The sequence below is a fragment of the Pleurodeles waltl genome, chromosome 11 (assembly GCF_031143425.1).
Source record: "Pleurodeles waltl isolate 20211129_DDA chromosome 11, aPleWal1.hap1.20221129, whole genome shotgun sequence".
Lineage (NCBI taxonomy): Eukaryota > Metazoa > Chordata > Amphibia > Caudata > Salamandridae > Pleurodeles > Pleurodeles waltl.
The window spans coordinates 716,125,961-716,270,139 of record NC_090450.1 but is presented as its reverse complement, the minus strand read 5'-3'; the positions used below and the strand labels follow the sequence as shown (position 1 = coordinate 716,270,139).

The following is a 144,179-nucleotide window of genomic DNA, read 5'->3' as shown; positions in this document are numbered from 1 at the left end:
TGGACAGAAGAGGGAGGCACCCTGTGCAGGAGACAAAACAAATACTGATACGTCCCAGGGCAGATGTAAGAGAGGGAGTAATCCAGGGTCACACAAGAGTAAAGTCAGTATTCCTACCTGCAAAAAGACCGACAGAGAGTACCATCAGGATGGAAGGCACGCAGCCACACAAAACACATACGGAAGTCATAGATATCGTTACCCAGTGTAGAACGCCTCCTAGCCAGGGCCCCCAGATATTACCGCTCATCACCAGTCACAGATTTATCACACAAATCATTTACCTGCCATCTGTCATGAACAACCCTCATGTCTGGAGTCATTTAGCAATGGATAATGACTATGAATGCCTCAAGCCATAGGTAGCAGAGGCATAGATTATAAACCACAGTCAGTGGGTGGCATGACAGGAGTACAGGAGAATGAAGCAAACATAGCTCAAAATTGCTCTGTTCATTTGAGAAGTGAATGTAGGTAACTGTAGTTAGAGCTCAGCCACTGTTACAGTACACCTTACAACCTATCAGTCAGCTTCCACAACTCACTTATAGGGATAGGACCACATTCAGGGATGTGGAATTCCTATCACCCGGGACATATCGTTTGGGGTCAAGGGCAACAAGTTTTCATATTTTTTTTGCCCTTGGGACAAGTAGGCCCAAACCCTTGCACCACAAACCCTTTGGCTGCCAGTTTACACAGAAGGGAACTATTTGCAGTTGAAGTAATCTGTGCCCATATGTTAATGCTGTTAGTAGGAAAAAAATGTTTCGCTACTATGAAATTTTAGGTGCTATTTTTCTGAAGCGTCATTTAGTAAAATGTGTTGATGCATGGTAGTATTTCCAAAAATTATTCCTAATGGAATATTAGTAAAACCATTTTCGACAAGATTATAGGAAGCATGAAAATAAACAAGCAGTGGCAAAGCCAACCGACCTGACATATTTGTGAGTCTTTTGGTTTCATCTATGCCTGTCTTGTTTTGACATGGCTTTTGTAACAATTTATTGTTGTGGGAGATGTCAGACCTCACCACTGTAACAAACACTGGCAAAAAGAAATAAAGTGTTTGTTCTTAAAATGCACAAATTGCACCAGTGGCATAACAAAGGCCCTGCAGCCCCCCTACCGTAGGCCCTCTCAGCAAAGCACCTACCCTGAGTGAGTCTGTAGGAGGGGCCCCTCCATATTCTTTGCGGGGGCCCCTTCCATTTTTTTTGCAGGGGTGGCACCCTCAAGTTTTGTTACGCCACTGATTGCCGCAGAAGTTCCTGGCACTGAGCAAAACTACTTTGTGTTCCAATAGGCTCCTTGCGGAAGACCAAATGCGAACATTCACAGTAAAGCCAGCTGATAGAGAGAGAAATAGAAGTTTAATAAAAACAATATGTCTTTGTTAATGCCAGGCCTAATTAGGGACCCAAGACTTAAAAAAAAGTCACAAAAGTGCACCCATGGTATAGGTCTTTGAATTAGTGGTGTTCATGAATGCACAAGAGTAGAATGTACTCCTAGAAAATATTTAAGTGTATTTTAGCACGAGCAAATATGCATGTGTAGATTTGCTCATGTGAAAATATATTGAGTATTTACAAGTTCATTTTCCCTCCAACCACTTTTTTCCCGAACCTGGAAGAACCTCTACTTCTGCCATTGTCAGGAGTAAACTTCCAACCTTTCTCATTATGGGAAAAGATTAGAGAAGAGCTGGTGAAAATCCTTAAAACATGCAAGTTAGTGGGTTTGCATAATCAAAGGCATTTCAGCCCTGGAACTACTGCTTACTGCTTCCTCCAGCCCCAGTACGCAGATATGCACAAAGGTGGCAAAATAAGGCAACTGCAAGTAATCAAGCCCTACTATAGTAGTAGCTGTGGCATAATCAGAGAGGTTATTATCAGAACGCTTACAAAATAAGATTGCTGCCATAAACTGTCGCTGCACTACATGGTACCAAAGGGACAAGTGGATTTTTTTACAGGATAAGTATATTTAAGAATGCAACCTGTACCATGGTCAACTAAATATTTTATTAAATTTCACACCCCTGCACATTAAACACCCACTGATGAATCACGTCAGGAGGACTATTGTCACCAATCCACCTCTGATTTTGGACATACAAGACTTAGTAAACTCCACTCCACATACCTGTATGTCACTGGAAGTACTGCTTAATGAGCTCAGTCCTAGAGTCTGCTGCACCTTCTTCCTCTGGCTCCTCGTCACTTGCCATTTCAGCATTTCCAGACACTGGTCCAGCTGCCTCACCCTAATCAGCTAGCAATGGTATCTGATGTCCCAGGGCTAGACTGTGAATCATGCAGCATGCTACGATGATTTGGCATACCTTTTGGGGCAGGAGGAATGCACCCCCAAATAGGTCCAGGCACCTGGCCTTCAGAAGGCTGAAAGCGTGCTCAATGAAATGCCTTGTCCTCCCGTGGGCCTCACTGTAATGAGTTTCCCTTCCGTGGCAGGGTACCTCACTGGTGTCAACAGCCAAGGAAGTTTCAGATAGCTAGAGTCATCTGTGTGCATAAATGTGGGACTTGTAAAATAATAGGTACAGCGACTGGGCAGACTGCGATGACAGGTGCCATAACAGTCAAACATACATATGCATACATACCAAAGAGCCATGCCCACTCTTTGTGTAGATGTGCCATCATGTGTGGGACATTGCTGTTCTGCAAAATGTAGGAGTCATGCACTGATCCTGGAAACTTGGCTTTCACTTGAGAGATGTACTGGTCTGCCAAACACACCACCTGAACATTTATGAAGTGGTAGTTCTTCCTGTTCCTATATACCTGTTCATTGGTACTGGGAGGGGCCAGGGCTACATAGGTGCCATCAATGGCCCCCTATCACATGAGGAATGTGTCCCAAATCATAAAAGTCTGCCTTCACATGGGCCAAGTCCGCACTTTGGGGGAACCTGATGTAGCTTTCCAGGTGCACACAGTACATCCTTCAAGACAAGAATGAACATGGGCTGAGATATCCCTGCTGTTAAGCCCACTGTATTCTGAAAGGAGCCTGTGGCCAGGTAGTATAGCACTGACAAAACCTGTACAATGGGAGGGATGCAATAGAAATTGGGTATGGTTGGCAAGAGATCTGGCTCCAACTGTGTACATAGATCCAAGATGGTCTGATGATCCAGAAGATATATCTGGATTACATGCCTGTCCTCTATGGTTGCAAGGCCAACTTGTGGACGGTACACTGGCGGTTGTCTCAATCTGCTCATGGTAGGATATCTATGTTGAAAAGAGAGAATGTACAATGAGTAAAGCAGTTGGCACATGTTAGCACCACGAGGTACGTTAGCTCACACCTAACAATGTAGGGGATGCTTTGCACTGCTGGCATACACAATACCGACCATGGAAATGTGCATATTACACCCTCATTGCTGCACATTCGTTGACATATAAGTTGTATAGGACACGTCACATGTGTAATAGTATATCTGTGGCTAACTGAGCAGTGCTGCACTGATCACACATATATTTTTTTAATCAACCCCTATATAGCCCTCGCCTATGTGCCTCCGAGTATCTAAACACAGCTATCAACATTCATACAACCTCAACAGTTCATTGTGTTAATAATGCCACAATTTGAAGCACTACCATGATAGCACAACATAGGGTTACACCACCAAATGGGCGATTATGTGTATGGCGCACTTAATTAGGCTTATCCATGGATTACATGTGCACAAAATGGCAGTCGCCTGTCCTGTTGTAGTGGACATTTGGAAGTGACCTAAGTCTGCCGGTGGAAGTCATCATGGAGGTAGGCGGTTGCAACCGCTGTGCAAATTGTCTCTGGTTAACAATGCTGCCTGTGGCAGGCTTGGGCAAATGACGACGACCGCCGGCAGAGCCGGTCCTGTATGTGGCGTCCGAGACCACCATTTTCTTCAGCCTTGTTTACTCGACTACTGACACTGTTGCTAGCAAGACCTCCATGACGTGAGCTGCTGTGTACTGCCTCTGAGAGCCATCATGTCACGTCCTACAGGTGATAGGGCCCCTGCTTTCACCACGGAAGAACTTAAGAAGTTGGTGGAGGAGGTCCTACCCCTGTATGGACAGCTATATGGGGCACCAGAGGAGCAGGTGAGTCCAATGGACCAGCCATGTGAGATAGGGGGTGTGTGTGACATTGAGTAGGGCATGTGTACTGGTGAGGGAGTATATGCATGCAGAGGCCATATAATGAAGGTGTGTAAGCAGAGAAGATGGGTATGTGTGGGCACTTGCTGTGACACATGTGTAGTGTCCACTCCCGATGGTATGGTGCATGTGTACATAACTTTCTCCTTTTGTCTGTGTCATCCATGCAGGTGAACGCCCATCAGAAGAAAGGAATCTGGGGTGTAATCGCCAAGCAAGTACGGACCCGAGACGGTGGGCCCGGAAGACAGCGGAGACCTAGCTAGGGATGTCCTCCCAATGAGGGAGGGGTTTCCATTGGATCCTGCCCCCCCTCCCCCAATGGCCCTCATTTTGGTGGTGGCCTACCCTGAGGTGGATGGGCATTTGAGGGCAGCACAGCAGTCACAAGGGGGTGAGTACTGACTTATCCAGATACTTGGCTCTGGTTGTATGATTTTTGCTGCCCCACTGTAGCTTCTGTGACAATGTAGTAAGTGCAACATGTATGTAGACTAGTGGACATGTGGAGTTCCCACCTTGCATGAGTAATAGATGCGGCTTTATGGTTTACTATCAGTCACTTGTATCAAGACATCTCCATGTCTGCACTGGAGATGGTCAAATGACAATGCCACATATGTAACTCCATCCTGCCTTTTTCTATGGATGTGAGCTTGTGTAGCACCCTACCCATTGCGTATCACCTGGTCCATACACCAGCATATGAGCATTAGGGGCTCTAAGGTGTCTGTCCACTCCCATATGTATTGATCACATGTATTTGCAACTGGCTGACTCATCTTCTGGTTCTGGGACTATAAACATCTAGTACTGGTACAGGTGTAGACTCCATATGAGCAGCTGTAGGAAGCTGGCTCTGTATATAGTCTGTATATATCAAAATGAGATATAGTGTGCACAGAGTCCAGGGGTTCCCCAGAGGCTTGACAGAGGCTGAAACAGATAATACTAATGCTCTCTTTTGTGGTGGTGCGGTCTAGCAGTTAGGCTAGTGTTAAGCATTTGTTGTACACACACAAACAATAGAAGAAACACACACTCAATGACTTAACTCCAGACCAATTGGATTTTATATAGAAGACTATCTTTTGTTACTTTATTGCTAGAACAGTTCAGTCCAGAAGTAAATACTGTTGCAGGTAAGTACATAGACATCAATGTAACCTTGTTTCAATTTAGTCAAGTAAACATTTGTTAAGAAAACAGAGAATATCTATTTTAAATGTGGACATTGCATTTTCTGAAGAGTTCCTGGGGGAAGAAAATAAAGCATAGTTTTAGAGGTAAGTACACAACTTACAGTTCCAGTTTCCGGGTTATTAGTAGTCCACCACTGGGGGTTCAAATTAACCTCAAACACCCACCACCAGCAACACAGGGCCGGCTGGGTGCAAAGGTCAAAGTTGAGCAATTTTAACGTGGGCTCCTATAAAGACAGGGGGTACTAGGAATGTGGTCTACCAGCAGGCAAGTACCCATGGCTCAAAAGGCAGGCTTGGGAGGGGGGGGGGGGGGGTTAGAAGAGCACTGGAGGGGGCACAAGTAGGCACCAAACACACACCTTCAGCATCACAGGGGTGGCCGGGTGCAGGGTGCAAACAAGACGTCTGGCTCCCTATGCTGGTTTATGATGGGACCCCGGTGGTCACTCAGAGGCTGCAGCCAAGGTCCAGGGGGGTGTCTGGGGAACACCTCCGCTTTCATAGGGAAGAGGGCCGCCTGTTGATCATTACTGCACCGGGTGTCAGTTTCTCCAAGGTCTTGGGGCTGTGGGTGCAGTGGCTCCTTTGGAATAGGATATCTTCGTCTGGAGCTTTGCGGTCAGGGGGGTGCTCGGCAGGCGTCGCCGTGTAGGGGGCAACCCAGGGTGAGCACTTGCTTGGAATCGTCTGGGGACCCTCCCTGGCTGGGAGGAAAACCTGGACACGGGCCTTGGGGGTCGGGTGAAGAGTAGTCAGTACCCACGCTTCTGGAGTGAGGTGGGAGTCCTTTAGAAGAGGTTTCTTCTTCTTTGGACAGGGCTGCTGTCCACAGGAGTTCTTGATCCCCTGTGATGCAGGCAGTCCTCTGGAGGTTTTTCAGAGGTCGCACGACCTGCAGGTCGTGTCGCCTTTCTTCTGCAGGTTCTTTGAAGTAGGAGACAGGCCGGTAGGGCCGGGGCCAAGTCAGTGGTTGTCTCCTTTCCTTCTCTGCTGGGGTTTCAGCTAAGCAGTCCTTTTTCTTGTGAGGTTGTCAGGAATCTGGTGAGCTGGTATCAGGGAAGCCCTTAAATACAAGATGTAGGGGTGTTACAGGGGTCAGAGGGCAATAGCCAATGGCTACTGTCCCTGAGGGTAGCTACACTTTGGGGAACTGGGGCACATTCCTATCCCTATTGGTCCCTGTTCTCCAAACCAAGATGGAGGATTTTGCAGGGAGGAGGTCACTTCAGCTCTGGACACCTTAGGGGTGGTCCCAGCTGAAGTGATCACTCCTCCTTGTTTTTCTTAAACTGGCACCAGTGGGGGTTTATCGTGCTGAGAGGTTTGATAACAAACTTCGCACTATTCAGTGTAGCGATTTTGGAGCTGTGGAGTTCGTTTTGACAAACTCCCAGGCCATATATCTAAAATGGACACACTGCATTTAAAATATCTAAGAACGGACCTAGACACTGTAGGGGCATATTGCTCTTGCAGCTATGTCCTCACCTGTGGTATAGTGCACCCGGCCTTAGGGCTGTAAGGCCTGCTAGAGGGGTGACTTACCTATGCCACAGGCAGTGTTTTGTGGGCATGGCACCCTGAGGGGGATGCCATGTCGACTTTGCCTTTTTCTTCCCACCAATACACACAATATGCTATGGCAGTGTGCATGTGTTAGGTGAGGGGTCCCTTACGGTGGCACAACACATGCTGCAGCCCTTAGGGACCCTCCCTGGTCACATGGCCCTTGGTACCACTGGTATCTTTTACAAGGAACTTCTCGGTGTGCCAATTGTGGAAACAATGGCACATTTTTAGGGAAAGAACACTGGTGCTTGGGCCTGGTTAGAAGGATCCCAGCACACTCAAGTCAGCATCAATATCAGGCAAAACGTGGGGGGGTAACTGCAACAAGTGCCAGTTTCCTACAGCAGCCATCTTATTTACACCACAGATATAACCTGTATAGTACTGTATGTAGGAAAGTACCATCTTGCCTGGCATGTTACCACCATATTTCACTGTATATATGTTGTTTTAGTGTATGTGTAACTGGGACCCTGCCAGCCAGGGCCCCAGTGCTCATAAGTGTGCCCTGTATGTGTTCCCTGTGTGATGACTAACTGTCTCACTGAGGCTCTGCTAACCAGAACCTCAGTGGTCATGCTCTCTCTGCTTTCTAAATTGTCACTAACAGGCTAGTGACCAATTTCACCAATTTACATTGGCATACTGGAACACCCTTATAATTCCCTAGTATATGGTACTGAGGTACCCAGGGTATTGGGGTTCCAGGAGATCCCTATGGGCTGCAGCATTTCTTTTGCCACCCATAGGGAGCTCTGATAATTCTTACACAGGCCTGCCACTGCAGCCTGAGTGAAATACCGTCCACGTTATTTCACAGCCATTTACCACTGCACTTAAGTAACGTATAAGTCACCTATATGTCTAACCTTCACCTGGTGAAGGTTGGGTGCTAAGTTACTTAGGGGGTCATTTTGACCTTGCCGGACGGCGGAGGCCGTCCGCCAAGGTACCGCTGCTGAATGACCGCACCGCGGTCAAAAGACCGCGGCGGCCATTTCCTCTGGGCCGGCGGGCGCTCTCCAAAAGAGCGCCCGCCGGCCCAGAGGAAATGCCCCTGCAACGAGGACGCCGGCTCAGAATTGAGCCAGCGTAGTTGCAGGGGTGCGACGGGTGCAGTTGCACCCGTCGCGTATTTCAGTGTCTGCTTAGCAGACACTGAAATACTTTGCGGGGCCCTCTTACGGGGGCCCCGCGGCACCCCCTACCGCCATCCTGTTCCTGGCGGGAGACCCGCCAGGAACATGATGGCGGTAGGGGGTGTCAGAATCCCCATGGCTGCGGAGCGCGCTCCGCAGCCATGGAGGATTCACAAGGGCAGTGGTAAACCGGCGGGAGACCGCCGGTTTACCCTTTCTGGCCGCGGCTGAACCGCCGCGGTCAGAATGCCCTCGGGAGAACCGCCAGCCTGTTGGCGGTGCTCCCGTGGTCGGTGACCCTGTCGGTCACCGGCCGCCAGGGTCAGAATGACCCCCTTAGTGTGTGGGCACCCTGGCACTAGTCAAGGTGCCCCCACATCGTTCAGGGCAAATTCCCCGGACTTTGTGAGTGCGGGGACGCCATTTCACGCGTGCACTATACATAGGTCACTACCTATGTATAGCGTCACAATGGTAACTCCGAACATGGCCATGTAACATGTCTAAGATCATGGAATTATCACCCCAATGCCATTCTGGCATTGGGGAGACAATTCCATGATCCCCCGAGTCTCTAGCACAGACCTGGGTACTGCCAAACTACCTTTCCCGGTGTTTCACTGCAGCAGCTGCTGCTGCTGCCAACCCTTCGGACAGGTTTCTGCCCTCCTGGGGTCCAGCCAGGCCTGGCCCAGGAAGGCAGAACAAAGGACTTCCTCAGAAAGAGGGTGTTACACCCTCTCCCTTTGGAAAAAGGTGTCAAGGCTGGGGAGGAGTAGCCTCCCCCAGCCTCTGGAAATGCTTTGATGGGCACAGATGGTGCCCATCTCTGCATTAGCCAGTCTACACCGGTTCAGGGATCCCCCAGCCCTGCTCTGGCATGAAACTGGACAAAGGAAAGGGGAGTGACCACTCCCCTGACCTGCACCTCCCAGGGGAGGTGCCCAGAGCTCCTCCAGTGTGCTCCAGACCTCTGCCATCTTGGAAACAGAGGTGCTGCTGGCACACTGGACTGCTCTGAGTGGCCAGTGCCAGCAGGTGACGTCAGAGACTCCTTCTGATAGGCTCTTACCTGTGTTACTAGCCTATCCTCCTTCCTAGGTAGCCAAACCTCCTTTTCTGGCTATTTAGGGTCTCTGCTTTGGGGAATTCTTTAGATAACGAATGCAAGTGCTCATCAGAGTTCCTCTGCATCTTTCTCTTCACCTTCTGCCAAAGGATCGACCGCTGACTGCTCAGAACGCCTGCAAAACCGCAACAAAGTAGCAAAGACGACTACTGCAACCTTGTATCGCTGATCCTGCCGCCTTCTTGACTGTTTCCTGGTGGTGCATGCTCTGGGGGTAGCCTGCCTCCTTCTTGCACCAGGAGCTCTGAAGAAATCTCCCGTGGGACGACGGAATCTTCCCCCTGCAACCGCAGGCAACAAAAGACTGCATCACCGGTCCTCTGGGTCCCCTCTCAGCACAACGATCGTGGTCCCTGGAACTCAGCAACTCTGTCCAAGTGACTCCCACAGTCCAGTGACTCTTCAGTCCAAGTTTGGTGGAGGTAAGTCCTTGCCTCCCCACGCTAGACTGCATTGCTGTGTACCGCGTGATTTGCAGCTGCTCTGGCTCCTGTGTACTCTTCCAGGATTTCCTTCGTGCACAGCCAAGCCTGGGTCCCCGACACTCTAACCTGCAGTGCACAACCTTCTGAGTTGTCCTCCGGCGTCGTGGGACTCCCTTTTGTGTCTCCGGGTGAGCTCCGGTTCACTCCTCTTCCAAGTGCCTGTTCTGGTACTTCTGCGGGTGCTGCCTGCTTCTGTGAGGGCTCCCTGACTTGCTGGGCGCCCCCTCTATCTCCTCATCCAAGTGGCGACATCCTGGTCCCTCCTGGGCCACAGCAGCATCCAAAAACCCTAACCGCGACCCTTGCAGCTAGCAAGGCTTGTTTGCGGTCTTTCTGCGTGGGAACACCTCTGCAAGCTTCTACACAACGTGGGACATCCATTCTCCAAAGGGGAAGTTTCTAGCCCTCTTCGTTCTTGCAGAATCCACAGCTTCTACCATCCGGTGGCACCTCCTTTGCACCCTCAGCTGGCATTTCCTGGGCATCTGCCCACTCTCGACTTTGTCGCGACTCTTGGACTTGGTCCCCTTGTTCCACAGGTACTCTCGTCCGGAAATCCACTTTGGTTGCATTGCTGGTGTTGGTCTTCCTTGCAGAATTCCTCTATCACGACTTCTGTGCTCTTTGGGGAATATAGGTGCACTTTACACCTACTTTTCAGGGTCTTGGGGTGGGCTATTTTTCTAACCCTCACTGTTTTCTTACAGTCCCAGCGACCCTCTATAAGCTCACATAGGTTTGGGGTCCATTCGTGGTTCGCATTCCACTTTTGGAGTATATGGTTTGTGTTGGCCCGATACCTATGTGCTCCTATTGCAATCTACTGTAACTTTACATTGCTTGCATTACTTCCTTTTGCTATTACTGCATATTTTTGGTATTGTGTACATATATCTTGTGTATATTTGGCATCCTCATACTGAGGGTACTCACTGAGATACTTTTGGCATATTGTCATAAAAATAAAGTACCTTTATTTTTAGTATATCTGTGTATTGTGTTTTCTTATGATATTGTGCATATGACACCAGTGGTATAGAAGGAGCTTTGCATGTCTCCTAGTTCAGCCTAAGATGCTCTGCTATATCTACCTTCTATCAGCCTAAGCTGCTAGAAACACCTCTTCTACACTAATAAGGGATAACTGGACCTGGTACAGAGTGTAAGTACCCCTTGGTACTCACTACAAGCCAGGCCAGCCTCCTACACTGTACTGATGGCTTTGTAGTGGTATCCCCATTGTAAGTTCATCTTCAATCTATGGGTTATGTGAAGGTAGCAACAGTAGGCTTATATGATTAGGGTGTCTGATTAGGTATATTTGGACTCATCATGCATTTCCATGTGCTTTACGGGTGGGGATATATCCTTCAACCCAAAGGATTTGTTATAGAGGCGGTAAGTGGCTAGGCGGATTTTGACTTTGACAATATAATATGGCAATGGCATGTGTGCCAATGCCCTACCAATTACAGTGCAACATAGTTAATTTGCATCCTACATCATGTCTCAATGTTTACTTGGGGGGCACATTTGAGGAAGTGGGACTATGACTGCTTTCCCCTTGCCCTAGCTGATGTGGGTAATTTTGACAGGATACGATTTTTTCAGACTTATGATATGATGATATGTTCTTTACACTGTATAATAATTTCTGTAGCTGTCCAATGTAGTAATGGGATATGATGACAGTGCAATGGCAGTCGTGTAGGGCCATGTGTGCATGATATGTACATGTCATTTCCGTCTGACGGGTGTTGTCTGGACTTAGGTACAGGTAATCACAAATCAGGAATGGTGAGTTATGTAGGTCTGCTCATGTTGTGAAGTAGTACTACTGTAACTGCATGTCTGGTGGAACGGTAGGTGTCCTATGATGTAATATGTGGCTACCAGAAGTGAATTAGTTGTGACACAGCACTCAGTGATTGTCTTTGTCTGTGGATGTGTCATGTGTGCCATGCAAGCCATTGTAGATGCACATTGATGTATGATTTGTTGTGGTGTATAGGTGTTAGATGTCTGCAGATCCTCCTCTGTGAAAGGCTCAAACTAATCACATGGCTGCACCCCAGACTTGTATTCTACACCTCAGATATGAACTGAATGGGAGTCCAACTTGTAGTGGCTACATCACTTAATGGATCCATTTTGGCATTTATGCACAGTGTTTTAGGTCAGCCATGTAATGTGACTGGCATGTGTTGTGTGGTCTGTGAGTGTACTAGTCATAACTACCCAGGGACTTTACAGGTGGACAAGGACGGATCAGGTGTAGTTTCAGTACAGCTCTGATGCGTATTGTTCAGTCATCATCTGCTCTTCCAATAGGTGGTTGGAGTATGAAGAGGTCTGTTCAGGAACCATGTAGTCATTTGTACTTCATCCAGGCACGATGTGCAAGCAGACATGAATTAGCTGGTGATCATGTGATTACTCCAGTCGTGCCAACTATTTTGAAAATGTATGTGGGAGTGAAGCTTGATATACATGGGTGGCAAGTAGTGACATGTTATGACATGATGTAGATTATGTGTAATGCCAACAGAGATAGCCTAGCCAGGAGATGTTTACCTACAGGTGTGCATTTTTAAATGTGTGTATGTTAGGATTTAGTTAACTCTCTCTCTTTCTCTATTTCTGTGCATCAGCAGGCGAAGGAGTCAGGGCATAGGCGATGGGGATGCTGTAGGGCACGAGACCTGGAGTGCTGCAACAAGTGGCAGAGAGGGACCCACTGACCTGGAGGGCGAGGGGAGTGCCACGGAGGACACCTGATCTACTTCATCTTTGGAATCCTCCTGCAGTGGACACTCCCTGGCGGATCCTTCTGGGACCACCCCATCACTATCTTTGTCTGCCACCCCCTTACTACCTCTGCCCTCCCTGTAGCTCCCCACCCAGTTCTCCATGCCCACTCACCTAGGAGTGAGGAGGCTACTCATCTCCTGAGGTTGACTCAAGTGCAACAGAGTAATGCATTCCTGGCATTCATGGTGCACTAGCTGGCCTACAGGGATCCTTTCAGGCTCTGGCCTCCACACTGATGGCAGCCAGTCACTCTTTGTCTTCCATACCCCCCTCCACCTACCTCTTCCCAATCCCAGACCCCTCCTCCCCGTCCAAGCCAGAGCACACAGACAGACAAGCATTCACCTACATCAACATCCAAGGCAACAGCTGACAGACACAAGCACCACAAGACCCACCACAGGCATGCACAAAAACAACACCCACCTTCAGACACACCAACACCCACTACCTGCACAGACTCCCCCACCTTCACAGACACTACACTGGACACATCTGCAGACACTACACTAACATTCTCTGATAAAACCACCACTCCAATCATACCCACAGTCAGCACAATAGCAGACCTGCAGATATCCACCCCAATCACCACATCCGCAGCCACCACAGCCACCGACACACCCATATGCAGCACATCGTTCATACCTGCAGACATCACCCCAACAGAGAGTCACCCATCCACCATGGCATCTCCCAGCACCACCTGCACCCTCCTCCCAAGACAGAAACGTGCACACTCACCCACCGAAGAGACACCCAGCGCCCACAAAGATTCCTCGCACACACATGCACCCAAGACATCCAAGACACCTCCTACAACCACTCCCTCCACTCCCAAACCATTTTGCCATGACCGTCCCTGTGTGTCCAAAAAAGTGTTCCTCTCAGAATTTTCCCTCTTCCCTACTCCTCTCCCACCCGTGATACCTCCAAACGCACTGTGTCACTCCCCAAGTCCAGCCCTTCAACCTCCAAGTCCTCCCTTGCACCCCCTGCTAGTACCCATGCACCTCTCCCTGCCAAGAGGCCGACCCGTCCCAAGTCTTCTCAGCCCTCCCCTGAACCTCGCCCAAAGCTCCCCCAAAGCCCAAAGAGCCCCCTCCTAAACCAAAGCCCACCCCCCGTTCCCTGAGGTGCCTGACTGCCCCCTTTATGCCCCTACCCTGTAGAGGTCATGTGGTAGTCAGGAGTCATGTAGGGGCACACTAAAGTGCCATATGTGCATCATGCACATTATTCTATGGACTGGCCTATGACCTTTTAATTTGTACATAGTTGTATATTTATTTGTTTTTTTTAAATCTAATGTATCGGGACCAACCAGTTGTTGGTCCCATGGTCACATATTTGTCCTGCCTTTCTTTCAACATGGCTGTTTTGGTCTTGCGTGCTTTGGTGTGTGTGTGAGTAACTTTTGTGTGTTGGTTGTGCTACCAGTTTTGTCTGGGCAGCATGTCTGGGTGTGGGCAATAATGGCTGAGTATTGTTTGTAGGACATGTTTGTGACATGCATGTATGTTGATGTGGTGTGTATTGTTTGTGTTGACATGTGTCATTTGTGGTGTGCCCTTGCGTGGCTGTACTGTGTTAGTACGGGTGTGTGGTCATTTGTATATTAGTAGCATTGTGTGGTGTGTTTGCGTGGTATGACGTATGCTTCGTTGTATAGTTGTCTGATTGTGTGTTGGTTGTCAGGTGTTTTTATGTGTTGTATGTATGTAATGTCAGATGGAGGTGTGTATTGTGGTTGCTTGATGATGCGGGTGTTGTGGCTGCGGTGTAGTGCGAATTTCTGGAGTTGTGTATTGTGGTGTTTGACTGTGCCGGTGCTGTGTATCTGTGGGTTCGTGTGTGTTTTGGTAGTGTGTGTAGTATGTGTGTATGTAGCTGTGTGTGAATGTGGGTATCAGCATGAGGGTACGTGTGTGTCCCCGCCCGTCCCAGATGTGTATGTTGTGTGTACCTAGATACATTCACAAATTACAACAGTGATAGGTAAGTGTGTGTACTAATGGATGTTGTCGTCGCTGGTTCCGGAGTCTTTGTACGAGCAGGAGCAGCGGGAAGACATTTAGTTCAGATTCCATGGTGGCTCCAGACAGATATGGCTTCCTGGAGGTGGGTGTCTCCACAGAGTTGGTTTCCGCCAGGGTTTCCGTGGTGGTACGACCACGGCAGAAAGCTTGACGGTGTGCAACCTCGTAATCTGTCTGGCAGAAACATGGTCTCTGCCGGCCTGAAGGTGGCTACTGCCGTCTGTGCCGGTGGTGGATTGGCTGTATTTAGTTGGGAAGACTGTCATGCTCATTATTCGGCAGTCTTCTCCGCCGGCCTGTTAGCGGTACTACCGCCGCCTCCAACATGGCAGTCCTGTGACTACCAAAGTCGTAATGACCCACTATGTGTTACCAATTCAAGTAAACATTTATTTAAGTATGAATAAGAGAAAGTGCTGATCTATAGCTACTGAATGCAAAACAAGATTTTCCCTGAGAAGCGAGCAAGGTCAAGTAATTGACAATTTCTGGAGACACATGGGCCCTCATTATAACCCTGGCGGTCGGTGATAAAGCGGCAGTAACACCGGCAACAAGGCAGCGGTAAAAAAAATGGATTTATGACCACGGCAGACACCGCCGAAACAGACAGCCACTTTAACACACTGACCGCCACGGCGGTAGCAACAAGCACCGCGGTGGTTACCGCCATCATCCAAGCGGAAGACAATGTACCGCCCACCGTACTGAAACAGGCCTATCCGCCAGCTTTTCTGGGGCGGCACCAACGACATCAAAAGCACGGCGGAAACAGAACACAGAAGGGAAACTACTCACCTCTGGACACTCAGGGAAGAACCACGCCGCCATGGAGCCCGAACTGCAGGTGTTCCCCATGCTGATCTACCTCCTCCTACACCATGAATACCAACGCCGGCGAAGACGACCACGGTGAGTACTGCCGCCTAGCACACAAGGGAGGGGGGGAGGAAAAAGAAAGTGACACACACGCAACACCCCCACCCCCAACACCATACACACAACTAGATGCAACAACATTATATATCCACCCCATACCTCTCAAGAATAATGCAAGGACAAAAGGAAGTGATTAAAGTGAATATTATTATATAAAATACTAGAAATATGTCCTCAAAAATCAAAACAGTATTTACATATTTACAAATGGAGGGACACTGCTCAGTCCACAATGTCCATGGGCCACAGGGCCACATCACAAACGCCAAGGCCCCACTTGACACCTGCACCAACTCGGAGTGAACACTGCAGGGGCATCAGGTCGAAAATACACAGGCACCTCAGGGGGACAGGGAACGGGGGGCACCTCCGCTTGAAGATGGTACAACACCACTTGTCCTGGAGGGGGCAACATGCCCTGTGCGATGCCCTGGGTAGTGCACAGCCCCAGTCTCTCAAGTGGGTGGTTTGGCCACTGCTTGGTCCTGGGGAGTGTAAGGCCACAGTCTCTCAAGTAGGTAGATGGCTTCTCCACTGGTTCTGGAGGGGGCTTTGTGCCCAGTGTGCTTCATCCTGGCAAGGAGGGGGTGAGTGGATGCCTTCTTCCACTGGTTCTGGAGGGGGTTTTGTGCCCAGTATGCTTCATCCTGGCAAGAAGGGGGTGAGTGGATGCCTTCTTCCACTGGTTCTGGAGGGGTCATTGTGCCCTGTGATGCAGATCTTGAGGAGTGCAAGGTCACAGGCTCTCACCTGGGTGTCAGACCCACATGATTTGCAGGGGTTAGGATGTATTACAGTCCGTGGAGGGAGGACTATACACTGCCCGCAGGTGTTAACGGCTGCTCAGTGGGGGCAGTGGCGGTGCTGGTGTCAGGGCTGGCAGTGGTGGGGAGGACCTCCAGCCCATCCACTACAGCCTCAGACAGCTGCCCACTGGGGCTACTGCTGCTGTCAGCGGTGCTGGTGGAGGTGCTGGTGTTGGGGATGCCAGTGTTGGGGGAGGCTCCAGCCCTTCCCCTGCAACCTCTGATGGCTGAACCGCCATGGTTGGTGGTGGGGGGCTCAGAATCAGTCCCAGCACCAGACCTCCTGTCCTTCCTGCCTGCAGATGCAAGCCCTTTGCCCTTGCAAGCTGGTGGTGCTTCCTTGCCATCTGGTGGTGCCTCCTTGCCAGCTGGTGAGCGCCTCCTTGCCCTTTCCAGCTGGTAGTTCCTCCTTGCCAGTTGCTGGTGCATCCTTGCCTTTCCCCTTGGCAGCTGGTGCAGGCACACTGCCAGTGCTGATTGGGGTTCCTTGGAGCCTCTCACACCTGCAGGAGCTGGCGACACTACTGTGACTGTGGACTGGGCGGCTGAGGTGCTAGCCTGGGGTTCTTACCACCCTGGCACGACGTGAAGGACGGGGGGGAAGGTGCAGGGAAGAGGTCAACGGCGGAGAGGAAAAGCTTCTTAGGGACACTGGGGCGGGAGGAGGGTGAATGTTTGGGAGTGGAGGAAGAGGGAGTGGTTGTTGGAGGTGTCTGTCTGCTGTGTTTGGGTGCAGGTGCATGGGCTCGATGCTGTTATAAGGTGGATGGCTGTTGGGTGTCTGAGTGCTTGCGTTTGTGTACTTTGGGAGGAGAGGGCACAGACACTGTGGGAGAGGACACAGGGGACGTGTGCATGGATGTGGGGTTGTTACAGTCAGTGAGGGGTGTGTAGTGATAAGCGTGATGGTGTTAGTGGATAAGGATGTAGTTCATGCAGGTGTGAGTGGAGACGCTACTGAGAGGGAGGTGGATGACGAGGAGGAGGGGGACACAGTGGAGGCAGTGGATGTTGGTGTGTCTGCATCTGGATGGTGTTTGAGTGAGTGCCTGTGGGATGATGTGTGGTGCTTGTGTTTGCCTGAGCCACTCCTGTGTGTTGTCTTGGGTGCATGCTGGTCTGAATGTGTACTTGGGATAGGTTGGGGTTCAGGGGAATGGGACTGGGCAGAGGAAGTGGGAGGGGGGAGGCTAGAGACAGGAACAATGGCTGCCATCAGGGAGGAGGCCAGAACCTGGACTGGTCTCTGTTGGGCCGCCATGCCAGAGTGAATGCCTTCTAGGAATGCATTTGTTTGTTGCAAATGGGCTGCCAGCACCTGGATGGCATCCACTATGGTTGACTGCCCAATAGAGATGGATCTCAGGAGGTCAATTGCCTCCTCACTCAGGGCAGCAGGGCCTGAGGTGCCTGGGTGAGCGGGCGTGGGTAACTCGCTGAAGGGCTGCTGGGAGGGCGGTGCTGCTACGGGGGTGGCGGCTGTACCTGTAGTTGGGGTGGCCACAGAGGTGTCCGCCACCATTATGGAGCTTCCATCGGAGGAGGTATCACTCTCAGAACTGTCCCCTCCTGTCTCCGCCGTGGTGCTCCCCTCACCCTCCGTCGCACTGGTGCCTTCACCGTCAGAGGATTCGGCCTCATGGGCGCTGTGGGATGCAGCTCCCTCCGTCGCCGGTGCCTCTGCTCCTCTGCCAGAAGATGCTAATGCACAGAAGGACAGGGTGACAAAACAAAAAGGGTGGGGAGAGACAGAGGATACACTTGGTCAATGGCAGCAACACCACCGTTGGCGTACACGACACACACACACACACACACACACACACAGGGACCCTCCCTACGCACTAGGCAATGCACTACCAGTCACAAAGCTAGTCACCAGGCCATGGACAGGAATACCTAACGCCAATTATAGCATACCTGAGACCCAAAGAGCCCTCCCCAGTGAGTGGATGCCTACTAGCTTGTTTGGAGGTGGTGTTCATCAGCCCCTGCCCAACATGGAACCTACCATGCAATGCCCAGCCTGGCCTAGGGGCACCAACAGGCCCACAGCCCCAACCCGAAGACCACTCCGCCATGCACAAGTAGTGTAATGTGAAACTGTACTCACCCCCTTGTGGCTGCTGTGATGCCTTCAAGCGCCCATCCAGCTCTGGATAGGCCACCGCCAGTATGTGGAATATAAGGGGGTCAGGGTTCGACGGGCACCCCTTCCTCGTTGGGAGGCCACCCCCAGCTGGGCCTCTGTTGTCTTACTTGCCCAGTGTCTCAGGTCTTCCCACCGTTTGTGACAGTGGGTGCTCCGCCTGCCGTAGACCCCCAGGGTCCGCACATCCTTGGCGATGGCACGCAATATACCCTTTTTCTGATGGGCGCTGACATGCAGGAAAAGAAACATAGAAAAAGGTATCAGTCATACCGTCCGGCCTGTTACACTCATGGCCCACCATATCCCTCCCATCTCCTTACGCAGACATTGCCCACCATACATGCAGCACGCTGCCCAGTACCCTGCAACCACTCCCCCTTATACGAGGCCCTCACATACAGCACTCCATGCATTCATGCCCCATGCATCGTGATCAAAGTGTACTCACCAGTTGGTCTGGAGACCCATACAGCATTCGGTACTGGGGTAGGACCCCATCCACCAGTCTCTCCAACTCCGCAGCAGTGAAGGCAGGGGCCCTTTCCCCAGTGACTCGAGCCATCGTCGGTTCCAGACACAGGTCACAGCAGCACTTGCAGTGTAGGTCCTCTCCTGTTGAAGGTCAGGTAGCAAGTAAGTGAACAGATACAAAATAGCGGTCATGTCTGCGGCGGTGCGTACCGTCACCGCCGGCGTACATCACCATTGACCACTGTAACCCATAGGGCCCAATGTTAACCAATCAGGAGTTGCACAGCGGAACTCGACCGCCTCCCGCAACGGCGCACATCATCAGCGGCATTACCTCATTTCCACCTGTCCATCCACACAGGACAGACGGACGCCATTTCAGGGGGGGGCAGGCCATGGCATCTAACTGCGTCACAGCACACATAGGCACCATTTGGGCCTATACAACAAGATACTGGTTCAGTCACAACATGCAATGCACTGTACATTTTTAAAATGTTGAACAGTGAGAAGATGCTCATAGTTTTGCCCCCTAGATTGCAATCGCTGCAGATGAATAGGAGATGGAGACATCCCCCTGTGTACAGGCCCCTGGTGGACTTGGCAACAATGGAGGACAGGCACATTATCCTTACCTACAGACTTGACAGGGCCACAATCCAAGAGCTGTGTGCCCAATTGGAGCCAGACCTGATCTCTGCTATCTTTCACCCCACTGGGATCCCCCCTCTTGTGCAAGTGCTATCTGTGTTCCATTTCTTGGCAAGTGGTTCTTTCCAAGTGACAGTGGGCTTGGCAGCAGGAATGTCACAGCCAATGTTCTCAATAGTGCTGACAAGAGTGTTGGCTGCCCTGATTAAACACTTGTGCAGCTACATTGTTTTCCCCCAGGTGGAGGATTTAGCCACTGTGAAGGATGACTTCTATGCAACGGGACATATCCCCAACATCACTTGGGCAATTGATGGTACACATATTGCCTTTGTCCCCCTCCCTCCCGGAGAAATGAACAGGTGTTCAGAAATTGAAAGAGCTTTCACTCGATGAATGTGCAGATACTGTGCTTGGCGGCCCAGTACATCTCCTATGTCTATGCAAAGTATCCTGGGTCTCTGCATGATGCCTTTATCCTGAGGAATAGCAGCATCCCATATGTGATGGCTCAACTCCAGAGGCACAGGGTGTGGCTAATAGGTGAGCCCATGGTTCCCACCCAGTATATGTTAGGGTATGGGTATGGGGTTGGCCCTAAGGGTTGTTGTTTGGCTAACAGTTTCCCTGGATTTTTGCAGGTCACTCTGGTTACCCCCAACGTCTCATGGCTACTGACCCCAGTGAGGAGTCCCAGGACAAGGGCAGAGGAACGTTACAATGAGGCACATGGGTGAACAAGAACAATTATAGAGCTAATCTTTTGCCTCCTAAAGGCCAGGTTTTGGTGTCTCCATCTAACAGGTGGTTCCCTGTGCTACTCACCCAAGAAGGTGTGCCAGATCATTGTGGCATGTTGCACAATCTTGCTTTACGTCACCAGGTACCTTTTCTGCAGGAGGATTCGTCTGGAGATGGGCGTGTAGCAGCGGTGGAGCCTGTGGACAGTGATGAAGAGGTGTCACAACCTACTCGCTGTCTGTGTCGGTGGCCCACTGGAAATGTGGCGAGGTCTTTGTTCTTATAGGTTCTGCCTTGGACCAAGTAGGGGCGACCCTTTCTGGTAGTCACGGTGCTGCTGACGGAGGTAACGCCAAAGGCAGTCTGTGCCCTCCAGAAGGAGTCCCCGAGGGGAAAAACCCCAAAGGGGAAAAAACCTCAAATAGGAACTCCTGGAACAAAAACAAAAGGTAAAAATAAGTCTGAACAAAAGGCAAAAAATTACAAAGAAAAAGCTGGAACAGGCTCAGAAATGTAATATTTGACGCAGAAGTACAGGAGCGAAGATCACCACCCAAAGGAAGTATTGCAGCGCAAGGAGAACAGGAATCACACACACCTTATATACTCAAAGATAAGGAAGTGACTGGCAGGAAGTAAAAGACACCATATTGGATTGGGAACAGAACATAGAATTCCATAGTAAAGTTACCATGTTAAGTAAGGTTCCAAAGGCAAGCAAGGAGAAGGAAGGTATGCTGGGACAGAGAAAAGAATCATGGACATGAAAGAAAGGCATAAAGTCAGGAAGAAACGAGGAAGGCAGAAAAGAAGAAAGAAAAAGAAGCAGAAGGTAAGTGGGGGAAAATGGAGAGTGGGGAGAGGCAAGAAACTACCGCGGGCACGTTGTGCCATTACTGTAGCAAGGCCCCATGCCCAATTTGGGGCCTCGATAAAGATAAGATATTGCAAGAGCGTGGGGCATCATACCGCCGCGCGCCGCGTCCCGAGCCAAATGTTCAGCTCGTGCTGTGGCAAGACAGTAGGTCCGCCTCCCCCCGCCACCAGAGCAATGGGTTTCTACGGAAACAGCTGAATAAATTGACGAAACAGAAGAGGCATCTTCCCAAGAACATTCACTAAGAGGATAGCCTTTCCAATCAATAAGATACTGAAGATGGATCCGGAATATACGAGAGTCACATATTTCCTGTACTTCTTATTCAGGTTCATTATCTACCAACAAAGGAGGAGGACATGTGTAATGTGGGGAAAAAGGATCAGGTGTATAGGGTTTCAACTCAGAGACATGAAAGACTGGATGGATTTTCCAGGTTCGAGGTAAACGGAGACGGAAAATTACAGGATTAATTTTCTGAAGAATACAAAAGGGTCCGTAGTAACGAGACAAACTTATTTTGGGAAAAACGTAGGGGCAAAAATCTTGAAGAAAGCCAAACTTTATCTTGGACGTGATAAGCTAAAGCCTCACTTAGTTTCTTATCAGCCATTCTTTTCATGTATCTTTTAGTGACTAATAGTTTAGATCGAATAAGTCTTTGAATTCTATGTAGTCTTTTGGAAAGAGAGGTGATAGCAGGAAGTGTAGAGGAGGTCTTGGGAGTAGTAGGAAAAGATGTGGGATGGAATCCATCTGAACAGAAAAAAGGAGTGACCTTGGAGGCACTATGGACGGTATTATTGTAAGAAAACTCTGCAATGGTAAGATAAGTGCTCCAGTTACTCTGAGTGGAATTACAAAAACAACAAAGATATTGCTCAAGTCCCTGGTTGAGACGTTCGGTCTGCCCATTGGTTTGGGGATGAAATCCAGATGATAACGCTACATTGATATTTAAGATCTTACAAAAGTGTTTCCATAACCGTGATATGTATTGAGGTCCCCTGTCTGACACAATACTTTCTGGGAGACCATGGAGACGAAAAATGTGTTGAATAAAGATCTGACTCAATTCTTGTGAGGTGGGTAATTTCTTCAAAGCAGTAAAATAAGCCATTTTAGTAAAATAATCTATCATCACCATTGTAACTCTGTTTGCTGCTGATGAAGGTAATGAGCACATAAAGTCGGTTTATATCGTATGCTAACGGGCTGGTGGAACTGGTAATGGTTGAAGTAGTCCTGCGGGCCTAGTACGGGATACTTTTACTTGGGCACAAATGGGACAAGATTCCACGTATCTTTCGGTGTCTTGTTTCAACATAGGCCACCAAAAAGAGCGGAGAAGTAATTCCTGCATGGCTTTAATACCCTGATGACCAGCTACTGGGGATTCATGACACATCTGAAGTGCCTTTTCTTGCACTTTTTTAGAAGGTAGAAATAAGGTGTCCTTGTAATAGTAGTATTCTTTATGTTTGCGTATCTTGGGATGTAGATTCTTTAGTTCTTGTTCTGAAAGGGTTGTGTATTCAGATTGTACTTCATCTACGAACGACTGAACTACACCAATTATCTTGTCTGGTTCAAGTACATATTGTGAAGGGGTATTAGAACTGTCAGCATAACGGCGAGATAGGGCATCGGCCAAAATGTTTTGAGATCCTGGAATATAGGTAATATAGAAATCGTATTGACTAAAGAAAAAGGCCCAACGAGCTTGTCGACTGTTTCGACACTGAAAACTGCGTAAGCATTGCAGATTATGATGGTCCGTTCTTACTTCAAAAGGTTCCTTTGAACCCATTAGGAATTGTCTCCACTCTTGGCAGGCAGTTTTTACAGCCAACAGTTCTCTTTCCAGTACTGAATAATTTTGTTCAGAATCAGAGAGCACATGGGATAAATAAAAGATCAGATTTTCTAATCCATCGTCGTCTTGCTGTTGTAGTAATACTGCTCCGATGGCTCTTTCGGAAGCATCAGTAACTACTATGAATTGTTTGTTGGTGTCCGGATGTCTCAGTATGGGTGTTTAAGTGAATGCGTGTTTTAGGTTCTGAAAAACAGTCTCAGCCATGTCTGTCCAGATAAAACTGTTTCGCAAACTCCCTTTTTTGAGAGTTTGTGTAATTTGACTGGTTTGTTTTGCAAAGTCCAGGATAAATTGACAGTAGAAGTTGGCCAGCCCTAAGAAACATTGAGTTTCCTTGATTGATGAAGGAGATGGCCAGTCTAGAATGTCTTGAACTTTTCCAGATCCACAGAGATACCAATTGGACTGATATGATAGCCTAAATATTTCACCTCAGTCTTATCAAATTCGCATTTCTCCTGTTTACAGTAAAGTTGATGTTGCCGGAGTCTAGTTAAGACTTGCTTAACATGTGTAGGATGAAGTTCAGGGTGTCTGGAATATATGAGGATATCGTCTAAATAAATCACTACAGTGTGGTTTAATAAGTTGGAGAATATGGAATCCTTAAATCTTCGAAACACTGAGGGGGCGTTTGTTAAGCCAAAAGGCGTAACCTTATATTCATAATGTCCAAAAGGGTTCTGAAAGGCAGTTTTCCACTCATCTCCCTCCTTAATATGCAAGAGATGATAGGCTCCGCGAAGATCTAATTTTGTGAACATTTGTGCCCCTCTGACAACCTCCAAAATGTCTTTGATGAGGGGTAGTGGATATCAGTCTTTTATGGTGATTTTATTTAATCCACGGAAGCCTACACAGGGACGAAGATCTTTTGTCTCTTTAGGTGCAAAGAAGAGGGGAGCCCCTGCAGGAGAAGAAGATGGTGTAATAAGACCACTCTGTAGATTTTCTTGAAGATAGTCCTTGAGAAACTTTCTTTCTGGTTGAGTGAGAGAAAACATTCTTCCAAAAGGAACAATCGTTCCAGGTTCCAGGGGAATTGTACAATCATAGTCTCTGTGTGGAGGTAATACGGGCTTTGATGGTTTTTTAAATACGTCGATAAATTCCAGATATAGGTTTGGTACCTCCTCAACTGAACTTATGGAATGTCCTACATTTGCTTCTGAGGTTATTATTTTTCTGGGAGACCAATAGGTGCGAGAAGCATAGCAATGATCGTGACAAAACTTAAAAGACAAAGAAATTGTTCTGGTTTCCCAGTTAATATACCGATTGTGTCTTATGAACCATGGGATTCCTAGGATGGTAGAATGATTGGGGGAGGAAATTAAATCAAAAAAGACATGTTCCTGATATTTCCCAAAGTGTAGACCTAAAATCGAAGTGGTATTAATAACAGGACCGGAGGATAGTAAGGATCCGTCTACAGTATGCACTTGTTCTGGAACGTCTTTAGGCAGTATTGGAAGTTGTAGTTATTTTTAGACCAGGTCATATCCATATGAGTGCCACTAGGTCCACCATCTAATAATGCCAGGGTCCTTTCTTCATGACCATCAGGTAATTGCAGGATAACAGGTAACATAAATAGAATAGTGGCATCTTCCTTGGAAGAACTGATGGAAGGTATTGCAGAATATCCTGTCCCCTCCCTTCTCACAGAGGACGGGAAGTGGCATTTCCCAAGGTCTTCATAGGACGAACTGGACAAGTACGGAGCAAATGACCAGATGCACCACAATAAAGGCACAATCCTCTTCTCCGTCTGTCTTCACGTTCGCTAGTTGTGAGTGGATCACGAGCAGTATCTACCTGCAAAGGTTCTCCTTCTGTCTCTCTAGATACAGGTCGAGGTTCTTCAGGACGATGTACAAAGACACGTGAGTTGCTTGACTGGGAAGGTCCACGATTCTTTCTTTTTTCTAGACGACATTCTTGGAGACGGTATTCTATAGAGAGAGCTAAATCCATCAAACCTCGGAGATCTTTATTCTGGTAGAGTATACTAATTCGTCTTTAATGTCTTCTCGCAAACCTTTGCGAAAAAGAGTTACCAGAGTACGCTCTACCCATGTTGTCTGAAGCATGTGATGTATTGGAGAACATCTTGAGTGCCTTGTTGAATATCACAAAGCGCTTCTTCTGCTGATACTTCCAATCCTGGGAGTTCAAACATTTGTTTGAATCTGTTCACAAAGGCTGAGTAATCAGACAACACAGGGTCGTTGGAGGCTACTATCGGAGTCGCCCAGGCCAAAGCAGGACCTAACAAGGCACTGATGAGATAAACCACCTTCGATTTATCTTGTGAAAATTGTGTGGATCTAAAGGCAAAGTAGACAGTCAGAGCATCGAGGAATTCTCGCAGCTTATTTGGGTCTCCTGAAAACCGAGGTGTAGTAGTAGAGACAGTAGGAACGTCAGTACTTCGGGATGCCAAGGTTTGTCGTAGAGCCACATTTTCATTTCTTAACTGCTGCAGTTCCTGGGCTTGTTGCTGAATAGTTACGAGCAGGGACTGGTTAGCGTCTGCAGCAGCCGTTGCAGTATCTTCCATTCTGCCTGATGAAGTCTGTTAGGTGCTGCAATCTGTCACGACCTACTCGTTGTCTGTGTTGGTGGCCGACTGGAAATGTGGCAAGGTCTTTGTTCTTATAGGTTTTGCCTTGGACCAAGTAGGGGCGACCCTTTCTGGTAGCCACGGTGCTGCTGACGGAGGGAACACCAAAGGCAGTCCGTGCCCTCCAGAAGGAGTCCCCGAGGGAAAAAAACATAATGGGGAATAAAAACTCAAATAGGAACTCCTGGAACAAAAACAAAAAGGTAAAAATAAATCTGAACAAAAGGCAAAAAATGATAAAGAAAAAGCTGGAACAGGCTCAGAAATCTATATCTGACGCAGAAGAACAGGAGTGAAGATCACCACCCAAAGGAAGTGTTGCAGCACAAGGAGAACAGGAATCACACACCTCATATACTCAAAGAACAGGAAGTGATCGGCAGGAAGTAAAAGACACCATATTGGATTGGGAACAGAACATAGAATTCCATAGTAAAGTCACCATGTTAAGTAAGGGTCCAAAGGCATGCAGGGAGAAGGAAGACATGCTGGGAAAGAGAAAAGAATCATGGACATGAAAGAAAGGCATAAAGTCAGGAAGAAACGAGAAAGACAGAAAAGAAAGAAAGAAAAAGAAGCAGAAGGTAAGTGGGGGAAAATGGAGAATGGGGAGAGACAAGAAACTACCGGGGCGCGTCGCACCATTTCTGTAGCGAGGCCCCATGCCCAATTTTGGGCCTCGATAAAGATAAGATATTGCAGGAGCGCGGCGTGTCCTACTGCCGCAGCCGTGTCCCGAGCCGAATGTTTGGCTCGCGCTGCGGCTCGTGCCGCGACAGGAGGAGGCTGCGGATGAGGATGTGGACAATAGAATATCAATCATACGACAGTACTTCCAGTGACACACAGGTAAAACACTGTAGCCTCACCTTCCATTGACAGTTTTGTATTGGATACTGTCACTGGCAGGCTGATATTACCACCACTATAGCCACTTACTGTACCCTTTGGCATGTCTATTTACAGATATCTGTGCCCCACTCTGGCTCCTTGTGTGTTGACTGCAGCAAACTACAGGTCATACCTATGTATACATTACTGTACAGTTGAATTGCAATGTTTATAGATTGTTAAACGAATACATAGTCAATTGACAGACTCAATACTTGTATTTTTTACAAGGGTGTTTATTTAAGTGCTAATAAGTGGATGGGGTATTGCTATAGGCTGGGGTGGTGGTGGAGGAGAGTCCAGGGAAAGGTTCCAGTCTATTTTTATCACAGGTGCACTGTCCAAGGGGGCATAGGAAGTAGAGCAATGGCAGTTCAAGGTGGACAGGGTGACATAGTGGGACACAAACGTGACATTCAGGAGAGTCTTATTTCTTGGCAATGTTCTCTGGTTTCTGCCTGGATCGCAGGGGCCGTTTGCGGGCTGGTTCTCCTTCTGCAGGGAGAGGGGTGCTGATGGCCTGTTGATCCTGTGGCAAGGCCACCTGTCCACTAGCGTCAGCGGAGGTGGAAGGCTGTTCATTGGTGTGGCTAGTGTCAGGGGCCCGTTGGTATGCCACTGCCTCTCTCATGGTGTTGGCCATGTCTGCCAGCACCCCTGCAATGGTGACCAGGGTGGTGTAGACGTCTCTCAGGTCCTCCCTGATCCCCTGGTACTGTCCCTCCTGCAGCTGCCTGTTCTCCTGCATGTGGTCCAGGATCTGGCCCAGCGTATCCTGGGAATGTTGGTATGCTCCCAGAATCTCAGTGAGTGCCTCCTGGAGAGTCAGTTCCCTGGGCCTGTCCTCCCCCTGCCGCACAGCAGTCCTCCCAGCTTCCCTGTTGTCCTGTGCCTCTGTCCCCTGAACCGTGTGCCCACTGCCACTGACCCCAGGTCCCTGTAGTGGTGGACACACTGCTGATTGACGTGTCCTGGGGACAGAGATATGGGCCCGCAGGGTGGGTGCTGCGGTGGTGTTTCCTGAGGGGGGAGGCTCTGCGGTGGTATGGGACTGTGCCTGGGTGACCGACTGTCCCTGAGGGGCCAGGTTGGTCATCCTGATCCAGGCGTTCAGAGCTGCTGTCATCAATGTGGCTCTCTTCTGGGGGGAGGACTGGATGTTGCTGGCGCCTCCTCTCTGGTGACGTTGTGTGGGGGACCTGTGAGCATGTAAATGCAGTGTTATAGTTTCTGCGTGTGACATATTGTGCATAGGTGTGTTGCCCTGTATGGTTGTGATTTCCCTGGCAGCTTAGGCTTGTGTGAGTGGTGATTTGATTGGATAGGTGATTGTCTCTAGTGTGCATGCTTTGGTGATGGGTGTCCATGCATTGGTGTTGCATGCAGGGCTTGGTAGTGGGAGGGGTGGGTTGTGATGGTGGGGTGAATGTGAGGTGGTGGAGTGATGGGGTGAGAGTAGGGGTGGGAGTTTGTGATGGCATGCAGGTGGGGGGTGATAGTAATAGAGATTTGACTTACCAGAGTCCAGTCCTCCTGCTACTCCTGCCAGGCCCTGAGGATGCAGTATTGCCAAGACTTGCTCCTCCCATGTTGTTAGTTGTGGGGGAGAAGGTGGGGGGGGGTCCACCGCCAGTCCTCTGTACTGCTATCTGGTGTCTTGCTACCACGGAACGTACCTTCCCCAGTAGGTCATTCCACCTCTTCCTGATGTCATCCCTTGTTCTGGGGAGCTGTCCCACGGCATTGACCCTCTCCATGATTCTCCGCCATAGCTCCATCTTCCTGGCAATGGATGTCTGCTGCACCTGTGATCCAAATAGCTGTGGCTCTATCCTGATAATTTCCTCCACCATGACCTTTAGCTCTTCCTCTGAGAAATTAGGGTGTCTTTGTAGTGCCGTGGGTGTAGTGTGGGTGGTGTGGGTGAGGGTGTGTGGGGTGATGTTTTGGGGTGTGTGCTGTGAAGTGCATGGATGATGTATGGGTGATTGTGTTCTGTGGCTCTGGTTCTGTGGGTGCTCTTGGTCAGTCTCTCTCAGTTGGCAATATTTTTGGGTCGTAAGGGATTGTGGGTATGTGTGTGTGTGTGTGTGTGTGTGTGTGTGTGTGTGTTTTATAGTGGTTTGGGTACTTGAGTGTGGTGTGTGTATGGGTGTCAGATGTGTGTTATTTTAATTGTCCAATGTGGTGTTATTTTGTATGTGTGTGTATTTTGAGCGCAGTGGTATGCACCGCCAAAGGTTTAACCGCCACGGTGATTCGTGGGTCATAATGCTGTGGGCATAGTTCTGTTGGTGTAACGGTGTGGGTTTTGGTACCACCAGTTTATCACTGACCTTTGGGCTGGCGGACTTGTGTGTGTGTCAGTATAGTGACAGATTGCTATGTGTGTGTCATAATATGGGTAGCGATACAACGCAGCAGCGGCAGTATGTTGGCAGCAGTAGGCATGGCGGTAAGCGGGACTTACCGCCAATGTCATAATGAGGGCCATGGTATTGGCGCTTGCATTTACACATCAGGGATACAACAAAGACCATCCCGATCTCTAAATCTTAGTAGGTTCTGGCACTCAGGTCGCTCCAAGGAAAGAGCTAGCATCTGACAAAATGCCTATAACTGCCCATTGACACCTGTAACTTTCCAAGATATGAGTCATAAGGCCCCTGGCAGAATCTCAATGTGATTATGTGAATCGGGTCAAATGGACAGACGCAAAGTGTAATCTTCTGTCATTTCTTGTCTATCTGAAAACAACACCTCAGAATACCAAAAGAGAGTGATTATGATAAAAGATGTCTAACGCTGCCTAATGTAAAAGAGGCACATAACTATCATAATAAATGTAGGAGAAGCGTAACTGAAACCAGACTCTTGGAAAAAAGCATTTTGGAGAGAGAGAAGACCTAGTTTACAGGTGTAAACAAGGGAAGTTGGCCACTGAGGTAGAAAGAAAAGAGGTAAACATGAAAATTAGATGAGATAAAATAACCTGAACTGTTTGACAAATTCTGCTAGTGTTTTTACAACTCTCTTTATTAGATATATAGCAGGCAGCACCTGAACCTCCAAACCGGATCATGAAAACAGTTGCAATAACCTAATTAATTACAGCACATAATAGGAAAAACTCGTTGTTCGAATTTCCACCACATATCCTTGACCTTGTCACATTTCTGAGCATCTGAATATGGTCCCTATATCTGTGAACGTATTCTTCTACTTTGGTGCAATAACCCATACCTTGGGCATCATCAAAAGACACCCTTTCCGTGCAACACTGTCGTGCAGTGTCTCATTTTGCTACCAATAAACCCAGTGTCATGAATAATCTGGTGGCACGACACCCTCCCCACTCATCCATAAATCCTAGAATACCCATTTTGGGGTCCGGGATAATCCGCCTCTTCTTGTATTCTTAATGTTGTGTTCCTTGAATGATTTATGTAGTGAAATGTTGTGATACTGTCCACACTGAGTAATGCGGAACTATGGGTTTTGTTTTAGACAAAAAAAGTGTGAACGTTTAATGCCCGGACAGTTGCTTGTCTTTATGGAAAAAGCAACAGTATTCAAACTACACAATTTCATCCAGCACAAATCTTCATTTATCATTTTGAAGTTATCTACACCAATAGACACAAACATAACTTGCAGTAGAGCACAGTTTGGTATCCTCATTACATGTCAATCAATGCACATTATTGTACCCAGGTATTTAACAGCACATCATATTAGGGAGAAGGGGCATATATCTGAAAGACTGAAGTTTGGAGCCTCAAGAATCAATCCGCAATTTCAGAAAAGTATACACACAATTTTCACAATCTGCTCCCGACAATGGTGTCAAAACAAATCACCAATGCTACCCCAGTTGGCTTCCCTTTATTTAAATCTCAGTTCCTCCTCCTTATCATTCACTAGTTACCTTGTCCGATGGGCTATCACTATGGTCATATACTATCAGGTTTCGATCAATCTAGGGAGCTGCAAATACTGTAATCATGTCTTCCCATATTCATAGAGCCTGGTCTGCATTCCCATGCCACACAAGGCCATACTTCCTTCAGTGTGAGCTCAGTGGCTCAGTCCCACTGCAGACAGAGGCCCGCAGTGATCGCATGCAGCTACAGTGGCAGCTTTTGAGAGAGTTGGGTTTGACTTGCATCTTCTTTGAGCTTGACCACCCTGGGTGGTTTGGCGTTGTGTATTGGGCCTTAGGACCACTGTGCAGAAGCTCCTGGAAGTTGTACCCAGCTTCTAAGCTGACACATATGCTCATCACAGTAGTTAAGAAATGACAGGGTCCAATGTGCATGTCAAAGCAGTTGCAGCCCACCGTAGGGTGGTACACACACAGTCAGTCAGTTGCAGCCTGAACTCTGCCAGTACACATACACGGCAGATGCAGTTCCAACCTGGACTGATACACATGGCAAGGTCAATGCAGCCCCTACAGTAAGCTAGATGCAGCCCTGACCAGGGCAGATACACACAGCAAGGCTATTGAAGCCCCGACCTCGGCTGATACACAAGGCATGGTAGATGCAAGTTGCCTTGGGCTGATGTGCAGATGTATGTAGACTTTTGCAATTCTGGCTGGGAATGGTGGAGGCACCAGGAAAATCTCTGCATTAATGGTCGCGTCTTGCTTTGCTCTCTTAGGTGGTCTACTTTCTCTGGGTGAACCTCAGGCCAGGAACATGCTGAAATTCTCCTCCTCTAAAGTTTCTCCTCCTGCCGGGAGAAGCAGACTTCTTCCTCTCTCACCAGGCAGGCTTCTAGGCACAAGGCATGTGTTCCCTAACCTCTGGGAGATGGACTGTCTAGCAGACACAGAGCCTGGTCACAAAGCAGTCCTTTGAGTTATCTGCGGCGCACTCCCTCCCTTCCTAACGAAGCACTTAGAACTGGGACAAAGGGGGATGGTTTGGGTCCCACTTTTATACACATTTTGTAGACAGGGGAATGTGGATCCAGAACTGGGGTTGGGTGGTTCTCTTTCCAATGTCCTTCTGAGGCTGCCCTCCAGACAGCCTTCATGTACAGTGATGTTTCTTCCAGCAGTTAGCCCTGGGGCTGCCTCCGAACTGCAGTAACAACAAAATGGGAACAATGAAGTGAGAGGTTTCTGTATCTGGCTGTCATCAGTCTCTCTGAAGTAGTAGTCAGGGCTAGGCAAAAGGGCTGACCTGATCTAGAAAATTCCTCACCCTGAACAACAAAAAATGAATTCACACCCTTCACCCCTACCATTTCCCAAACAGCAGTGCTCAGCAAAAACTAATCAGCAGCCCCTTGCTAACAGATTCTTTATGGACTGTGTAAGTGTACCTCTGTCTTCATTCTCCTCACTTTAGTGTCTATAACTCCTGCCTCCAGTCAAAGGATTGCAGGCCATACACTGCTACTGTCATACTCCATCTAGTGCCATGACAGGACAAGAGCATTTAAAATGGATCCCATTGGTTTCAGTAATCAAAGTTAAACACACACAAAGTTCAACTACTGCACATGTGCTACACACATACTACAGGTACACATGTATGGTTTGTGAGTTAAAGTAAAATGAGCAAATCAGCTCATTCCACTTTCACTTTCAAATTAACAATGATGGCAGGCCATGTGTGTGGATTGTCATTCTTAAAAAAAAAGCTTCCTGCTGCTGGAAAAGCTCTTCCCCAGCAACCCAACCTGAAATTTAAAAAGGGAATCCATCTGGTGAGAGTACCAGTCGGAACAGCCTCCCTGGGTGCTTTACGGGACCTCCACATTAAGACTACTTGGCTGACAGGGCCCTTGACATGGACGTCATGTCAATACAGCCCAGCTGGTTAAGTCGTAAAGAGTAAATTGCCCCTAAAGATATGAGGGGAGGTGTTCGCCTATCTGCCAGTCTATATCAGAAATTCTTTGAGAGGGAGCCTGCCCAGGTGAGCAGTGCAGAAGGTCCGGATGTGCAGATCCAGTGGCTAGGCTGCACTCTTATTACAGCAACCCTGGCCGACCAGGTGGGTAGGGCATTATGGCCGTACTTCAGCGCTGGCAAATACCACAGTCTCTTAAATACAGTTTACTCAGGTCGTAAGAGGAGCAAGATAATGCCACAGATGACAGACGTGGCCAGGGACAAGTTGTCTGCAGGCAGTCTGTGCTGTAAGACTCCAGCTCAACTGCATTCATTCTCTACTGTTAGACACACAAGTTACAAATGTTTGACATGTTTCTATTGTAAGGTCCACAAGCTATGACCCAATATTATAGGAAAGGAGAAAAGTGATTGGGGGCAATGTGCTTTTCGTACCATTTGGTTGTGGAGTTTCAGGGAATGTATTTAGTGTGACTGGCTGGGATGCTTGAGAGGAATGAGTTTAAGATATCATTAGTTAATATACATGTAAAGAAATGGCTCCCTGTTGCAGTTACCCCCCACTTTTTGCCTGATACTGATGCTGACTTGACTGAGAAGTGTGCTGGGACCCTGCTAACCAGGCCCCAGCACCAGTGTTCTTTCACCTAAAATGGACCGTTGTCTCCACAATTGGCACAACCCTGGCACCCAGGTAAGTCCCTTGTAACTGGTACCCCTGGTACCAAGAGCCCTGATGCCAGGGAAGGTCTCTAAGGGCTGCAGCATATCTTATGCCACCCTAGGGACCCCTCACTCAGCACAGACACACTGCTTGCCAGCTTGTGTGTGCTGGTTGGGAGAAAATGACTAAGTCGACATGGCACTCCCCTCAGGGTGCCATGCCAACCTCACACTGCCTGTGGCATAGGTAAGTCACCCCTCTAGCAGGCCTTACAGCTAGAAGGCAGGGTGCACTATACCACAGGTGAGGGCATAGGTGCATGAGCACTATGCCCCTACAGTGTCTAAGCAAAACCTTAGACATTGTAAGTGCAGGGTAGCCATAAGAGTATATGGTCTGGGAGTCTGTCAAAAACGAACTCCACAGCTCCATAATGGCTACACTGAATACTGGGAAGTTTAGTATCAAACTTCTCAGAATAATAAACCCACACTGATGCCAGTGTTGGATTTATTACAAAATGCCCACAGAGGGCATCTTAGAGATGCCCCCTGTATTTTACCCAATTGTTCAGTGCAGGACTGACTGGTCTGTGCCAGCCTGCTGCTGAGAGACGAGTTTCTGACCCCATGTGGTGAGGGCCTTTGTGCTCTCTGAGGACAGAAACAAAATCCTGCTCTGGGTGGAGGTGCTTCACACCTCCCCCCTGCAGGAACTGTAACACCTAGCAGTGAGCTTCAAAGGCTCAGGCTTCGTGTTACAATGCCCCAGGGCACTCCAGCTAGTGGAGATGCCCGCCCCCTGGACACAGCCCCCACTTTTGGCGGCGAGTCCAGGAGAGATAATGAGAAAAACAAGGAGTCACTGGCCAGTCAGGACACCCCCTAAGGTGTCCTGAGCTGAGGTGACTCTGACTTTTAGAAATCCTCCATCTTGCAGATGGAGGATTCCCCCAATAGGGATAGGAATGTGCCCCCCTCCCCTTGGGAGGAGGCACAAAGAGGGTGTACCGACCCTCAGGGCTAGTAGCCATTGGCTACTAACCCCCCCAGAGCTAAACACGCCCTTAAATTTTGTATTTAAGGGCTCCCCAGAACCTAGGAAACGAGATTCCTGCAACCTAAGAAGAAGAGGACTGCTAAGCTGAAAAACCCTGCAGAGAAGACGGAGACACCAACTGCTTTGGCCCCAGCTCTACCGGCCTGTCTCCCCCCTTCTAAAGACACTGCTCCAGCGATGCTCTCCCCAGGGACCAGCGACCTCTGAATCCTCAGAGGACTGCCCTGCTCTAGAAGGACCAAGAACTCCTGAGGACAGCAGCTCTGTTCACCAAAGACTACAACTTTTTAACAAAGAAGCAACTTTTTTTTTTTATTTTTTTTTATTTTTTTTTATTGGTGGAAGAAAACATATTACATAAACATCTTTAAATCATTATAAACTGAAAACTTACAGTAAGATAATCTATGGGGGTAAAGAGAAAAGATAAACAAAAAAGGGGGATAAAAGATAAGGTAAAGAAAAAAAAAAAAAAAATAGATAATAATAAATAAAAACAAAAAAGGGGGGAAAAACCATCACCAAATTAAATCATTCATATCAAATACAGAGCCTAACCACCCCACAAATACTAGCTTGGGAATGGTACCCCTTAATTCGAAGATGGGTGACCCCAGCCGGTATGGGCCTGTACCCAGGCCTGAAACAGACCCCATATTGTCTTCCCCTTCCTCCTGGCCTGTTTCCCCTTCCGTTCATACAATGATTTTTCCAAGTAGTAAGAGGAAAGCAACCTAGCCAACCATTGTTGCCAGGACGGGGGTCGTGGATCCAGCCATGCCGATGCTATACAAATTCGAGCCACCGCCATGGCTATGAATATAAATGCCCTACAAGGTCCAGCGATTTCGCCATCTGTCCCAAAGACCATAATTTCAGGTGTAAGGTCTATATCATAGCCCACTACTTCCTTCAAAACAGATTGGATCCCTTCCCTTAAAGCTTTTAATTCCCCACAGGTAGCCATCATATGGATAATATCTGTTCCGTACATCCCACATCTCGGACAGCTTGTTCCTGTCGTACATCCCCATTTGACAAGATGGGCTGGTGAATAATACAGATCAAATATAGTCTTATAATGCTGCGCTTGTAGGGAAGATGATAGTAAAGTAGTGCATCCCATCTCCAATGAACTCAGGAAATTGCTACTACCCTCTGCCATTTTCTTACTCCACCTCTCCTTATGTTTTTCTAGATCGTCAGCTTGTTCTACTAAAGAGATAGGGTAGGTTGACCTAATGGCTAAGCTGGGTTTTGCCAACATGTCGTCCAGCAATTGGATACTTTTGAATCCCTGAGCCCCCCCTGTTTTTTTCCCTAAAAAATCCCTTATCTGTAAGTATTTGAAAAAATCCCTTTTCTGTAGCCCATACTGTTCCTGTAGGTCTCGAAATGTCTTGACCCCCGAGTTATCAAAAAAATTTCCTAACCGAGTTACACCTAATGTACACCACTTCGCCATATATTTATTGTGAAATATTTCTGGGAGTAATGGATTCTTCTTGATCATAGTATAATAATTATATCTACCTAGTCCTTTTTTTTACACCAAAATCGCCACCACTTGTGAGCGGCTTCTAACACTTTATACCTAGTTTTTTTGTAATATCCAGGCTCATGGTATGTTACTAGACACCCATTGGCAGCTTCTCCTATCTGCAGCTCATATATGTTGGGGCTGTCAACAATTGTAGTACCTTCCATATCAAATCCGAATAGTGGGCGCATGTATTGAAAGGCTGCTGCCAATTGATACAATTTTATATTCGGTAAGGACCATCCACCCCTTTCCCGTGGAAGAGACATATATTTACTCGCTCTCCTGCACTTTCCATATGCCCATATAAACCTCATGATCATTCTGTCAATCTCTTTAAATTTTAGATTGGAGAAATACAATGGGATAGTGCGAAATAAATACAACAGCTTCGGAAGGAAAATCATCTTTATCATATTGCATCGTCCTACTATAGTTAAATGTAGATTATCCCATCTACGTGCATCTTCTCTAAATTTAGCAAGTATAGGATCTATATTTAAATTTACTACTTTATCTATATTCGGTGTGATATTAATACCTAGGTATACTGCATGATCCACCCTCCGTGTATCTTTAATATTTGTATATTGATTAGCCAACAGTTGTGTCTTGGCTCCATTTAACGAATATCCAGAAAACCGACCAAATTTTTTCGCCACCACTTCTATTTCTTTTAGTGCTGAATCAGGGGATGGGGTTAGTATGGCTATATCATCTGCGTATGCTAGAACTTTGGTATCCCATCCCTGCCTGTGAATTGGTGGTATCTTATTATTCGCTTCCAATTGTCTCAGCAAAGGGTCTATATACAGAGCGAAGAGAAGAGGAGAGCAGGGGCACCCCTGCCTGGTTCCTCTCCTAATCAATATAGTCTCAGATTGTCCTCCCATTAGTTGTATTTTCGCCGCTGGGGATCTGTATAAGGCCCTAATTGCTGTAATGAATTGCCTCCCTAGCCCAAGCTGTTCCATTACAAACCACAAGTACTTCCACTTTACCCGATCAAAAGCTTTCTCTGCATCCAGAAAGATAGCCGCCATAGGCTCTTTAACAGCTTCCGTGGAGTCAAAGAGTGCTAAGACTCTCTGAATATGATTAGTCGTGTCTCTCCCTGGAATAAACCCGTGCTGCCATGGAGAGACCAGCTTTTTGATCACCAATGACAATCGGGCGGCCAAGATCTTTGAATATATCTTGGCATCACTATTTATTAATGTGATCGGGCGATATAAGGCAGGATTTAATGGGGATTTTCCCTTCTTATGGAATATGACTATGTTAGCTAGGTCCCAAGACGGGGGGATTTTCCCTCCTTTTTGTACCTGAACATACAGCTCCAACATTACCGGAAGCAAAGGTGACTTAAAAACTTTATAAAATTCTAAGGGGATAGCATCAGGGCCAGTAGCCTTCCCTGTGAGCAGATTGTTGATTGCCATTTCTATTGCTGTAATGTCTATCTGTTCTCCAAGGAATAGCTGGTCGCTCTTATCTAGTTTTCCTCTCGTGATAGGATACAAAAACTCTAAGGCTTCTTCATCCGAATAAGCCACTGTATCATCATATAGTTCCTGATAATACCCATGAAACACCTTTCTTATTTTATCCACCTCTGATATTAGCTGTCCTTGTCGATCTATGATCTCCCTGATTACCCCAGCTGCTGTTTTCTGTACTGCCCGAGCCGCTAATAGCCGCCCGGCTTTTTCCCCAAACTCAAGCCTTTGTGCCCGCTGCGCTAAATATTTCTCCGCTATTTTTTGAGCTGTAGTCTCATTTGCTGCTGCTTTGATTATGGCAACCTCTTCCTGTACTTTCGTTATATCTGCTCCAGCTTCTATAGCCATGGCTAGCTGTCTCTCTGCACACTGCAACTTTAATTGAAACTCTATTATTCTCCCTTGAACCTCCTTTTGCCTATTAATACTAAAGCTTAATGTTTCTCCACGTATACCAGCTTTCAGAGTATCCCAAACCATTTCTACTGAAGCGGATCCCCTATTGAACCCCAAAAATTCGGTTATCCATTTGGTCATATGTTCACGGTATTCTGGATTTTTTAAAAGACCCCTTTCAAAGGTCCATCTACTACTCTTTAATTCTAGCCCCTCCAACTCCAAATCTAGCACTATAGGGTTATGATCTGAAACCATCCGGGGATATAATTCGATCCTAGCCTGCTTTAAGAAAACCGGGGAGATTAAAAAATAGTCAAGACGTGCTAATTTCTTATGCGGAGCCGAGTAATAGGTATAACCGGGATCAGGTTTGCGCAGCTTCACCCAGGCATCCACTAGCCCTAATTCTTGTTGCAGAGCACCCATGGCCTTATACACCCGAGGTTTGCGCCCTTGATACTTTTTAGTTGCGAGTGCTAACACATCCTGTAATCCCTCCCACGAGCCATTAAAGTTAAAATCACCACATATGATATAGGGAGGTACCCATCCTGTGAGCTCAATGGCTAAGGTATCAATTACTATCGGATCGTCCGTGACCGCCCCATATATGGAACATAAAGTGAAGCTGCTATGGCCATATCTACATTCTAAGATTGCCCATCTTCCACCAGCATCAGCCTTTTGCCGAGTAAATTGTAATTTGTTGGTCCGGTCTAAAATCGCCACTCCTTTAGTTTTAGCTTCTTGTTTGGACCAGACAATTGCCTTTAGGCCCAGTGAGCCGAAAATCCCGGAGTTTTTGTATTCTATGTGCGTTTCTTGCAGGCAGTAAATATCTGCCTTGAAGGTTTTCAATTCTTCAGCAACTCTCCTTCTTTTATGAGGATCGTTCAGACCACATATATTAATTGATGCAATTCTGAATCTAGCCATACCCCCTCTTTTTTTTTTTATACTTTCGGATCTCTTTTTTTTTGGGGTCACTCAAATTTCCATATCTAGCTACACCATCCCTTAGGTTTCCTTTCCTTCCTTTTCCATTTCTTTCCCCGATATCTCTCGTCTCCATTAACTGTTCCCTTTCCACATTTTTCCCCAGTTTTACCATTATGGATCCTCCCTCCACCCTTCTTACTTTCCCTTTCCCCATCCCCTTCCCTTTCCCCTCTCCTTTGCCCTCCCCCCAGGCCAGTCGCCCCCTACCCCACCCCTGCCACCCCCCCCCACTGACACTGGCCCCCCATTCTGTAGAGCAATCAGACCCCTAGTGGCCTGAATGTTGATGTCATGCGTATGTCAGCCTGTCCCAGCCCACCGGTACCCCAAGCGCCTATGTCTTCCCTATTTCCCTCCCCCTTTATACTCTATACACTTACCCCCGTCAGATATTCTTTTGCTTTGATTTCTGACGTAAAAACTCTTATTTTCCCATTTATTATGGTTTTTAGCCTAGCGGGGGCCAGCAGATAGGCCTCACCTCCTTTCTCAAAAAATGGCTTGATAAGCTGCCGTAGCCGCCATCTCCGCTCAACTGTAGCATGGCAGAAGTCTGGGCGGGTAAAAAATGTAACCCCATTATAAGTACGCGGATTTCTGGGAGGGGTTTTATCAGCAATTTCTTGACGTACCAGATAGCTCCCTAGATATACCAGGACCGCTCTTGGGTATTTAGCGTCTGCCCATTGACTACCCTCCCGTGTATTTAGCGGGAACCTGTGAGCCCTCTGTACCTCATTGTCCCAGTCCCGATTCCCTAATTCTGGAAAAGACCCGCGCAGAAGAGTAACCATGTATGTCTGCATATTGTCCCCTTCCAGTCCTTCTGGTATACCCAGAAAGCGAAGATTGTTCCTTCTTTGTCTGTTTTCCAAATCTTCTAGCTTCCACATCACATCCGTTAGCTGTCCATCTCGGGTGGCATTCTGTTCTTTAAGAGTGTCCATATCATCCTCGACTGCCACTATCCGATCTTCCATGGAGCATAGCTTCGCTTCGATTTCCTTGCAAGATTTAGCTACCTTGCGGACTGATCCTTGCAGTCTCTTTGTGGCAACCCTTGCCCGATGGCTATCGATCCGCGTCTCCGTTTGAAGCTCTTTGATTGAGCTATAAATTGACTGCAGGATCCCCACATCGGTGCCAATTTCATAGTTTCTACCAGTGGTACCTATCTCTCCGGCTGCAGGTCCCGGATCGCTTCCATTTTTATCTTTAGCGGAGCTTTGGTTGCCACCTGTAGAAGTATCAGCCAAGTTAATCCCTGTATAGTCCCACCTTAAGGACCTACCATTCCTAGATGCCATACTTTCAGAGCCCTCTTGTAAACCAGAGCGTGATTTAACAGATTTCCTTTGGCGAGCCTTACGTACTGTGCACTCCCCACTTGCAGATTTGTTGCCTGTTTCAGATATCTCGCTCTCGTCAGTTTCACTAAAACTACAATCAGCGCTACCAAGGTCGGACTCCTCTGTCAAGGAATAAAACTTATCACTACTTTCTCTGCCCCAATCGTTTAGTTGGAGATTTTCCCCCCCCCCCATAATTTGGTCCCTTATTTTAGGACTGCCGGGAGGATTGGCAGGTTCATTCTCCTCTGCTGTGTGTCCTAATAGGCCGCCAGGTTTCCCCTTATTTTGGAGGTCCACCTGTTCACATTGCTCTACCTGTTGGGTTTGTGACTGCCCATTTTTGCAAAGACTGAGCACTTTTATAGTTGCTTCCCGACTGATATCTTGATTTTCTGACATGTTTGCTGTAGGATTATCACCGTAGTCTGGGTTTCTAGTACTTGAGTCTAATGAAGAGGATCCTTTTACTGAACAGTCAGTTTCAGCGAAAGAGGTTGCCATAACAACAGAGGTTCTTTGCATCCCTCCAGCCAGAAAGGCAGTTATAGTAGATTGATTTTTACCTTTCACTTTGTCCTCCAGCAGGGGAGTAGTACTATCACTTGCCTTACTACTCATCTTTGCGTCTATCATCTGTCCTAGGATAGAGGCATTCTCCCCAGCCGCTTTTCCGGTTGTAGACGCTAGACGTTTATTAGAGCCCAGTGGTTCTCCTTTTCCTCTGCCAGAGCGCACAGTCTTGACACCTTCGTTTTTATCTCCCAGATGCCGATTAGCTTTAGGTGCCATATTTATTATAATGGCCTGAGATAATGATCTAATGGCTCTCGTTATGCCCACTGCTGCCACAAATACCTCTATTATTGTTTGCTTAATCACGCTCCTTAATGACCGTGCAGGAGTAGGCATATGCCATAGTGCATTTCTGTATGTGGCTACGAGCATTTGACGCTTCCTAGGATACTACACCTTCCTTCCTAGGAAGCTAGAATCTTTTTCTACCCCCTGTTCCGAATTGTTTCTCCTCTCTCTTCCTACCGCACCTTCTATTTTTATGTTAGCAAAAATGACAGCCCAAACTCATGTAAGATGCGCGGAGAATTATCAGGAAATATTGATATCCTAAGGGGAATCCTCTTTATGATTACATCCGTTTTGCGCAGTTATTACTGCGGAACATAGTATGTAAAGCGTCAATCCATGCGGCTGTAGCTAGCTAGCTTTATAGTTACTGCGGCTTAACGCGGACTTCTAAGGTATCCAGACGCAGTACAAAAGTCATGTATAGACACACTGCAAAAAACGGTCTGTGCTTTCCCCCATTAGCAGTAAGCAAGTCATATCATGTTGCTACTTCACTTTAGTCATTATTGGTCCTGGCCGGCTATAGAGTTCAACGATACTCGCCCTTCATCTGGATTAAACCACTTCAAATAGTGCGGCCACCATCTGCTAAACGCCTCTGCTGCTACTGCCAATCTCGCCTTTTCAAAAAGCCATTAAGACCCTCTTTTCCTTTCGAGGGGTTTTAATCTGGATATGATGCCTGCATTTTAGCCCCAGGTCCCTCAACTTCTTAATTCCCGGATAAGAAGTCAGTGTAAATCTTATTTCGTTGCTTCCTATACAGCCACAAGGGTTAAATCAGGATAGCGTCCTTGTGCCAAGCAAACAAAGTTTTTCTTTTCCTTTGCTGTTATTTATAGTTGATTATAAAGCCTCCTCCTCCCCTTTACCCCAAGGTTACCACTCTTTTGCTGCGAGGGGGAGGGGGTCCTTGTTGTGGTTGGGCCGCTGTCCTCCAGCCGCGGTGGCTGCCGTGCCTCGCGGTCCCGCGATCCCGCAAAATCCGCTTCTGAATCCCAAGCCTAGTGAGGTAGCTGCCGGCCGTGCGGGAAAGGGCGGTAGCGGCTCAATACGAGCGCGGCCAAGAACGGCCGGTGCTGTGACCGTGCGGCGTCTCCGCGGTCAATTTCCTCTTCGCGCTGACTGCCGTCGCCGTGGCGCTTGGTTTCCGGTGGGTGTGGCTAATGGGCCTCACTACGCCGACACCATATTGCCCTCCTGCCCATCCTTAAGAAGCAACTTTAAAACACGCGTTTCCTGCCGGAAGCGTGAGACTTGGCACTCTGCACCCGACGCCCCCGGCTCGACTTGTGGAGAACAAACACTTCAGGGAGGACTCCCCGGCGACTGCGAGACCGTGAGTAGCCAGAGTTGACCCCCCTGAGCCCTCACAGCGACGCCTGCAGAGGGAATCCCGAGGCTCCCCCTGACCGCGACTGCCTGCTTCTAAGAACCCGACGCCTGGTAGGGACACTGCACCCGCAGCCCCCAGGACCTGAAGGATCCGACCTCCAGTGCAGGAGCGACCCCCAGGTGGCCCTCTCCCTTGCCCAGGTGGTTGCTACCCCGAGGAGCCCCCCCCCTTGCCTGCCTGCATCGCTGAAGAGACCCCTTTGTCTCCCATTGCTTTCTATTGAAAACCCGACGCTTGTTTGCACACTGCACCCGGCCGCCCCCGTGCCGCTGAGGGTGTACTTTCTGTGCTGACTTGTGTCCCCCCCGGTGCCCTACAAAACCCCCCTGGTCTGCCCTCTGAAGACGCGGGTACTTACCTGCTGGCAGACTGGAACCGGGGCACCCCCTTCTCCATTGAAGCCTATGTGTTTTTGGCACCACTTTGACCTCTGCACCTGACCAGCCCTGAGCTGCTGGTGTGGTAACTTTGGGGTTGCTCTGAACCCCCAACGGTGGGCTACCCTGGACCCAAACTTGAACCCCGTAGGTGGTTTACTTACCTACAAAAACTAACAAATACTTACCTCCCCCAGGAACTGTTGAAAATTGCACTGTCTAGTTTTAAAATAGCTATATGTGACTTATTTGAAAAGTATATATGCTATTGTGATTATTCAAAGTTCCTAAAGTACTTACCTGCAATACCTTTCATTTAAGGTATTACATGTAAAATTTGAACCTGTGGTTCTTAAAATAAACTAAGAAAATATATTTTTCTATACAAAAACCTATTGGCCTGGAATTGTCTTTGAGTGTGTGTTCCTCATTTATTGCTTGTGTATGTACAACAAATGCTTAACACTACTCCTTTGATAAGCCTACTGCTCGACCACACTACCACAAAATAGAGCATTAGTATTATCTCTTTTTCCCACTATCTTACCTCTAAGGGGAACCCTTGGACACTGTGCATACTATTCCTTACTTTGAAATAGTGCATACAGAGCCAACTTCCTACAATACACATTTAGCAAACAAAACCAAGGATACTTAAACTTGCAAGAAAGAGGGCATCAGAAGGTGTCTACCAATGTTATTGTGTGCTAGGCATGTTCACTGGCAATCGTACCAACAAACCCGGTTCAGGCAGAAGACTCCTGATTTTTTAAGCCAAGAAGGTCTTTATTTTAACAGTCTTCTGCCTGAAATTGCCTCCTCTTCAATGAAAGTCTATGGGAAAAATACAACCCCCGAATTTGTTTTTCAAAATCTCCCTCTTTCTAATTTTAAAATGTTACCATGTGTGCTTTGGTTAAACTGTTGTAGAGGAGCTATAATCCTTGACTCTTGGAACTTGTACTTTTTTAGGGTCGAGCGTGCAAGCGCTCCATCCCTGTTGTAATATCTCTGTGTGCTTTTAACCATGCCCATGTCACACCCATCACTTTCGCTGGTTGGTGGGCTTGCCTTTTAAAAAATCGCTTGATTTTATTTGAGAAAGGCATGCCTACGTCATGACTTTGTTTGGTGTTTAGCCCTCCTCGAGCGCCAACTACTGAAAACATAGAAGGGTCCTACGCAGTGCAATCGCGCTGGGTTTTTCAAAGTATGATTGCACTTGTTTTTTATTTTTGTTTCAATTTATGTGGCACGAAACGTCTGGTTAGGAGTTTACAACGCTAAGAGCTCTCACTCGTTTTTAGAAGTATTATTCTGTGATGGGGCAGCTGTTAATGTGGGCACCTTATCTGGCATACTGTAGGCCACGTCCATTTGACTAAGGAGAGCAGAGAAACATTAACGCTGCCCTTGATTCCCATCACATCGCTGTACAGTGAGATGCGAAATGCCACAGTACACAGAAATAAACACAAAATTGAAGATGGCAGAGAGATCGGATTCTATTATGTCTGGTGCCAGTTTGAACGTCGAGGGAGGGCAGGGGTCAAGAGGGGAACCAGACTTGGCAGACATGATCCTTTTTGCTACAAGGTCTGTGGAGTCTGGATGAAATTCCATTAAAGATATCTGTCCTGAGCTTTCTTGAACAGCATGGCAACTTGTGCCAGTGGTGTTGGAAATCTCAAATTTGGAGTAGAATTTATTAATCTTGTCTCAAAACCGTGGGCCAGTCTGTTGCAGAACAGCTGGCTGTGTGTGGCAACTTTACTGCCTGGCAAGGAAGTCAGTTTTGTTACCACCCAGAAGAGCTCTATGGTGGAGTTTTTGGAAGATTTAATTTTATGACTAAAGTAGCTGCTTTTTTCTTTAAATTGTAAGAATTTATAGTTAGCCAATGCAAGTTTGTGAGTGGTTTTATCATGCTCATCGTAATGTGAGCGCCAGCGTCTTTCCTGTCTTCTACAATTTTGTTTTTCTAATCTAAGGGCCTCAGGAAACCATGGGCAGAGGCTTTGCTTATATACCCAGATGAACGTTTTGTTGGGACTAATTTATTAAAAACTGAATTAAGCCAATCAGTGTACTGTGATGAGGCTAGCTCAGTATCAGTTAGGTTGTGGCCGAGCCAGCTGTAGAATAAGTTGTTCAGAATCAATTTTGTTCTATGGAAATTTCATGCTGTGATTATACTGAAGGTTATTGCATGGTGGTCTGTCCAAGCAAGGGGCAGCACCTCCTCAATAGAGATAGCGGAACTATTTGTGAAAAAGCCATCTACCGTGTGACCCGCTAAGTGTGTGGAGTTGTTTACTAGTTGTGTAAGTCCTAGTGTGTTCATAGACTTGAAGTATGCTTCTGTGTCCCTATCTGATAAGGACTGTAGTTGAGTATTAAAATCACCTAGTACAGTGATATCTTTTGCATACGCACTATATTCCAAAAGTTTATTCAAGCTTCTTACAAAACTACCTCTGGGACCTGGTGGATGATAAAGTAAAATGCCTTGAAAAGATTGCTTGTTGTTAAGTTTAAGGTTAAAGGGGAAACCTTCACAGTTGGGCGAGGGTGCTGATTTGAAAGTAGCTGTGATACTAACGCGAAAAATCAAGGCTAAGCCACCCCCTCTTTTAATCATCTGTATGTCTATGCAGTGAAAAGCCAGATATTACTTCTATTATGAAATCCGAGCCAGAAGCAACATCCTCCCTGGTTTCTGCAATGAACAACATGTTGATATGCCAATTAAGTCAGCAATCTCAAATTTATGCTTGGGAAGGGAGTGGGCATCAATAAGGGCATTGCGCAATTTAGAGGTTGCCTCCAGATTGCCGGGTGGATGGAGTAACTGATAGTTGTCTTGTGTCTGTGGTGAACGGATACTTGCAGGGTCCGCAATGTGCAAGTCACAATTGAGACAGTTAAAATCAAAATGTTCCATCGGACTGGAGGCAGCAAGGTTAAAGTGGACACAATTTGAGGGGGAAGTAGATTTATTAAGAGCCAGAATTTCCTTACCCCTATAAGTCGTTTTGGCCGCTTGATGGATGTTGAAAAATGTAGGAGTTCTGGCGCCAGGCGCGCTCTGGCCACGGACGGGCACAGGCGGGCTTGCCTTAGGCACAGACACGCTTGTTGCCAATTTAAATGTCCCTCCATGAGGGGGACGTGGCAGAGCGCCGGTCCTGCGAGGCGCAATCACAATATACAGCTGGGGGAAAGAAAGGCACAAACTGGGGTCCAGCAACCCTTGCAGTTCTCCCAGGCTGCCCTGTGAGGAACTGCGTACTGGTAAATTAAATACTAATTAAAACAAGTCGAGAGAACAATCTAATAAATCATAAAATCAATAAAAAAAAGGGAGAAGACTCCCTCTTAAGATGGTACCCAACTAAGGGAGCCAAGCACCTCCCGAACGGCACCTGATGCCTACAATGAAATTAAATGAGGGCTATCTGTCTCGCTCAGGAGGAGCTGCACGGACACGCTTGTTGACGATTTAAATATCCCTTCATGAGGGTGGCGTGGCAGAGCAACAGTCCTGCGAGGAGCAATCACAAAAACAGCAGGGGGAAGAAAGGTGCATAAACTGGGGTCCAGCTGCCCTGTGAGGAACTGTATACTGGTAAATTAAACACTAATTAAAACAAGTTGTGAGAGCAATCTGATAAATCATGAAATCAAGAAAAAAGGGAGAAGACTCCCTCTTAAGATAGTGCCCAACCAAGGGAGTCAGGCACCTCCCAAACGGCACCTGGTGCCTACAAGGAAATTCAATGGGGGCTATCCATGTTGCTCAGGTAGGAGCTGGATGGACGCGCTTGTTGCCAATTTAAATAGCCCTCCATGAGGGGGGCGTGGCACAGTCCTGCGAGGCACGATCACAAAATCAGCTTAAGAACAAGAAAGAGGATTTATTTGCTCCACCCAGCAGATAAGCAGGACAGCGAGGCTGTAGATAATTGTTATCTGACAGAAACAAGAAGCTGTGCTTGGTGACAGAGACTCCCACCTACTAAACATGGTGGACTTGATGTTTGTCCCCTGGCAGAGCTAACACAGCCCTTCCTTCTTCCAAGATCAGTCAGCAAGCGAAATTGAGGGTGAAACTCAAGCACATTTATCAAGCGCTGGAGGACTAATTGTTTGGGGGTGTGTGTAGGAAATTAGGTTATTGATTGGCAGGGATCCCTACTCAAGCAGCAACCACAAGTTTTGTCATGGTGAGGCACAAGCAAACCCCAAATTAACCTGTTTTCAACCCTCTGGTAACTTGGCACAAAAGCAGTCAGGCATAACGTAGCAGCAATTTGTAAAATATTTATGCAGCACTTCAAACTGTAATAATGTGGAAATACCACACCAGAGAAATCCCAATTTAGAAATATAGAGTTAATTTAAATAAATTATTTGACACCAGAATGACAAAATTCCAATCAGCAGAAAGGGAAATATGCAATTTTAAAGATTTGAAATAAGAATAGGTCCTAAAAGAACAAAGTGCCACTTGCAGTAAGCGGGCTGCACAAAACTGGGTGAAAATTTAAATGTTTTTCACTACTAAGACATGTAAAAGTTAAATGTACACGTCCAACTGTTTAAATACACTGCACCCTGCCTATGGGGCTGTTTAGGGCCCACCCTAGAAGTAACAAATGTATTGAAAAGGAATGTTTGAGCCAGGCAAAAGGATTATTTTTGCCTGGTCCTAATGGCAGTTTAAACTCCAAACACAGGCTGCACTGGCAGGCCTGAGACATGTTTAAAAATGTTACGTAAGGGGATGGCACAATAAGTGCTGCAGGCCCAACAGTAGCATTTAATTTACAAACCCTGGGTACATATAGTACCACTTTACTGGGGGATTACAATTAAATTATATGTGCCAATTATGCCACATTTTATCATGTTTAAAGGAGAGAGCAGAAGCACTTTAGCACTGGTTAGCAGTGGTAAAGTACACAGAGTCCTAAAAGCCAACAAAAATGGGTTCACAAAACAGGAAGGATAAACGCAAAAAGTTTACAGATGACTCTGCAGATAGGGCCAGGTCCAACAGGGTGCTTGATGTTTAAGTAATGCTTTTCAAGGGTAATTTCTTTGTTGAATGTAAGAAAACTGTTGCATGTGTATGCATTTCTTAATACTTGCTTCGAACTTGCTTTGCTTTCTCCCACTTTGGGAAGACAGCAAGCTTGGGCATACAAACGTGCATTATTGTGTCAAATATTGTACAGTTTGGGGAAGTCTGTAGGTAGCATCAGAAACCTGGCTCCAACAGAAAGAGGACTAGCAACGGGATCAAAAAGAAAGAAACAGACGAAGAACTACAAACACAACCAGGGAGCTGAAAATAAACAATTGATTATAAACACTGTGTGCTGTAAACACAAAAGAAGGACTCCAATCACAAATAGGGAGTTGGAGAGAGAAAGGCCTGTAAATAGTGCACAAAATAAATATAGAAGAGGTTTTCGACAAGGAACTTTCAAAGAGGACTGGAACCTAGTGTTACCGTATAAAAACATCACTGTATTCCTGGCCCTTCTTTGACACATCCCTATGCACCATTTTTAGTTCAAAATCTGGAACCCATATTCCCAGCCAAATACAAAATGGCCCGCCTATCCCCCCATTATCTTATCCCTTGAACTGTGCCCATTATCTTATCCCTTGAACTGTGCGTGGGAGCCATTCCTCATGACCACTCTGAAACGCAACTTATACTCTACCCTGATCCAGATTACCATCCTTCCTCTCAAACTGAGTACAACCTCGCCAGTTTCTCACTGAAACCTGGTTGAATGATACTACAAGCAGGTTTCTTCCGCTCCTACCCTCCCCCAACTCCATTCTGAGAAGCGACCATGAATGCAAACAAGGTGGGCCTAGCAGTCGTAAAGAGAAACTCTTGGAGTTGCAGGTTATTCCCCAACTCCCGCTTTCAATCCTTTAAGTGTTTATCACTGGAAATCATATCACAGGCTACCTCTAACCTTAGGTTGTACATAATCTACTGCCCCTCCGGTCAACCAACACCTTCATCGAAAAGTGCATTGAATTCTTCACAGCACAATTAATCATCTCTGACAATATTATCTTTCTCAGTGACTTAAACCTCCATGAAGGTTCGGAATTAAATTAACCACTGGACAACTTTGCTGCTAGAAGACAATGACCTCCACCAATACTGACAAAAACCCATACACCTTAAAGGTGCCACTCTCAAACGGTTTATCTCCAGAACATATCACCTATCGACCAGTGACCCCGTTCCAGTTGGTCTGATCACCTGCAGAGTACCTTCACAGTGTCTTTCTCAAACAAGAAAACCATTGGACAACTGAAGAAAGAAAAAGCTGGTTCATAGATACCAGTAACATTGATACTGAAACCATAGCTATCCTAGTCCTATCAAACCTCACCTTGATAGTTCCTCAACTTGGCATTAATGAGGACACAAACGATTTCAACTCCTGCATGGACTCCTTGATAAGGGAATTTGCACCCACAATTGCAAATACAACAGACCCAAACCTTCTTGCCCCTAGTACTCTAAAGCCCTATACGAAGGAAGAAAAAATATATGAAAGTTGGAAAACAAATTGGTGACGAGCACCTTTTCCATTAAATCTAACAAAGTTTTGTGCTGCATAGTTCACCTTATACCTCACAAACTGCTCCCAAATAGTAAAAATTGTGAATGCTGTCTCAAACCCAGTCTGCCTGTAACAAGGAGCTCCCCAAGGTTCAATTCTCTCCCTGACCCTTTTCAACCTCTACCTCGAACCCCTCTGCACCATCCTCAGGAGTCCTCTTCCATCTGTATGTGGACAACACCTAAATCTACTTGATGGTCTCATGCTCGGAAGACTTAATCTGCCTATTCAACTCCCTCTATCGAATTCAAGCTTGGGTGACAATCAACCACCTCAAACTAAACCCGGTAAAAACAGAATTTCTTCTCACCCCTCCAGAGAAATATAACTGTTTGATCCATGACTGTTGAGCGAGACTAACCCTGTGATCACTCCACCTTTAACTGTATCTGTATATATTCTATTTCTTATTGTTATGTTCAGGGTTTATTATGAAACACTCTGTTGCCTCCAAGACATTCCGCACTACATAAAATCACAAAATAAATAAATACATAAATACATATAGATCCACACACTTTTACATACTGGCTTTTCATTTGTAGTTTTATCTCCCAAAGGATGCTCGGCTTCGTAGTTTATGCGTATTGCTCAGGCTAGCGCTTAAAATTGAACTCATGAGAAAAGCATAACAGAAGGTCAAGATCTTAGCATAAACTCTGTTTATCCTATTTGTGTTTCAAAAGTACGCTGCTAATTAGATTGAGCCTATTAAGTCACCTTGAAATTGACTGAGCCTTGATGTATTCTCGAAAGCAGTGGAAATGACGACAGCGAAATTATGCATGTATCAATCCCTATTAAAAATGGTCAGCTGGACGCCACCAAATTGTTAGCTCCATTTACAAGCGCGTCTACGTTCAGTCATTTTAAGAATGGCTAGGATTGCACTGTGCTTTTAATTTCCTACCCGCTAAACTAGAAGGATCATAGAGAACAGATTGTTGACGCCACAGTGTAGAAACGATCACGGTATTTTAACTACGGTGGGTTTAGAAAGGGAAGAAAGACTAATGGAGAGAAAGGGGCCATATTGGAGCGGAGATTGTTTATAGTCCTGGAGATACAGAAACTGGAGAAAATTATAGGTTGCTCTTCCTCCTGGGAAATGAAATTAAAACTGCAAGTTAATCCTATATTACGTTAGATATGTGGATGTTTTTTGTGCGCATATGTTCGCTGTTCCGAAGCACAATAACATTGGATTTAACAAGTCGAACGTTGCCACGAGAGGCAATCTTACGTCACGAATTTCCATACTGCCATTAGCATTGTAGTTCCAAAACCTTCCTAGAAGAAAGACTGCTATGGTTGGCGACAGCGTAGAGTTGTGTGTCAACCACGAAATGTAGGCGCGGCGAATTGCCCTGCAGGAAGAATAACCACGGACCGAAGCAGATGCTTTCGCTTTCAAACAAGCTGTCCTCAGTTTCGGAACCATGGAGGCTGCAGACAGGTGAGGGTCAGGAGTATACGCCTGAGATCGCAGAGTATGGGGGGAGGAGAGATAGGGAGGAGAGTGGGACAAAATGCAAGTCCAGTGTCAATGACAATCCAGGGGAATTAGATTCATAACTAGGTGAGGTGCTAAACGTTGGCTGCAATGGAGACCGTAAACAGGGATTGGAAAAGACCGCTAGTCACAGATAATAAAATGTCAAGGGGCAGTAAGGCTGGCGACCTCTTAGAGGGACGGGCGACCAAGAGATGAACAGATCTTTAGGAAGCTAGACGTACATGTGACTTGGCCTCTGAGATACAGTGTGGGGATGGTTAAGTTGAATGCACAACTTTCCAAAAACAGTAGTAACTTCGACTATAGAGGTATTTTAGGTGTGTTGCAACAATGCTTATGTATGCATTCAATGACTTAAAAAAAATCTCCATCTCCAATTCGAGTAACGACTCGAACGCCAGATCATAGCTGCCAAGCAGGGCCGGCTTTAGGGGGGTGTGACTTGTGCGGCCGCACTGGGCCGTGACCAGGAAGGGAGGCACTGGTCTGAGAGGGGGCGCCATGTTGAGCAGTTACTTTCTATTTTAAAACACATGCCGCGGAATTAATTGTACGTCCAGCTTTTAGGAAGCAAAAAATATGTCAAGATAACTCTTTTGATGAATGTTCCTGCTAGAGAGAGACACGAGTTTTGTCTAGTGGCAGTTTTGAATTGCTATAAAGTAGCCCAGAGGGTTCATATGCCTGCTGCAAATAATCTATCTTTATTTTAAAGTGGATAGCTGATTGAATTAGTAAAGCCAGCTTTTACGTAAGCTTTAAAACAAATTAATTGTATATGAGAGTGGGGCCATGGAGTGATGAGGGGGCAGTTTTGCCAGGTGATAGTGAGGGAATCCGAGGTCATGGGGAGCATGCCAAACATGATTGTCAACCTGGGCGCCACCTGCGCTAAAGCCGGCACTGCTGCCAATTTTTCAGTATGCATATGTGACAATTGTATTTTCGAGCGTGTTCGTGAGCGACATCTGCAGTCTTAATGTGTGACACTTTGAGTGCCACTTTAATAGAACATGTATATATCACAAATTGCTGACAGTCCAATCATGCTTTTTCAAGCAATAATGTGTGTTAACTTAGTGCTTGACATAGCACACCTTTGACATTTCTAAAAAGTTGCTATTGCCCCTACTTACATTTTATGACAAGACCGGAGGCTCTATTATGCGTTATTTTCTTACTTTATGTCCAATAGCAGCAGTCAAGAAACTACAACTCCCAAGAGGGTTAGTAACAGACTAACCAATGGGAGTAAAACAAGAACTAATGATAGACCAATCAGCTGAGGCCATAACCATAGAGTGTACACTTGACTGCGAACAGCCCTCTTTTCTTGCTGCTCGCAGTCAAGATAAGTACACTCTTTTGGTCTTCCGTTTACTTATTTGTCTATTTATATATTTCAGTAGGAATATCGTTTTTTGGAAGTAATTTTCCGTCTAGGTTTAATGTGTTCGCCTTCCTTGCCGCTTCGCGTCACACTTATCCCCCCCCCCGCTCCTTAGGGTTGCCGTTGTTTCCCGGCGCGCGCATTAACCGCTGCGCGTTCTGCCAGCCTGTGTCGTTCTGTCAGCGCATCCGCGCGCGTCTGACAGACGAGGCATTTCCATACCGGCGCGCCCGGCGCTTTCGAAGCAGCTATCTCGGAGCGCCGACTCCGTCCAATTTCCTGGCGGTCCGGCCTCTTTCTCCCGACGCGTTGTTTATTATCTCCGGCCCTCCCTCACGGTCCCTCCCCAAGGGAGGAGCTTTCGCATACACCAGAGAGCGTATTGCTCTCTCTTTAACCCCTACATTTCCACAACTCTATACAACTCTATACAAGAATTCCCAACTGTTGTTTCTTCAGTCATCGTCCCCATTTACTGATAATTATGAATCCTGATTATTCAACTTCAGGCTCTGACTCTGAGGAGAATGAGGAATCCTTTAAACAGGATTTAAACAAATTTATTCAATCCTCAGTGAAAAATGCCTTAAAGGCATCTATGGTTACAATGTCTAAAAACATTGAGAGTTCAGTAATGTCCATGGTGTCCAACCCTATGGCCCATTCTGCGGGGGAAGGCAGAAAACGGAAAGTAAGTTCTTCTTTTAAAATAACAAAAGGCGCACATACAGAGAGTGAGTTTGCCTCACACCAGACTGAGGACTTGGTTTCTCCCGGGCCTCCTTCTAAGGAGGGGAATTCTGCTAAAAAGTCGGCCTCACAAACAAAAAGGTAAATCAAAAAAGAAACATATTCTAGCGCCAAATAAGATTGTTATTTCAGAGGTTTTGGACACAGATGACGAGGACATGGACGAATTATCTCTGTCAGATAATCCAGATGATACGTTTTCCCCTTCTTCTCCTCCTCCCAAACGTATCAAATTTGCTTCTAGTAACTCCTCGACCAGTGTTGTTGACGCAGAGGGTGTTCCCATGTTCGACTCGTCCCTCATTCACCATCCTAATTCCACGGAGTGGTTCCCTTTGGATCACGTAGCTGAATATATTTCTTCCCGTCTGCGCCTGCCTTTGGATAAGCAGACACGCTCCAAACTAAAGTCCGAATGTCCTAGACCATCTTTGGACTCTAACATTACTGTAACCCCAGCCATTGATGAGTCCCTCATCAAATTTTTTACGAAATACGGCAAAGATCCCCGGAAAGGGGTAGACAAAGCCTGGACCACGTGCCAAGATAAACTCCTCGACGTGGTTGGTCCTCTAGAAAGAATACTGGACTTAGCCGAATCGGCCAGATTGGAGGATTCTCCTATCGACCTGTTGGACCTTTCTCTTTGGACCCAAAGAGCCTTTTGCCTTTTGGGCAACGCTAACTCAGCTATCATCCACAAGAGACGTAAGGGTCTCCTCCTTAGAATGGACCCTAAACTGGCTAATCTAGCTACCAGGGATCCCGGCATTCAAGCCGATGGTAAACTCTTCGGAGACTCGTTCATTAAGGATCTTAGTCGTTTTGTTTCCACCTTTTCGTCTATTGACAAAGCCCAACAATCTCTAAAGAAGGTTTTCAACCAGCGTGTTTTTTCCCGGGCCGGTAGAGGTAGGAGTCGCTTTACCGGCCGCCAATATAGAAACCAAGGCTCCAGAGGATATTCCAACCCCCCATATTACTACAACCAAGAGTTTAAGCCCCACTTCTACCCTCAAAGATCAAGGGGTTTCCGTAATCGCGGCCAGCGCTTCTTCAGATCATCCAATACCCCAGGTAAGCCAATGTTCTGGCCCTCCCGTGGGAGGTCGCCTTCGATTCTTCCTTCAAAAGTGGAAGTCAATTTCTTCAGACCCATGGGTGCTTTCCACTATTCAGGGTTATCGAATCGAACTTCTTTCTCCTCCTTACCAATCAGGTCCCCCTCCTCTTCCAAGGTTCTCTCTCGAAATGTCATCTCTAATTTCTTCGGAAATCCAATCCTTGTTAGAAAAAGATGCCATCCAAAGTTGCATCCCCGACTCTTCCGGTTTCCTCAGCTCTATCTTTCTCGTCCACAAAAAGAACAAAAAACTAAGACCAGTAATCAATCTAAAATCCTTCAACCAGTTTGTCGTCTACCGACATTTCAAGATGGAGACTATTATCCATCTCGGGGATATTTTGCTCCAAGGCGATTGGCTAGTCAGACTAGACCTACAAGACGCATACCTGACCATCCCGATCCATCCTTCTCACAGAAAATATTTTCAATTTCTTTGGAATTCAAAAACGTATCATTTTTCCTCCCTTCCTTTCGGCCTATCGTCGGCTCCGTGGTGTTTCACGAAGCTCTTAAAACCTGTTGTATCCTTCCTTCGATCCCTGGGCTTCAGACTCATTATCTACCTCAACGATATATTAATTATGCATCAAAGCAAATCCTCTCTTCTGACTCAACTGCAGTTAACATCTACTCTCCTGGCAGAGCTCGGTTTCCTCATAAATCACGAAAAATCTGTGGTGGTTCCTTCACAACAAATAGAGTTTCTAGGCTTCCAAATAGATTCGGTTTCGGCATCTCTGTTCCTTCCCCGTGCCAAGGTTTCTGCAATCAAAAAAGAGTTAGTTTTAACTCTCCAAAAAGACTCTATCTCCCTCAGAACTCTAGCAAGAGTCGTCGGCCTTCTTTCTTCTTCCATCCAGGCCATCTTCCCAGGACCTCTTCATTATCGTGCCCTCCAGCGTCTCAAGATTCTTCATCTTCGTCGAGGTTTGGCCTTCTCCGACCTCGTGGCTTTAGATCAAGAATCCCAACTCGAAATCCAATGGTGGATATCCCATTTAGAAGCTTGGAACGGCAGATCCATCTTCTCCTCTGTGCCCGATCTTGTGTTAGAATCAGATGCAAGTCTCACGGGTTGGGGCGCCCGTTGTGGCTCGATATCGACTGGCGGTATATGGTCCGCAGAGGAGTCCAGATTGCACATAAATTGTTTAGAGCTTCTTGCAGGCTCCTTTGCGATCAGAAGTTTTACGAAAAACAGAGCAAGTTGCTCTATTCTGCTCCGCATGGACAACATATCCGCGGTTCGTTACATAAACCACCTGGGGGGCACCAGGTCCAGACCCCTTGCTCTTCTGGCCAAGAGCCTCTGGGAGTTTTGTCTGTCCCACAAATTTTCCCTTCTTGCCGAGTATCTCCCAGGCTCTTTGAACTCCAATGCAGACTGGCATTCCCGACATATCTCGGATTCCAGCGATTGGAAATTACACCACTCTGTCTTTCGCCAAATAGAAAGGAAATGGGGCCCCTTTCAGGTGGATCTTTTTGCATCCAGACTCAACTCTCAACTTCCTCGTTTCTTCAGTTGGTGCCCGGATCCGTTGGCCTTAGCTACAGACGCCTTTCTACAGGATTGGTCCAGAACCCTCAATTACGCCTTCCCTCCTTTCATTCTAATCAACAGAGTACTAAATCAAGTCAGGCGTCAAAAGACGTCCCTTGTCCTGCTAGTCCCCTTTTGGCAATCTCAAGTTTGGTTTCCACCCCTCCTCGAACTCACGGTAGATTTTCCAATCTTACTCCCTTCATTTCCGTCTCTCCTCCTAGATCCTCTCGGATGGTCCCACAATTTGATTCTCAACAAATCGTTAGTCCTGTCAGCCTGGTACATTTCCGGCCTACCCAGCGGTCCTTCCTTATTCGTCAGAAGCTTCAGAGCTCATCAATAATGCATGGGCGCCTGGCACAAGGCGAGCCTACAGATCAGCTTGGTCTCTTTGGTCAAGCTGGTGTGTGGGAAAATGTGCCGATCCCTTTTCAGCAGATTTAAACCTAATTATAAATTTTCTAGCGGCCCAGGCGGGTCTGGGTAAATCATATCGTACAATCAATCTTTACAGATCCGCTATATCTATGAACCATTCTAATATCGATGGCAAACCTATCGGGATCCACCCCTTAATTTGTCGCCTCTTAAAAGGAGTCAAACTCTCAAAACCTCCTACGGCCAAATACTCCCATGTTTGGGATGTTTCATTAGTTCTGAATCTTCTACTTTCTTGGCCAGACAATCCGAACCTTTCCTTAAAAATGCTGTCTGCCAAGCTCACTATGCTTCTATGTCTAATTTCTATCAAAAGAGTTTCTGATATTAAGTCCCTAGATGTCTCCGCTCGCCAGTTTCTTCCTTCAGGTGTTTTATTTCACATTGCCAAACGCACCAAAACTAATTTACATTCGGTGTTCTACCCTTTTTTCCCCGATAAACCAAGATTATGTGTGGGTCTTTGTTTGAAAGAATACGAAAAAAGAACTGTTAACCTGAGAACGTCCTCCTCTAACCAACTGTTGATTTCCTTTCGCAAACCCCACAATCCGGTGACTTCTGCAACCCTGGCTCGTTGGGTCAAATTGATTATGTCCCTAGCGGGAATTGACACTTCTGTTTTTGGAGCCCACTCCTCCAGGGGGGCCATGGCTTCTAAAGCGTTCGCTTTGGGATCTAGTTTGGAGGACATTCTCAGGTCGGCAGATTGGTCTAACGATAATGTTTTCAAAACTTTCTATTGTAAACCTGTTAGAACTGCTTCTTCAGTAGTTATTGATACGCTTTAAACTCGCATAATAGAGCCTCCGGTCTTGTCATAAAATGTAGATTTTCCTAGTAATTTATGACGGAAAGTCTTAATTTTATTAAAGACACGGAGGCGAATATTATCCCACCACTGTACCTTTTAATATGTACTTTCTCTTTCCCTCCCAGCGACTCCTGCATTGCCTCCAGCTTCCGGATAACGCTGCTGGCTCCATCATCGCATCTTTCCAGAAGAACCCACAAGATGTGTCATCGCAACCTCCTCAAGATCAACTATCTTCGTCATCGTTCTCTCGGTTTATAGCTGTGGTTCAAGAAGTTTGCTCCGTTTCCTTGGCTTTGGCGATTGTGGGACTCATTTACCCTTTGTTTTATGATTCTCTCTGACTTGCTCGTTCAAGAAAAGAGGGCTGTTCGCAGTCAAGTGTACACTCTATGGTTATGGCCTCAGCTGATTGGTCTATCATTAGTTCTTGTTTTACTCCCATTGGTTAGTCTGTTACTAACCCTCTTGGGAGTTGTAGTTTCTTGACTGCTGCTATTGGAAATAAAGTAAGAAAAGAACGCATAATATTCACCTCCGTGTCTTTAATAAAATTAAGACTTTCCGTCATAAATTACTAGGAAAATCTACATTAATTACCTTAAATTCATAGATGGACCTGAAGGCTGATTTTGCTTTTGTGGGATTCATACACTCTTTAGATAATGGATGTTAATGAAGCGCGGTTCCCCAAGTGAACACTTTTCCACGTACCCATTCCCCCTACAATAAATCACCAATTTATTAGTTTAAATTAAGCCAAGCTTTTTTTAATCCTGCTGCTTTAATGTATAGTTTATCTGGAGCTCCAAGTCGGCTAGTTTTATGCCCGAGTAGCTAATCCAATCCAACTGTCTTTGTCTTTTGAGACTTTTAGTCTTGACTGTATTGTTATAAAGTTAGGGCTGCAAATCCCAGAATGCAAAGAAAATCTGAAGTTCAAGAGTCAGTCAGGGATGGGGCTGGAAAGCATAAGAGGTGCGTACCTTGCTCAGTTAAACTTTGATACAGAAGCCACTGCTTGATGATAAAGGAACACTTATTCTCCTTCTCCCTTTAAAAAGGGGTGTTCTAAAAAATACAGACAGTGCAATTGACATCGGGTTTACTGAAGCATTCCGGTCTAATTTATTAAATAATTGCTTTGCATTTCTGCCTCTAGTAGAAAGGCTCAGAAGTGTTGAGTGCACCCAGAAGATCAGCTGCAGAGTTTGCCCATATCCAAAAACGCCCACCACCTACCACACATATAGATGGAAACATCAGGCAGACCAGCCACTAGCAAAAATACTGTTTAACTGAGCACTTGTCATTTGGATTTTTGCCATCACAAAAGATGAGGACTTACCGTCTTTCCCACATCGACAAATGAAAAGCCTTCTTGTTGTTTTAGACTTTAAAAGTATTTCCAAATGAAAGGCAAAAGGAGCATATCTGAAAACTAGAGATGAGTGACAGTAGCAAAGGCAGTATTAACAACTACAGGATAGTTGGCTGGAGCATAGAGTGAGGATCCACAAAGATCCTGTCAGGGTCTTGTGAGAGTTTCTGTGTAGTATGTGCCTTGCTTGTCCCTTGCAGCCCCATCCTTCACCAGAGAACAACAGCTGTGATAACACACACCACAACAGTGAACTCGCACCATTAGGGACTTGCATGATTGTAACTTTGTAGAGCTTAGCCCTCGTGACAGCGAGGAATGATTCTGAGCAGCGCAGCCATGGAGTGGTGCCTGTCACCCAGGGGATTTCTCCTTGGTAGTGTCAGTGTGTCCAATGCCAAGGTCATTCCACAAATATAAAATCAGAAATAGCCACTCTCTGCTTTCTGTTGACCTGCTCTGAACACCGGGACATTAGTGTTTGCGAACGAAGCTGCAAAAAATTGATATGTAAAATAAGTCTTTGTTCATGCAACAGGAGCTGCCTCTGCTACGACCCGCCCCCACCCCCACACAGACACACCATTACTAACCATCCCCTGACCCTCTCTACCATTACAGCACTCCCTATGGTTGATATTTTTAAATAAAGTAAGAACACCTAATGCTACAGTATATAACAATCACCTGTACTAAATGTACTGAAATTTGCAGGGACAGATGCAAAAAGCCTAGACTGCTTTGTCAAATCCGGGGTTCCTCATCACCCTTCTACATGAATAGCTCCTGCACATTTTTTATTTTATCTTTATGCATGTACTTCTGAATTTTTCATTTGATCCCATTAAACATAAATCCTAGAAACCTGGATTGCCTGACCTGAGCATTAAATGGGAAGTCCTAAACTAGTTCACCTCCTATTTGTCAGCCTTCGGGGGGGGCTCTGCAGGGCTCAATCCTCTCACTGATCAGTTCATCCTATATTTAGAACCAGTGCAATAGATTTTCAGGAACTCTGGCATCCCTTAGCATTTCTTTTACAGAAGATATCTAGATTTATCTGAAGGTTGCATCCTTGAATGACGACATCCTTCTACTCTAACACATTTGCAAGAGTTCAAAATTGGATGTTAAACAACCAGCTTAATTGAACCCAACTAAAAAATCATTCATTCTAATCTCACAGAAAAAAATCCAACCCAACCTTCCTGTACAAGAATGGATGTAGTCCTTTTTCCTGGATTAAATCAGCCTACTGCCGAGAACACCATATCCCTAGGTTTTGTCCTTGTTAAACTACTTAACTATAAAAGGCAAATCTCTGTTATTGCCAAGAGGGCTCTTCACCAACTAAGGCTTCACTGGGGCAGCAGACAGCTAGCTCATTACAGCACAGGACTTAAGGTCTGTAGTCCAGGCACAGGTCCTCTCCAGACTGAACTGTGTGAACTTGCCCCTCGCTAGACTTCCAAATGTTCATTGTGCTCCCTGCCCGCTCAGCCCCCGCCCAAGAGGGGTGTTATGTGGGGCAACACAAATTGTTACAAGCAAAAAGAAATTTGACTGCATCACTTCTGTTCTACCACCCTTTTCAGTAGCTGTCCATTGATGCAAGAGCTCAGCTCAGTTTGTCTGCCTTGACCACTCGCAAACCCGTATACAATTTCTCTCCCTTCTAACTGACTGCAAAACTGAAAATCTCTGTCTTTTAATAGGGAACGAAAAACCCAGAATCCCTTCTCATGGAACCTCCCACATTTAAACAAGAATGTTTTATGAAACAGACCTTCTCAGCAAGTAATACAATGGATTGGAATTCTTTTCCACCAGTCCTTCGTATTACCTCATGTTTCAGCACCATTAAAAAGGAGCACAAAATCCTATTTGAAAGGTTGTTAATTTCCTTGTTTGTGATGATTGTTTGAGCTCCTGGTCTCTTGTAAATTGCTCTAATGCGCTTGAGCCTTGTTCATGCTACATACAATTGCAAACTAAATAAATTAAATAATAAATAAGCTCCTGTTTGGAACTGAAAAACATGAGATCTCTGAAGAGATGATTTGGTGGTTGATAACTGAAGGCATAAAAACATTATACAGTGTTGCACAGGACTTGCACTGTAGTCATAAATTCTGGATTTTTTTACAGGCATAAATTAATCTCGCTTCACTATTACATTATCATTAAGGATCAAAATAATTATAATTTCTGCTACAGCTATTTATTTTGACAATTCTTTTCAGAGGTCTCAAGTTTCCAGGCAGCTGTGCAGTAGTAGCTCATTCAGTTCAGATTTTTTATGTACTCGGAGCCCGGTAAACATCAAGATGAGAAGAACACATAAAGTGGAGTAGATACTCAAAACTTGACTCAAAAAGGACTTTTTCAGTCCAGAGAGGAACTGTGCTGTGATGAAGAAGTAAGAAGGCAGGACCAGAAGAAGCAAGGTTGTTGAGAGCGAGCGAGAGAGAGAAGTGTGTGGCAGTGAGGTGCAGGTAGTGGGGTAAAGATTCATATTGATTTAGAGCGGCTTACTCGTACGCCTTGGGCGACCCAGGTAGGATGCCCATTATGCCACCCTACATACTGTGAGCTCGAGCCATGTAGAAAGAAATACGTATGAGTTGCCTGCATTTGTTTACATGGAAGATTGTGAGTTAAGAGCATGCAGAATGTAAAAGGCTGCTCTAGAGGCACATGCTAAAAATGTAGGATTGTGATGAATTTAGCCCTAAAGAGTCTATAGGTCAGTTTGCCCCTGGAGCAAGAGGTAGCTATGTGAAAGAGAATAGGGTTGGATGGGTAATCGTGTAGTGGGTCGGGATGTAAATGAGAAGGGGTAGCATTGGGAGCTACAGAAGCAAGATTAAAAGTCAGGCTTGCTGTTTTTGTTACTGATTTTTTGCAGATAAATAAAGGTAGCAAAACATCTATTTACTGTCTGTATTAATTTTTAAATTAAATATAGATTAAAACAGAAATTTGGTTGTTTTTTGTCCGCCAGGCCAATAACTGTGTTGATTTATAGGTAAAGGAGTTAAAAAAAGGCAGAATTTTCTAATGCGGGCTAAAAAGCTTAAAAAGTGCATACAGTTGATACTAAAATGTGCATATTTTCATGTGTATTGATTTATAAACCTATGCGTATTTATGTACCTGAAACCTTTGAAGCATTCAGGTATGAATGTACTTTTATCGATTTAATAATTATATGTAGGAAATCACTAGTTTCAGCTTCATTTTTTCACACAGTCCAACATAAGTATGGATAAACACAGGCACATTCTAAAAAAAAAAAAAAAGTACAAATGGATAAATACAGCTAGCATTGCCAAAAAATAAGTATAATAAAACCGGAAGCTTTGATCTAAAGAGATGGCAGGTGCGGGGAACTGTGACCATAAGACTCGTAAGATCACAATGTTGAGTCCGTGCTCACACACAACCAACTTTGTCACTAACCTATGTTTGTTGTTTCATACAGCACGTACCACGACCTTCTTAACATGATCACAGATGCATGATGCAGATAAAAGCAAAGACATTGGATAAAAGCTTCTTTACAGCACCAAATACACTATTACATTGAGATACACATTTTCCCATGTGCAAAATGTTTCCCCTTGTAGTGCATACTCAAGAGATATAATCTTATGTGTATGATTATTTGTGACCTTTGTAATTACATTGGTCACATTCATGGTGAAGTCATGATGATTGCATCTCGTGTGCGAATAAGGGATTGCTTAGCTGTTGTGCAGTTTTGAACTGCGGTTCTACCCATAGCCTGCACATTTAAGTTGTTTTTGTTTTTAATTCGTTATCATGTCTCCACTTTAGCTGTGTTATTGTCATTGAATATGTTTTGTACAGGCAGCAATGGACAGGCTGCACATGAAGACACACATTTGTTCCTGGTAGGAGATTTGTCTTTGGATGGTAGTTTGACATCTAATGGGATTGTGTGGTGGTTACTCCGAGGAAATCTATAATGTTTAAGCTGTATATTGGCCCCTGTATTGCAAATATAGCATCTACCCACTGCTCCGAGGTATGTGTGGGCCCAAAGACACTTAGGGCCTGATTACAACTTTGGAGGATGGTGTTAAACCGTCCCAAAAGTGGAGGATATACCACCTACCGTATTACGAGTCCATTATATCCTATGGAACTCGTAATACGGTAGGTGGTATATCCGCCACTTTTGGGACGGTTTAACACCGTCCTCCAAAGTTGTAATCAGGCCCATAGATGAAGTTGTAGACCTCTTTGGTTGGTAATGAATGATTTGGTGATACGAAGGTCGTTCCTATCAGTCAAAGTACAGACAATTCCACAAATGTGTATGTTGGATCGTTTTATTGCAGTAGGGTAAGACTTACTCTTCCATATAAAATGTTTGCTATATAAATTAGTAGATAGATATACGATGCATAAAGAGTTAGGCTACATCTGTTTGAGTTGTGAGCGAAAGAGAGGAGTGATTTTTGGATTGATGGAACCATTGTATACCAAAAAGAACCTTCTTACTTTCTTGTTGGTGCAGTGACTGTGAGTAGTCTTGTATACCAGAGAAACGGCTTTAGTTAGTACTAAGCAGTGGCCATTTCCAAGTAACGTTTTTAATAATGCGGTCAATGAACAGGCAGTGGAAATTACCTCTATTTAGGGAGATCGTTCGATTTGTTGATGGGTCATCTCTGCGCTTTTCTCTTGCTGTACTAATGGAGAAAGTCATATTATTGTGAGTTGGCAGTGAAGGTGAAACCACTGGACGTGGAATGAAAATGGAAAAGAACACGTGGTGAATGAGGATGACGGTAAAAGTTGAAGATCTTGATATGGCAGGATCGAAAGGACAGGATGTGTTGGGTAGTGAGGAGGAGGAAGCGATATGCGATTGGTCCAAGGTTCAGAAGTACAGACGAGGATGAAGCATCTAGAGTTTGGGGTGCTGGGAGGGAGGAAGGTGGGGGAAGTGGACAGGGACTTGTTTATAACTGTTGGAGGTTCACCTTTGTGCGCTTGTGTGATTAGTAAGCATGCGCAATAGGGATGAAAGGAAGAACACAATTAATGTTTAGAACAACGTTTCTTAACCTCTCACTGGACCCCTGGGGGTTTGCGACGGTTTAATAAAAATTCAAAAACAATGGAAGCAGATTTATAAAGTTTTATACATGATAAGCAAAATGTAAAGTTTAAAATGTTACAACTCTGTAAATTTGAAAAAGTGAAATTGCATGCTAAACATTTAGTTGGTATCCTCGGCATGAGTCAGGGGACCAATGGAAGTACAGCAAACATCATTTAGTACGGATGATTGGTGGCCTCAATTGACGCACTGGTATACACCAACAAAAAGAGATCATGCATTATGAGCAAAAAAGACAGTGAGATGCTAGATTCCATTAATTAACTTCATCTTTTATAATAAAAAACTCCAATCAACTTGCCCATTAAAATTACGATTTTTTGTATATATTTTTGTTTGTGAATTCAGTAAATAATAATTTACCTATTTGTTTTATGTGTACTTTTTCTGTATTTTTGTATATTGCTTTGAGGTTCACATCGTTGAAATGACGTAGGGCAGGCCCCCTGGGCGATGAGTGGTGATTCATTGAGGGTCCACAGAAGTCTAAAGGTCAAGAACCGTTGCTTTAGAACACAAGACATGAAAGGCAGAGGTTGATGATATGAAAGTTGTGATGCTCTACGAACAAAGGAGTGATTAATAATGGGAAGGGAGCAGAAGGCTGAAGAAACATAGGAAGGCAGGGGGAGGTGGAGGGGAGATTTTAACTTCTTGGGTCTGGCAGGGTGATAAAAGAGAGGAGAGATTAAGCAACGATCAATTGTGTAGGAAAGTACCATCTTGCCTGGCATGTTATCCCCATTTTTACTTGTGCGGCAGTTTGTTTTTGCCTGTCTCACTGGGATCCTGCTAGCCAGGACCCCAGTGCCCATAGTTTGTGGCCTATATGTGTTCCCTTTGTGGTGCCTAACTGTATCACTGAGGCTCTGCTAACCAGAACCTCTGTGTTTATGCTCTCTCTGCTTTTAAAATTGTCACTGCAGGCTAGTGACAATTTTCACCAATTCTGATTGGCACACTGGAACACCCTTATAATTCCCTAGTACCCTAGGTACCCATGATATTGAGGTTCCAGGAGATCACTATGGGCTGCAGCATTCCTTTTGCCACCCATAGGGAGCTCAGACAATTCTTACACAGGACTGCCACCGCAGCCTGAGTGAAATAACGTCCACGTTATTTCACAGCCATTTTACCCTGCACTTAAGTAACTTATAAGTCACCCATATGTCTAACCTTCACTTGGTGAAGGTTAGGTGCAAAGTTACTAAGTGTGAGGGCACCCTGGCACTAGCCAAGGTGCTCCCACATTGTTCAGGGCAATTTCCTCAGACTTTGTGAGTGCGGGGACACCATAACATGCGTGCACTACATATAGGTCAATACCTATATGTAGCTTCACAATGGTAACTCTGAATATGGCCATGTAACGTGTCTAAGATCATGGAATTGTCCCCCCATGCCAAATCTGGTATTGGGGTGCCAATCCCATGCATCCCCGAGGCTCCAGCATGGACCCCGGGTACTGCCAAGCTAGCTCTCTGGGGTTTTCTCTGCAGCTACCGCTGCTGCCAGCCCTCAGCCAGGTTTCTGCCCAGTCCCAGGAAGGCAGAACAAAGGATTTCCTCTGAGAGAGGGTGTTACACCCTCTCCCTTTGGAAATAGGTGTTAAGGGCCTGAGAGGAGTAGCCTCTCCTGGCCTCTGGGAATGCTTTGAAGGGCACAGATGGTGCCCTCCTTGCATAAACCAGTCTACACCGGTTCAGGGATCCCTCAGCCCCTGCTCTGGCGCGAAACTGGACAAAGGAAAGGGGAGTGACCGCTCCCCTGTCCCATCACCACACCAGGGGTGGTGCCCAGAGCTTGATGCAGAGGTGTGAGGGCACAAAGGAGACCTCTGAGTGGCCAGTGCCAGCAGGTGACGTCAGAGACCTCCTGATAGGTTAGGTGCTTACCTGGTTAGGTGGCCAATCCTCCTCTGAGGGCAATTTAGGGTCTCTCCTGTGAGTTTCTTGTCAGATAACGAATGCAAGAGCTCACCAGAGTTCCTCTGCAGTTCCCTCTTCAACTTCTGCCAAGGATCGACCGCTGACTGCTCAGGACACCTGCAAAACCACAACAAAGTGGCAAGACGACTACCAGCAACATTGTAGTGCCAAATCCTGCCGGCTTTCTCAACTGTTTCCTGGTGGTGCATGCTCTGAGGGCTGTCTGCCTTCACCCTGCACTGGAAGCCAAGAAGAAATCTCCATGGGCCGACGGAATCTTCCCCCTGCTAATGCAGGCACCAAACTTCTGCATCACATGTCCGCTGCATCCCCTCTTATCTTGAAGAGTGTGGTCTCTGGAACACAGGAGCTGGATCCAAGTGACCCGACAGTCCAGTGGTCCTTCTGTCCAAATTTTGTGGAGGTAGTCCTTTTCTCCCCACGCCAGACAGTAATCCTGTGTACTGCATGATCTGCAACTGCTAGGGCTTCTGTGCACTTTTGCAAGGAATCCTTTGTGCACAGCACAGCTCAGGTCCCCAGGACTCAGTCCTGCATTGCTCAACTCGCTGAGTTGACCACCGGCTTCGTGGGACCCTCTTTTGTTGTGTTGAGACGACCGCCGTGCTCAGATTTTTTGAACGCCTGTTCAAGTGCTTCAGCGGGTGCTGCCTGCTTCTGCGTGGGCTCTCTCTGTTGCTGAAGCGCCCCTTCTGTCTACTCCTCCAAGGGGCGACCTCCTGGTCCTTCCTGGGCCCGGGCAGCACCCATTATCTTCAACTGCGACTCTTGCAGCTAGCAAGGATTGTTTGTGGTCTTTCTGCGTGGAAACAACTCTGCATCCTCCAGCACGCCGTGGGACATCTTCTGTGCAAAGGAGAAGTTCCTGGCACCTTACGTTGTTGCAGAATCTTCAGCTTCTTCCACCCGGAGGCAGCCTTTTTGCACCTTCATCCGTGGTTTAGTGGACTCCTGACCCTCCGGACACTTGCGTGACTCTTGGACTTGGTCCCCTTACTTTACAGGTCCTCAGGTCCAGGAATCCGTCTTCAGTGCTTTGCAATTAGTTGTTGCCTTTGCAGAATCCCCTATCACGACTTTCCTGTGTTTCTGGGGTAGTAGGGTAACTTTACTCCTACTTTTCAGGGTCTTGGGGTGGGGTATCTTGGACACCCTTAGTGTTTTCTTACACTCCCAGCAACCCTCTACACACTACACTAGGCCTGGGGTCCATTTGTGGTTCGCATTCCACTTTTGGAGTATACGGTTTGTGTTGCCCCTAGGCCTATTGCATCCTATTGTGTTCCACAGTGTTTGCACTACCTTTCTAACTGTTTACTTACCTGATTTTGGTTTGTGTGTATATTTTGTGTATTTTAATTACCTCCTAATTATCTTCAACCGCGACTCTTGCAACTAGCAAGGATTGTTTGTGGTCTTTCTGCGTGGAAACAACTCTGCATCCTCCAGCACGCTGTGGGACATCTTCTGTGCAAAGGAGAAGTTCCTGGCACCTTACGTTGTTGCAGAATCTTCAGCTTCTTCCACCCGGAGGCAGCCTTTTTGCACCTTCATCCGTGGTTTAGTGGACTACTACCCCCCCCCCCCCCACCCACCCCCGGACACTTGTGTGACTCTTGGACTTGGTCCCCTTCCTTTACAGGTCCTCAGGTCAGTGCTTTGCAGTTAGTTGTTGCCTTTGCAGAATCCCCTATCACGACTTTCCTGTGTTTCTGGGGTAATAGGGTAACTTTACTCCTACTTTTCAGGGTCTTGGGGTGGGGTATCTTGGACACCCTTAGTGTTTTCTTACACTCCCAGCAACCCTCTACACACTACACTAGGCCTGGGGTCCATTTGTGGTTCGCATTCCACTTTTGGAGTATACGGTTTGTGTTGCCCCTAGGCCTATTGTAACCTATTGCATCCTATTGTGTTCCACAGTGTTTGCACTACCTTTGTAACTGTTTACTTACCTGATTTTGGTTTGTGTGTATATTTTGTATATTTTAATTACCTCCTAAGGGAGTATATCCTCTGAGATACTTTGGCATATTGTCAATAAAAGAAAGTTCCTTTATTTTTAGTAACTCTGAGTATTGTGATTCTTATGATAGTGCTATATGATATAAGTGGTATAGTAGGAGCTTTGCATGTCTCCTAGTTCAGCCTAAGCTGCTCTGCTATAGCTCCCTCGATCAGCCTAAGCTGCTAGAACACTACTAATCTACTAATAAGGGATAACTGGACCTGGCACAAGGTGTAAGTACCATCAGGTACCCACTATAAGCCAGGCCAGCCTCCTCCAAATTGGTGCTAGGCTATTCAGAAAAGTTGTGTCCATGTTAGACTCCTTTGTGAATAAAGATTGTGACTGGCCTTTCCATAACTGATGCTTAACTCATGTTGGAGTAGCAAGACGTGAGAGGTAAGATGGTGCAGATTCAGTAAACCTAGGATTTTCATTGTGCAGGTGAAGAGAGGGAGTGAAAACAAATAAAGATACATTTGAAGGGAGCAGAAGGTAAATGTGAGCAACTCTTGGGTGCAATTCTAGCATGCTGGGTAAATCTAATGGAAACAGAATCTGGGTGGTGCTTAAAACAAGTTAATAGTACTCAGTTTCTTGACATTGGGTTGGGTAAATATTGAGTTGGCCTTTGGAAACTGGTTTTCTTATTTTGCAGTTGTCAATGACGAGTGCTCAGTTCGCAGAGACGTTAGAGGCCATAGAGAAAGGCCTGTAGAGACTCCTGATGCTGTGCTGGCATTGCGAGGTTGATTAGGGCAAGCACACGGGCTAGAAATGGTACATCCTACAACAGTAGGAGTTGACCCTCAATGAGCAGGTCTATGGCCTCTATAAATGATGCCCCCCTCCCCCCCCGAGATATGGTTTAAATAGGAAGCAGCAGTATGTCTTTGATCGGCCGGTGTCTTGTAAGCTTTACTTAGACATTGAAAATAAAGCAGCAGCCAAGCTTCTCACATTGTAGTAACAGTGCAGGCTTCCTCTGCTTGCTGGCACACACAGGAAATATGGGATGGGCATTAGCAATGCAAATCCCATCCCTACTACAGCCAGGTGTCCTTCATCACATGCCTGGCCACTGCACCTGTACCAAAGAGACTCCAGAGGGAAATGTGGAGCATTGGCAGGGCAAGTGCACAGAGAAAGCATTTCTAAGGGTTCCTCACTGCACATGGATACGAAGAGGCACTGACCTAAAGAGTAAATGCTTTTGGACAGTAGCAGTGAAAGCTGTATACAGTAGCTGCCACACATAGATTCATAATACCCTCTCCTCACTTACCCCCAGAAAAAAATGCATGCTTTGCTTACACCCACAGTCCAACCTTCAGCAAGACGTAATCTGTGCATCACGCTAAAAGGTTTGAGATCTTTGCTGCAGTGACCCTGTGCCACCTTGCGTGTTATTTCAGGATGCCAGACCAATATAGTATATTTTTCTGTTTGGGACACGCATTTCGGAAGTCCTCCCAAAAGCTGCTCCACAATGGTTTGACTGTTTTCCCCAGCCCAGTACTTGACTGTGCTGGAGTTACACCAGGTACTTCTTTTCAAAACAGGTGACTCCTGCCTCATGTCCAGACCATGGCAAGACTAGAGGATTCCACAAGTTGGTTATATTTTGGGGTACATGATTTTTTTCATGTTATCGAGGGCAAGTCTGCCTATTCACCACTGCTCTTAAAATCCATGCAGTCATTGCCGCTTTCACTCGTGTCAGACCTGCGTAGAAGACGACCACACATGGGATGACTAATGCTACGGTGATTGGGTGACCTCGCTAAACTTGTAAAGACCATGTATAGACTCTCCACCACTCCCTCCTCATGAGTGTAAAATGTATGTGGTAAGTATGTTTTCTACCCGGGGTACCTTTATCCGGTGGCCCCCATGTATGTGTTTCTTTTGAAGATGGCAATTTAAAGTGGTCCTTTTCTGTAACGGTTTCCCCTTTTTCCCTTGCCTTTTTCTGAGCTTCTTTTATCTGTGCAGAGTAGTGCAGCTCAGGCTATTTTATGTGCAGATAGAAGACATTTGAGGTCACCCCAACAGATGAAACAATACCCTAACGCTCAGTTTATGGGCTGCAAGGGGTCCTCTTTCGCTGCCCACCCACCCCCAACACGCCTCCTAAATACAACGGAAAGGGAATGCTCTTGATGCTGTGCTAGAAGGGAATGTGAGACAGGAGATGGAGCATGGACAGATGGTTGGGGGTGAGAAGTGAATAAGCACCATGCACCAATGTGCCACAATGTCTTCGGTACAAGTGTTCTTTATAAATTGTGTTTAATTCATTCTTTCAATCATTCATCGGGGAAGGAGGCCAATGAGACACAACCAGGAAGGAGAGCGGGAGAGGAGGGGTGAGACAAGACCACCTACTATGAGAGAGAGAGATATGGTAGAGAGGACCATTAGTTCCATTCCTTCCTTCCTTCCTTTCACTTTGCCGTTCTATTTGTGAATTCACTCGAAGCATCACTTCCAACCAATATACTGGAACAGGATAAGGACAAGAATAGAAAATGGTAAAAGTATCTGCTTCTCTGTCTTAGGTTGAATGGAGCAAACTCCGTTTCAGGATAGCAAAACAGTCATTTGTATAAATGGTATAATTAATTGCATCAACATGCCTCTAAACCACTAAATGGAAGGTTTGCTATTCTTGTGCAACAAAGAAAGCTATCATTTTCCAAAGCAGTGATAAGTGCCACATCCAGATACTTCCTGCCCTAGCGTCTTATGTTGTTGCCACCATTCCAGTTCTTTCAAAATCGTAGCAACTCTGAAGATTATGTGGGGTAGAATGATGCTCTTACTTTATAGACACTCAATAAATGTACTAGATATTATTTAGCAAGTAAAGGCTAAGACAGCAGAGGAGAGTAAACCAGGAGAGCAAAGTCAGCGAGGATGCCCACGGTATGGCAGTCAGGACAGAAGAACAATGAGGGAAGAGAGCCCAGAGACTGTTGAGCCATCTGTGAACAGGGCTGAGCTCAGAGGCAGTGTGATGGGCTAGTGTGAAACTAGTTGTTGAGGACAAAGTGAGAAAGATTGAGCTTAGTACTTGAGGGTAGTAGAACAGGTTGTGACACACGGACAACGTTGTGGGGGGGAGTTTAAGTTTGGTGCTTGGGCACGCTGACTGATGGCAGACGTATTGCTCCAGATAGTTTAACCTCGCCCTTTCCAGCTGGTTGATGATGTGCTGCTGTCACTGTTAAATGAATTTTGATGTGAATATTTCTGCATTTACTTTGCCTCTAAAAGGTTGCTGTTGTTAACGTTTGAATAAATATAATTGATCTCTTATTGACAACTACATTTAAGTCCTGCTTTTTTCTTCTAGGCATTGCTGGGTATGCTTTGCCTTGGAGAGTGAAGATCGCACAGCCGAGTGGGTGAGTCCGTGCCGCTGTAGTGGCTCCACCAAATGGATCCACCAGTCTTGCCTGCAGCGTTGGCTCGATGAGAAGCAGAAGGGCAGCAGCACCGGCAGTGTGAACTGCCCACAGTGTGGCACAGAGTATCATATAGTATTCCCCAAACTCGGTAAGGAATTCGAAACTACAAACTCGCTGAGGGGATCTGCTCTGCATGTTAGCCCATAGAGTGAATTCAAGTCTCAAAAATTACCAGCCAACTGTGGTAGGCTTTCTATCAAAAGAAATAGATTGTGTGTTGGGATGACTAGTATTAACAGCATGTGCTGGCTTCTGGAGATAGAATGGTAGTTGCTGTCAAAAAAGAAAAAAATCTTTAGCCGGAGGCGTGGTTCTCTGTCCTCTCTATCGTGAATGTTTGTAAGAAACATTGCTGTCTGATCATGTTTGGTATGGTGTGTGTCAATGTCACATCATCAATGAGTACATCTTTCCGCTAGTGGGTTCAGTTATCCGAGGCCTAGCATTAGTGACCTTTTACAAGCTTGGGACTGGTTGATTAGGTTGCCCTGGCCTCATCTTGCTGTCTTTGGATAGGCGGAAAAGGTTTTCCAGGCCTTAGGAGCATCTGGCTTGTTTTGGAGAGTTGTTTGGCATTGGTGGAATCTCATGTAGTTAGAGGTGATGGGTACAGTTGGCTCATGGCCTGGCTTTGAACATCTTGTGACTAGGTTTATCAGTGTCCCAGGACTTACTAGCTGTCATCTAATGTGTTTGCCTATTGTGCGAGGTACTCCCCTTCTTAGTGCTGGGTCAGTTTCTGACCAGCTTTGGGACTGTGATTTAAAATTGTCCAAGGCCCCACCTTATGACTACTTCCGACTTGTGAGTTGAATGGTGAGACTGGCCCTGTTCTCTGTTCGGTGCGTACTGGTGAACTGCTGGTAGCTGCTAGGTTAGGATATCCCACAAAGGTATATTACCTCCTTTAGAATGCAAGGTGAGGTTGTCCCTTGATCATAATATTTCCATGCTTACCTACTAAGGGCTGCTTGGCGAGGCTGTCTATGTCCCGGGGTTTGAGAAAAATTGGATTTTGAAGTGCTTTACCAGGCAACCTAATTTAAAACACACCTCTCGGTTATCAACCACCTTCTCCTGTTAGGGGAGTATGCATACAAGGTTTATAATTCGGAAGTTATCAGTTGCTTAATTTTCCTCTCTTTTTTTTAATTTATTTATTATTATTTTTTTTTTATCCCTGGCCATCATTCGGGATGGATTTTGGTGTAGGGAAACAGTGCGTCTGTTCAAACTGTCCTCTTTTGCTTTTTGATTTATAGAATTGTGTCCATCGTGCTCTTCGTGTTTGTTGTTTTTCCTTCTTCACTCTTTTCACCCTGCGTCCTCATATATTCGGTGCCTTCTGTCTTTGCCCCTTTATTTACGTCTTTTATGTTATTTTAATCCCCCTCTAGTGCTGACTTTCTTGGGGAGCCCTTCTTTGTCTCAAAATACCTTTCCTGTGTCAGTCCTCTTCTGTTTGGGAACACCTCGTTTGTCTTGTGCATGCCCCCATTTTATGTGAACATCCATCTTTGACTTTGGCTGTCCATCCCGTTGTGTTACGTGATATTTATCTCCTTCCCTGCACTCAGTCACATTCTGCTTTGTAGCTTCTTTTCTCTCAACCTTCCCTGTACTGACAAGTCTCTCCCCTGGTAGGTCCTCTGGTTTACTTCCTGCAGCAGGTCGACAGAGTGCTCTCCAAAATTAGCCCCTTTGCTGCAGCAGGGATTGTGGTTGGAACGGTCTACTGGTCCGCAGTCACCTACGGTGCTGTCACTGTGATGCAGGTAAGTGAAAGACTGTGCTTAGTACTCTGCCGGATTTGGTGTTGTCTACTGAAGTATTCTGAGCTGCTTCATGTGTGGTTGCAAAAACTGCAGGCTACTGTCTGGGTCTTTGGAATGAGTGGATGTTTGCTGTTAACGGTGTTGTAGGTTGGATACATTAGCAACGATAACTCTGAGGAAAAGTCTGTGTTTTTTGTACTATTGTCACCGCTTAAATGTCCTAAGTATTTTGATATTGTACTATTGTCACCGCTTAAATGTCCTAAGTATTTTGATATTGCTTCAAAACTTTAAAGACAATATGTATAAAATAACACGGCTCAAATATTATCTCTAAAATAAATGCTTCATAGTATAAAACTGCTTAAAGTGTTTGTTCACAATACATTGTGAAGTAAGTCTAGTGTAAAAGACATAAAGGTCCTCATTACAACTTCGGCGGACTTCATAGAAGACCACTGAAGCTGCGGGTGCAGTATTCCGCCAGTGCTGGCGGTATTTCTGGCTCCATATTTGGACTTTTCGGCTGGGCCAGTTGACAGTAACAGTGTTACCGTCGGCTGGCCCAGCTGAAAAGTCACATCAACATTGCTGCCGGCTTGTAATAGAGCTGGCGGCAATGCTGATTTGCAGCGGGTGCAGTAGCACTCGTCACGCATTTCACTGCCAGAAATTTGGGCAGTGAAATGCGCAATGGGGCTGTGCCTGGGGGCCCCTGCACTGCCCATGCCAAGTACATGGGCAGTGCAGGGGCCCCCAGTGGCACCCCAGGACCCCCTTCCGCCAGCCTTTCCATGCCAGTGTTTTCCGCTGTGGCCAGGCTGGCAGCCGAGCACTCGTAATCCCCAGGGCAGAGGTGCTTGCACTGCTGCCCTTGGGATTATGACCACCAGGCGGAAACCTGGCGGTATAGTGGAGGGGCCGGCAGTATGGCCGTGGCTATTGCGCCATGGGCATAATAGCTCGTGGAACATCGCCAGCCTGTTGGCGGTGTTACCGCCAGCTTACCGCCGGCCGCCAGGGTCGTAATGAGGCCTAAAGTGGTTTGGGTTTGGAGATAATCTACAAGGGTTTAAGAGTATGGGGAGAGAGGGTAAGAATTTGGGTACAGTGGTAGTGGTAAGAGCGTTGGGCATAAAGGGGTTAATTATTACCAGTATAGGGTTTAATGGTATTAGGGTTAAGGGCATGGGCTTAGGGTTAAGGATATTAGGGGTACAGTGTTATGGTAAATAGGTGCAATGTTAGGGGTTTATGATGCAGGGTTCAAAGTTGTGGGTATAGGGCATGCCTGTTAAGGTGTTATAGGTTAAGGGCATAGTGTTGATTGTATTATGGTTAAGACTATGGAGGTAGTCGTTAAAGATATAGGGTTTAAAGCTATAGGTTTAAGGGGCTGGGGTATAGTTTCTTTAGGTTTTTTTAATAGAGAGGTACGGGGATATGAACTGAGGGTATGCAGATCATGGTTGGAAATAAGGGTCTATGGTTTGGCTAAATGCATTAGGTGTATGGAGTAATGGTTAAGGATACGTGGTTAAGGGTTGTAGCAATGGGTTTAGTGGTCCAGTGTATAAGACTAAAGGTTACAGGTTTGGCTTCTAAGTAAATAGTGGGTTGGTGTATAAGACAGGGATAAAAGGTAAAGGGTTAACTTTAATGATTGCATTTGCCTATTGTCTCCTTAGGAAATGTGTTTAACGTAAGGTGTGTTTCTGAGTTTATACATATGTTTAACCTATTGGTAAGAGCAAAGAAAACTAAGCCTTCCTTTTCACAGTATTACTGCACTTATTTCACTTTAATGAAGGGCATCTCCATTTCAAAGTGATGCAATTGAAAGTGTTAAAAACAAACAATTTATATTTCTCAGTAAAACGTTTGAATTAACAAGTTATAAGCATGTTTCTAGGTCTTGTATTGAACTGGTGTCCTGCATATTTCGGGTCCATATCTGTTGATACTGTTTGGTTTCGGGCCTCCTGCATGACCTTTTTTACTTAATTTCAAATGTTTTATAAACCAGTAACATTAGTAGATTTTTTAAAATACTTTAGTTGCATCAGTTTGAAATTAAAGTGTGTTCTATTTGTAAGACTCAAGTCACTGCTAACCTTCAGATCCAAATGTTGCTGTGGGAACGGTGTGGAATCCTCCTTGCCTGTCTATAACATCGAATACACCCTAGACTACCTTTGGCACTGACTGCAAAAGTGGAGTGGGGGTAAGAAATACATATAGGAGAGGAGGCACGCAAGAGAAGTCATCATTTTGTAGTCTCACGACTTTTTACCAGGTGGACATTCTCTCAGATCTGCTGCAGTCTCTCAAGAGTGACCGCTTTTTTTTTCTTCTTTCTTTAACACTAAACCGAACACAGGGCTCCTGTTACTCTCTGCTCCCAGATCAACTGAAAATACACATTTTTTTTCATTTACATGGATTTCGCATGAACGTAACGCTCTACTGAAAATGAGTCATACGCAAGATTTACTCTAGTATTTAATGCACACTAGTAAACGTTTAACACGTCAATTTCACAGTATCCTTATTTTGTTAGGGCCGAAACTTGGCAAGAAACTTGTTTTGTTCTGACGACCTATAGCAATTGTTAATGTTCCACACCTTGACACACCGATCAAACCAAGGCTCACACAGGGCCTGCACATAACACTGCGTGGAACAAGAAAGTTGGTATAGCTCAAGTTTGAGGGCATAACAGAATCTCAGTACATAAGGGCAGGGAACTGTACAAGGGTCCAACATGAGTGCCACAATCCAAACAAATGAGATCTAACTGGCCCTACCCATCATTGGGGATAGCACTGGGAGATATTGAATAGTTCCAAGGATGCAAGAAATGTCTTTGAGGTGACGCAGCAGATAAACGTCCTTTTTTGTATAACATATTTTTGCTTTTCAAGAATAAAATTCAGTACAGGTTTTAAGCATGATGAGAATCAAATCTTGACTGTGTTAGACACAGTATATGTTGCTGAAAAAATGCTTTTGCCCTCCTCCCGCCCCCCTAACAACATTTATAAAAAGCGACATCAAGGAAACGGACATGTTAATCAGTTACCTGTTATCATGCAGTTGTGCTCATTGGGGCCCTTTTGATGGTTTCACACACTATACATTTTAAGTGTTTCCTTGCACATTCACATATTTTGAAACCTGTTTTCTCTGCGGGTGAGCATCTATCCATCATTTTCTGAATTTCAGTCACTTGAGAGGGATCTTTGGTGTTCCGTTTGCATGTAATCTCCTATTTGGTCACCAGGAACCTGAGTCCCACAAACGTTTTGGTGCCAGTCCCCTCTCCACAGTTCATCATGCCTCAAAGTATTGTCTTGGGGTCAGGGACAACCGAGTGGCCATGCAGAAGGAATGTAAATGACTTGCCACAAGCAGAACATTTTTTAGAAGATGCAGATAATCTTGACTCAAGAACCAGTAACACAAACACGAAGAGCTGAGCTGAAGCAAATGCTTTCTCTCATCAGCAGGGAGGAAAGCCAAGCACCTGTTCATTCCCTAGGGATGGATTTTATAGACTTCTATGCCCTCTTATCCTGTGGTAGATCCTCAAATCCATTTGTAGCCAGCCACTTAGATGGGACATATGGTGACAGTTTTTGAGGGACTGGCAAGGGGGCAGGGTTGACTGTGCCGGTCAGAAGGCGTTGGGGTGGTGGTAACAACAGGGCAGCACACATGTGACAGCTGCATTCTTGGGAGACATACTCCTTGGTATGCACTGCGGATGACATCCAGAGTAGCAGTGCCATGAGCAAGGGGTGGAAGTGGCAGCTAATAATGCCCAGGACCAAAGTTGGATGGGAGTGGGGGCGAGTACCTGTGACAAGTCATGACAGCATTGAAATTGAGTGCAATGCTAATTTTAAAAGCAGCATTTAACATTTTGTTATACAGAATGGCTAAATTAACTGAATTTGTCATCAAAATAACATAAACTAAACACATTTCCAACTATGACACTCAAGGGATGTAATCAGAGGTAACTATACACCCTCTACACTCTTTAGCTTCTTAAACCCTAAAGCCATCACCCTTAACCTTCTACCCAAAATACTAAAACTTTATGCCCAGAGCCAAAACCCTTACCTCTATACCGCTGAGATGTAATATCATAGCCTTAACTCCAATACCTTAAAACATATACTGTATATCCTTTTCACTGCAAACCTGTTACCCTTAACTCCCTATACCATTATACTCTAACTTTTTTTTAACTTCTTAATCCCTAACTCCTACCCTGCAGTCCCTTACACTTATGCTCAACACCCTTAACCCTAATCCTCAAATATTTACCCAATACCTAAATAGCAATTATATTTCCACACTGTCCATTCTTGAATTATATTTTGGGAAGAGACACTTTGGAAAATGTAACTTTTTCGGGGTACTTCATTTTAGTACTAAGAATTGGATAGTGTTATTTTTAGAAGTGTTCTATTGAGTTTGAAAGAAATAACATGCCATCTTGTGAATTTTCTGGTCCATGTATTCTTCAAATTGACTTTATGTCCTCTGTCTTGAAGCCTATACCTCCAATTTATTGGTCCTGTCTCTGAGTACCAGGTTTATGTTATCAGAAGTGGCTACATCACCGCCACTTTTTTTTCTGAACTGAAAAACATACACCTTCAAATGTTGCATCCAGAATTGAGTAGTTGTTTAACGAAATTTTACTGTTGGCCACCAAGGGGGACATGGAGACAGGTTTCTGAATTCACTACACACAGGCCTATTTATTAGACGGAGCCCACGGATTAAAAGTGAGATACAAAGCTTCCTTTTTTCAAGCAAAGGATATTGCCTTCTGTGATGTATCGCATTACTGATTTGATGTACGTGGCATCATGTGTGGTGAATAAGATTGGTGCAAGGATCGTAACATCAAGAAATGTTTTGCAAACTATATAATACAGTTTAGTCTGCTAGTGAACCCCCAATTACAGTCTGCTGAGTAGGCAAACCGCATATGGGATGATGAAGGACGCGCTGACTAAACACGATAGCACCTCTCCTATTAAAATCCGGCCCTTCTCTTCAGTTGAAAGTGGAAGCCATTACATGAATTGCTTGCTAGAGTGGAGAGCACAGAGTGAAAAGCTGGAGCGAACCCCGAAATACCTGTCAAAGGTGGTTTCCTTTGCCCAGCTATGGCTACCTTTGGTGAAAGCGAGACTGAAGGGGCTGCAGTGGCACTGCAGATTGCCAACACATGTGAGGATGGAGGGCAGACTGTGAGAAGGGAGAAGAGAAGACCTTTGTACTGCAAAGCATGCATCCCCAAGACCTTATTGAGGGAGTTTGGTGTTCGCCACACGAAGGTATCGGAATCTGCACTGACATCATAAACACTTACATTCTCCTTCCTATATGCGGGATACTGGAGCTCATTTTAATAATAAATATTTTATTTTGAAAACTTTTTTAAAATATAGAAATTTAGTACAACTAATCAGAGAGCTATATTTGCAAAACTTAATTTTTCTTTTCCTAAATATTAATAAAAAGTTGTCGTAAACCACAAGAACCTGCTTAAATAAAACTTTTCCTTTTTTTATAAAGGGAATAGTAAAAACATTAGGGAAATGGAGGCTGGTAGGCAGTGATTCCACAGAGCTGAACATTGATACTAAAGCTATAGTCAGCAATTCTAACATTCCGCCATGCCTTGTTCTGACTCCAAATCATTTTGAGGAGGACTAAGGATCGATGTCCTTTGTTTTACTGAGGCTGCCACCAGGGAGGATAGTGGGGTTGTATATTATTTCAATGAAGATTCCTATGTTGGAGACTCATGAATGCTAGTAACCTTTCCTTTCCTTCTGTCTCACAGGACTTTCATTGATAATCATAAACATTTAAATAATAGAGCATAACAATCCCTTCTTGACATAAACAAGGAAGCAACAGCATATGAAAAACTAAGTTTACCAAATGGGGTCCTTGTAGCAGCTTCACCAACGTTGGTATCAACCAACCAACAGTTAATATCGAAACAGCAGTGCCAGGACCTCTAAGTCATTGCTTTTGCAAATATCAGCAGTAGGGGAATTTTTTCATCATCTTCATAAGAGTACTGTGACAGTTTTCCCCCGGTAGAAGGTGCTTCAGGTTTACCGATTAAAGTTTAGTTTGCTTTCTGATGGCACACAGGTATGCATGTCATAATCAGTCTAGAAATCCTTTGTACAAGCTGGTGGTAATGAGTCATCATTGATAATTGTTTTTAGGTTTCCTATTCCTTCTTTGTTTTATCCCTACCAAAATCCAGCTTATGTAATTATCTTGCCTTTGGAGATCTGAAGATGGAACTTCAGGACTAACTATGGGAGTAAGAATTAATGTTTTCTCATTATATTCTGTGTTACAGTGAAAACCCTGTATATTTTTGAGGACGCAGGGCTCATGTTCACTAATCCTGTGTGCTGAGGTGTATGTATCCTGAAATGCTGCTTTCCAGAAAAGTTGCAAGGGAGCCTTATGTCAGGGGTCATGTGAGGGGCTCCCAAGTCTTACAAGAACATAAAAAAGCAGTCTTCTTAATGGAGGAAGAAATCCTTAATTAAAGGTATTGTGAAAAAAGGAAACTTGGACATCGGTCTTAGTCCAACCTACAATAATAACAAGGTTTTTCTTTGTAGAAAAGGGTTGTCTACACAATCAAGTCAAACACAGCAGGTTCAAAGGACTGCCTTTCCTTAGCTTGTGATTGGATTGATGTTCTTCTGTATATACCAAGTAAAGAATGTGTTAACATTCTGAAATATTCGTACCTAATACATTTTTGGACCCTTTAGATCCAGAATGGGCATACATTCTGGTTTTGAACCTTTCTTTCGACTAGTAAGTACCTTGCGTAAATAAACTTGCTGCTATAGAGAATCCTGATGAAATCTGGATAGATTCTTCTATTTGTTTTTAGCAGGTGAAAGTGTTTTTAAGAATAAAGCTTAGACATTTTGCAAATATGTAGCGCTCATGTCTCTGTTTGTTTTGCTACTGTACAATATTACTGATGATGCACACCTGCAGGAATGGTAAGTTATTCTGTTGCAGGAGTCGGATCTGTGTTGCACCTGATGTCCCTGTTGTAGGAGGCTGGCCTGGCTTGTAATGGGTACCAAGGGGTACTTTGCACTCTGTACCAGCTCCAGTTATCCCTTATTAGTGTAGAAGAGGTGTTTCTAGCAGCTTAGGCTGATAGAAGGTAGCTATAGCAGAGCAGCTTAGGCTGAACTAGGAGACATGCAAAGCACCTACTATACCACTGGTGTCATAGGCACAATATCATAAGAAAACACAATACACAGATATACTAAAAATAAAGGTACTTTATTTTTATGACAATATGCCAAAAGTATCTCAGTGAGTACCCTCAGTATGAGGATGCCAAATATACACAAGATATATGTACACAATACCAAAAATATGCAGTAATAGCAAAAGGAAGTAATGCAAGCAATGTAAAGTTACAGTAGATTGCAATAGGAGCACATAGGTATAGGGGCAACACAAACCATATACTCCAAAAGTGGAATGCGAACCACGAATGGACCCCAAACCTATGTGACCTTGTAGAGGGTCTCTGGGGCTGTAAGAAAACAGTGAGGGTTAGAAAAATTGCCCACCCCAAGACCCTAAAAAGTAGGTGTAAAGTGCACCTTTAACACCCAGAGGGCACATAAGTCGTGATAGGGGGTTTCTGCAAGGAAGACCAACACCAGCAAAGCGACAACAGTGGATTTCCGGACCTGAGTACCTGTGAAACAAGGGGACCAAGTCCAAGAGTCGCAACAATGTTGAGAGAGGGCAGATGCCCAGGAAATGCCAGCGAGGGTGCAAAGAAGCAGCCACCGGATGGTAGAAGCTGTGGATTCTGCAAGAACAAAGAGGGCTAGAAACTTCCCCTTTGGAGGATGGATGTCCCACGTCGTGAAGAAGCTTGCAGAGGTGTTCCCACGCAGAAAGACCGCAAACAAGCCTTGCTAGTTAAGGTAAGAGCCTATCAGAAGGAGTCTCTGACGTCACCTGCTGGCCCTGGCCACTCAGAGCAGTCCAGTGTGCCAGCACACCTCTGAATCCAAGATGGCAGAGGTCTGGGGCACGCTGGAGGAGCTCTGGGCACCTCCCCTGGGAGGTGCAGGTCAGGGGAGTGGTCACGCCCCTTTCCTTTGTCCAGTTTCGCGCCAGAGCGGGGCTGGGGGATCCCTGAACCGGTGTAGACTGGCTTATGCAGAGATGGGCACCATCTGTGCCCATCAAAGCATTTCCAGAGGCTGGGGGAGGCTACTCCTCTCCAGCCCTGACACCTTTTTCCAAAGGGAGAGGGTGTAACACCCTCTCTCTGAGGAAGTCCTTTGTTCTGCCTTCCTGGGCCAGGCCTGGCTGGACCCCAGGAGGGCAGAAACCTGTCTGAGGGGTTAGCAGCAGCAGCAACTGCAGTGAAACCCCAGGAAAGGCAGTTTGGCAGTACCCGGGTCTGTGCTAGAGACCCGGGGGATCATGGAATTGTCCCCCCAATGCCAGGATGGCATTGGGGGGACAATTCCATGATCTTAGACATATTACATGGCCATGTTCGGAGTTACCATTGTGACGCTGTACATAGGTAGTGACCTATGTACAGTGCACGCGTGTAATGGTGTCCCCGCACTCACAAAGTCCGAGGAATTTGCCCTGGACGATGTGGGGGCACCTTGGCTAGAGCCAGGGTGCCCTCACACTAAGTAACTTTGCACCCAACCTTCACCAGGTGAAGGTTAGACATATAGGTGACTTATAAGTTACTTAAGTGCAGTGGTAAATGGCTGTGAAATAACGTGGACGTTATTTCACTCAGGCTGCACTGGCAGGCCTGTGTAAGAATTGTCAGATCTCCCTATGGGTGGAAAAAGAAATGCTGCAGCCTATAGGGATCTCCTGGAACGCCAATACCCTGGGTACCTCAGAACCATATACTAGGGAATTATAAGGGTGTTCCAGTATGCCAATGTGAATTGGTGAAATTGCTCACTAGCCTGTTAGTGACAATTTAGAAAGCAGAGAGAGCATAACCACTGAGGTTCTGGTTAGCAGAGCCTCAGTGAGACAGTTAGGCACCACACAGGGAACACATACAGGGCACACTTATGAGCACTGGGGCCCTGACTGGCAGGGTCCCAGTGACACATACACTAAAACAACATATGTACAGTGAAATATGGGGGTAACATGCCAGGCAAGATGGTACTTTCCTACACCTGTCTGTTGCAATGTGATCCCTGCTGATGATAGGTTTGTTTTTGGCCACCAGTGCTGTCACTGAGGGAGTCTGAACGCTCTGATAATAATGAAACTGGTATCCCGTCTTGCGAGACTTAGTGTGGTTTGGAGTATTTCTGTTTTTTCTTCCAAGTGTTCTTCCTTTAGACTTTACTGTTCAGATGTTGCCATTGGCACTACCCAATAAGTGTGAGGGCCAACGAGGACTGTCCCAAAGAAAACTAGCTTTTTTATTGTTTGTTTTATTGTAACTAAGGGGAGGAACCTGTCCATAGCCTGTTCCCGAAGTATAGAAACTGGCAGAAGGTGTGCTCTTGGTTTAACTCTGTTTTAGAGTGTCATGTATGATGAATATTTAAATGTGAGGAGCCTCCATTGAGACGTTTATTTTGGCAACACTCCTGGCAGCAATGTCATGGGCCATCCTTATGACGTTGACTGGAGAAACTCTGGATGATTAACTTGTGTAATTAAAATTTTTCAACACAGTGTTTGAATCTATGTCTTCTGTGGTATTTCTGAGTAGCATATCTTCTCTTTTGTGTCGAGGACTTTTGGGCGCTCCTTTTGTGGTGACTTTCTTTTCCTTGATGATAAGAACCTTTTTGGTGATTTTTAGCACCAGTCAAAAGAGCCTCAAGGGGTCTAGTACAGGACAACAATAGATAGTTGTTTTATTTTAAGATAGGCAAAAATAAAACCACTGTAAAGGAGGAGCGTACGGATATAGTTGATGCATTCTGTTTGAGGTTGCCAGAGCGTGCCGGAAGTTCATAAGTGTAGGCGTTATTACAAAAGTGTGTGTGCAATCATGGTGGTGGGCGCTTACTGCCTTTGCGTCGCAGCTAGGTATTTTTGCCGGAGAGGACAATAAGTGCCGATCGCCAGGCAGGGTTGTATGTCTTTAGGTGTATTGCTCTCTTTCTTGCCCCCCCCCCCCGGGTCTTTACTTCACCCAAGCTCTTGGCTGGAGGGGGTCGGGAGGGAGGGTGAGTTAGCTCTGGCTAGGGTGATATTTCTTTAGGGTGTGGGTATATGATGTGCCCTATATCTGCCCATATTTGTTTTGTTTGTCAGCTTGTGCAGGTGTTTCCCCTTGCATTAAGCGCCTCAGGATGGGCTTGTCGTTTTTTGTTTCAAAGTTCGTAATGTAGGTCTCTCAGCACTGTCCTCCTGTTCTGTTGTCCTCCCTTATTTGTAGCCTCTTGAGGGTGCTTGCTTCTGCACATGCCCATGTAAATAGTGTGACTAGCCATCGCTGGATATCTGGGGCTGTGGGAGCCTTTCACTACATTGCAATTTGTCACTTAAATAGGACAAAAGATAGGTCATAAATCAGTGAAGGTATTTGTCACCTTTAGTCTTGGGGCGGAGACCCAGTAGGAAGTTATCAGGTGTGGGTGTAAGGCTGTGTTCCCCGAGTTTTGTGACAGTAGCTGTGACCTTTCTCCAGGCTACAAGTAACACATGGCATTCCCAAACCATGTGATAAAATCCAGCTTTTGGAGACTTGCACCTAGGGCATTTGGGGATCGATGCTGAGAACATATGCTTAATGTGTTGGAGGGAGAGCTAGGTGTGGTGTGCATAATTGAATTGTGTAAAGAGAAATCGTGGTTTTCGGGACACTTCTTTGACATGCTGGAGTGCTCTGGACCAAACCTTATCCGACAGCGGTTGAGGAAGATGGAGTTGTGTCTCAAAACAGTCTACTGCGTGTCCAGTCATGGATTGCGGGGATTAAAAGAGGTGGGGAGGGGTGGGGAAGGGACAGGCGGAGGAGAGAGTGAAATACTAATAAAATAAAATATATAAAAAAATGTAACTTAGTTGCTCCGCTCCCACACCGCTCCTCTCTCCCTTGTCTCTCCAGGCAGGCACAGGCTCCCAGCCTGCCCTGCGCCAATCCTGATGCTGCTCAGAGCAGCGTTAGGATTGGCTGACTGGGAGCATGTGCAGGCTGTCTCCAGCCTGGCAACTGTGTTGCTGGGCTGGAGAGAGCCCTGTGCCCCTGTGTGTTTGGCCGGCCCGAGATGCCTGGCCAAACACAGATGCGCACTGAGGGGAGTGCGCTGTGCAATCCCCTCGCCCTTGTCATACCCCGTGGCCCGCCCCTAAACATAGTTTATTGTCGTTTGGTTGTTAAAGGTTTGCGGCGGCTGCTGCTGGCGGGGGGACGATCCTCCACCCTAATCGAGGAGCTGCCCCTGATGGTGTCTCAGAGACACACATGTGGTGACAAATTCAGGAGAGGTTCACTTCCTGGCAGTGGGTTTGGTCTTGGCATCTGCTTCAGCCGGATGTCTGAATGGACGTCCATGTTTGCAGGGTGGTCCTTCTGCTACAGAGAGAGGGGCGTATGAGGCTTGTGGTTCTGCTGCCAGGGCCTCCATTCCACTAGCTGCCGCAGATGTGGATGGGGCAGATGTTACGTGGCTATTGGAAGGGGCCTGATCGTGTGGAGAAACCAATGAGGGTGGTATTGATGTCCGTCAGAATCCCTGCAATGGTAGCCATAGTGGCATTGTGTGCCTGTCTCTGCTGTATGACTTCCTGGTGGTTTTCCCTCTGGAGCCTTTGATTTTCCCCCAACATGGTGATAATTTGGCCCATCCTGTCCTGGGAACTTTGGTATGCTCCCAAGACTTGGGAGATGGTTTCCTGGCCAGTGGAGTCTCTTTGTGGCCTCACCCTCTGGCCCACAGCATCCCTCCCACGCACCCTACCCCCAGATGCCTGTGCCCCTGGCACGGTGTACCCACTCCCAGCTTCCGCTTTGTTTGCTATTGTCAGTGTGCCATTGCATTGCTGTCATTGCCATGTACTGGTCCTCACTAGAAGAATCTAGATGGTGTAGCTAGTACTTCAGTTGTACCTGCATTACATGTGATGTGTTGTGCACATTCCAGGTTTTCACAGTAATGGGTTAGTGCTTTTTGGGAGTAGTAGTGATATGATTAGCCTATAGTTAACGTGTCATTGCCAAAGGCTTTGAGGGCAGTTGGGCTGAGTGGAGTGGTGGCATGTAGGAAAAGGGCATTAGGTGGGAGGTATAGTGGGACATTTACCTAATTAGGGAGTATTTGGGTGGTGAGGTAGCATGCAGGACAAGACACGTGTGTGACATGACCGTAGTGGGTACTTACCAGACTCTAGTCCCCCAGGTATTCCAGTCAGGCCCTCAGGATGCACTATGTCCATGACCTTCTCCTCCCATGATGTGAACTATGGGGGAGGAGGTGGGGTCCCACTGCCAGTCTTCTGCACAGCTATCTGGTGGTATGATGCCATGTAACACACCTTCCCCCTCCCTGGAGGTCATTCAGCCTCTTCCTGATGTCCTCCCTTGTGTGTGGATGGCTGCCTACTGAGTTGAGCCTGTCGGCTATCCTTTGCCACAACTCAATTTTCCTGGCAATCGATGTTTGTTGGGCCTGTGCTCCAAACAGTTGCAGCTCTACCTTGACAATTTCATCCACCATGACCCTCAACTCGTCCTCTGTGAAACGTGGGTGTTTTTGTGGGGACATAGTAGTGGTTGTGTTGACGGTGTGGTCAGTGTAAGGGTGTAAGTGTTGGGTAGTTGGTGAGGTGTGGGTGGTGCGTTGTGAGGGTGAGACAGTTGTGGCGTATTGTGTGTGCTAGTGATGTGTGTATTATTTGTGCTGATGTGAGGTGTGTGCTGAGTGTGATCTGTATGTGTGCCTATTGTGTAAAGGTGCTATCTCTTTAATACTGCCTACTCTCTGGATATTTGAATGGCATTTGTGTTGCAAATGATTGTGGGTTGCATAGGGGTGTGTTATGTAGTACAATGAGTAGGTGTGTCAGATGTGTGTCAGGTGTGGGATATTAAAACTGTCCAATGTTGTATGGTGTTCTGATTGATGTGAGTTTTGACTGCAGCGGTTTGCACCACCAATGGTTTTCTGCCATGGAAGGACCACTGGTGATTTGTGGCTCGTAATCTGGTGGGTGGATTTTTGTCGGGCTGGAGATGCTGGTGGTGGGACCGCCTCTTTCCCACCCTCCAGTGTCCTGGCGGTGTCGGAATTTTGCCTGGATTTTGGTGATCTTCACAGTGTGAGCCTTAATACGGCAATCGGATTACCGCCAACATGGTCGTCTTTTTGGCGGATGCCACTGTGGCAGTCTTCCCAAAAGACCGCCAGACTCCTAATGAGGCCCGGAGTGTATGTGTGTCTGCAATGGTACATTATGTGGAGGACCCTGGATTCCATTTTGGAACTTCCTCTTTATAATCCCATGGATCTATCGATATAGAGCTCATACTGCAGAGAAGGAATCTGTTTCAGTAGGATTGAGACCGTCAGCTTCGTGTTACACATTAACAAGTGCAGTAGGTGCATTAACCCACTCAGTACTATGATTAAAACGTGTGACCACCAGGATACTGTGAAATCTCTTCAGTGGGTGCATTAGCCTGCTGAGCCTCATCACTAGAATTAGAAACTAGCATGAATGGCGCACACTGTTCTCTTATATAGGAACATTTACTTCCTGTTATATTCATAGTTATAAGTGATGTGTAGAATTCTTTTTAGTATTTTTGATTTGCTCAAGCTCCTGGGAGGTCTGTATTTCAAAGTACAAGTATTAACAGGAGAATTGCTGCTGGTACTGCCTTATTATGCCGCCCTGATATGTCTTCACTGTGGCTGATGACGAAACATAGACTACCGCTGCATCAGCTGGATAGCCATTGCAATCTAACAAACAAGGAGCCCGAAGGATTAAATAGGCCATTACTTAGAAGTGGTCTGAGTTATTTGTTCGCAAATAGTGTTTGGTACCATGGTAAGCCATTGCATGTGCAGTTAGTAGAGAAACAATGTAGACAGTTTAGCGACTTGACTTGGGCAGTACAGTTCCTGATAATAACTTCAAATAAAAGCTTGCTAGAGTGGCAATGCCCTATGAAATTAAATCCAGTGCCTCGACTGAAGAACTACTGCATAATGAGCCGCATATACTTCCTGCATACTTTGTGGCACAGGCGCATATGCACTACTATCAGTTTATTGTCCTCTGGTACACCACATACTCAGCCCTTTGGCACCAGTCAACATCAGACTCCCTATCTGTAATCAGCGGCAGCCCACTTGCTCCACAGACATGGGCTATATTTCTCCTGGCAGTCCAGAGGTCAGCATAAGCCATGTTTGTTGGTATTTAGGCCATCTTTCCTCGCCAGTAATATAAAGGAGGTTCCTGGCAGACACTGACACATTAAGTCCCGTAAATTTAGGTCATAATTTGAGTCACCCCGCTCCAATATTGTATTTCGGGGCATTTTCCATTGGTAAAGCTTTTTTTGTTTTGCCAGTAACTTTAATGCCGTTTGACTAATCTTCGCGAAAGTTTCAAAACTAGTCTGCCACTCACTTCAGCTGCTATCTTGAAAGTTTCTTGGTGATCCATCAAGCGGGGGCGAGACAAAGGGGAGGTCCCAAAACATGTTTTCACCATGCAGTTTCCCATAGTGATTTTGAACACAACAGCAGCTCAAACCGCTGGATAGCAGTTCACCAAATTTGCCAGGAAGCCAGATCTTGGTCCAGAGTGCGTGTTTGTGTTAGTTGGTGTAAATCCATTCAGTAGTTCTGGAGATGTTAAAGGAAAAAGACATATAGATATCTAGGGGCGCGGATCCACCTACAGGGATCTGTGGAAAAACCAAGGCTGTGATTGACTGGCCGAACCTGAGAAAAAAGTTCTGGCCCCCATTTTATTTATCGGCTCCTGAGCCCAATGAAAAACAAAATTGCACACACTCGCCAAACCAACCCCGAATGGGGTTGGGAGCATGTGGGGGTGGGCAGGCCCTGTGGCTGTCCCAGCTGCTGCGCACGCCGAAGGCGGTGTGCAGCGTGGGTTTAGATGCATGCATATGGTTGGCAGCAGGGCTCGGCCACAGGTCAGACTGTTCGGCCAACCCCTGCTGCATTATTAAAACATAAAAAAAATTAAAAAAAACATTTACTGAAAAAAACAAAGGGTACAGGGATGTTATAGTTGGGTTCTGAATTTACACACATTAATCTATAGAAATTCATCTTTTATAGTTAAAGTAATCTCCAGAAACTATAACTCGTGCTCTTGCCATTTGTTCAGCTAATTACCTCACATATTACATCATTCATGACATCTTCTATGGCATCATTGATATTATCACTTCAACATTTGGGTGTGAATTATCGCTCAAGTTACAGTTTTTAGAAATAACTCCAACTATGCCGGTTGAATTTCTATGCTTTAGTGCGTGTAAATTCAGAACCAAATTATAATAGGTATATATAATTTCATTGTGCGCATACCCCCATTTGTTTGGCATTACAGGTTCTCCATATTCTTCTAGTGTCTCCTACTTGCTTTGTGTGTTTTTGCCACCTTTCCATCTTTCCTTTTCTACCTTCAGTTTTCATTCTTGTTACTGGTAAAATGGGAAGTGCAGCAAAATTACCTACAGAGGACCTGATTTTGAAGCTCAAACGATTTCTATCAAAGTTCACAGTCCTGGACCGCAGCAGGGCCTAAGGAACGCACACACACCCCAGATAAACACATTAACTCTGTTAAAAAAAACACTATCCCTGTAGACCCAGGCATGTCTCATACGATAGGGCACATGCACATTGCAGACACATCCCCTGCAGGCACACCATTAAGGCATGGTCATCATCCATAAGCAAATACTACTGAAGCACGCTGCCCATAGGAACACACACCGAAACGCACACACTGCAGAAACATTTCCAGACACTGGACACACACCCACACCCACACACCTGGACTTCCCCCACACACACACACACAGCAGGCGAAACATACCCCCAGCAGACCATCCCACATTCAAATCACAAACCCACTGATGAAGGTTAATTCCTGGTTGCGGTGAGTGTAAGGTGATGGGTAGAATAGGAGTCATACAGAGACTGCCCTCATTGGAATAGTGAGAGAGTGCCAGCAAGATTCGGGACAAAGAATGAGTAGCTCGGCATTAAGGAGAGGAAAGTAGGGGTGTGTTGCAGAGAAGGGTGAGGGCGTCTGTGGCATCACAGAAGCAGAGAGGGGAGGTTTGGCATGAAGGCAGTTGCTCATGAAAGGAAGTTGGTGATTGTCAAGGGGTGGAGGATGGACGGAACTGCCAGACTAGGGCCAGAGCTGGAGAGCTCTCACAAAAAACTGTAAATGAGGCTTAAGGAGTCTTCTTGGCGAGGAGCCACTGCTTGCACAGGCACTAAAAAGACAGCTGGGCCAAGCCAGGGATTTGTATTACCTGCAGTAGTGTGACCCACTCTAAAGCATCTGGAGCAGTAGTTCTACGGAGCCTAACCCAGACATCTGAACTTGGAACCATGCTTTGCTCTCATTACAGTGTGGTTTTTTTTCTGGTCTTATCCTTACATGGTTCCAGCTTTGCCTTTCCTTCCATAGCTGTTTTACTTCTCTCTTGTATGTTGGATGTGGACCAATTAAACTTGCATTTGAGATTTTGCATTTTTTTTTAATGTAAGCCACAGTGGCGGCTGGCTTGTATTTACGCCGGAGGGCAAAAAAAAGAAAAGGCACTTACCTGACTGCGGCGCGTCTTCCTCTCCTTATGGTGTCCTCCTCTTGTTGTGGCTCCATCGTGGCCGCGGGGACCAGGAAACAGCACTAACAAGCCCTGATGCTGCTTTCATACTAGTAACCAGCATGATAGTAACATCTGGATTGGCGGGAGTGGCCTCTCTCAGCGCTCACAAGCGCTGGAGGCCTGTGCTTTCTTTAACCCAGCTGGGTTAGACAAGTTTAAAGTACGAATGTCAGGCTGTCTGTCACAAGATGGCTGGCCAAAGGGACATGCACACTTTAAACTAAAGTGGACAGCTCCCTGCTGCTGTCACTCAGGAGCAGTGGCCCCACCCCATCCTGACACTTAGTTCAGAAAGAGATGCTGAAAAATAAAATGGTAATCAATAACTTTTATTACCGTTTTATTTTTCTAGTTCTAGGGGCATTTTTTTAGCGGGGTGACGTTCCTCCGCTCTTGTGGAGGGGCCACCCCTGGTAAGCCACTTGTGCTGAAGACGTGCATCAAGTGTAGTAAACTCCTGAAAGGAAGGTATTTGTGTTTTCTTTACTCTTTCTAACATCTGACCGAAAAAAAGGTTATGTTCATTATTTACACTGATCTTTTATTTTTGGCTCACTCCATCCGTTTGCTGTGAAAGTACATTACCAGAGAGTTTGTAGACAGTGGGTCGCGTGTGGAAACTGCATGTGCTTCACATGTGTGAGCCTGTGCAGGCTGTCTGGTGTTTGTGTTTGGTGCTATTCTGTACACTAGTCCGTATGCATGCATTCTTGTTTCTCTGTTGCTCTGTGTGTCGTGAAGACAGTCTATGGTTTGTAAAATAAGGGGCCTGTTTGTCTGGTGGCATGTATGCATGGTTGTCTGTGGTGTGTTGCTCTGTTTCCTGTATGTGTGATCAGTCAGTGTATGTAAATGTTATGTGTCCGTGTTTATGTAATGTACCATAAAAACAAAGCCTACTAGCTTGTCAGTTTTCAGGGGTGTGGAATTCCTAACACCTGGTGACCAGGACACATTATTTGTAGTCGGACATCAAGTTTTCACGTTTACTTTGTCTACTGAACTCAACCCCAGTACAGCTAGTTTGCTGTATCACAGTATAGTTCTGTGTAAAAGACTTGCCCACCACTAAAGCAAATTTTTTATCCATATGTGTAAGTTGTTCAAACTTAGAGTGGAAGGAAATGCAATAAGCTGTAGGCTCAGTTTGCATTTCTGACTGTGCTTCCAATATAAAAATAAGTATACATGTTTTCAGAATGTAACAATTTAAGACTGTTTATAATGACGGCTTTGGTCACATGGTATCTGTGTTTTTGAACATTTCCATCTATATTTATCCATATTTATTGTTTGGCCATCTTATCAGCATTTATGTATATTTATTTTGTGTTTTATGAATAAATCTGTAAAATCGTATATTTCTACATTTATTTAACTGATAAACATACACACCTACTTTGATTCCTGTCGTGTTTTAGCAAATGAAGAAACTAAATAGCCTAACAATACACTCACAGGTAAACGTTCCCCTTATACTGCAAATGTATTTTAAAATACACTTATTTAAGGAAATCTCATCCTGTTTGTCAGTCCCCATGCTGTCTGCTCAGGAGTTGGTCTGGAATTAGGAGAGCATGGAAGTCACTCAAAGGAATCCCGATTGTCTGTATTTTTCCATTTGTAAAAATAAATGCAGACAGAAAACCTATTGTCATCTCTGTATTTGCCTGTAAAAATCAGAAAAAGGGGAGCCTCCTTTTTAATGCTCCCAGAATGCCTCTTGTTTATATGCAGTCCATGTATAAGAATGAAAGCAACGTTGTTGACTTTCTCTTGAACACAAAACAAGTTGCAACCACAATAGTAAGCAGTCGATTGCAGGTCACACAGGCAACAAAGTTCCCTTTTACTTCTTCACACTCTTGCACTCACATAAGACATATCTGTTGTGGATTTTGTCCAAAACTCAGTACTGTACCTGCCTATAAACCATCTATCTCTAACTGAAGAGGCCATGAATAACTGACCAGATCTGCATTGTACTGCTGACCATGTACTGCTGACCAGTCGGAGGACCCTGCTCTAGTCCATCAGTGCAGGTCCAAACAAGCTACATACTATGACCGCTTCTTGACCTCTCACAATGACAATCAGATAAGGGATGATATATTTAAAATTCCATCCCATCAGATCTCTTCCCATTTCTCCTCCCCCTAGACCTGTAAACTTTAAACAAAATATCTTAGAATGGACAACCAAGTTCAGTAACCAGCTAAGTGGACTATGATCATAAGAAATACCATAAAAGGGTTTGCGGAGCTGTTTGAAGCTGCCAGCTTAATGAAAACTATAAACTATGTGCCTCTCACACTTCTTCATCCATCACAGTGTCCAGTGCTGCAGCCCATAACACAATAACGACACCTCGATGGTGTAGGAGGCTGGCCTGGCTTGTAGTGGGTACCAAGGGGTACTTACACTTTGTACCAGGTCCAGTTATCCCTTATTAGTGTAGAAGAGGTGTCTAGCAGCTTAGGCTGATAGAAAATGGTAGCTTAGCAGAGCAGCTTAGGCTGAACTAGGAGACATGCAAAGCTCCTACTATACCACTGGTGTCACATGCACAATATCGTAAGAAAACACAATACACAGATATACTAAAAATAAAGGTACTTTATTTTTATGACAATATGCCAAAAGTATCTCCGTGAGTACCCTCAGTATGAGGATAGCAAATATACACAAGATATATGTACACAATACCAAAAATATGCAGTAATAGCAATAGCAAGCAATGTACAGTCGCAATAGATTGCAATGAGAGCACATAGGTATAGGGGCAACACAAACCATATACTCCAAAAGTAGAATGCGAATAACGTATGGACCCCAAACCTATGTGAGCTTGTAGAGGGTCGCTGGGACTGTAAGAAAACAGTGAGGGTTAGAAAAATAGCCCACCCCAAGACCCTGAAAAGCAGGTGTAAAGTGCACCTAAGTTCCTCAGAGAGCACAGAAGTCGTGATAGGGGAATTCTGCAAGGAAGACCAACACCAGCAATGCAACAACGATGGATTTCCAGACGAGAACCTGTGGAACAAGGGGACCAAGTCCAAGAGTCCAAGTCGTGAGTGGGCAGATGCCCAAGAAATGCCAGCTGAGGGTGCAAAGAAGCTGCTACTGGATGATAGAAGCTGTGGATTCTGCAAGAACGAAGAGGACTAGGAACTTCCCCTTTGGAGGATGGATGTCCCACGTCGTGAAGAAGCTTGCAGAGGTGTTTCCGTGCAGAAAGACCACAAACAAGCCTTGCTAGCTGCAAGGGTCGCGGTTAGGGTTTTTAGATGCTGCTGTGGCCCAGGAAGGGGTTTGGCAGTACCCGGGTTCTGTGCTAGAGACCCGGGGGATCATGGGATTGTCTCCCCAATGCCAGGATGGCATTGGGGTGACAATTCCATGATCTTAGACATGTTACATGGCCATGTTCGGAGTTACCATTGTGAAGCTATACATAGGTAGTGACCTATGTATAGTGCACGCGTGTAATGGTGTCCCCGCACTCACAAAGTCCGGGGAATTTGCCCTGAACAATGTGGGGGCACCTTGGCTAGTGCCAGGGTGCCCACACACTAAGTAACTTAGCACCCAACCTTTACCAGGTAAAGGTTAGACATAAAGGTGACTTATAAGTTACTTAAGGGCAGTGGTAAATGGCTGTGAAATAACGTGGACTTTATTTCACTCAGGCTGTAGTGGCAGGCCTGTGTAAGAATTGCCAGAGCTCCCTATGGATGGCAAAAGAAATGCTGCAGCCCATAGGGATCTCCTGGAACCCCAATACCCTGGGTACCTCAGTACCATATACTAGGGAATTATAAGGGTGTTCCAGTATGCCAATGTAAATTGGTGAAATTGGTCACTAGCCTGTTAGTGACAATTTGTACGGAGAGAGCATAACCACTGAGGTTCTGGTTAGCAGAGCCTCAGTGAGACAGTTAGGCATCACACAGGGAACACATACATATAGGTCACAAACTTATGAGCACTGGGGTCCTGGCTAGCAGGGTCCCAGTGACACATAACAAACATACTGAAAACATAGGGTTTTCACTATGAGCACTGGGCCCTGGCTAGCAGGATCCCAGTGAGACAGTAAAAACACACCTGACATACACTCACAAACAGGCCAAAAGTGGGGGTAACAAGGCTAGAAAGAGGCTACTTTCTCACAGATGGTCATCACGCATGGCTTGGAACCGCTTCCAACATAGGATCAAAACAGACCGTCCACTTCCAGTAACCCAACCTATAAGGTGTAGCGTGCTACCCATGTAGACAAGTGCTTCATCGCCCCACAGACGGAATTATGTGCTGCATAAATGGTGCTATACAATACATTTAGAGCCATTCGATGTGGCACAGTTTTTGTTTGAGGACCATTGCTTGTTTGTTAGCAGTTGTGCCGTTCCTGCACTGCCCTTCTGCATGCTGCAGAGCAGTCGGGCTTCAAGAGGTTTCATTTCTGGTGGACTAAACAGCAATGTTTTGCCGAGCTCCATTGAAAAACTTCTGCAAGTGTTGTTTAAACTTGTGAAAATCATTCCTTGCTAATCAGCTCAATGAAGCACATGGGCCAGTTTTCTGAATTCCTCCGTGAGCTTGTGTTCGGGAAGACAGGATACTACGCTTACCCTGATTCTATTCCTGTGAATGCTCATTATCCATGTTCAGAGTTAGCAGCTTTTCCTTTAGCCTTGCAGGAAAAAAATGTTTTATTCCTGATCTTAGAGCGCTTTAATAAATTAAACATGTAGAGAACCCACTCACTCAACATTCGAAAAAAACATTTTTTAAACTTTCAGGGGGGTATGGAAAACACTATACAGATATCAGTGTAATGCAGAACAACTGTGGAATGCCCAGGCTTCTCTCAAATAAATCACGTGGAACATTGTTTTAAAAAAAATATTTTCTGACTACTATACTGAAGCTGCAGGTAAACCCCATCACATTGTTTACAGCGTACGATAAAGGATACATTTACACCATTGTTTTCATGAAACAAAAATTCTCAGAACTGAAGATTTAAATGCTAGCATTTTAAATTATGTTCCACAGGAAATCGATTTTTTTTTTTTTTACACAAAACTGCAGATTTACCCCAACAAGTGCAGTCTGAAGTGCAGTTCCTGCACTTCAGATGCAAAAAATGTCTTACCAATTTGTCGTAACCTGTTTTGGCTCTGTACGCTTCTCGTAGCCCTTTAAAGGGAATGGTAGAGGACTTGCACTGGTTTAAATCTCTTGTGAGAAGTTAGCTTGTACTGTGACAGTATTTTCTGCATTCTTCTCCTTACCCCATCATTTTGTTGTCTAGCTACAGCAGGCTCTTCCTTTGTATTGTTTTTGTGTGAGTCTTTTTGGATTGGGAGGAGGAATATAGTACCTCAATTTTGTGGTTTTCCCTCTGTATGCTCCAGGTCGTTGGCCACAAGAAAGGTCTGGATGTGATGGAACGTGCTGACCCCCTCTTTCTGCTCATGGGCCTTCCCACCATTCCCGTCATGCTGGTGCTGGGCAAGATGATTCGCTGGGAAGATTATGTGCTGCGCATGTGGCATAAATACTCCAGCAAATTGCAGGCTCTCAATGCACTGCTGTTAGGTAAGAATAAGATGCAACTGACCTAAGGACTGTGGTACTAAACTATGTACTAGAGCTTCAAGTTCGATTGTCACACTGACGCCTATGTTTGTAAAACAGCACTTTACATTATCAGCTTTGCAGAGTTCTGTTTTAGAGAGATGCTACAAAAATCATATCTAATATACCATAAAACCAAAAATTTGAAAATTCTCTACTCTCCCCCCTTACTGGTTTAATTTCTTCATTAACATTCATCTTTCTTTCCCTATTAGGCATCGGCCGCCCTTTACCCCACATGCCTCTGGAGTCCTATCCACAGAGTGACCACTTGTCAGTTTCACGCACTCTTTGTGGAGCACTTGTCTTCCCATCAATCGCCAACCTGGTAGGCCGAGTGATGTTTCGTGGTGTAAACTCCAGCCTCCAGCGAACTATCCTGGTGAGTTTGACTGGAATGCTGTGTTGCCTGATGGTTTTGCTGATTGTATGTCTGCTATCATTTGTCTGGGAAATGGTTTACTCCCCCAAACCGAGGACCAGCAGTTTGCTACCCTTTACACTTGGGACAAGTGGTGTGCTTTCCTATGAATGTGATAGTGGGGCAGTTGTATTGTTACCCGACACTGTTTTAAGAAGCCCATAATACAAGGAGGTAATTTGCAAGGTGGCCATTTGTTTATGGGAAGGAAAGGGTGCTATCAGTCATGCACCGGTTTGGTGGTGAGGTGTCCTTCATGCATGGAATAATTGGTGTGATGCGTCTTTTTCTGTGGGACCACTGCCGCCTTTATTTCTAGGTCAAGCCTACCTGACAGTGCAAGGTGTCTGGTTGCAAAAGATCTATTATCAGCTTGCCAAGATTGTACAGATGACTTAAAGCCCTCCCACTACTTTTGTATGGCTGGCTTTATTGTTGCTCTCATTTGCTTGCTTCATATTCCATCCTTAAAGTCTTTGTAACAAGGAAAACAGTGTACTTTATAGGAATGAACAGTGTGATTCATATTTGTGCTGCATTTGCTTCACCTTCTGGAATGGCAGAACATTTCTCTTTGTGCTTATGACCATGATCATCAGGTTGTTCTTTTGGTCTCTGTTTTATGTTGGGCCCTTAGAATGCCAGCTTCAGTGGGCAGTATTTCACACTATGGTGCCAGTCACACAGGAAAGGCACGTCGCAAATACAGAGAGCCCCTTCTGTATCTAGGTAGTGTTAGTGTAAGGTTCTGTATAGGACGGCAGTCTGCTGACATTTGTACCTGGATCCATTGCCACATTAGCACTTTTGCATGTGTGAAGTGCTGGTACCTTATTTTTGCACAAAACCATCTCTGTTGTCTTCTTCACTGTGACTTGTTGACACAATGTCCAGTGTAGCTCTGGACGTTGTGCACAGTTACTTTGGTTTACTAAACATCTGTTTGTTAGACAGGCTCTATATTGAGCGGTCATTTTAGATGAATATTGCTGCACTGACATTCTTGGTGTCTGTGACTGGCATTCTAATTGTGCTGCTCGGGACAAGATTGTGGACAGCATCTTTGCATCAATCATGTCAAGGATTTTAAGAGCAGAGTTTTTAGTGCAAATATCTCAGTCATACCTAACATTGGTCTCTGTCATTTCTCGCAAGTCAGAAAACTTGTAGAGTCCAGTAAACAATCTGCCTTATTTTTTGAAATTTCAGTTGCTGCACATTGACATACTAAATAAAATAGTTGTATACAATGGTGAGGGTAGCACATTAATTAACCAAGCTATGTTACAGTGCATATCATTTGCAAATTACCCTAGATAGTAAATTGTGTTACAGATTGACCAGGCACTCAGAGGAGTACAGTCCAGTAAGATCAATGGGAGAATGTGTCCCTGGTAATGTAGATCCAGAAGCGGAGAAGAAAGCACTGATTCCAAGTTGGTGTTGATCAAAGTCTTTAATCCTTAAGACAGCGTTTGTCATAGGTGAGTTTTCATTTTTGCAGAAGAACAGCCAACACGTGTTTCGTCACAACAGTGACTTTATCAAGGCTGCAAAACAATAATCAATACTAAGTGTCGTATAGTACTTTACGTATATGCAAATGAAAGAAATGGATTATGCCCGTGATCCGCTTATCTTAAAATGTGTGAACATGCACACGTTAGTGAAAAGAAAGTGATTGGCATGGCAGACTATGTGCTCATATGTGTCTACTATCGGTTACGAGGTGAGAGAGGAAAGAGAAGAAAGTGAATTGGACATCCAAAATCATCCAGTGAAAGTTAAGAAGCATAGGAAGTTCCAAAGGATAGGTATTGAAAATGTAGACCAAAAAAGCCCGGGTGCTATATAGTGGACTTAAAATAGTAAATTGTGTGCTCTGCTTTGTGGCAATGTAGGCAGACGGTTGTTGGACTCAAGAAGGCACAAATAAGTTGGATATAAAATGTGACATTCGTGGTGATTCAGTTTGCCTGGATCTTTCTTTTACTCTTTCACAACTTGAGAACCATGATTTAACAGGCCAGGCCAGGCCAGGCCAGAAAAATGGCCTGAAAGTTACTGGACTATGAAGAACTTTCAGGTCTGCAAGATTTGTGCGACCCGCAAGACACCAGACACAAACCTTAATTTTTAGTTGTAACTGAGCAGAAGAAGATGGAGACGTAGGAGTATTTCTTGGTTGAAATTGAATCCTAATATTGCTTTCAGAAAGCATAAAGGAAAAATTTACCTCTCTGGAAAATTCTAAGGTTGCTTAAAAAATAACTTTCAGTTCACTGGTCCTTCTGTGGAGTCATCCCATCAGGAAAACAGTCTTGAAGGAGAAAAGCCCACAGTGACAAACATTTATAAGTTTGTATGCTTTGTGCACCAACACCCAAGGGTAATGCCAAATTAAATGTGTGTTTTTACGATTTGATTATTAAGATGTGGCAACCTGCTAAAATGTCTCCTGGCAGTGTTGTGTTATAGCAGAAGCTTGGCCTGGGGTATTAAGAGTGGCCAAAATATCTCACACCCAGAACATCTTGTTTGTAAGTCAAGCCTACTTGACAGTGCAAGATGTTTGGTTGCAAAAGATCTATTATAAACTTGCCAAGATCGTACATGGGACTTAAAGCCTGCACACTGCTTATTATTGGTTGGCTTTATTATCGTTCTCATTTACTTGCTTCTTATTCAATGGTTTGCCTTCTCCATCTTGTATTGGGCCCTCCCGTAGAGCATAGCCCCTTTACTTTCAATACTCACTTTTAGGAACAATATTTTCTTTTTCCAGCAGTCTCCACTGCGTGCTTGTCTGACTTCCTCCTGTTCCATGTTGCTGTCTCTTGTCTGTCTGCTTCCCCGCCCCCATGCTGCACACTTTTGTTTCTTTTTGCTTAAGCACTTGTTGCTCAAATGTGAATTTAGCTTTAAAAACAAAAGTCTAGAGGCATTTGGCAAAGCAGGAACAGTTTGTTTTAATTAAAGTTATGGCTGTGAGAACAGTTACAGAAACGTTTTCTGAGGACTGTCTCAAAGTACCAATGCTTTACAGCACTGTCAAAAGCAGTTGGCAAAGCCAATATGTCCCAAAGTGCCATTGCTTATTTGTATAACCAAAGGTTTCTGACTGTGAAGCTTGCCCAAAAAACACAGTTCCATTTCTAACTCTGCCAATGCGAGTTGGTCGACCATGCAAAATCTTTTGGCAGGAGCCAAACCCTCTGAGCTACCCTGCACGCTGCCACACTTTGGCATATAGTTAGGCTTTATTCAGTCCATTGATTGCACCTCCACCAAGCAACAAGATGGTGCTCCCAAAGATGGGAGTCTTCTAAAAGTGTTTACATATTGGCCCTCATGGATTTACACTGGATAATTGTTTCATCCCCATAAAGAGAAACAATGGGCTTTCTCAGCAAGTGTTTTAAGTGCTATTGTTTTCATTCTTCTATTAGTTTGAAGTATACCTTTTCAAAGGAACAACAGTGATAACAACTATTGAAGTACGCCTACACTGCTCAGACACAAGTACCTCTGGAGAACAAAGAAATGTACGCTGTTTGGCTAACCCTTGAAAGTGCCAGGATCTAGGACTTTGACACAGTGAAGCAACCCAACATTACCAAACATGAATGTCCTTAGAACCCCCTGTCTTCCCCAGATAGGAGAGAAAAAGCTTGAGAAGCACATTAGCAAATGTCATGTAAGATTGCCATTGTCTAAACTGAAATATTTCCTTTGAAGAAGTAGTTGTTTAATTAAACAATAAAATGAGGACGCTCTCAAGTATGTGTATAGGAGAAAACCAGGATCCAACACATCTAACTGTGGGCTGGGTTAGGAGTCGAATTAATTTAGTTAGTACATGACAATCTGAGCATAGTCTGGCAAGGGCATCAATGCAGTTGTGTGGTTATAGTTACTACGTTACTTTTCAGGTTCACATCCTCACTGTAGTGTTCTGGAGCACCGTTATAGTGCTGGCATTTGAAAGGTAACGATGGAAGGAAAGAACTTTGCCATACATGCAAGAAAATGAAAACATATTAGCAAGTTTATGTAGCAAGAACTATACCTAATGAGGTGACAGAGTGTTTTTAGATATATTTGCAGTCAGATGCACGGATTATTTACTGGCAGGACACATGATTTTTAAATTATTCAGGAGTATGTTTGTGTGGTTGAAGATTAACTTCTCCGCTCCCAAGTTAGTCCGGGCGTAGTAATTATAGGAACGAAAATGGAACTACTTTCCTTTGAGGCAAAACAGAGAGGGCCTTTTAGAAAATACAGAAATTAGTCCTAGTTAAGAGAAAAGATTTGAAAATGGAGCAGAGAGGGAGTACTGTAATTCAATCATGAATTAGAGAAAATGGGTGTGAGGTGAGTGGTTTGAAATTCATACTTGGTACTTGTTAAGATAGAGTGAGCACATTTGAACTGTTTCCTGTTTGCAGAAAGATGAAACAGGAGAGGCCCTAGTGTACAACAGTCACAGGGAGGCTCTAATGAAAAAGTCCCTTATTTGAGGACCGAAGTATAGATTCCTCATTAGATATGCCTGAACATATGTTTTTTAGTTCCAATCCTATAATTTCATTACCAGCTTGAAAAGGGAAGGTGAATGGGCACAGACTTCTTTTGCACAGGTACAGCATTCACACTAGTGTTGTACGTCAAAACCTGAACAATCGTCCCATGGAGAACCTGCAGAAAGAATTAAAAATGAAGGAAAATAGATTCAAGCTCCTGAAGATTTGTGTGAGCTTTTTTGACTATAGTTTAAGGAACACAGCTTTCACCAATCTTTTAAAGAGTCTTTGATCAGAGCTGTCTTAAGGGGGGACTTAATGAAGGGTCATCTAGAAGAAGCATGTGCTCTTCAGGTCTGAAAGAGAGGAGCCACTGTCGGATTCCATACCTTCTAAATATCTTTTGATGGACTATAATAAACTACAATATGGAGGTGTATTTCCATCATTGTTTACCCTGGTGAATGTCATTACCCAAATAAAGGAGTCCTATATGCTTTGTAGCCTTCTATTTCTAAAAATGTTTCCCATAGTTTCCTTTACAACTATAATTCTTCTGAAGGATTAAATACTTTTGCAAGGGTGGAGTTTATGGCTGCTTCGAGCAAATGTAGTCTTAGTGCTGGGATCGCCGTGTATTTTAATCTGTGCTGCTACTGTAGGCAAATCTTCATTAAGCACCTCTTTACCAGAGCATCTAAAAGTGTTCCTAGCAGATGAACCGGTTTAGATTATAGTGCATGAAATAGAATCAGTGCCTCCATATTTTTGGTGTGCTGAATTATAAAAAAACGAATATCCTTTTGCTTTTTGGAAACTAGTCGTGTAGCATTCTGATGTATTTTTGAAAGTAGTTCTATTGCTTTGGTTTTAAAAGTATGAATATTAATAGACTGGCAGGTACAGGGAATGATGCTTTTTCATGATTGACCAGGCTCAGGTGTCCTGAGACACTAATTTTTGTTGGTGATATTGGGAGGGCCCTCCTGCCTACAAAGGATACATAGTCCTACAGGATAGTGTACATCCTTATTAGAAAACAAATTGGCTGACTTTAAACTACTTTAAACCACAATAAACAAAGGTGATTGATGGTCGAATCATTCATTATTTTTTACATTTCTAAATGAAGTCATAGTTAGATCAAAGTCTAGTATTGACCCAGAAGTGGTGTCTTTTTATGTTAGTTATATTTTTTCTGTTGATAAAATTCCAAGAACAATAACCCAGCCAATGTACTTTAAAGACTTTGTCAAGTATGAAAAATTGCTCTGGTGCCATGAAGGTCTCAACATTGTGGTTTGTCTTTCCCACCAAGAGGTACTTGTGGCTTTCCTCGCATTTCCTTGGTGTTCTGAAATGGGAATCTGACCTTTCCACTACTAGTGATATGCTGAGTTGTCAATTGTTCTTCATCCGGGATTGATTCACTCTTATGAGTATCCAGGTCCTTTCTGCTGGAAACCAAGTTCACTGTCAGTCGCACTTCTAGACTTTTACCTTTAGTTAGCATATGATGACTACAACAAGATTTTCTCTAAATTAAATCGGAACAGGGAGACGGGAACTCTTTGGATGAAGGATTCAAAGCCAAACCAATTAAGTGAGGTAAGGATCAACCGCACAGAACAGTTTTTTTTTTTTTTTCTGCATTTCATCCAAGGTTTGCCAACCATGTTGTGTAACAAAGGTGCAGACTGTCATTTGATTGACTTATGACATGGAAAAACACATTTTGCTAAAAACAAAAAAACAAAAACAACACTTTTTATATTTAATCCCTTGGATATCCTGGACGTAACGGTTACGTCCTGGGAAGCACCGCTCGGGTTCCCAGGACGTAACGGTTATGTCCAGATAGAGGCCCTCGGGGGAAGCGGGTGCGCTCCCCCTGGGGCCACGGACCCCCTCCCCTGGGCAGGGATGGAAGGGGAATCGCTTCCCCATCCATCCCCATCCCCCCCGACCTCCCCGTGGTGTCTGACATCATCGCGTGATCATGTGCTGACCTCATCAGAGTCCTACCGCTCCGTGGAGGAGAAATGCAAAAGCATTTCTCCGACGATCACGTGGAGGCATCAAAGGAAAGGCCTTTCCTTTCCTCTAATATCTCTCCCTGCATTTCTGCTGCCCGATCGCAATACGATCGGGCAGCAGAAATGCCCACTAGACATCAGGGAGTTTTTTTTTAGTTGTTGTTACTGAATAAGGGGAGCGGCCCCTTGGGCAACGACCGCTCCTCTGGGGGGTGGGGAGCAATTTGTTTTTTGGCCATTTCTGCCTCCCCTGGGGGCAGATCGGCCTAATATAATTAGGCCGATCTGCTCCGGGGAGGGACGGGGGGGGGGAGAAACTGCTAGACACTAGGGATATATATATATATATATATATATATATATATATATATATATATATATATTTTTTTTTTTTATATATGTGGGGAGCGACCCCTTAGGCAAGGGTCGCTTCCCTGGGGGGCAAATTGTCTTCAGGCCAGATCAGACTATTTTTATTAGGCCAATCTGCCCCCAAGAGGGGCAGAAACCACTAGACAGCAGGGATTTTTATTTTTTTGTGTCAATTTCATGTAAGGGGAGCGACCCCTTAGGCAAGGGTCGTTCCCCCTGGAGGGTAAATTTATTTTAGGCCATTTCTGCCCCCTTTGGGGGCAGATCATCCTATTTTTATCAGGCCGACCTGCCCTCGGGGGGGCAGAAACCCCTTAGGCACCAGGGATTGGGGTGTGTGTATGTGTGTGTTTTGTTTGGGGGAGGCAGCTCCTTGGGCAATGCTCTCTCCCCAAGGGGGCATATTACTGTTGGCCATATCTGCCCCCCTTGGTGGCAGATCGGCCTATTTTTGGAAGGCCTATCTTCCCCCAAGGGGTCAGAAAGCCCACCAGAGACCAGGGAAGATTTTGTTTTTCAAAATAAGAGGGTGGGGGTATGGCCATACCCCCACCTCGAATAAATGGAGCCAAAGTTGTTCTGCCCACCAGTGGGCAGATGGGGCAAATACCCCTGATCCACACTCAAGGGGGGCAGAAAGTCTACTAGATGCCAGGGAATATAAAAGAAACAAAAAATTGTGGGGTGGTGACTACCAACCAGTATGGGCCTGGTTATGCCCCCACCCCAGCTGAAGGGGGTAACAGTCTTTCAGCTCTTAGCTAACTCTCAAAATCATCCCACTTGAAATGGTGAGGGCTGCACTTTTTGGACTTTGGGACGCTGCCATGTAAAAAAAAAGTCCACAAGAACCAGACACATCTGAAAACTAAACATCTGGGTGATTCCAGGGTGGTGTGCTTCACATGCATCCTGCACCATTTTCGTACCCACAATGCCCTGCAAATCTCCAACTTTGCTGGATATCGCACAATTTTTCCCACATTTTTGTGATGGAACCTTCCGGAATCTGCAGGAATCCACAAAATTCCTACCACCCAGCATTGTCTCATCTATACCGATGAATTCTGCCGCACTTGTCAGCCTAAAAATGTTTTTTTTCAAATTGCCCTTTTGGACCCGCTTTGGTTCCCCCTCTATTTCAACATGTTTATGGCTCTTCCCTATCACAGTCACTTGGCCCACCTATCATTTTTACCGGGAGACTGAGGGTTACCGGGACACTGAGGGGAACGCTGGGTGGTAGGAAATTTGTCCTGGTGCGGTGATCCCACACAGAAATGTGGAAAAAATGTGATTTTGTTAGCTTAATTTGAAGTTTGCTGAGGATTCTGGGTAAGAAAACATTGGGGGATCCTTGCAAGTCACACCTCCCTGGATTTCTTCGGTTGTCTAGTTTTCAGAAATGTTTGGGTTTGGTAGGTTTCCCTATATGGCTGCTGAGCCCAGAACTAAAAACCCAGGTCCCCTCCCCCGCAAAAACAGGTAGTTTAGTATTTGATCATTTTGATGTGTCCACATAGTGTTTTGGGGCATTTCCTTTCGTGGGCACTAGGCCTACCCACACAAGTGAGGTACCATCCATTTTTATCGGGAGACTTGGGGGAGCGCTGGGAGGAAGGAAATTTGTGGCACCTCTTGGATTCCAAAACTTTCTGTCACTGAAATGTGAGGAAAATGTGTTTTTTTTGGCCAAATTTTGAGGTTTGCAAAGGACTCTGGGTAACAACCTGGTGAGAGTCCCACAAGTCACCCCATCTTAGATTCCCCTAGGTGTCTAGTTTTCAAAAATGCACAGGATTGTTAGGTTTTCCTCTGTGCCGGCTGAGCTAAAGGCCTTTATCCACAGCTAGGCACTTTCCAAAAAACACGTCAGTTTTCTTTGGGAGAATGTGATGTGTCCATGTTGCATTTCCTGTCATGGGCATTAGGCCTAACCACACAAGTGAGGTACCATTTTTATCTGGAGTCTTGGGGGCACACAGAATAGCGGAACAAGTGTTATTGCCCCTTGTGTTTCTCTACGTTTTTCCTTCCAAATGTAAGACAGTGTGTAAAAAGACGTCCATTTGAGAAATGCCCTGTAATTCACATGCTAGTATGGGTACCCCGGAATTCTGAGATCTACAAATAACCACTGCTTCTCAACACCTTATCTTGTGCCCATTTTGGAAATACAAAGGTTTTCTTGATACCTATTTTTCACTCTTTATATTTCAGCAAATGAATTGCTGTATACACAGTATAGAATGAAAACCCATTGCAAGGTGCAGTTCATTTATTGGCTCTGGGTGCCTAGGGTTCTTGATGACCCTACAAGCCCTATATATCCCCGCAACCAGAAGAATCCAGCAGACGTAACAGTATATTACTTTAAAAAATCTGACATCGCAGGAAAAAGTTAGAGTAAAATGTGGAGAAAAATTGCAGTTTTTTCACCTCAATTTCAATATTTTTTTTTATGTCAGCTGTTATTTTCTGTAGGGAAATCTTGTAGGATCTACACGAATTACCCCTTGGTGAATTCAGAATTCTTTTGTCTACTTTTCAGAAATGTTTGGCATTCTGGGATCCAGCAATGGTTTCACAACCATTCTGTCACTAACTGGAAGAAGTCTGAAAGCACAAAAAAATTGTAAAAATGGGGTATGTCCCAGTAAAATGCCAAAATTGTGTTGAAAAACTGGGTTTTCTGATTCAAGTCTGCCTGTTCCCGAAAGGTGGGAAGAAGGTGATTTTAGCACCGCAGATCGTTTGTTGATGCCATTTTCAGGGGGAAAAAACACAAGCCTACCTCTTCAGCCATTTTTCCTTTTTTAAAAAATTTTTTTTTTATTTTTTTAATAAAAACAAAATGTTCGCTGTATTTTGGCTAATTTCTTGGCCTCCTTCAGGGGAACCCACAAACTCTAGAATCCCTAGGATGTTGGAAAAAAGGACACAAATTTGGCATGGGTAGCTTATGTGGCAAAAAGTTATGAGGGCCTAAGTGCAAACTGCCCCAAATAGCCAAAAAAAGGCCTGGCACCTGAGGGGAAAAAGTGCTGGAAGTGAAGGGTTTAAATAAAGGTACTTTGGCCAGAGGAGACAGCAGAAATATTCATTTTTGAAGCATAAATATTCCCATTCTCTTCTCAACCAGTGGCAGAACTGGTGAAATGGGTGATGCCAATGGTTATCTAAGACTTCGTAGGGGATGATGTATATGGAAGTGTTCTTAGGTGCATAATGCCACACTCATTTGTAAAATTTCAAAACACTTTGCTGCCTGAGCGTCCTGAAAGCTCTGTTCCTATCTAACAGGTGAATTCAAACAATTTACACAGGTACCGCGAGTTACTTTTAGCGCAAAAATATATTGGCCAAGTTATTGCGCATTTCTTTCTCTTTGTAGATTTAGAGCAGTGCGGTATTACGTAAGCACAATATCCCTGTACTAAATGAAAACACCATGCACAGTTACCACAAACAAAAAGCTAATCTTGCAGACACTTGTATTTCTGACAGTTATTTCCCATTTATGCGAAAACCCCTAAAACCATGGGTAAAACAGCCACATTCGCTTGTCGTAAAGGCACGGCATCGCAGGATTTAGATTTAGAGATGGAATCTGAATGACTTCTGGAGTTGGGAAAGAGAGAGAGACGGATGTGGGTAATCTATGACACGTTTCCAGGGTAATTGTGCAGCCACCCTGCATTTTAGAAAATAAGTGGAATAGTGGAAATGTCCATCCCTTGGATTTTATACTAGTTGGGAGGAGGACAACTTACGTTTTACCTTGGTTAAGCCAGTCCCTCTGAACCAGGTTAGCCTTTCATTAAGGTTTTCAGCGGCCTCGCAACGATCACTCCCTCCTTGTATGTTCTCTGATCTGGATGCTTCTTCTGCGTACTTTGTTCTCCAGAAAGACACTGCCTCTTTGTTATGTCATGTAATGGATGAGATCCTGCCAGCCTCGCTGATATGCCATGATGACATAATTCCAGCCCTTAGCTGGAAGTGACTGTCCTAACTCCCTAGGACTTACCTGTGCTTGGACCTCTGTCCAAGCAAAGCCCTTTCAGACTTGACTCCTGTGTCCCACCTCACTCCTCTCCTTACTCTTTCTCTCTCACTCAGGTTTGTCTGTTTTCACCACCTCACTGTTTGGATCTGGCACTTTTCATGTTTTTGTTTGCTCTGCCAATGTCTGTTATGACACTTAATTGACAGATTTTATCACTTTTTGCCACTGTTTGTTCTGCCATTGTTATCTGCTTTGCCATTTCCTTGTCATCTGTCAGTTTTTGTATCTGTTCTCTGTTCTTGTAATTTCATTTTCAACTCCTTTTTTGTGCCTTTCACTCTGCCTTGGCTTACTATTGTTCTTGACTTTATGCTATTTTCGCCTCTTTTCTGTTATTTTCTCTCTCCTTGTCTGCTGATTCCTATTCTCTTTTCTCCCCCTGACACGCCTTACCTCCTCTATATGATTCTTCTTCTCCTCTCCTGTTTCCTGCTTCCCTCACCTCAGCACTACCACCACCCCCTGCCCAACCACCAGTTCCAAGACCTACTTAATGGCAGGCGCAGTACACCAAAAGTAAGCCCTTCTGTGCTCACACAAACATACCCTGGGCCTGGTCTTCCTCACAGAAAGTTAGCTGAAGCCAGTCTCTTTCCTAAACATAGCCACTGCTATCCCCGCCAGCTACAAGATCGCCAACCAAGGCCAGCAGCTCAAGCTGTGAGACGGAGTCGCCATAATATTCTGGGACACCTTAAGCAACACCAACAACACAGACACACCAACTAGCTACATGAAGCACCTCATCATTCAGCTAGAAATCACAGCTAGGTTCATTTTGTGCAGAACCCTCTTATACAGACCACCGGGACCCTACGCCAACTTCTCCAGTGACATCACAGACTTCATTGCGCCCCTCATCATGGACTCCAGCACCTACGTTCTCCTAGAAGGCCTAGACATTCACCTGGAATTACCGTGCTAACCCAAACTCAGTCATCCTTCTGGAAAATCTCAGGAACCTTGGTCTCACCCAGCACTTCAAGGGAACAGGCCTAGCCACCTGACACATACTAGACCTGATTTTTCTCCTCCTCCTACATCACAGCTGACAAACCATCACCTGAACAGACCTTGACCTCATTAGCTTCAGCATTCCTGTCTGAAGCCACAGGAGACCCACCACATCTGGCCTTGCCCGCTGTTGCTGGAATGAAATCCTAGAGATGGAGACAGCTTTTGCCCTCTCTGCGCACTGATCCAAACCCACCAGCAGCCTGACGAAAGACATTGAGAACTTCATGGACTTCATGGACTTCATGGACTGGATCACCACATGCACCTGACTCCCTGTCCCCCTTCAAAAGCGGCAAAACAGCAGGAACACAAACACAAGCTAGCTGGTACACAGAAGAACTCAGGCGGGCAAAAAAAGCACTGTAAGCAACTGGTGCGCAAGTGAAGAACGAGCTAAGGGTCTGTGGATCGAGACCCATTCAAATCCACCCCACCTTAAGACACTACCACTCGCAAATCTGGAGTACTGAGTGCACAGAACTCGCATCAATGCTAGTACCAGCTACAGTAATGAAATAGCTGCCATTGTTAAAGATTTCACCACACCTGCAGCCACCTCCAACAACATCACCCCTTCTCAAGATGCAGCAATCTGTTGGACTTCTTCTGCAACCGGACCCCTTTAACCTTGTGGGCTCCCTGTCTCAGCCGAAGAATGTACCCTGACCACATGGCCTGCCTTCAGCATAGAAGAAACTGCTGGTACCATGAATTCCATCCTATCTGAGCCTGCCCCTACTATGCCTTCAACAAGGGAATCCCCCCCACCCCCCCACCACCCTCCCCTCCCGTCCCCCCTCCCCATCACAGAAATCCTCACTTCGATCCTCAGTGCTTCTGTTGACTCATCTACCTTCCCAGAATCTTGGGAACATGCCACAATCAAAGCCCTGCTCAAGAAACCTTCTGCAAACTCAACCAAGATCACCAACTTTAGACTGATCTTCCTAATACCCTACACTGCTGAGATTTTAGAGAAACTCCTCAAAAGTAGCCTCAACAACCACCTTGTCAACCACCAGCTCCTTGCCGCCACACAGTCTAGATTCAGACCCAGCCACAGCATGGAAACACAGAGTGGCCAGGGGTCCCATCCTTCTGGACCCCTCAAGAGCTTTTGACACAGTATCCCACCCAGATGCTTACATTAAATCATTGGCATTTAAGGACCTGCACTCTGCTAGGTCTACCCCATTTTTGACTGAAAGAACTCAGATGGTCAGGCTTACTCCATAAGCCTCAGAAGCCTGTAAACTCTTTGGCAGAGTGCCTCAAGGTTCATATCTCAGCCATACCCTTTTTAACACCCACATATGACTCCGCTAGGCAACGTCATCCATGCCCCCAACATCAACATTTTTCTATACTCCAAGAACACACAACTTATACTGTCCCTTTTGGGCAAAACCTGAAACACAAGAAACAAGTTCACAGCCTGCATGCCTGAGGCCACCACCTGGATGAAATTAAACTTTCTCTAATTCTACACCGACAAGACAGGAGTAGTGATCTTCGGTTAAAAAAAACAAAACCTCTCACCCTGGGACTCCACCCATTGGCTGGCCGACCTTGGACCCACACACACCATCAGCTCCCATGTCAGGAACCTGGGGATCACCATTGACAACAATCAAGACATGTCCCCACCACCTCAGCTTCCTCATCCGGAGGATGCTGAGGAAGATAATCAAATGGCTCCAGAGGAACACTGGAAAAACCATTAGCCACCCTCCTGTCGCCAGCAGGCTGGACTACGGGAAAACCTTCTAAGCCAGAATCATCAAGCAACTCACCAGAAAACTACAGACCATCGAGAACTCAGCAGCCAAGCTTATCCTCAACCTTCCACATTGAACTCTCATCACACCACACCACACCTGAGGGACCTTAATTGGCTCCCAACAGATGAAGGCGCTCTTTCAAACTCACCTCTCACATCTTCAAAGCACTACACAACACAGGTCAGGATTACCTGAACAATGTCATCTCCTTCCACTCAGCTAGACTCCTACTTGCACATATTTCACACAGACACAAAAACAGAGCTGGAGGTCTTCTCATGCATCACACCTAAAGCTTGAAACAACCTTCTTCTACACAGAAGAGCCTCCTCCTCTATACTTGAGTACCATTTTATACCCGAGTTCTACAAGAAACTGAAGCTTTTGCAGCATGAATCCTTTTTTGGATTCACATGCTGTGCGTTAGTTTGCCATCTAGTGGTTGGGTGCAGAATTGTCTCTGTTTACCTTTTTTTCCTTTGTTTTTTTCTTTTTTCTCCCCTTGGGCATCGTCGACTGCCTTTTGGTGCTTTCCTGTCCCCTGTGTGATGTCAGACGGCGCCCCGGAAGTTCCTGTGCGTGGTAGCCATCTTCAGATTTTTTTCCCCAGCCATTTTAGTCTGGAAGCAAAAGGAGGCGCTCTGAAGTTTTTTGGGACAATGTCGAAGAATCCTGAAAAAGGCATTTTTTTTTTTTTAAGAAATCACTGAACGAGAGACCGAAGAAGACCGGTAGAGAGAGAGGGACCTTCGCTCACGCATCCCGGCAGGGGACCCTGCCGGAATTGGCACAAGGCTGGAAAATGAAGGAAGGAAGGGTCATGGAAAACACGCCCTTTAAATTCTGCCTGAAATGCCATCACAAAGTTGCACATCGCAATCCGCATGAAGTTTGAGACCTCTGTCTGCCGAGAGACAACCGGGGACGAGGACTGCAAGGCCTATGCTGCATTCGTGCCAAAGACTCTTAGGGTGTGCCGAACGCAGAGAGAGGAACACCACGCAGAAATGCGTAGCCAGAAATCACAGGTATATGTGGGCCTTTCCAGCGACAATGAAGAGCAGGTCGGGGCCCAGAATCAGCCCACAGAGGATCGGACATAGAAATCCTCGAGGGCGGTGCTGAGAAGAAATGCGTGGTGAAGAAAGTGGCAAAGGACATCGAAAAGAGGCCTGGAAAGGTAAAAAGACTGCTGAAAATCTTGGAGGCTAAGATCCCCAAGAAAAAGTCGCACAAGGCAGTCCCGTTGTCCAAGGAAACGACAATCGAAGGTGAGCCACAAGCAAAGGAGGCCCAGGGATCCCAGCCCAGGATACCAATGAAGGCAGAGCGTCAAAATTGATGAAAAACACTGTGGCTCGAGAGGCCCCGAAAGAAACCCAGAGACCGTCTGAGGAAGAACTGGCTACTCTGAAAAAGAGATAATCTTCGATGCAGGATGTCGAAAGGGCCTTAGAGGTGGAGAAGAAGAAACGGAGATTAGAGGCAGAAATGTCAGTGCTCCTTCAACGCAAGAAGGAGTTTGATGACGCACTAAAGGAATTCAGGATTTTAAGTAAACTCCCAACGACCACAGGCGTCGAAGAGGCTGCTTTAGAGGCCCTGGTGACACCAGAACCCCACGAAGAGGAGGCCGTAAATTAATTCTACGCCTCTGAAGGCAGGAGACTTTGAGGATGAATGGCATGACCTCGACAAGGAGAGCCCAGAAGATGAGGTTGACAACTACCCCTTGAGACCTTCTCTTCCTGACAACATTACACTCTACAGTAGCCTGATAAAGAGGGCAGCTGAAACTGATGGACTGCCTCTAGAGGAAGAGAAGGGGAGACTCATATTTTCTCCTAGAAACTCTTATGCCATCTTTCAAAGGAAATGTGTACCTCCCAATGCTACCCGGCATCCTGAACAGGGCAAGGAGGCCTTCAGAGGACCGGCTTCAACTAAAGGTCTGACACCAAGGGTAGAAATGGAGTAGAAACCTTCTTCAAAGGACCTAAAATACATTCAGGGGAACACAGTGGCAGACCCTACCGTTTTTCTCTACCTCCAGAAGAAGGAGAAATGCACACACCTCCACTGCCATCTTCCTGAGAAAGCAAGAGGTTTCACATGGTAGGGAGGAATATAGAAAGAGAGCCTGCAACGCAATGGCGTATAGTGAACGCCAAACTCTCCTCAATAGATATGGCCACCAACAGTGGGACGAAATTGAGGATCTAAAAAAGAAGCTTCCAGAGGATAATAAGAAAAGGTCAAAAGCAATCATCCAAGAAGGGAAGAATATCGCCAACACTTGTCTGAAATTAGAACTGGATGCGGCCGATACAGCGAGCAGACAGATGTGTAAGGGCACAACTCTTAGGAGACCTGCTTAGCTTAGGATCTCTGGCTTCAAGCCAGAAATTCAGGCCTCTATTATAAACAAACCTTTCACTGGAGATGCCTTGTTTGGTCAAGAGGTAGACGAGTCCTTACAACAAATTAAAAAGGACAGTGAGACACCAAAGGAAATGGGCCTTTTTCAATACAGAAGCACTTTTAGAAGGAGAGGAAATAGGCCCAGAACGCCCACAGGAAGGGGATCCTTTTCAACTGGTCAATAGCAGCAACAACAAGCCCAGAGTGGTTCACACAAAGCTAGTTAACAAGCCGGATCCCAACAGTGGCAATGTCCCGCAAGGCAGCCCTTTCGTGGTAGAGGGGGAGCTAAGGGTCAAACCTCCAGAGGAGGAGGAAACTTGAAGTGACTCAGAAGTAGTCTCATGCCCTCACACAACACCAGTGGGGAGGCAGAATATTGCAATACCCACATGAATGGGCAAAGATCACCATACACAATTGGGTTTTAAATGTGGTATGCCATGGCTACTGTATAGAATGAACAAGCCCTCCACCACCAAACCCTCCAAAGAAGAAAAGGAAACAGAACTGGTACAACTAAGGAAGGAAGCAAAATAATTCCTGCAAAAACATGCAATAAAAAGGAGCTGAACAATGGCAACTACTCATCCTAGTTCCTAATGCCAAAACAAGATCTTACACAAAGGCCTATCCTGGACCTCAGACTCATAAACAAATTAATTTGCACACATCACTTCAAAATGACAACAATACAAGAGGCAATCCCATTTCTACAAAATGGGGACTACATGTCAACCATAGACTTACAGGTACCTATTTACACATACCCCTGAATAAGACGCACAAAAAGTACCTCAGATTTGTACTCTGGAAGGTACACTAGCAATTCAAGATCTTGCCCTTCGGCATAAAGGCTGCACCAAGGGTTTTCATAAAATGCCTAGCAACAGTCGCAGCATTCCTTAGAAGAAAGGGGATTCAAGCCTACCCTTACCTAGATGACTGGCTAGTGAAGGCAAATACAAAGGAAAAATGTCAAAAGGACATTCAAACAGTGATCACAACCCTACAAAAGCTGGGGTTCTCCATAAACCACAAGAAATCATCCCCACAACCACAACTAGAAAGATTTTTCTAGGAGCAAGACTGACTGAGGGAAAATAAGCATGAGCATAACCTACTCACAAGAGAGTACAGGCAATCATAGAGCAAGCTTGGCTTTACCAGAGAGGGTATTACCTAACACAGTGAGGACAGGGGTGAAACTAATGGGCATGATAGCATCATGAATCCCTCTCATAACCCATGCAAGACTCCACATGCACCCATTCCAAGAATGGCCATGCAACAATTGGTCACAAGCCATGGGGAGTTGGGAGGATCTATTGGTTGTAATCGCAAGGGTACAGAATGAGATACAGTGGTGGGCATCCAAAGACATAACCCGGGGAGGCATTTCAAGACAACAACTCCATTGGTGACCATTACAACAGACGCGTCTCTCAAGGGATGGGGAGCGCACACAGGCAACTTGAGAATTCGGGGCCAGGGGAACAACACAGACTGAATAAAGCACATCAACTTCCTAGAGAGAAAGACAGTGGTACTAGCCCTGAAAGCATTTCAAACGCAAGTAAGAGAGAAAACTGCACTGATCCAGACAAACAATACAACAACGTTTTACCTGAACAAACGGGGGGAGGACAAAGTAATTCACTGTAAGCAAACTAGCCCAAGAAATATGAAAATTGGCAATATCGCATAGGATCAACTTACAGACAGTCCACCTGTCAAGGAAGGACAACCGAGAGGCAGACAGCCTGAGCAGACAAGAAAGCAGCTCACACAAATGGGAAATAAAACAAGAAAGCCTAGAAAAGATCTTCAGGCTATGCGTCACACCACCAATCAACCTGTTCGCAACAGCAGAAAATAGGAAATGCCAACTCTTCGCCTCCAGGTTTGAAGACCACCAGTCAGAAGGGAAGGCCCTATTACTAAAATGGTCAGGGAGATTTGCCTAGGCGTTTCCACCGATTTCCCTAATACCAAAGGTACTGGAGAAGGCCAGACAACCGTGGATGATCAAATTCAAGGAGGAGTGAGACCTGCTCACAATGCAGAAGGAACAAGTGTTCCACCTGGAACCTGCAACTCTGTCTGGCAGCCTGGTGCCTGAATACAAAGAATTAGGACACCTAAACTTGCCACCTAGAACCATGAAAAAACTGAAGGGGGCTAGAAAACCAACAACAAGGCAGTGCTACGCAACAAAATGGGAAAGGTACCTTCTATGGTGCTCAAACATAAATGCCTTTGAGATAATATCTAAACAGGAAACAGTACTAACCGATCTGGTTATAACCACTGGAAGTTCTTGTCCAGCTGGATCTAGATAATCAAGAGGCGCATACCTAACAACAGTTCAGTGGCCACTCAGCAATTGAAAAGATTGCACGAAAAGGCAGCCCAGCCTTGGTGAAATGCACAGTTAATCTTCTTTTCCAATCACACAATGGTCAACTAGTCTTGTTTTACACACACTGACAGAATACATTGACGATTTGTTTGTCCAATATGGATACTGCAACTGGCCAATATTACACTTTGTCACATTCTGTAACACTGGCCGGCATTAACATTTGTTACGTAGGACTCGGATGCCTACCTGTTCTCTTACCTACTGCCCATTGAAATCTAATACTATTTGGACAGCCGGGCTCACCACAACTTTACAGATTCAGTAGCTAGCCAACCTGACCACTCTGCTAATGTTCCTTAACTAGATGACCTTAACAAGTTTTGGTTAGCATTGCTACCACTTTTATTAGTGACTACAATTTCTATTTACCAAATACCCCCACATGCAAGGCCCAACAATAAACTTTGTTTCATTTGCAATTATCACTTGAACCTTGAAAAGTCCCATTTAAAGGGATGAAAAGTGTGTGGTCTCAAGTTCTTTTGACAGAAATTGTCTGTTGCTCGTCAGAACTGTTCTGCGTTTACAGAGCAATAAAATTATTTTGCAAACCAGTCGTTTATTACACATTCATGTCCATATAATATTGTCAATACTAGCTTGGCTTATAGTACTTTAGTAATTTTGATGTGCTGTCTTCATGTATTTAACTCCTAAGGAAAGTGTATTTTCATTTGTTGTCTCTTTTTTGCTTCCCCTGCCATCTGCCTGTTATCCTAGGGGTGAGGTTCGCATTTGCTCTTTTGTTTGCCTCACATAGCACCTGTTTGTTGTACTACAGGGGTTGAGTGCATGATATTTTGGATGAGGGCAGTTTTGCATTTGATGCCTCGTTTGTTTCACCTTGGCCCTATATTTTCCATTTTACAGGGTGGCATCGCCTTCATTGCTATCAAAGGATCCCTTAAGGTTTACTATAAACAGCAGCAGTACAACATCCAGAACAATAGGCGAATCCTCAACTACCACACCGTGCAAGAAGAGGACACCCTTGTTACCATTGACAACGACGACAGCGGCAATGAAGACAACGTGACCTAATACTTCAGTGTGTGCTTCCCACTTCCCTTACCTGCACCCCAAAGTGAGATGAACTCCGACCACCCCCAACCCGGAATGCAATTCCAGTGATTCCCTTTCGTAAAAGGATTGTTTTCCTTACAAGTTAGCTGCCCAGCTTTTGTGGATTCCATTCCACCACGTGATTTCCTCTTACATGCAGTGAACAGTCTGACTTTGAAAGAGGCAGAATTTGTGTAGTGCTACTCGGTATGGTCACCACCTACTTAGGATATTTTTGTTTTTAATGAAGGCACTTCTCCCCACTTGTTTCTTGCCCCTCTGACTGTCCCTGCATTTTTGAAAGCCTTGTCTCCTTCGTGAAAGGTTTGGACTGAGTTCTCTGCACCACAGCCTGATATTACTTTGATCAATTTTACAATTTATTATTAGTTTTCATGTGCTGGTGAGCAGATGCCGGCACAACATTCTTGTTTTTTCTTTCAAATCATTTGCCCCTATTCATTTTCAGGTTTGTAAATCATGCCTTGCTGGCTGTCTTAAGTGCTGTGTATATAAACAAGAGCTTTGCAATGTGCTAATGTTTTATTTTTCTGCTTTCTGACTACCACACAAAACACACCAAGGAGTGTTTTGTCTGACTTAATTCAGATAATCTCTAATCCCTTAAAGTTTTTTGTATTTGTTTCTGATATCTTGGTGAACCTAACTGACGGATGCCTCAGCTTATGATAAATCTTTGCTTACCAGCAAATATTGGATGAAAGTCTATGGCTAACAGCCTCATTACACTGGGTTTGAACAGCCTCAATAAGAGAACCACAGGAGGAGCCTATGCTAGTTTGAAACAAATGAGGGAAGGCTTTTTGTCCCATAGGTTGCTTATCTTAACATCAATCACTTGCATTGCAGTTAGCATAACTGAGGAAATTCTGACTGGCTTTGTGATTTCTAACTTAATTGGAGCTACTCCCTTTTCCTGGGAGTACTAGTTTCACGATACCAGATTATGCCACCTCTCACCATCCTCAAGCAGTATTTCCTTATAATGGCCACATTTGGAATTTTTATACACCAGTGTCTAGTACTCCGACTCTGCACCTTTGCCAGTTTCTTCAAATTTTCATCAGTTGCCAAGTTCACAAATTACCAAAAGCCCAATAGTGAGTTTGTTGTGCTGTCCACTGGTGCGGGTCTCTAAAGCTGCCCTTAATGCCACTTCCTCACACTGCCCCCGCTGTGCATCAGACCTGCTTTTGGAATCGGGAGTTATTACGTAGCCAGGGCTCCATTTTGGTTCAGATTTTGCCCCGTGAGCCTAGTATGGTAACCGGAGAAGAAGTTGTATTGTTAATTTTATGTGGTGTTCACATACAGGCACCACTAAGGAATAGAATACACAATTTGTTTGAGTACGATAGCGTAGTCTAGACAACTTAGAAGGGATCGTATTATGGGGGTGATTCTGATTCTGGCGGGCGGCGGAGGCCGCCCGCCAGAATTCCGCCCCCATTATACCGCTCCGCGGTCAGAAGACCGCGGAGGGTATTATGAGTTTTTCCCTGGGCTGGCGGGCGGTCTCCAAAAGACCGCCCGCCAGCCCAGGGAAAAACTCCCTTCCCACGAGGATGCCGGCTCGTAATCGAGCCGGCGGAGTGGGAAGGTGCGACGGGTGCAGTGGCACCCGTCGCGTATTTCAGTGTCTGCAAGGCAGACACTGAAATACTTTGCGGAGCCCTCTTACGGGGGCCCCTGCCGTGCCCATGCCATTGGCACGGCAGGGGCCCCCAGGGGCCCCGCGACCCCCCCTACCGCCATCCTGTTCATGGCGACTTTCCCGCCATGAACAGGATGGCGGTAGGGGGGGTCAGAATCCTCATGGCGGCGGAGCGCGCTCCGCCGCCATGAAGGATTCCCCCGAGCAGCGGTAAGTCGGCGGGAGCCCGCCGACTTGCCGCTTCTGACCGCGGCTGAACCGCCGCGGTCAGAATGCTCGTGGGAGCACCGCCAGCCTGTTGGCGGTGCTCCCGTGGTCGGTGGCCCTGGCGGCCACCGGCCGCCAGGGTCAGAATGACCCCCTATATCTGTCAGTCAGAGATTCATGTCAAATTACATGTTCCTGTGTTTTTTTTTTAACTAAGCCTTTCGCTTGATGTCAGTGTATTAATTCTTATAATCAGTAAAATGATTTTCTTTTGATGGCAGTTTGTAGTTTTCTCTGGCCACTGATAGACCCCTCTGATAAGATAGTACCGAAAAAATGCTCTCTTGAGAACCAGAGTCTCCTGCCTGCTGGCAGAGGATGTGGAGGGCAAACAGAGCAAAAGGGAACTATTCACTGACAGCAAGTTAAAGAGTGTGTTTATGGATGCTGACGTGTGATTGCAGACGGATTGAGAGCTTGTGGTGTGCTCCCATTGTAGCTGTTCCACCTCAGTGGACTCTTTCCTTGTTTTCTTGGTCATGGTCAAGATTATGCTGGTGACCTATTGTGGGTCTGTAAATGTCCACTGGCAGTACAGGGGAATCCTTATTTGGCGTCTCTTCACTTTCTTAACTAGAAATAAATTAATTCCATTGGTCCAGAGCTAAGCTGAACAAGGGCTGCGCATGGCTGGTCCAAGTAGGAAGGTGGTAAACAATGATTCCTCTTGGGCCAGAATACAAAATGTGTATATATATATATATATATATATATACACTAGGAAGTCTGTGAGGTTTGCTGTAGCCTATAGAGACGTGCCTGAAACTCACTTAGCACTCATTAGATCAAGTTGTCAGCACACTGTATCAGTCTCAGTTGGGGTGTTATAGGTAGGATTAGCCTGTTAGGGACACAGGTGAGCAAGCTCACAAGGCAATCACTGCTCAGCTGTGCTCCTTTGTCTTCGATCATAGTCAGGAGGGTTGTAGGTCTTTGTGGCTCCTGATCTGGCCTTTAGAGAGTTGGTCAGCCAAGTAGGTTTCAGTATTAGCAGGCACTCCAGATAGTTCTTTAGATCCTTCTCGCTGGTTCACAGTCTTGGAAAGTTTGCACTGAGATGGTTCCAGTCCTGGCAAGCACTCTCCTAAAGCTATGCTGTCTGCCTCTTTCAAAAACACAGAATGTTACCAGTAACAGTAATAGTGTACCTTTTTGTATCCAAAGTAGAAAATACTGTCTGGAATCCAGTGTTAAATCAATTACATTCTAGGCTCAGAATCCGTGCTCCTAAGGGTCTAGGGCAGTTTTCCCTTTTGCAGATTTGTCCTGAGTTTCCTGATTGAATACTCCATCCTCACTTGTACCTAAGGTGTCCTGTTACCAGGTCCCACCCAAAAGAACCCACAGGGTCACATTTTCTGGCTCTTTGCTATATTTCCTTGTTCACCCTGGCATGTAGAACGTCTGTCACTTGCAGCCCCCAGGCTGACTGTGCTCCAGTGTGATACCTATTCCTGGCTGCTCTTGCAGCCTGGGCTCGGCATAGGTAGCCTGGGTTTTGCTTGGGTACCTTGGTCTCTGCCTAAGATAATTTTCCTTGCCACATGTGTTCTTGTTTCTGAGTTTCCGGAGGTGTTCTTGGAGGATATTTTGCCACTATTTGCATCTCCAGGATGTCAAATCTAAGACCATTGACAGCCATTGCGTGGCAGATCCATGACCTTGAAGCTTCGCATGATGCACCTTTCATTATGATAATGGTGCACACACTGTTCCGCTATGGGTGCTTTCAGGGTCTAGAATGTGTGGGCGATTTTCTTTTGCCTCCGGCATGGTCAGTACTTATGGTGCTGTATCTGTAGAGGTTACTGCCACCTGGTTTCCCAGGGCCATAAGCCGGGGAGGCTGTTTCTCAATGGCGAAGGAGTGGTGCCCCACTGGCTGAGACAGCAGCTGATAAATAAAACAATATTTTAATAGGGAAACTGCATTTTCTATGTGGGCGCTTGCCTGAACCACGCATGTGCGTTAACCACACAAATGCGTGTTTGAGGCACCGTGCATATGCATGGTTCAGGCACACAGCGGGGAGAGGATGGAAGCTCCGGACGTGGGGGCTGGGGACAAGTAGAGGGGTATTTTTAGGGACAGGGTGGGAGAAGGGGCAATGTTGGGGAAGTCAGGTTGTTTTTTTTTGTTGGTTTTTATTTTTGGCATGGGGTCGGGTTGGGGGAGGCCGGGGTAGTTTTAAGGCCACTGGCCACAAGTACCTGTGCACTCCAGTTGGATATCCAAGTGACTGCTTTGGGCATTGACTCTTTAGCAATCAAGTAATCTGAATTTCCTCTAGGAAGTCGTTGTGTGTTAGAAACTCCGATACAGCATGGCGGTGTAATAACACAATTTACGCAAATGCCCAGATAAACTAGAGCAGTCAAAATGGAGATCTGCACAAGACCTTGAAGGTGGTAGCACTTTATGGGGCCAAAATCGAGCCCATCACGTTTATAATATTTACATTCTAGCCACTTGATTTTTTTTTTTTAACTTGGCACAATTTGTCCAATATAGTCCTCTGGGGTAATATGTGCTTGCTCCTGGCAGCCTGAAAAGAACTTCAAGTTTACTCCATTTAGTTTTTTAACAGGCAATGGGACGGAGTTACCGACCACTTAATAAAATATAGTATAGTACGTTGGACTCGATCTGTATTTCTTTCAACCTAGTTTCTTGGTAGCTGTGCGTAAAGTAGGGCAACTTAGAGGATTTGAGCTTGTCTTGCTGAGGTTCTCACCACAAAATGTAAACATCCACCTTCCAAACTGGAAAGCATCCCTTGTTTTTTTACTTAGAACTCTCACCCACACAATTACCATACGTTTTTAAGCCAATCCAGGACCGAAAGAATAAATAAAAGTAGCTATTAGTGGATCTGAAGACTGTTTTAATATTTTAAAAAACAGATCCCACAAAATATATATATGAAAGAGTTCCGCTTCCCATCTGTGAAAGAATAAGTGTTGGGCCTGTCTGAGGTACTAGAAGACAGAACTTGAACTCGAGGGAGTAGCATGCTTCGCAGTGATGTGTGGGTGAGAGTTTTAAGTAAAAAAAAAAAAACAAGGGTTGCTTCGCTGTTTGGACTGCAAAAATACAAAAAAATGGTAGAACTGATGTACTTCGGAGGTACCTCTCATTTGTATGAATCTAAGATTAGTGTCTGGAAGGACTGAAAACAAAGTCCCACTAACTCTTCTTTTTACGTGGCGTTCTGGTGTATGCCCATAAGGGGGTGAATCTCTTCTTGCTGCCATAACGTGGATGTGTTTTTTCCTGAGATGTATGTATTTTGTTGAATAGTCTTCTGGGCTCTCCTATTGTATTCCTCAGAGGACCAGTAGAGGATTTTTACAATGATCCTGCTGCTCCTACAGTGCAGCCCCAACATGACAAGGTAGGCGTGATAAGCTTTTAGAATTTGGGTGGCGTCCCTCATAGATTGGAATTGGAAGTCTATGCTAAACCTCTGCAGCATTTCGCGTTTGACCAAATCCCGTGATCTAGAAGGAAGTGGGGCTGGGCTAAGGTACTAAAATGGCTTTTGACCTAGATAGTAGAGATCGGATTCTGACTCAATCTACTTTGCCAGAAAAATTGGCGGCAGAGAATCTGATAGTCCCCATGACCTGTAACAGAAGGTAAAATGATGGGTAAAGGGACCCCAGTAAGATCTCCAGTTGTCCCTCACCAGAGATATCAGAAAGAATTTGACAAGGTAGGCAGTCCAGTCCTGTACAGAGAAAGACTCCCTCTGGGTGCATTGGCCGATCTTCTCTGACACATTTTCTCTGTAACAGAGTGAATAAACCATGTAGCCTTGCAGCTGGAGGTCATAACTTCGCCCAAGTAGTCTACTGAGGAAGGCATGCATCCCTTGAAAAGCTCCTAATAGCATTTTGGACTACTATTTGGTTAGCCTGAATCAGTCCATGCTGGTATTGCGCAGGCGCCTCCTGATGACATCCCTATGGGGGGGCCGACTGTGCCCTCCATGCAAATTCCCTTTTGAAATCAAAAGCCTTAATGAACTTCTCTTTTGTCCCTTTCAGAAGGGGTTCCAGTTCTTGCCCAGATAGCTGGTCTACTTGATGCTTTCCTTACTTTACATCATTTAGATATCTCCTTTTGTCTCTTGGACGTGAGAAGTGACATTTACAAAATAAGGAAAGGGATTTGGGGTGGAAGAAAAGACACATTTCCTCCCGATATTACTGTTTCCTTCAGCAGGATGATGTTTACCAGAAGACTGTGCTTGGAACATAGTCTTCTTATAAACGGTGGTGATCGACTTGTTGCACTTCCGATTTTGTGTTGCCCAGGTGCTTCTAGTTTTCTTCTCGTTTCCTCCTGCATAAATCCTCTTGTTACCTGGCTGTAGGACCTGCACAAGTATTAAATGGCATGTGCCTTGACGGGTTCCTTTTCTCTGGGAGAGATTGTTAAAGGGATCTCTGATATTTCCTCTCTTCAGCTAAGAGGGGCTCATGTGTAGATCTTTCTGGATGCTCCTATGGTTTCTCTTTTCCAGCTAAATGCTGCCATGGATTATATTGATACAGCTGCCTGGAGGCCTGGCCTTGGTAGTCTTAGTTTGCAGGGAGGCATATATATATATTTTTTTTAAACTATTCCTAATAAAAGTTTAAAAAGCAGGATACAAAACAATACAGCACTACCAAATCTGTCCCTAATTTTTTCTTTTTTGTTTTACATAGATGCACCCCCGAACAGTATCTGCTCTAACAGTACTACTGCCAAAGCAGAAACATATCCCTAAAAGCAAAACAAGGAGCACTCTATCAAGGAAATATAATGATATAGACCAGTATTTCGAAAAATTGAAGATGAAACGTCTCAGTGTCGTAGATAAAATCTCTTCATTTCCATTCCAAAAACGAGATTCATATAACCTGTAATTCCATTCCAAAAGTGAGCTCATACAGCCAAAGTAAATAATGCAGCCAACGCATTTTGTTGAAGTGAACTTCAAGGCAATGTAATGTGCGAGGGTTAAATTCTAATAACTCTGGCTCATTATGATTATTGATAAAAGTTTACTTCATTGTTCATCCACTTGCACTGAACTCCATCACAAACACTGGGTATAGACACTGGCTCGGCTGTCAATTACCATTCACTTTACTGTGGACGTGGAAGACAGCCTGGCTTTTTTTTATGTGCAGCGACTCTGCCAGGAGTACCGAGACTCCGCAGTGGTAAAGATACTACTCGTAAAATTCCTTTGTGAATTGCAAAACAATGTAAACTTACACCGAAGTGTAAGTTCACTTTTGTGAATCCGGCCTATACTGTCCACAGAACACTGTTGAAACATAAAGTATACAGCAACATGATTTCTATTTTTTAGATAGGCTCTTAATAGTAAATGTTCCAGCCAGCAGCTCCAAAGCTGATATTGTGGTGCCTCACTTCCTTTAACAAGCTGCCAAACCACACTTAGCTGGCCATTGGTATAGCACTTCTTTTGAGTTCTGGTTCAGGGAGATTATCTCTGCATAGAGTTTTTCTCATTTATGATGGAAAATTATTGGTTATTATAAGGCTGCCTCCAAGGAGGAATCTATGAGCCCTATCATTTCCACTAAAATCCTGTGATTGCAAGATCTTGAATCACTCAGAAAACCAGGTAAGCCAATTGCTTGGATTGTGGTGATCACTATCGTCTGGTAGTTGACAAAAAGCCTAGACTGTAAAGAGGGTTTGTTGACAGGGTGGTTGTCTCAACTAAGCGCTGGCACATGATTATTATTTCACCCAAATGAGCAAGAAGACAATTTTCCATTACTCGTAACAAAGCAGTATGAATTTTCTGAAGCACAGAGAAAGGGCTCTGGGGTGAGTTTGTATGGGAAGCACTTAAATTGCTACATTCTCTCTCTCCTTGTTACATTGTAGTCACTTCCTCCCCAGTTTATTTCAAGAAGAAAAATCAACATCATCCATACTCTCCGGCACACATCTGTAGTGTCAAGATCCATTATGCACAAAGAACCTGGCAGGCAAATTGGTTACAGTCTGAGTATTCCAATATGAATGCTTTTTAATAGTGATCAATAGAATGGACAATCAATAAAATAAAATCATAACTCATCCCACTTCCCAGACAATAATCAATAAAATCTGAAATTATTTAGCATGATTTCCAACCAGGTTAGCACCCTACGGACTATCCACCCCTTTGTTGGCATCTTAACTTTTTTCCTACACTTAGCACAACTCTCATCTCAAGTTGAACCAGGATAACCATTATCGTCTCCAGTTCTTCGTACAACCTTCAGGTACTACATCTTTGTCTAGTTTCTAAAAACGCTATATTCTTTGATATGCAAATGCCCAAAATATTTGGAAGACATCTTTCATACTTCCCCAGATTGACTTCAAATAATCTTGTCACTGATCTTCACACGACTGTTCTTCCCATCTAGTTGCTGCCATGTCATATTGTTACATGTTCTAGTGGTTTTCCAATTTGTTTATGACCATCTCGATGTACACACTCACCAATGCTGCACCCAATACCACTGTGGCGATAAACCTTCTCAATGTCCACACTTATCAGTGCTGCACCTCTTCTCACTGTTGTGATAACTGTGTATTTGCCTCCTGCTTCTTGATGGAAACAAAGAGAGAAAATCCACATCGCCTCCTTTGGAGATGTTTATTATGCTCACTTAGCTTTTGCAGTGACCTCTTCCCTTCTTGGTCCTTTAAGTGCTAATATCTGATCAGATCAATATGTGCATAATTAATGGTCATAATTCTATTGTCTGAGTTCAATGCATGTTATGAGTGGTTACATTTATAGTTTACAGGTGGCACACAATGTTTATTTATATGTAAGTGTACATTTGAAAGGAAAACCTAGCTTCAAAGCAACATAATTTGTAGATGGGGACAGGCAATCAATGTAGCTCTTGAAGTGTTGGAAGGATCATGTTCTGCTAGAAAGGATTCACTCCACAGAGCAAGCACAGCTATTGCCAGTTTATATATTCTTTGAAATGTGAGCTTTGAAACAGGTGGAGTGGAATCCTGAAGATATAGTGCATCCATATGGTTGAGGTGAGAAGTTACCATTACATAAAATCTTTGACCAAGAACCTGCTTGCTGTATCTGACCTGTGCTCTGTTGCGGTCAGCATCAAATTGCGCCTAGATTCTGGTGTACTGCAATCATTGACTATCATTGGCATGTTATGCTTCATGGCTCCATTCCTACTTAAAACTTTAAATATTCATATTTCTGGTTCTCCTGATAAGATTTTTGTCATTTTGATATAAATGTGTGTACAACATTCTAGTCTATTTTTCTAATTTAGTTTTGGGATTTTTTTATTGTTTTGCATTTCAACTTTATTACTGTTTTGGTACTGCATAAATACGTACACCTTGCCTTAAGTTAAGCCTGTCAGCTCTGTGCCATATATATGAAGGGGTTGAACTGAGGTTAATTTAGTGACATTGATGGTTCACAATGGCAAGGGTTGTGACTGTTCATTAATGCGCGTAGCCCCTCACCCCAAATAATAACCCAATTTCTTACAGAGAGGAACTTGTTTTGGCTAGTTTGGGCTGTTCTCAGTGGAATTGTTTGGTGTACTGGAGGTTGAATGGGATAGTTTTATGTTTTGCCATGCCCAGTATGTTTGGTGTGCTTGAGATAGATGAGTTGTTTGTCACTGATACCAGCAGGTTGAAGAAAGTGTCCTTTGGATTGGAGATGCTGCATCCCTGGAGATTTTGAAATTAACATGGAAGTTGTTAGAGAATCTGGTTAATGCTGTAGTGAAGAGGACAGGGATCGCGTAGCTTGTGCTTATTACTGAACACCTGTAGATGTGATGGTAGGTTATAGTCAGGACCACTAGAATTATCAGATTCTGTAGCTATTGTTTTTTATTTTTGCTTAACTATTGATTTCCCACATAATCCATTATCTGCTGCATTATCTGCAGATTGTAACTCAAAACATGTTATTTGTAGCTCAAATGGAATGTTGCAACATGGTTTTAACTGGTCATCTTTCGGTTGGTTATTTCTGTATTTGGTTGTTAAACTGCTACTAATGAGTTTAAGAGCCTGATTTCGACTTACGACCGCCGAATTACGAGTCCATAATATCCTATGGAACTCGTAATACGGCGGCGGGATATCAATCACATTTGGGACAGAGTAATCCTCTCCGCCAAAGTCATAATCAGGCCCTAAATCTTTGCCCAGTGTTACCATGTGTATCAAGCATTGGCAAAGCCAATAGGTTTCACCTATACTAGAGCTATTGGCTTTAGCAATGTGTTTTGCCATGTTGTACACCAGTGTGGCTGCTGTTCAGCATGGCTGAAAGTTAGTGGCGTGGAGTATGAGTGGTGTGGGGGAGTAGAGTCTCGTAGAGTGGATTTGTTGGAGTGTCATAGAGTGGAGTAGGGGAAATCGAGTGTAGTGGCAGAGTGTGTTGTGGAGTGGGGTGGGTTGGAGTGGATTGAGCTAGTGGGGCAAATAGGATTGGGGTTCAGTGGGTTGATTGAGTGGGGTGGATTGAAATGGGGTGGGTTGAATTGGATCAGGGTGGATTCAAGTGGGGTGAATTAGATTGGATTTGGTGGATGGTTTGAATTGGAGTGATTAATGTTGGATTGGGGTGGGGTGGTGTGGATTGTAGTGCAGTGGATTAAATTGTATTGGAGTAGGGTGGATTGGAATTGAGTGAAGTGGATTGGATTGCAGTGGGGTGGGGTGGATTGGACTGAAGTGGGATGATTGGAATGGGGTGAGTTGGACTCACTGGATTGGGAGAGGGGTGAATTGGATTGGATTGGACTGGAGTGCGGTGGATTGGATTGGAGTGCAGTGGATTGGACTATATATGGGATGGGATTGGAGTGGGTTGAGTGGAGTGGAGTGGGGTGGGTTGGTTTGATTGGGGTGGGGTGAACTGAAATGTGATGGGTGGGGTGGGTTGGATTGGATTGGGATGAAGTGTGGATTGGGGAGTGTGGTGAATTGAAGTGGGGTGGATCTGGGTGTGGTTGGGCTGCAGTGCGGTGGATTGGATTGAGAGGGATTGGATTGCAGTAGGGTCGATTGGATTTGAGTGGGGTGTGGTGATGGATTGGATTGGAGTAGGGTGAACTGAACTGGGATGAGGTGGGGTAAGGAGGGTGGATTGGGGTGGCGTGGAGTCAGTGGATTGAAATGAGGCAGATTGGATTGGGGTGTGGTGGGCTGCAGTGGGATGGATTGGAATGCGTAGATCAGATTTGGTTGGATTGCATTGGAGTGGGGTGGATTGGAGTGGGGTAGGCTGGATGGATTGGATTGGAGTGGACTGAACTGGGGTGGGGTGGTTTGGATTAGGGTAGAGTGGAGTGGGTGGGGTAGAGTGGGGTGGATTGGACTGGGATGGAGTGGGTTGAAATGATGGGGTAGGTGGACTGGAGGGATTGGAGTGGGTTGGGGTGGGTTGGACTGGGGTGGGATGGATTGAAGTGGGGTGGGTTGCATTGAGGTGAGGTGTGTTGGCCTGGGGTGAATTGGAGTGGGGTGGGTTGGATTGTAGTGGATTTGGATGGGGTGGGGTAGATTGGAGGGAGCTGGATTGAATGGATTTGGGTGGTTTGTATTGAGTGGGGTGGATTGGATTAAGTGTGGTGGATTTGAGTGGGGTATATTGTTATATTGGAGTGGGGCAGATTGTAGCGGGACATTGTTTTGGGGCAGACTGGAGTTGGACGCATTGGAGTGGGTTAGGTTGTTTTGGATTGGAGTGGGGCAGATTGGAGTAAGGCGGATTCAAGTGGGACAGATTGTTTTGGATTGGAATGGGGTGGACGGAGTCGGGCAGATTGTTTTGGATTGGAGTGCAGTAGATTTCAGTGGGGCAGATTGTTTTGGATAGGTGCAGATTGGAGTGAAGCTGATTGTTTTGAATTGGAGAGGGGCAGATTGTTTTGGATTGCTGTGGGGTAGATGGGAGTACTGCATTAATAGTTTGGGATTTGAGTGGGGCATATTGTTTTGGATTGGAGTAAGGCAAATTGTTTTGGATTGGAGTGGGGGAACTGGAGTGGGGCAGGTTAGATTGGGGTTGATTGGGAGGTTTGGGGTGGGTTGGATTGGGGTGAGGTAGGGTGGATTGAGGTGAATTGTAGTGGGGCGGTTTGGAGTGGGGTGAATTTGACAGTACTGCACGATTACGTGCTAAAGCATAATTTCAGAAGTTATGCATAATTAAGAGACAATGTTGCTTTGCAATATTTAGAACAAAATAATCTCCATCTTTTGAGCACAGCGCTGACAGTCAAAAACAAAAGAAACCATGAGTGCAAAGTTAGAAAAGACAGCTTTGCAAAATAAATGAAATTTAGCTATAAAAAAATAAAACTTTGCAATTTGTTTGCCTGCTGGGCATGTTTTTGCCAGTCACAAGTCCACTGTTTGCAGGATACTAGATATTAAACAGATCAATACAGTACCTCAGTCACATCTGGAGCAGTGGATGGCCACTGATTACGATAATTCACCCAGTGCTTGGTCCCTGCTCCACACAGAGGAACTGAAATGATACTTGACCTGCAGTGAGGAATTACGAGGCTGTAAAGAAGAGTGCCATGGAAGCCAACCAATGGTAAGCGACAGGCTGGCTCCAAGCCCTTTACTGTGCACAACAGTCTTGCAAGCAAGACACATGCGCTAGCACATGCACTTGCAGGCTTGACCCTAAAAATGACAAAACAATGAAGTAATAATTTCAAAAAATTTCTCGTTATGCTAAATAATTAGCCTTTTCCCTCATTTTGTGGTGCTCCCCTGCCGCTTAATTTGATGCTCCTCTGCCGCATCATTCAAGTGACCCTGGTTATAGTCTTGTTAGTTGATAACACAAAGTGGAGTTGGAAGGACTGGAATGATGGTTGTAGAGAAGTGTGCAGGGGCATCACAATCGATGAATAACTGATGCTTCTTCCTGTTTTCTTATGTTGGTGGACGTGCTCGACGTTGTAGTCTTGAGGTGCCAGCACATCAAGGATGTTTGTTGATGTAGAGATGAACCAGATTTCTGTGAAGTATTCAGTTTTGGTCTTGTTGGCTGCGTGCTGAGTGGTCATGGAGCACTAGGGCAAACTGTTTTTAGCTCTCTGTTATGAGATAGTGAATGGTGAATGGATGAGGTTGTGTGTGCTGGCTGTGCATGGTCCGATTAAGAGGTTGCAGTATTTGCGGGTGCAGTTGGTGATTTCTGACATGGATAAAAGCCACATATTTTTTCATTTATTTTCCAAAAGGAAAAACCAGAAAAAGTAATGCATGTTACACTATTTACAGAAATTCTGATAGTAATACAGTAAATATCAATTCCATCAAACGTAGGATTTAGCTAAAATTGAAGGCACCTCCAGTTCATATTTATGTTTTACTTTCTACTGCAGCTTGTAAAGCCTTCTTTCGCTTCAGACATGTTTCTGCCGTCCACATAAGCAGCATGCATGGAATTGATATCCCAGCCCAACTATTCGGCTTGTAATGAAACAGTGGAGAGAGCCCTGCAATGAAGTAACTGTGCAATTATCAGAGGTGCTATAGGTCCGCTGCAACTACTCATTGAGGTTGGTTTGTAATAGATTTGCGCTCAGTGAGCCCCATGTATCCTTTGGTCAGGATGTCTGTGACTCCTGGAGTGTTGGGTGTCCATTGCATCACTACACATAGCTATGTCTTTAGTCCATTCTCCCTTTATACTGTAGACACAGTAGCTCTGAACCAATGGATGGCGACTCTGCATTTTGCTAAAAGTAGTGCCATTGCAACAAATTGTCTGGTATTGCATGGGGGCTTTTTAATGTAGTCCCCTGAGTCCATTGGATCATTGGATCTAGTTTGATGCAAGCTCATATCATTTTGGCTGTGGTTCAGGTAACATCATCCCAAAAACCATGAACTGGAGGACAGGACCAGGCGAGCTGTAGGAGGCCAGCATGTGGGGCTCGACAGTGGGGACAGCTGTGAGATTGTGCATGGTCTTTTTTATTTACTCCCTATGCAACTGCTCAGAAGGCAATAATGTATGTCTGTGGTTTGTGGAAATCATTTATGTTTGCCTACAACAGAATTTTCACCTTGTTTCCGTAGGTCCTTCCTCTACCTCCAATTCCCAGGCTTTTTTTGCCCAGTATAGTCCCCACTGCCCAGGAGTTTGACCGCAAATTGTGCAGTTTAGAAATCCACCCAGTGGAGCCAGCAGAGTATTTTAGGCAGGCATATGGTTCAGAGCTGGTGGGGAGCAGGGGAGGGAGTTCATCTGGAAATTCATATGTTCCCTCACGTGCTGTAGTGCTAACTTGAAACTATGTGAATATGTCCAAAGGAGCAGGGGTTACATATCCTCTTAATTGCTCCAAAGCAAGGACAGTCTCCTCAAAGTACAAATGCACCGGAGTTGTTATCCCCACCCACTTTGACCAAAGTGTATACTACTGAGGGTGCAGTGTAAGTTGGATAGTAGAGTTGTGTTGTGGGCAATATGGCTTGTATAGGCATGGGACTCCTGATTGGTACTCAGTGCTTTACATGCCAGACAGGTAGAGGCAACAGTATTTATTTCACCCTTGGGCCTAGATAGGCCTCTTGGTAGAAGGGATTCGAGTGGAATTCCATCCCTCTGCTCTCTCTCTCGCTCTCAGGCGACAACTATGGACGTCTTCTAGCTGAATGGTACCAATATCTGAAATAAGGGATTAGAGCTACGAAACAGTATTGCTCCAGGTCAATCACTTTAAATCCCCTCCCTTATTGTAAGGGAGTATTAGGATATCCCCCTCCTTATTCACTATGTTTTATTTGCCCAAATGAGCTGTGACAATAAAATGCTAAGATTTCGGAAAAATCATTTATTCAGAAGGGTTGGAATACTTGAGAATAAATATAGCAATTTGGGAAAAACAGTCATTTTAATGATTGCTATGTTGGCCGCTACAGAGAGAAGCAACTTCTGCCATACTTTAACATGCGGAGGCAACCACTCCACGGATGGACCACAATTAAGTTGGATCATAACCTCTATATCACGATGTAGGTATGTGCTGAGGTATTTCATTGACTCCTCCCCTGAGGTAATAACGAATTCCAATGTTGCATGAGTTATAGATTCTGTAAGTGAGACTAGTTCAGTTTTGTTCCAGTTAATCATGATGCCTGAGTAACCACTGAATCATATAATCTGCGTGATCACTGGTGCAAGATTTTGTGCTGGGGTGTGCATGAACATTAAGATATTGTCTGCAGACATAAGGTATATCCATTCCCGGTAATACAGGACCCTCTGCGAATGACGATCTTGCAGATAACTTGCCAATGAGTCCTTGCAAGGATAAAAAAGCAAAGGTGTTAGCGCGTCTGACCTTAATAAGTAAACTTACAAGGGGACGCCAATAGGTCGATGAACCTTTTGACTTGCAGTTAAGCTGTTCCCACCATAACTCCGGTACATGCAAATCAATAACCAATACACAATACTAATAATCAACAACAATAACATTAATAATCATTAGAGTCAGTTATTATCACGCACCATGACCTTTCAGTCCTGAATAACCACACCTTTTAGTAAAAGTTAGCATACTTATTTCCCTATATTAATAATGCATAAATCATATAGATTAACCTCAAAATCAAATGAAACACATACAGAAACAATACTGGCTGTATAAAGCGGCGGAAGAAACGTAATCTAATCAAAGCTTAAACTACAACACATTCTAAGGTTACAGGGCAAATCAATAACAAAGTCAACAGTGTTAATGTAATTACATACATTCGAGTTCAGCAAAGAAAATTCATCAGGCAATCTTCCCTATTAGCAGAATTTCATTATTTGAAGATCCTTACCTAACACCAGATTAGCATCAGCATGTTGGGCTTCATGCAAAACAATTTAGTAACACAACTTTGGAAAACATCTAACTATGGCTCTATCAAAACAGTGTGGTTGGTCCCTAGAAAGAAAAAGAAAATATACATAATAATCAACACTCTAATTCATAATACCTATCCTCAGTGTGGATCAGCAAGCAGAGTCAGTCTTCATCCTCAGGACATCAGTCGATCAGCAAGTCATCAGGATTCAGCATCAAGTTCAGAAACCACAAAGTCTTTTAGCATTAAAGTTAAGCATGTCTCTTTTCAAGACCCAAAATGGGCAAGAATAAGCTATGGCAATGTTTAAGGCGAAAATGCAGAATGCTGCACTAAAATGCTGCTTTCTTCTCAGTGCAGTGTCGTTAAATCAAAACCTACTAAACTATTTCCCAAATCCCAATTGGTCAATTAATCATATGTTCACACTTTGTCCAATAAAATTAAAATTCCAAATCTACGAATTCTACTAGTACTCTGTCCAGCAATGTCCTCATCATCCGGTTTGTCAGGTAACAATATTGTTACAGTTTCTACTTAAGTCAGTATCTCCATTGTTCTCCTCTTGAGAAAGTCAGTCTCACACATATTACACACAATATGTTACATTAGCAAGAACAGCATCTTCTAGCATTCGGTTCTCATTCAGCAAATGGAAAATCACAGTTTAACTCTGTAGGACAGCCATTTATTAACGTTAAGAATACAGCTTTTACCTGAGGCCTGGCAACTAGGCCAAGACCTTCGCTAAGGCCTACAATTAACAAAGTTAGGACATAATGCATAACCTTTCCTATGACATAGTACTACATTAGTCAAACATATATTCAATATTTCATGGTATTAAAATATTAATTAGTACACTTCGTTAACATTGGTGGTCATCGTAATCACATTTTCAAATGCGTGCATTATTTTCTACGTTATTATTATTATTATTTGTTTTACACAAACCCCATATTCAGAAAACATGGAAACTCATTAATAATTTTTATTAATACACTTGCGCTAGCAAAGGCAAGCTGCTCTTGTGCTTTGTCCCTTGGCAGATTGGAACCGGGTCAGATATCACTCTGTTTGTGCACATTCAGGCTTCTGGGTTGGTAAAAAGCAGGAAAATCATTTTTAGAAAAATTTCCTAATGCCATAGCTGTGTAGTGTGGTCATTTAATAAGGCTAATCCAAGGAACCAAATGTCCTTCGGCTAAGAAGACCGCTGCGGCTTCAAGGTCAGTATTGCAATGATACAACACTGGAAAGATGGGGCGCAAATTGACTGTGGTGGACATATGTTGGCCAAGTCCTGGCGGGACAGGGGACCCCATATTTTCCATTTGGAGAGATAAATCATTTTCTAAGACCTTCATCAAAATTCATTGACAAGCTTTAGGAATGATAACAGCCGATTATAGGTGCATTCAGTGGGGTCCTTACCGTGCTTTAAGAGTATTGTGATGACAGCCCCATGTGTTGTAGGAGGTAGCTCACATTGGTGATAGCTTATGATCACTCTGACTTATTGCTTGAATTTTTAAATCTGCCTTTGGCAATAAGGAATTCCTGTTCTTTTCTGGGCTGGCAGACGTCTGAGAGGTGGAGTACCTGAATGTATAACTAGAAAAGCTCGATTAATTGATAGTGTGTGTACTAAGCTTCATGCTTCTGCAATGACAGTGAATCATCTTTCCAAACAAGGAGCACACTACTTGTGTAGTAAAGTGTGTTTGTGAGAGAGGTGCATTTATCTTGTCTCGGGACGCAGCACTTATTGGTATTATGACTGAGAGGTATGATAGACACCAAGACTAAATAGGCTCCTTGACTGCCAATTGTGAGTTTATCTCAGGTCCCTTTCTATTATGGTTGCAGCAGAAGGGATCCACTTTAATTGTGGTGCATCAACGTAAGCAAATTGTAAGGTGGAAGGTTCGAGATCTGCCTGCATAACTCAAGTTACTGTAATTCCACTTATAACTTGAGGAAGAGTCAAACAAAGATCAAATGAGTTAAATCTTCAGGCATGGAGTAGGATTAACGACCTCCCCAGCCAGGTGGTAGGTCTCAGATGCTTCTGAGACCCACCGAGGCCCAGTCACCAAGTATCTGAATGTTGGTTAGCATGGTCTGGAAATTTTCTATGATGAATGATGCACAGTAGAAGTTTGGAGAAAGGGATTGTTTTAGTTTTTGTTGGTATCCAAGGTATGGGAAGATGTGCCTCAGAATTTTCATTGTGAATATAAATTCCTTTGTAACTTCATTTACACCTGCAATAGGTTAGAGTCCATTTTCCTTCTGAAATTCCTTGCTTCTGTTGAGGTCGATGGTGGCAAATAGAGGTCTTTGGGCCATATGGCTGTAGGTTAATGTTTGTTCTATTTTCTGCAAGTCATGATCTCAGTTTTTGCAGTGTTGAGTTTAAGGTGGTTATTCATCATCCATGTGTGTAAGTCACAGAGCCAGTCATTAAGTGTTGCAGTGTAAGGCCTTCCAGATTATCCATTTTAAGATGATTTGTGTATTAACCATCAGATTAAAGAATTTGTTCAGATCCAGGAAGAGTGTATTTTAGATGTTGAAGAGATAGAGGAATAGAAACGATAGATCTTTGTAGGATACCCCATTGCAGAGTGTAAGGATTGGGTCTGAAAATCTGAAAGAATGTTAGGCTTTGTCTTTCTCTGAGATAGGAATCAATTCATTTTAGGCATTCTTATGTATACTGAGGTGCTTAAGTCTCATAAGGAACGTTTGATAATAGACAGTGCCGAAGGCTGTTGCTAGATCCGATAATAAAAGCAAAGGGACAACGTTCTTTTCCCTTGGGAGTTTTAGGTTGTCTCATGTGGATGTTAGGGCTGACTCTGTGCCTCTGCGTGTTCTGAAACTGAAATGTTGATCTGTCATTAGCTTATTTTCTTCAGTCAATTTAGAAAGTCTGGGTAGACCACTGTTTCCCAAGTATGGGCAATTAACAAAAACAAGTGCCTTTGAGCACACTGTGCTAACGCAACCAATCAACAGTAAAGTCAAAGTTTTATTCCTGTGTCCTTTAATTCCAGTATTCTTAAACGTTGCTTTGGTGGCCTTGTTTCCTCCTTGAGCACCGAAAGGAGATTATTTGGTTATTTGACACAGTGTATGACGGTGTGTGCCAAAATATTAATCAGCCATCTTGAAGTTTGTACTAATGGGCAATTAGACGCAAGTCTGTAATTGGGTAGGTAAGCTTGATCGCTTTTTTTTCTTCTTGAGAAATAGTCTGATGTATGAGGTCTTCATCTCTGGTGGGAAGGAAATGTTCTAAACAGTTGTTTAGTTTGTTTCTAACTACTGTCCCAGCACAGGTGGTCAGGAGGATGTCTTTGATTTTGGGGGGATACTGGGTCTGCTGGAGATCCTGCTATCCTTGATCATCGTATAACATTCTTTTGAGAATGTGTTGAAACTGCTAAGAGAAGCTAGATTGATTATTTCTACCCCAGTGTGTTTTGAGGTGTTACCTGCTTTCTCCTTGAAACGTTCTCTTTTTCACTGTTTAAATGTTTTGGAGGTCTTGTCACTCAAAGCTTGAGATTGTTGGGTCTCCGAATTGTAGCAATCTGGGTTGCAGAACTCTACCACCATTTTGTGCAATTCTCTATATGGGCAATCGTCATCCACTATGCATGTAGAGTAGGGTTTCCTTTTTGTAGTTTTAATTACAGCTTTGAGCGCTCTGTAGAAACAGCATAAAGTGATCTGGGTTTCCTCATCCTGTGATCTCCATTTGTGATGCAAGACATGGAGTTCTGTTTCAAGTTTTGTAAACCATTTGTGACTGAAGTATGTTTATTCAAATTATCAGACTACAAATAATGAGAATCAGTTTGGTAGACAACGAGTTAGGGAAACATTTATTTTGTAGAAATTATTCTTCGTTTGAAAAAGAAGAAAGGGACTCAAATCAATTGTACTGTGTTGGTAGTTAACAACATAGTTATTTATTGGTGAATAACATCACAGTCTGGTTTACACCTGAGTTGAGAAGGACATTTTTGCCAGAAAAAAGGAAAACTACCAGGATTACCAAAACAGAAGTCATATAAAGGCCCTACTAAAATCTTTGTCCTAAAGAAAATTGAGTACAAAAAAGATTGAGAATCCCCAGGGAACATGGCGGCCACGTAAGCTTCGCGGTCGCAAGCTCTTTCCGACTGGCGCTCGGGACTGAGACGCCGCAACGCCGCGAGGCTGATGAGCCTCTTACTACGTCCCCGCCCCCCGTGTGAGCCAGGGCAAGGTGGGGAGTCGAATTTCTTCGTGGAGACGCCAAGGCTCAGCGTTCCACACACCTGATTTTGGCCAGAAGCAGCTTGTACTCTCCATCAAGGAAAACGTTTTCTTTGCCTTTATTGTTTCCGGGGGCCACGTTTGGAAGCAGCTTTTAATATCTTCAAGAAGGAGTCAGGGGAGGAACCCAAGGATCACAGCAAGTATTTTTCTGCCATTTCAGTGGGAGGCAGTGTTTTTATGACGCCAGTGAAATTAAGAGTACGGGCGTCTTCTAGGGGCCCCCCATTAGTGCAGAGTCAGAAAGTACTGGGAAGGGTGAGGAGGCCCTCCAAAAAGGTGTAATTAATAGCTCACTAGTTTCCAGTAAGAAGAAAGTAGTTTCCAGTAAGGAGGGGGGGGGTCTGGTAATATGAGAGCGCAAGTGAAGGGGACTGTAAAATCTAATAAAGGGAGTTTTTCGGCACCCCTCCCCCCTGATTTGGAGCCAAGAAAGAGGCACAGTAACAAGCTTAGTAAAATCAGTAAGGCTTTTAGCACTCAAGGTTTACTATTTGAGGGGGGCAAGTTGGCATCTCCCCTTGCACTCTTTTTGAGGAATACTTTATGCGGTGTAGAGATGCGGCCTCCACAATCCTTGGAGAACTCTCCTCGCTCCTTGACCCCCTCAGCCTCTTCCCTTGGGTATGGGAAGCAGGCTGGCGAGAAAGAGTCTTCGCAAATTCAATCTGCTGAGTGTGATGGGGTGCAGGGCCCGTTGTATACGAAGGATTTAAAGTCTGGTCTACCTCCTCATGATTCTGCGGTACAGAACCTCTTGATTTCCTTATCTGAGGAGATCAGAGGTAAATTTGAGGTATTTGAATATAACCAAGGAAAAATCTGAGTCCTCTGTGGCATTGGAAACTAAACTTAATGCGTTGGGTGAGAGGATAAGTAAATTGGAGATGGTAGTCTCAGAGCAGGAGGCTCGAGTACTGTCCAATTCCCAGGATATTTCTCAGCTGACACGCGACGGCAAGATGGTTCAGGAGACACTAGAATCTCTGAAGAATAATTTACGGAGGATTAACATCAGGTTACTGAATGTTCCTGAAGGGTTGTATTAACCCTGTTCAAGAAGTTTTTCCCCGCTATGGACCAGATAAGGTTGAAAGAGGATATAAAAAGAGTTCACCGTGATCCCTTCAGGAGGAAGCCTGACAGGAAGACCCCCAGGAAGGTTCTTGTTAACTTTGGTACTTACTCTGTAAAAGAAAGAATCTTGTCTGATGCTCTCAAGGCGGGCATTTTTTCAATGGGCGATTGGTCTTTTCGGGTTAGTTCGGATCTTTCTAAAACAACTCTAGATAGGCAGTGGAAATTGGGGAAGTATATGCAGGATCTCAGGTCCTATGACGCCACAGTCCAGATGAGGTTCCCGGCCTTTTTGAAGATTATGTGGAACAATACCATGTACAATATTAGGGAACCCGCAGAAGTCCTGGCATTAATTGAGAAAATGAAAACTCCGTGTTGATTGTATTTTCTTTGAGAAGAGCCGGCCGGTTCAAGCTCATATGGGTGGTAATAGTCACCCTTTTGGACGACGAGGGAGGGTTCCCATGGGTGGAGGAGGTATTGGGTGTGTTTGGGAATCGACAATGGTTAACCTGAAGGGGGCCCCGTTGAAGTTTTTATCATGGAATGTTAATGGTTTACGGGTTCCTGGGAGGAGGAGGAGAATTTTTTAATTCCTAAAGAGGGTAGAGGAGGAAGTAATTATTTTACAAGAAACGTATTTGTTAGAGACTGAATGGAATGCATATCTTAAACATCTGAACTGGGTGGGTTATTGTGCATAAACTAATCAATCATGTGCAATTAAGGGGGTGGCAATTTTTGATAAAGAAATCGGTAGGTGTGAAGGTTGCTAATGTTAAGAAGGATCCTAGGAGTAGGTGGCTGATTGTGGAGGCCGCCTTGCACAGTACCTGGTTTACGATCGTCGGGTATTATGGTCCTAATGTCGATGACCCTTCACCCTTTCAAGATCTCTTTAACCATTTATTGGTTGCTAAACACCCAATTATAATTGGTGGGGATTTCAGCGTTTTATTGAACCCTATTTTAGATAAGTCTACACGAAGACCAACGGTTAACTATGAACCCTATTTTAGATAAGTCTACACCAAGGCCAAAACTTGGTCAAGGGTAAAACAAGGAATGTTGGATCTTGGTTTAATAGATATTTGGCACCGGAAGGGTGGGGTGGGCTCCAGGTACACATTTAATAATAAGAAGTATGGTCATCGTTCAAGGATAGATTTTTTCTTAATTCAACATCAGTTAAGGGACATGGTAATATCAGTTTGCCATGCCCCGGCACATCTTTCAGATCACTCAGCAGTAATAATGCAAGTCTCCCTTAATAGCCAAGTGTCTATTCCCAGGTGGACAGCTAATAGTACTCTTTTTTTGGATGAGTTGATTGTGGATGGTTTGAGGAAGGAGACTAATGATTTTTTTAAACTGAATTATGGATTGCACCACATTGCAGATATTGTGGGACGCATATAAAGCTTTTATTAGAGGTAAGCTTGTGAGGTTGGCCACTTATAGATACAGGGTGGAGAAAGATCAATTAAAACAACTTGAGCTTAAGGTGGCCTCCTTGCAGGGTGGAGGAGAAATAGAAGGGGTATTTCAACGCTCAGTTAGAATCTGCAAGATCTGAGTTGGGCTTATTTTTGGAGGGGAAAGTGAGAAGGGCATGGGACTGCAGCAGGTTTGCCCACTACGAATATGGGGAAGGCTGTGGGAAACTTTTAGCCTGGAAAACCAAATCCGACCGTTCCAAGCATGTTATTTCATTTGTTAAATCAGAGGTTACGGGAGCTGTATTCAATTCTGAGATAGAGGAGACATTTGTGGTTTTTTTTTAGTCTGTACACAGAAGATCAGCATTCTTCTGAAACGTCTGAAAAGGCGTATTTAGATGCACTTCATCTTCCTCAGCATGGAATCAGAACCAACTCGCTAGTGAAATAGATTCTGGGGAGGTGAGAGCAGCAATTCAAAATCTAAAGAAGGGGAAGGCTCCGGGTCCAGATGGTTAAATGGTAACCTTTGCGAGGAGTTGGTAACTGTTTTGACAGTATTGTTTAACCTTCTTTTACAAGAAGGGGTTGATACGCCCAAGTCTTGGGGTGAGGCAGTTATTAGCCTCCTTTTGAAACCAGGGAAAGATCTGTCCCTCTGTAGTTCATACAGGCCAATATCTCTGATGAATTCAGATTATAAGATTTACACCCATATTTTGTCTAACAGGCCCCAGAGTGTGATTTGCAATTTGATCCATAAGGACCAGAAAGGGTTTGTTAGAGGCAGATATTTGCATGAGTTGACTCATGACTTGTTGGGTGCAGTGGATCTGGCGACCTCTGAAAAAGTTCCCCTATCGGTCCTCACATTTGATGCAGCCAAAGCTTTTGACCGGGTAAATTGGCGTTTTTTACAATGTGTAATGGAGGTTTTTAAGTTGGGCCCGAAATTTATCGAGGCAATTCAGGTCATTTATAAAGATCCATCTGCCTGCATTTTGATCAACGATAAGTTAACTTCTAGATTTAGCATTCAGAGAGGGACGCAGCAGGGTTGTCTGTTATCCCCTCTTATTTTTAATTTATATATTGAGCCTTTAGCAGCCACAATTAGGGCAGACAGAGAGATCCCTCCTTTTCTATGTATGGGCTGGGAGAAGAAGATTGCTTTGTATGCTGATGATCTTATGATACACACTGGGGACTTGACACATGTTTTTTCTAGAATTCTACTATGCTTAGAGGAGTTTGGAGAAGTCTTGGGTTATTCTGTTAACCCCGATAAAACTGAAATTATGTGTTGGAATACTACTTTTGATAGCCAGCTGGTTAAGCAACAGATTAGATACCTGGGAATTCAAGTTATTCCCAATCTTAATGAATTGGCTAGGGTTAATTTTGACAAGCTTTGTAAGGAGACTCGTAACTTACTTAAGACTTGGGCCGGGCTCCCTCTGTCTTTTACAGGTAGAGTAAATATTCTTAAGATGGTTATTCTTCCTAAATATACATTCCTGTTTAATACGATCCCATTGGAATTCAAGAAGAGCTGGTTTTAGAAGATGCAAGCTAATTTAACCTCGTCCGTGTGGTCTTCAAAAGGTGTTAAGATTGCTTGGCAAAAACTTCGTAGGCCCAAGGGGAAGGGGGGATCGCAGCTCCAGATTTCTACAAATACTACTTAGCCTTTCACTTGAAAAATGTTAGGATTTTGCTACGGATAGGTCTGAATATACGTTCTTTTGGGGCGCAGTGACTCAATTTTTAGCAGCTGGTAGTGTTTGTTTGATATAAGTTTGGTCACCCAAAATTCTTCAAAAAGATTCATTTGAAGCTTCTTAAGGATGCTAACAGAGTATGGTGGTTGGTACGCCAAGCCCTCCATATTCATTATTACAGTCCAAGAGCTCCGGTCTGGGACTCCCCTGGTACTCCTGAGTTTCTTTTAGATAGATTGGCCTTGGTGTTAAAGGGAGTGACGAGGTGGGGACAAATTTTGAAGGAAGCTAAGTTGGTGTCCTGGTCAGGTTTGAGGAATTAACAGATCATAAGCTTTCAAGGTTTAAGTATTTACAATTAGCAAGTTGGGCGGCATCCCTTCAGGAGAAAGGGGGAGTGTATCATTTTTGGGAAGATAAATTATCCTCGATCTTAGTACATAAAGAAGTCTCTGTTTGGTATCAGGCATTGCTTGACGCTTCAGATTCAGCGGTTTTGCTTCCCGAGAAGAAATGGGGAGAGGTCTTGCCAGATTTGGATATAGTGCATATTTGGGAAATATCAAGCTCCATGCTGTGGTCGGTAACTAGATCAGCCGCTTTGAAAAAAAACAATTATTTACGATGCATAGGGTTTATTGGTCCCCCCAGAAGTTATCCACTGTGGGGAAGTCAGAAAAAAAGTGTCCACGATGTGGGGATCGTAATGCAAACGATATACATATGTTTTCGAGTTGTCCAAATCTAGGTATCTTTTGGTCTGGGATTAATAGTTTTCTTAAGCGGTTTATAAGTACTGAAGTGGAGGTGACCTCCCCTTTAGTACTCTTTGGCGTCTCCTGCGGTTCCACATGGGACCAGAAGTTATCCAGCCCGTACAAGTGTATATTGTTCTTGTTGATGCTATTGGTTAGGAGACAAATATGTCTAAAATGGGTCAGCTCTATACCCCCGAATGTTTTGGACTGGCTGTCTTCTGTAGATTACTTTTCTTGCTTAGAACGTAGTGGTCCGATGGGTAACAATGATGAATGTTGGGCCATTTGGGAAAATGTTCGGCAAAATGGAATTACTCTTGGTATCTAGTCCAATGATTACTCCCTCCTCTCTCCCCACCCCCTTCCCTCCTCTCTCCTGGGCTTGAGGTTGTATAAGAGCATTGGGTATGCCCGGGAGAGGTGAAGTGCTGTATCTGCTTGGGTTTAACCTGGTCAAACCGGTTCACCATGCTCGATACAGGTTGATGACCCTTGAGTGGTGTGGTGGGACTTCCTTTATGAGGATAAAAATAAAAAAAAAAGATAAATGTGAAAAAGTCTATTAACACTGCAGTCTGTTTTCTGTCTCTAAAGCAAATAGGAAGGCAGGGAATGGAGAAGGCTCATCGGAGGCGCAAAGCAAACTTATGGGCCCCCCTGCAGAATGCGATGAGGGGCCCTGAGTTTCCCGTATCTTATAGACATTTATTGCCATTTAATTGAATGGGGACCCCCTATAAGGTTTGGGGACCCCCTTGGAGGCCTGGGAGCCCATGTGCCCTGCAGGGGCTTCTGTTACCCCCCAGCCGCAGGCCCCCGCAGCCCATGTGGAGCAGACGGAGCAACCCTCCATGTGGCCCCCAACCCATTATGGGTCCTCTATCAAGCCTAAGGTCAATGACATATGGGATACATAGAGGCCCTTCATCACATTCTGCAAGGGGGGCGGGCAACATTTGGTGTTACATTATTGACGAGCATCCTTGGAGGACAGTCAGCAGTGCCGAAGAAACAAGGGGAGAAAGGGGTGCAGGTGGAGGAGGAGAAGCTAAGAAATTAGATTAGCCTCACCATGGTAATGGATAAGGATCCCTGAGTATATCTGTTTGTGTATGTGAGTGTTGTCAAAGTGCACTGTCCATCGGTCCTCACTTGCATCCATAGCTAGATTCTGTGGACCCTGTTGTGGTCTTTCTGTAACATCACATATCTGCTCCTGTGAGAACCCATGCATGAATGGTGTCTATTGATTTTCCTGTCTGTAGTTGTGACCTGAAAAGAAAGTGCAGCTACAAAAAACCTTGTTTTTTTGTATTACTTTGTATCACCAGTTAGATTCTTCTCACCTAACTTACTTGGAAGTACACCTTTGAAAGAACACATGAATACATTAAGAAGTAGAACAAAATCGTGTAATTAATAGTTTCTGATAAAATATGCCTATTTCTGTGGAGAAGTGTTAAAAAGTAACTGTGAAAATGTCTCGTTATGTGATCACGTCTTCCTTGTGTTTGCATGACGCTCATGTTTCCCAGGTCTTAGTGTGAGTAAATCATCTAGTGCCGGAGTTTCCTTTGCGTTCTGAGATTTATGGTCCTAGTTGTCTAAGTATAAAATCATGATTCAAGTACCAGAATACAAAAGAAAATTGTGGACTCTGGACTGGATTAGTTGCTCAATAATTGACCTGGAAAGCTTGAGAGTTCTGTGTTTGGCCTGTAGTGTCTTCAGTTGTATGTCAGAATAGCGATAACTAACATATCGTCTGATACCTAGAATCTCTTCCTCCTCCTCCCGCCACCTGTCTCCCCCCCCAGAAGAAGCCAGGCTGACTCGCTTTGATCGATGCAATTTAGGGCAAGTACTGTATTACATTCCACTGCGTTCAAAGATTGTCAGCAGCCTAATGTAGGAGTATCTAAAGTAGACAATTGTGTTATATCAATAACACAGTTATTATGGCACTTCAACTTTGTCAATTATGGTGATGTCTTGTGGATTAAGGTCAAGTTTCATCAGTTCCTGGGAAGATTCAGGGACAAAGGGATTAGTATGACACTTTCTTGGATGCCATTAAGGTCAAAGAGTGTGTGATGTCACTTATGCTGCCCCTATAATTTTGGTGAATAGATCTCCATGGAAAAAAGGTAAGTCATCCAAGAAGCAATTTAGTTTGCAGTATGCGTCATGCTAGAAGATCCATACATTCACATTGAAGCAATGCAGAACGCCTGCAAAAGTCTCAAGTTATTTCACACCAGGTGGTAATAGTTCACCCGGTCCCGTTGTGATTTCTGTTGCATGTCTGAATTTCTGGTTTCATGTTTCTCATTTACTATTTCAGGAATATGGAGACCAGAATGCGAAGAAAGCAGCTGGAATGCATGAACTACTCACCACTGGCTCAGGGCATCTTGATAGCTCTGAACTTCCACTCCCCATGACTGTGAGGAAGTCTGTCTGTCTCATTCAGTGGCTAATGTTGCTCTGATTGTCAAATCTGCGAGGAATGACTTCCGAAATAACAAAGCCTGCTGCTTCTAGGGTATTTAATGGACATTTATTAAGCTAAGGAGAAAAGAAGGTGCTTTAGGAGCTATGCAAACACCCTCATTCCCTCATGCAGTACAACCTCTTACTCTGGCAAATCCTCAAACTGACTCTGCTCTTGGCAGTGGCGTAATGTAATACTATTGTGCAAAATATGATGAGGAGTATCTTACACTCCACTTGAAAGAGAATCAACAATTTTAATGCAACATGTAAGCTTTCATGTTAAATATTCAATTATAATGCCTGCGTGGCAGAGAAAAGTAAAAGGGTGATGGGTGAAAGTACCTGCATCTGACTCAGCCGCTCGTAATTACTCTGGGCAGCATTCCAGTGCCTTGTGTGTTTTCCTTCACTGTGCGGTAACAGGGGGGGACACGCCATATCCGAATTATTCTTGGCCCCAAAAGGTCACAGTGCCGATCAAACTGCTAGACCAAGGTCCCTCTTTAAGGGATCAAAAGCAGCACCTGTGCGATCGGAGGTCAAATGATTGAGATCTTGCAAGGCTTGAAGTGATAAGAAAAAGTGGGTGTTGGCCTCTAGAAGGTTTTGTCCAAAGGAGCGTAACTAATAATCTTTTCCAGTAAGGTGTGGCCTATGTAATTAAGGTCCTGGTTAAAAACTAGAATTCCATTTCTCACAGCATGACACACGACCTGGGTGTCACTCTTTGAGTTTTCTTTTATTGTATCCAGACATATAACACAACAACAGACATTCACCTACGATAACCCAGGCCTTTTGGCTTTGCCAGTTCTTATTAGCTGTATCAAGTAAGTTAGAAACAGCAGTTGTGTTGTGAATAGTTAAGAGTTAAAAAAGTTTCAGTTCTTAAAATTCAAAAGTGTAATTAAAACATTACTGATGTCTATGAAAGGGTTAGTGGTCTCCGGTAGTGCCTCAGTCACTCCAGTTCTCCCCTTCACAATGCTTACCTCCACGGTCACTCCCTCTGTTAGACCCCTTTTCTCCTCACAGCATTTGGAAAGACGTCTGCATATCTGTAAAGTCCTCTTTCCTCTTCAGAACTGTCTTTTTGCTCTCTCCTTTTGCACGTACTTCCTTGCATCTCCTCCACT

General features: G+C 44.9%; 2 protein-coding genes across 2 annotated transcripts; one reads left to right on the top strand and one right to left on the bottom strand.

Moving 5' to 3' along the window:
- Positions 1 to 25,157: 25,157 nt before the first annotated feature.
- Positions 25,158 to 25,649, bottom strand: LOC138265136 (protein LDOC1-like). Its single transcript, XM_069212679.1, has one exon. It carries the CDS (start codon positions 25,647 to 25,649, stop codon positions 25,158 to 25,160), a length of 492 nt encoding a protein of 163 aa, XP_069068780.1.
- Positions 25,650 to 50,583: 24,934 nt separating this feature from the next.
- Positions 50,584 to 115,881, top strand: LOC138266052 (E3 ubiquitin-protein ligase MARCHF5-like). The gene is made up of 6 exons (XM_069214392.1): positions 50,584 to 50,742; positions 70,721 to 70,923; positions 72,480 to 72,610; positions 94,994 to 95,177; positions 95,432 to 95,598; positions 115,155 to 115,881. Exons 1-6 carry the CDS (start codon positions 50,726 to 50,728, stop codon positions 115,323 to 115,325), a joined length of 873 nt encoding a protein of 290 aa, XP_069070493.1. The 5' UTR covers positions 50,584 to 50,725; the 3' UTR covers positions 115,326 to 115,881.
- The last annotated feature ends 28,298 nt before the right edge of the window (positions 115,882 to 144,179 follow it).

Bases quoted from the DNA above. Each gene is read 5' to 3' on its own strand.
- LOC138266052 (XM_069214392.1), top strand. The intron at 72,611-94,993 runs GTAAGTGAAAGA...TGTATGCTCCAG, and splicing joins GTGCTGTCACTGTGATGCAG to GTCGTTGGCCACAAGAAAGG. The intron at 95,178-95,431 runs GTAAGAATAAGA...TTTCCCTATTAG, and splicing joins TCTCAATGCACTGCTGTTAG to GCATCGGCCGCCCTTTACCC.
- LOC138265136 (XM_069212679.1), bottom strand. From the start codon at position 25,649: ATGGAAGATACTGCAACGGCTGCTGCAGACGCTAACCAGTCCCTGCTC.